Here is a 144,179-nt window from a genome sequence, read left to right as displayed (position 1 = left end):
GAAGCTGCTCCTTAGCTTGTCCAGTGTTTTGTGGAGGGGGTGAGACGGATTGTCCATGATTGCCAGCAGTTTTGCCAGCATCCTGTCCTCCACCACCTCCTCCAGGGTGACAAGCCTAGAGCCAACCACAGACTCTGCCTTCCTAATCAGTTTTTTCAGTTTGTTGGCGTCCTTAGCCTTGATGCCTGCACCCCAGGACACCACAGCAAAGAAGATGGTGCTCGCCACAACAGACTTATAAAACATCTGCAGCATCTTGTTGCAGACGTTGAAGGACCTGAGCCTCCTCAGGAAATAAAGCCGCCTCAGGCCCTTCTTGTAGACGGCCTCTGTGTTGGTGGACCAGTCCAGTTTATTGTCCAGTGTGACACCCAGGTACTTGTATGCAGGGACCACCTCCACAGCCGTCCCACCGATGCAGACAGGAGAGGGCAGGGGCTTGTTCCTCCTGAAGTCCACCACCATCTCCCTCGTCTTCGCCACGTTGAGCTGCATGCGGTTCTCCCCACACCACTTCACAAAGCTGTCAACCAGGTCCCTGTACTCAGCCTCCCCTCCGCCCTCAACACACCCCACAATGGCCGTGTCATCAGAGAACTTCTGCAGATGACACGTCTCAGTGCAGTGCTTAAAGTCAGCAGTGTATGTGGTGAAGAGGAAGGGGGACAGCACAGTTCCCTGGGGGGCCCCGATGTTACTGATCAGACGATCAGACACACAGTTCTGTAATCTCACAAACTGCGGTCTGCCCGTCAGATAGTCATCGACCCAAGCGATGAGGGGAGCACTCACCCGCGTGCCCTCCAGTTTGGCCTTCAGCAGTCTGGGCTGGATGGTGTTGAAGGCGCTGGAGAAGTCGAAAAACATGATCCGGACTAAGGTGTTGGGTCTCTCCAGGGAGGAGTAAGCCTTCTGCAGCAGGTAGATGATTGCATCATCAACCCCAACATGGGGCTGATATGCAAACTGCAGGGGGTCTTGTGATGGGCACACCAGCGGTCTGAGGTGGGCCAGGACCAGTCTTTCCATGACCTTCATGATGTGAGAGGTCAGTGCCACCGGCCTGTAGTCCTCCAGTGCAGCAGGACGTCCTTTTTTGGGCACTGGGACCAGGCAGGATGTTTTCCAAAGCACTGGCACTCTCTGAAGGTGTAGGCTCAGGTTGAAGAGGTGCTGGAAAACTCCACAGAGCTGGCTGGAACAGGCCTTCAGCACACGAGGGCTGATGCGGTCCGGCCCCGCAGCTTTCCTCGGTTTGAGCCTCTCCAGCTCTCTCCTCACCTGACTGGCTGTTATGTGGAGTCCAGACTGGGGGGTGTGGGATGTCAGTGGTGGGTTTGAGGGTGGTGCAGAGATGTGTGTGTTGCAGGAGGTGGTGGGGGGCTGTGGGGGATGTGAGGAGATCCTGGTGGTGGGAGGTGTGAAAAAGTCTGTGGTAAAAGCCAGCGGGGGGGTGGGGGGAGATGGTGACGGAGGTGGTGGGGGGCAGGGGGTGATGGGGGGAGGTGGGGGGTTGTTGCTCAGAGAAGCAGTAGTGGCAGTCATAGAGTCAGTGGAGGGTCCGCTGGGGGTGGGGGGGTTGGGGTTGAACCTATTGAGAACGTGTTCAGCTCGTTCGCACGTCGTTCATCCCCAGCTGCTCCCCCATCTTTCCTCTTGAAACCAGTGATCTCCTTCATACCACTCCAGACGTCCCTGGTGTTGTTTTCCTCCAGTTTGTGCTCCAGTTTTCTTCTGAAGTTGTCCTTGCTCTCCCTGATGCTGCGCTTGAGCTCCCTTTGAACCCGTTTGAGTTCTGCTCTGTCCCGTGATCTAAAGGCCCTCTTCTTCTCGTTGAGAAGGGCCTTCAAGTCGCTTGTTACCAAAGGCTTGTTATTTGGGTAACAGCGGACCTCTTTAGTGGGGATGGTGTTATCTATGCAGAACCCAATGTACTCAGAGACACAGTCAGTCAGGCCATCAATGTCCTCACCGTGTGGCTCATACAGAGCATCCCAGTCTGTGGCCTCCAGCGCCCCACGCAGTGTTTCCATGGCCTCATGAGACCATTTCCTCACTGTCCTCACTGTGACTGGGTGCTGCTGAATCACAGGCTTGTATGATGGTGAGAGCAGGACTAGGTTGTGGTCTGACCTGCCCAGTGGTGGCAGGGCAGTGGAGCTGTGTGCATCCTTAACATTTGCATACAGCAGGTCCAAAGTCTTATTTTCCCGGGTGGCACATTTTACAAACTGGAAGAAGGTTGGGAGTGTGGATGAGAGGGAAGCATGGTTAAAGTCACCTGTGATGATGATGAAGGCCCCGGGGTGTTGCGTCTGTAATCCTGCAGTCACAGTGTGTATGGCGTCACACGCTACTTCTGCGTTCCCAGATGGAGGAATGTAAACATTGATGGCGAAAACACTTGTAAACTCCCTCTGCAAATAATATGGACGAAGTCCGACGGCGACGAGCTCGATGTCCGGGCTGCAGACACGCTGTTTAACGGTGACGTGCCCGGGGTGACACCACCTGTTGTTCACGAGCACGGCGAGTCCCCCTCCTTTCTTCTTGCCGGTCGCGATGGTGTCTCTGTCGGCTCGAACCGTCTGGAAGCCAGGAATGGTGACGTTGGAGTCCGGTATTTGCTTGTGCAGCCACGTTTCCGTGAGACACACAATACTGGACTCCCTGTACTCCCTCTGTGTCCTGATGAGCGCTTCCAGCTCGTCCACTTTATTTGCCAGCGACCTCACGTTTCCAGTGATGACTGCAGGGATGAATGGCTTAAACTTCCTCTTCTCCATCCTCCGTTTAAGCCCCGCTCTGCAGCCCCGCCGTCTCCTCTTTAGTTCCTCCGGGATGCTGGGTCTCTCTCCGGCCAAGAGGGTAATGTGCCTCAGGGCGATCAGCTGGTCGCGGGTGTAAACAATGCCGGCGTGTGTTGCAGGCATTCTCCCAATGGTCCGAAGAGACCAAAGTGCGGTTAAAAGTTATGAAAAGTGTCATAACTTTTGTGCGGGACGAAGATGCACAGAGCAGTGCAAAAATAAATATAAAAACCAAACAGCAAACGTTATAAAAACACAAAAAACGGACAGTAGTACCAGGAGCTGCTACGACAGGCACCCGTTAGTACGGTGCCATTTTATGATTTAGGATGCATGAGTGAGAAGGAGTCAGTAGAGGGGAGGGCTGATAATACAGAGGAGGCTAGAGAGGCAGGAGAGAGGGAACGAATGTTGCGACGGACAGGTACAGACTCTGTTGATGTGTTAAGGTTGTCGGTTTGAGATAATGGGAGAGAGTAAGAGAAAAGAAGTGGTCGGAGACATGAAGTAGGGTTACAGTGAGGTTAGATGTTGAGCAGTTTCTGGTGAAAATATAGTCCAGGTGGTTACCAGCTTTGTGAGTAGGAGAGGAAGGACTGAGTGAGAGCTCAAAAGAAGACAGTAAAAGTAAAAGATCAGATGACTTGTCTGTCTGGATGGTAAAGTCACCCAGAAGGATAAGTGCAGGGCCATTTTCTGGGAAGTTTGACAGGAGGACGTCTAATTCCTCCAAAAAATCTCCCAAAGAACCTGGTGGACGGTAGAGAACAACAATAGTTAATTGTACCAGTTGAGTAACAGTCACAGCGTGAAATTCAAAAGATGTTGGGGTAAAAATTGGAAGGGAGTAGAGAGAAAAACTCCATTTGTGTGAAATGAGTAAACCTGTACCGCCACCCCTACCAGTGGGTCTAGGTGTGTGGGTGAAAGAAAAGGCAGTGGAGAGGGCAGCTGGGGTGGATGTGTTGTCCGGTGTAATCCAGGTCTCAGTGAGAGCAAGGAAATCAAGCGATTGCTGTTTAGCAAAGCCAGAGATGAGGTCTGCCTTGCGGGTAGCTGACTGGCAGTTCCATAGGCCCCCTGTGACAAGGTGTTGGGTATGTGTGGAGCGGGTTGGATAGATAAGACAGGAAAGGTTACGGTGTAGGTGTGAACGAGTGTAAGGCCTATAGTAACTACGATGAGAAATTCGCACAGAAAGTTTACACATATTAAAAATAAAAATGCAGCTTTATACTCAGCCTCCAACGAAAGACTCCTTTGTCTTTATCCTCCGAGTCTTCATCCGATGAGTCTTCACAGACGTTGAAGCTGACGCTCCAAACAATTCCTGGTTTTAAACCAGATGTTGACGATGGTTGGCTACAGCTGTGCTGACCACTCCCCCTGCTCATGAGCCAATCAGGCACCACGTGGTGTTAATGGCCCAGCAGCAGATACTCAACAGAGTTAAATAACAAAACAGACTTGTCCCTTTAATCAGTGACTTTCCCTAAATTTCCTATTTGGCCAGAAACTGTTTCTGGACAAAGGCTATTTACCTCAGCAGGTAGAAAGTAAAATAGAATTATGTCTTTAACAGAATTGGAATAAAAAGAAAGCAATTTAACCTTTAGCTGGTTCCTATTTTAACTCTCTATCACCTGAGTGAAACTAGAAGCAGTAAACAGAATTAAAAAACAAAGAAGCAAACGTCTCATACAATTCCAGGTGAGACCAAACAGTTGAAACTATCAATCTAGTTAACCTAAAACAGCAGATAAAATAGTAATTTAGTAGAGAAGCTTATTAAAGAATGTACTTATCCTGAATCTAAGAAGTCCAGTACTATTAAGGCCCCAGAAGTCAAAATGCATACTAACTTTTCTAATTATGAACCAGGTTTAAATAACTATCTCAGCTGTGCTGCCCACAAAACAGACCAAAACACATGTATACATACAGGACATAAAGAACACTGTTACACTCCCCCCCTTAAAGAGTCAGCCCATGGCAGACTATACCTCAAACCATCCATATTTACACACGAGACAGAGTGTCTGCAAAGGCATTCTCTGTGCCTTTTTTGTGGTGGATCACCAGGTTGTAATTCTGGATAAGCACAGACAACGCATTAATCGGTGGTTGTGCATGCGATGTAGGAACACCAGCGGATTGTGGTCCGTATAAATCACCACAGGCTCCGCACTAGACCCAACAAACACCTCAAAAAATTGGAGCGCGAGCAGCAAAGCCAACGTCTCCTGCTCTATAGTAGAGTAGTTCATTTGGCTACTATTAAACTTCTTCGAAAAGAATCCTACAGGGTGGACCAAACCCTCAGAATCCATCTGAGTGAGAACTGCACCAGCACCTATACCGCTTGCGACTTCAATACTAAAATAAGGAGCAATAAGTACTGGTGCATTACACACAAGTACTTTACAGCAGTCAAAGGCAGTTTGATATACATACAGGACATAAAGAACACTGTTCGTAACAGACCTGTTTTGAGGCCCCCCCCCCCCCTCTCACCCAGCCCCCATCTTACCTCTCCCCCTTCTCACCCCTCTCATGTAAACAAAGGAACACTTTATACTTGTGTGTCACCTTTTATTCTCTAAGTACAATTTAAACTTTGCTCAGCCGTTACAGGTATTTGGTCTTCAGAGTGGTCCTGCCCTCCTGCGTGGTTCTCCAGATACGCAGAGTGTTCCCTGATGCTCAGAGAAGTTATACAGGGTTCAGACCCGCCCTTGATTGAACCTCGACACATAGCTATAACTTCCTGCTAGAGATCCTCGGGTATTGAGATCTTTAGCACCTCATTCACATATGGGGCCGGGTCCTGAAAAACCTCGTGAAAGATGAGGTCCAACAGGTTATCCACGTAATCTGTAATACAAATCTGTTCTTAGATTCTTATATATTACATCTGTCCCCCGCCGGGACACAGGACACACCTCAAAGAGCTACAGGAGGCAGTTTTCACTATAAAATGACAATATATGTGGGTGTCTTATGAACAGGGTTGGAAGATTCCATTCTATTAGAAAGACAAAGATTTCACCAAAAGGCTGCAACAGCTAAAAAAGGATGATAAACCATCTGATTATTAAAATGTTTAGATTAAATATTGAGTCACTCACGTCACATCTGCTGACTCAGTCAAGACTGTGATCGACTCATCAGGATAAAAGGGAGCATCCTGTCGATCTCCGAAGTCCATACTTGAACAACTTGGGTTGTCCTCTCCTTCCTCCAAGCGAGGTCTCTTACAGCTGAGGTCCCAACACCGACATCAGTGCAGCACAGTTTTCTGTGTGCCAATGATAAAACAGACATTCAGTATCCATGGAGTCACAACAAATGAGATGCTGTTACAACTTTAACACGGAGACACAATCAATGACATGACGAAGTAACTGAGGATAAACAAACCTGTACTTTTGTAGTGAGGTCGCAGTGTTTTCATAGAAAGCTGCGTGCCATATGTGCGCATCTTTGGTGGGTCCGTCTGGCACGCTACGTGATGTAGCCTAGCAACATGAACAGATGTGCCAAAAGCAGCAATGTTATTCATTCATACAAAGATACAAGGACACATTTTCCCCAACTAGGGCTGGTAATGAATAATCGTTCTAGTCCCGCACATTATGACAACAACACCCTCCGGTATCTTGCGCGAGCGCGACTTCCTAAAGCAGATGAGTGTAACTGGTGCTAAATCCCCGTAGCAGCAGCTATAGCTGAAAGGTAGCTACGGTCGCTTTAGTAGCAGCTGTAACTAACTTCCAGCCTAGTGCTGCCGTGGAAAAAAATCTGCGGCACAGTACTCACGGCAGTGTAAATTTCGTTGACAAAAATAATGATGAAAAATATTCGTTAAGGATCTTTTTTCCATGACAAAGACGTAACGAAAACGGATCTGTGTGTGTGTGTGTGTGTGTGTGCTCCAGATAGCGCTCCCGAGGCTCCGCCCCCGGCCAGCTCACTCGCTCAGAGACACAAGATCAGAGCTCGTCCATGTGAAGTAGCTGCTCAGTGACTCACCGGCTGCTTCTTAACAGTGGAAAGAGTGAAAACCCAGAGTTTCTCTGGTCTCAGCTTCTCAGAGATCAGCGCAGCAGCTTCTTGATTAGAGCAGAAGCTGCAGGTTGTTTGTACCGAGCTTCAGTTTCTGTGTCCGCCTCCAGTCTGACCTGCTCTCGCTTTTTGTTTTCACATTTAAAACTAAATATATATTTTTAAGCTATTAGGCTGCAGCTTTATGTTTTTATTAATTTCAAAATAGCGTACTTCTTACTTCATACACTTCCCACAAATACGGTGAGGACTCAAATAACTCTACATAGGTCTGTGTTTAATTTATTTCAAAGTAGGCCGACACTTGCCTGTGTATTTTCTTCTCTTCATAAGCATTCAGTGTTATCTTTTGTTGTAACAGGTACAAATAGCAATAAAATGTCAAGAGTTTTCTTTATTGTCGTTCTATAATTTCGGAAATGCAACAAACTATAGTTTAGTATAGTATAACTTTACATTAACATTATTAGCTTTGTTATCAAATATGTTTTGCGGCTCCAGACACATTTTATTTGTGGTAAGAGGGGGCAAAATTACTCTTTTGAAAGCAAAGGTTGCCGACCCCTGCTGTAGCCCTATGCTAGGAGGGATATCTAATGGGCAACTTAAGTACTGCAAGCCAGACTATTTTGCAGTTTTAGACACAACACAGGGTCCCTTGGCCTGAGAAGGGAAGAAAAGGAGTTTAATGTGGCTATTAAATTAGACTAAAACTAAAATGTAATTTGTTTTTGTCGACTAAAACTAGACTAAAACTAAGAAGGATAAAGATGACTAAATGTGACCAAAACTTATATGCATTTTCGTCAAAAGACTAAGACTAGATCAAAAATAGCTGCCAAAATTAACACTGACTCACGGGAGGACACGCAAGCGAAGGGGGGGAAATAGCGTGGAGAGCACAACACTCACAAACCTGCCGTGCGAACACCGTTCACCGTGGACTCCGACGCCGTCTTCTCGCTAAGACTTGCCAGCCGTCCTTGATTAATCGTTCAATAACGTTATTAATTGTCGAACATGAAAACTCCTGTAAAGTCTCTCCCTATCCCCAACTACTACATACTAGCCCCCCATCCCCTCAAACAGACACCACAAGATGCTAACGTCACTAGCCTCCACACAAAATGTCTAAAAGAAGCAAATACCAGAAAAAATACTTAGATTTCTCTCGTCTTCAGTATTGCGATTGAAAGATGGCACCGACCCCTCTTTCAATAACAACCTTTTAGAGAATCTGGCTTTATATTGTCCCCCGTTGACAAAACAGTCTGATTCAAAGTGGTTAGCGCACACTAACAGATATTTGTCTACTCTTGCAGGAACGTTGCCATCATATATGAACTCAATCCATCTCAATCTTGTGTCTTCTGAAGCTTGAGTCACATGAAGACATTTGTGCTGATTTGTGCAGCCGACCACTGAGCATCTCGGTTGTCGATCTCAATTCATGCTGCTAGTTAGCTTATCCAAGTGTTGCCAAGGCTTGCAAGAATGAAATGGCGGCCGGACACGATAGACTGTCTAAAAGTTGGTAGATCCATCTATAACTGGGTCGAGTGGTGGTGGGGGAGTGTATAGATCTATGACACCACAAATCGCGGAAGTTGTTTTTTTCCAGAGTTTTTGGGACGGTAGACATGCCAGATACCCAAATTAATGTGTAGAAGCACTACAGAAGTGGAATTGTCATAATATGTCCCCTTTAATATTTTCTTTTTTTCAAATTGGCTTTGAACATAGCAGTCAGGCCTCTCGAACAGACAAGCAACAAAATAACAAACAAACAAAACACACAGGCAAGTGTCGGCCTACTTTGAAATAAATTTAACACAGAACTTTGTAGGGCTATTGAGTCCTCCCCATATTTGTGGAAAATGTATGAAATAAGAAGTACTCTTCTTTTTTGAAATAAATATAAACATATAGCTGCTGCCTAATAGCTTAAAAATATATATTTTAGTTGGCGAAATATTAAAACAAAAAGCGAGAGCAGGTCAGACTGGAGGCGATCACAGATACTGAAGCTCTGCTTCACGTGAATGAGCTCGGATCTGTGTCACACTGAGCGAGTGCGCGGGGCGAGGGCGGAGCCCACGGACCGGTGCGCTATCTGGGAGCACACACACACACACACACACACACACACACACACACACACACACAAACACACAGACCCACACACTCGCCCGTTCCTGGTACTTCATGACGGCCTGATACGATGATGTTTAAAAAATTGATTGTGACTTAGTCAACCACCAACATGCAAAAGCATGTGTCACATGGCGAAAGCATGAAAGTTGGCAGCTCCACATTAATCTCGCGAGACAATCTTGTCACTACCGTGGTAGATACTTGATCTTGGCCCATCAGTCTATCTCTCCTGTTGCGTATATCTCGTAACCCCCGTGTTTGTTTCTCCTGTCCTCCAGGACCCCGTCATCTTGCTCACCTGCTCTTACTCCCTGCTGACAATCTACCGGAGTTATCAGCAACCCCGTCAACCTGCTCTCCACCTCCCCGCTGACGATCTCCCGGAGCTATCAGCATCCCCGTCCTCCTGCCCTCCTGCTTCTCCTCTCCGATGAAGAACTCCCAGAGCTATCAGCACTCAGTCATTCTGCAGTTTCCTACGATCAAAAAACACCCTTGAACGCACCACCTCCGTGCTCAGTGTTTTGCCTCCGCTCTGGGGTCCACCCGACCCGTATCGTAATAGAACGAACTGGCCTTTAAAACAATGGACCCTGCGGAGACAAACCAACTCCGTCACGCCATTGCGAGGCAAGGGAACCTGCTCGGACAACACGCCCAGACCTTCCGGGAATGGCTTTGTTTGTACTGTGGTCAGCCTGCTCACACTCTTCCTGTCACCACCGGCCAAAAGTAGAGGCTCATTAGGCAAGGGAGGCGTCCTGGTGAGCCATACTCAGTCCTCCCCATCCCTTACCCCCTCCAGAACATTACTAGAGGCAAGACTGATCACCAACACACTTTCTCTTCCCCTCAAGGCTCTGGTGCCTTCATCGATGCTGATCTGGTCACTCAGAGTAACATTCCTCTCACTTCCTTCCCAAGACCTAGAGAGGTGAGTGCCCTGGATGGTCGACACCTGGCCAGAATCACCCACCAGACCAAACCCCTCACCCTAGTAGCGTCAGGAAATCACCAGGAGACCATCCAGTTCCTGGTCATCTCCTCACCTCACTCTCCCCTGGTTCTGGGTCAGCCCTGGCTTCAGCTCCACAATCCCCACGTCGACTGGAGGAGAGGCGTGGTGGTTGGATGGAGTACTCATTGTCATGCCAACTGCCTCTGTTCAGCCAGCCCGTCATCTTCTCTCCCTCCATCACCTCCTCCTCACCCCCCAGACCTATCTCAGGTCTTCCAAAGTCTTGTTAATGATGTGTTGCGAGATATGCTCAACCGCATGGTATTTGTTTATTTAGATGACATACGGGATACCAGTAAGGTCGCTACACCACTCACTAGACTTACCTCTCCTAAGATCCCTTTCACCTGGTCGCCTACTGCGGAGAGAGCGTTTGTAGGGCTCATAACACTGTTTTCCAGCGCTCCGGTACTGGTTCACCACGAGCCGGCCCTGCAGTTCGCCGTGGAGGTGGATGCCTCAGATACTGGGGCCGGGGCTGTCTTCACCCAACGTTCCCAAGGGGACAGTAAAAATATAGTGCCATCCCTGAATACAAGGCTGTTTTGGGGGAAGCTGAAGAACTCCCTCCTCCTAACTAGTTCTTGGCTAATGACAACTATTACTGGCAATGCATACATTGCTATAAATGTTATATAATTTATAACAGTGATAACACTTTTGATATGATAAGGCTTGTGATGTTTCTGTACAACTTTTTGAAATGACAGATTTATATTTTTGGTTTAAAAAATTGCACAAATTGTGTGCCACAGGGCTATTATTGACCATGCGAGACCAGGGGAAAATCCTGTAACATGGTTATCTCATGTCCTGCACCCCAAATCGCAACTGTCACATCCGGCGAAAAATTGACTTGATGAATGTGCTATGATAAGATGTGCTAATCCGTGGTTGGTCTAACTTGCCTAACATAATTTGAAATCTCATAAACACCAGCTTTAAATGCATAGATAAAATAAAGGTCTGTGGAATTATTTTATTTATATATTACAAATAATGAATTTGCTACAGTATGCACCACAAAACATTACTCTGATAGTAATGTATTTTTGTTTTATTGACGGTGGATAAGCAGCATCCCTCCACTCACCAACCCTCTATCATCCCTGCCAACCAGCCACAAATATATATATATATATATATATGATCCCTGTGTAGTATATTCAGCTAATAGATATTTTTAACATAGGTATAAACCAGAATCACATGTTTAAGCATGCGGCCCTCGAGTGTAGAACATGGGACGGCATCTTTAGGCACAAGGCTTGTCCTTATGAATTCATCATTTCATTTACAGGTTATACGCTCAGACACAACTGTAAAACTGTGAAGTCATCTGAACATAGGTTTGCTTGTAATGGCAAACATGTTTTAATATTTTTCAGGGGAACGTAATGGAATTGGTGCAGCAGGAGCCCTGTACAATGTGGTTTGTAAAGTTTGTCTTAATTTGATTTTAATGTCTCTATAATTAATGTTCACTGCAATATCACAAAAAATATCTTAGTTTTGTATGCCGTTCTCAATTTTCTGGCGAGATCTGAAAAAATATTTGTGATAACAAATAAAATATAGATCATAAGCATGAACTGGCTGAAGATTATGAAAGCAAATAGCAAATTTCTTGCTAGAAATGGGGTCAGAATTTATTTAAATCCCCAAACTATGCTTTAAAATGACATTTTTATCAGAATATTAAAGGAACGTTGGCCATGTTTTCGTTAGCGCAGACCGGAATTTGCGAGTCATGTGACAGGTGCACAGACCAATACAAAACAATGGGCAGAAAAAATGTAGTAATCTCCCAATTTGAGAGGCCAAATTGTGAGATTATTATATTTTGCCTAGTAGAGCAACGTAGCTCTTTGCACGTTTTGAGATGAGACTTGTTTGCAAATGATCTGACAAGGCAAAGGAGAGAGCTGCAGACAGCTGTGGTCTCCGCTACATGGATTTCTCATCCTCAGCAGCATCTATATGACTTATCTTATTCTCCTAGAAGTTCAAGCATCCATTATATTCTACACAGAGGAGTCACAATGCCATGAAGGTTTCCCTTATAGACACTCAGACAGGCTGGAAATCTATTGAGGAAGACTATCATCAGCAATGGCATATGAAAATGCGATATGAACTACAGCTAGCTCAGACCATCAGGTTGGCCCTGTACAGGGCAGCCACTAGCCCTGCACCTCAACTGGTCCAGCCTGCACCACAACCACTCCAGCCTGCGCATCAATCGGTCCAGCCTGCGCCTCAACTGGTACAGCCTGCACCTCAACTGGTCCAGCCTGCGCCTCAAATGGTCCAGCCTGCACATCAACTGCTCCAGCATGCACAAGCCGTAACACCACCAGCTATGCAGTCAGAATGACGATTCGATGCATGAATGCGTCTCAAAGCATTTCAATGTATCAAATCAAAAATATTACTGTACTGCTTTTTCATAAATGTATACAATCAATCAGACAAACATGAACTCTGTTTCAATTTAGAAGATGCTTTAAAGAGTATTATTATTGTTAATGTTATTTCAATTTTGCTATAATTTCCTAAATAAGGTTTTCAATTCATAAATCAGATGTATTCAGCTAATGGATCTTTCTAACATGGTTATAAACCATGATCACATGTTACCATCTTAGGTTACTTGAGTCTGAAATTCTCAGTCTTTTTAAGTACTATTCCATATGTTTTGTTAGGTTCTCCCCCTTCTTGGAATGATCTTTAACCTAGGGAATAGTATCTGACCTGCTAAGGGAGGGGTAAAGATTTAGCGGGCAACTTCAACTTAAGTTATCAAAAATATGTCCATATTTAGGCCGAGACCCTATGTGCAATGTCATTTTATCTATAGTTTTGTTGTCAACACCTCCCCTATAAGAGTCTTCGTCGCGCAGAGGCAAAGCAGAATTTCACTATTTGGCTGTTTGATGTCTCAGAGTTTTCTAGAAACTCGTCCTGACCTGTAATACTCTTGTGTAATAAATATTATACTTGTAAGTACTGGCTCCTCTGAGAATTCATTCAACACCGACTTTGACAAGACTCAGCTGCCTGAAAGACACGACACAGACTACAATGGTAAGCCTATGACAGCGCTCAGTGCTCTCCACACTGATTTGACATCCATTCAGTTTAGACGTGTGACCTGCACCTAAAGCTTAAAAGGACAAACAAGGATTTTAGACTTTACTGTACCAAGATGACTCCGCCTGGCCCCATCTGGCCCCCCTTAGCAGCACCACTCCACTGAGGCGCATTTCTCTGCTGGTCAGCAAGGGACTCTGCTCCTCTGATGTTTTCACACATAGAGCAGATTTTTATAACAATCTGCTGAATTCATATTTAGGTTCCTGGATAAATAGAGTGGCGCTTCTTCTGCAACAATGAAGTTTAAACACCGCTTAACGTTGTGATCTGCAGGAAGAACTTCTGTCTGCTTGAGTGTGTGTGTGTTCGTTTGTCTGCTCTGTCTCGGTCCCTCTTCACACAAACTGATAATTACATTTATTTAGTTATTAATCAATGGTTTCGGATCGTGTCTCTGGATTGTCCTCTCCCTTTAACCCTGATGTCCTGGCTGTGTGTGTCACGTTACTTTTCATGTTGTGTGAAGCAGGGTAATGCGTGCCCAGTATGTTTAAACACAACCCTGTACGTGTCCTTATAACTTGAGATCAGTGCTGGTGTTTATTGTTAAAGTGTAAAGTGACCAACAATCACCAGAGAGAGGCAGAAGAGAGGACATACACAATCCAGCAGTTTTTCTGTCTTTAAACCACTAATGCATTATGTTAGGTCTACCAATACACCTGGATGTCACACGTTGTTAAATCCCTATGAGACAAATTGTAATTTGTGAATATGGGCTATGCAAGTAAAATTTGATTTACTTGCTCTGCTCCATGCATATGGCCCACCCATCTTATTAGTAAGAAATTAAACTAATAAAATAAATTAAATAACCCTCAAGATTTTGCACGTTATGCATACAGACGCGCACAGACGCGCAAAGACATCACCTGCGCAATTGTTTATACTTGAATGTTCTCTCAGTCCTGCTGTTTATACAGGGAGATTCCCTGTATTCTGGGTATATTCAATTTCCTAAACTACTATAAAATAATATCATGGCTGTAAGGCTGTTGTTCTTTTGTGTTGTACTAATGCCTGTGTTTGTAATTATTTAGAGATTGCATTCTCAGACAACCTGTCAGTTTATACCGCTGAATTACTGGGTATTCCGGAAAGTGGCCAGGCCAATGAGATTGTCCTTGCATCTGACAGCATGTCAGAAATTGTCAGTATTTAGTCAATCAAATCCTCATGCAGACAAGATATTCTCCACAAAATGTGTCATGTTCTCCTCAGATCACATCAGAGAGGGTTTGTAATGACTGACTATGTGAACTGAAGACCAAAAACCATAAAAATGAAACAATGTCTGATATTCAAAAAGCAGTGGTTGTTTATTTCCAGTCAGGATTCAGGACACAGAAGGCAAAAAGGCAAGGCAGAGGTATCTGCAAAGAAAATTACCCATTACATTACATATCATTTAGGTCACGCTTTTATTCAAAAGGACTTATAATAGGTGCAATCGACCATGAGGTTAAAAAACCCAGAAGAGCAAGAATCATGTAAATACATTAGCTTAAAAAAGGCCAAATGCCAAAGTACTACAAGTTTTTTTTTTTAACCCCAGAGTTGACAACGGTTATTAGCCTTTCATCTTCTTAACCAAGGTGTAGTCAGAAGAGATGTGTTTTTAGCCTGCGGCGGTAGATATGTAGACTTTCTGCTGTCATGATCATTGTCATTAAATGATCACGGCTTACTCTCTGTCCTATCCATTAAAGGTAATAAAAAGTCCCCAAAAATATAAATAGAAATTGTTAGGGAAAGACATCAAGGAATAATCATCTTCTTTTAATGAAGTACTTAAGAGAAAGAGGACCTAAGATATTAATTCATTTTAGTTCTGTTTGCGGCCAACCTACTGCTCCTGTCCAGAAGGGGGCATTGATGCACCTATTAGCTCGTTTACCAGCCTCCAATAAACACCAGAAGAGTTAGAAGAAGAAGAAGAGGAGTAAGAAGAAGAAGAAGAATATAAAGGGGGACAAAGATGGTTGCTTTTAATGGATTGGTGCTGCTAATGTACCAATTTAACGCTACTAAATGTAGTTGATGTGTTTTCTAAACGATCGGTAAAAGTCTCGGGAAGAAACAGCAGCAAATTAAAAACCCATCAACTAGAAATCGTCGGGCTGGCCTGAAGGTAATTCATTATCACAAGGGTCCTCCTGTTCCCTGTTGCTGCTTAGCCACATTAAGCTAAATCAGCTAACCAGCTAGCTCAATAGCTGCTGTCGACACATCTTCACACACACAGTGCAAACGTCGTTTCATTTATTTTTTACAAAATCGATTTAGGAATTACGTTAAGTACACAGCATGCGAGCTACGAGGGTGTTCATCTATGAAGCGAGTGGCGTGAACACGCCACTGTCAAATCAAACATCGGTTAAGCGTGAGCTTAGATAATTAGAGGAAAGAGTCAGTTTCACCTTTTGGGAATAAGCGTTCAATGGCACTCAGACTCCGTGATTTGAAAATCTAGAAAAATTAGGGTCAGAGGAACAGCATACTGATGGGCTGTGTTGTGTGTTAATGCAGTATTCAGTCATGGACAAGCCATGTGAGACCTGTAATTGAGCAAAGCAAAGTATTAAGAAATTGCCTGTTAGAATTTTACTGTAAGTGAGGTACACTAAAACCTATATCTTTATCCCCATAGAAGCAATGTTCCTCTGAAGTGCACAACTTGAAACCCACTACATTCTTAGCTGCATTAATCATTCTTGGCTTTCTCCGGTAGTCTTTCTGAAGTTGTCACTTAATTTAAAAGTCGGACAGATGTTGGTTTTGTGTGTTGTTTTTTTTACCCCCTCTTGCATATAATGTGTTTAGGATAAAGGATCAGTATTTCAGTCCATCTGATTGTCCATTATTCTGTTTCTGGAGCAGAACCTGAAAACATTTAGATTTCTTTCGTGAAATATCACAAATCTGTAAATTCAACTCTTCACATTTAGCTGACGCTTTTGTTCAAAGCGAATTACATTTTAAGAACACTCAGCATTTATGAGGGGAAATTTTAGGGGTTCAGTATCTTGCCATGGACACTTAGGCATGCAGATGGGAAAGAGTGGGATTTGAACCGGCAACCTTCTTGTTGCAGAACACCCACTCTATCCCCTAGGCCACGCTCTCCCCAAAAACCATAAAACTCAGAATTTCTTATCACTAAAACATCAGAAAGATTCCACACAGCAGTTTCTGTTGACAGGCTTTATTTTTAGTATTTATTTATCACTGGAACTGAATTATGGAATAACTCTATACTAGACACCTTCATGCTAAATTAACGGTAAGTAATTAAATCCTTTGTTTGCAGCTCTCAAGTAGTAGGGTGGAATTATCAATTGTTCTAAGCATCACTTACTGTCATGAATTGTAATCTAAAATGATACATATACATTACCTACCACTGATGTATATCTGGCGATGTGTTTGTGTTATTATTATGCCTGGGTTTAACAAATCTTATGATCTGATATATATATAATATATGCCTTTTCCCATGAGTGAACCAATTTTCTGATTGTTTTTGCAAAAAACTAAATTGTCCATAAATGTTACCTCAAACTAGTTGTGTGTTCTCAACATTTCCAGTTACAATTTCATTGTAAGATAAATGTGCCTTGTCCTTTCTGCTAGGTTTGCTCCTGGATTATCTTTTTCACATGTGGGACCTGCTCATCACCTCTGCCTCAGGTCCAACTGTCTGACCTCTGCACCATCACTTTACCTGGCCCATGGACTTGACTCCAGCACCAGGTTTCAAAAAGAGGGCTGCTGCCTCATCTTCCCGACATAAAGTTGGAGAGATTACCTGGAGCCCTCCTCCATGCTCTCCCTCCTTATCGCTTTCTTCTCCTTCATCTGATCCATTGTCACCCCTGTCTACATCCTCCTCTGTCTGCGCCAGCTCATCAGTTTATCAGGACCATGTAAAAGGTCAGACCCAGCAGACAGATGTGTCCTCAACTTCTGCCTCTCAAGCAGCGCAATCTCTCTCCACTGCTAAACCCAACACCATCTGCATGGATTTTTGCCTTCACACTTTGATACAGCCAAGTCAAGATTGTGAAGGAAAGGACGAGAAAGGGGAGATGTATGATCCCTTCCACCCAACTGAGGGAGACAAGGAGGTAAGGATGCAGGAGGGTGGAGAAGGGGAGAAATATGACCCATTTGATCCCACTGGTTCCCCTGCATCAGACACATATAATGGGAGTGACAAAGCTGGGGGAGGGGAGAACATGGATGAGAGAGGAGATGAGGAAGAATACCCAGATTCCACTTTGACTGATCTGCTAAGCCCCTACCTGGTCGCCAAGCTCCCTTTGGGGAGTAAAGTGCACTGTAGCACTATCAAACCTGGAGAGCAGAGGCAGAGTGCTGACTCTGATCACTCAGAGATAGAAGAGGGGGAGATAGTTGGGGCTGCAGAAAGAAATCAAAGCAGCAAGAGAGCAGAAAGAGCAATTCTCTCTTTGAATTCTCCCATCGTCTCCTTTTTTGGTACAAAGCCCGAGCGAATCCTCCGGGTGCTGGATGAGGATGGCTTTGTGTCTTTGTGTGCAAAGGGCAGCTGGGAGGTGGACAGGGAACCTGAGGAAGAGCCTGTGGTTGGAGTGGAGGACCTTAGAAGGAAGTTGGTCAGTAGACGGAAGGAAAGATATTTGTCCTTTCCCACTTCGTCCACCCTATCTCCTCAGCCACCCCCTCCTTCCTCCCATCCGCCAGCTTCTACATCCTCTTCACCTCTCACAACTCCTACAGAGCAAGAAAGCAAGAAGCACAAGTCCTCAAAAAGTTCCAAGGACAGAGAAGGACAAAAAATCAAGGATAGGAAAGCTGGGGAGAAGGAGGAGAGACGAAAGAAAAAAAGGAAGGAAAAAGTTGGAGGGGGGGAGACCAGCAAGGAAAAGGAGCAAGGGCACAAGACTGGAAAGGAGGTTAAGGGAATGAAGAGCAGCAGCCATAAGAGGAAGAAAAGACAGCACAACAGCCCAGAGACTTTACAAAGCTGCAACTTGGGCAGGGGGAGCGACATAAGACACTCTTTATCAAGCCTATCTCAAGAAAGACATCAAGAGAGGTTTAAAGATAAAGATGTATATGTAGATAGAGATATGGACAGAATTACAAAGCAAGGAAGAGGGAGGGAGAAGCACAAAGAGAGGGAAAAAAATTACAAAAGTAGCCATAGAAGAGATGATAGAGATTTAAGCTCAAGAAAGGAAAGGGAAAGGAAGGAAAGACACAATTCAAGTAGCAGAGAGAGATGCATTTCAAAGAGGTCCAAAAGAAGTAGGGAAAAGAAGGAAGGTGAAAGAGAGAGGCAGCGCGAGAGGGACTGGCTGCTTGATGGTCGTCCTGTTGTCCCACCATCTATTCAAGACCTTAATGGATCTGACCTCTTTGCTATCAAGAGAACCATCACAGTCACCACTACCACAACCACAACCACCGTACCCGGATCTCCGAGACTTTCCCCAACCTCCCCCTGTTGGCCCAAACAAGACCCCGACAAACCTCACAAGAGGAAAAAGAAGAGAAAATGGCACTCGACTGGAGAGGTGGAGGACAGGGGATGTTGTCGCAGCCGATCACGGTCATTCTCACCTACAAAGTATCGCAGCTTTGAGTCAGACCGGTATTCAGAAAAATTTGAGATTGACGTGTTATCTTTGGATGGTGAGGCTTTGGACTCAGACTATCCATCTTTGGAGGATACACCTCCTGCTGGCCTTGTGCCAGAACCACCTGTCCTCAGCCCCAAAACTAAGATTACCTTAAAGACTGAACGACATCATCAGGGAAAGAAATCTCGCACATTAAAGAAAACTGGTAAACCTAAATCCACCTTTTCCAGTAGAATCAAAAACAAATGCCTCTCCTCACTGATGGTCACTTCAGGCTCTCCCTCTGTCTCATCTGGGCTTCCCTCAACAAAGCAAGCCAAGAAATTGGGAAAGGACAAAGATCGAGACAAATGCAGTAGAAAGGATTCCGGTCGCTCTGGCAAGTCCAACAAAGACAGTGGTGGAAGTCGGAAAGGGAAGCTTCAGTCCAAAGTTTCTGTGTTGGTGCGTGAGGGCGTGAGCAGCACCACCGGTACTTCAGTTGGCTCTGGAAAACTAGGCATGGACATGCTAGGGCCAGGAGTTACAGGTGGGAGTTCTGGGGGCTCTGTGGTGGGTGGCTCCATTGCCGTTGTCTTCTGCAGGGACAATGAGAGCAGATCTCCATTTCTCAAACCCTGCTCAGAGCTGCCATCTCTTGGTGGTCGAAGTAAAGATCTGTCCAGCATGGGTAAGAGAAACAGCCTGGCTGCATCACCAGCATCTTTAACTAGTTCTGCAGGACTCAAATCCAAGAAAACTAAACCCAGCTCCATCACATCCACTTCCTCCTCCTCTGCCTCCTCCCCCTCCTCATCTGTAACCAAGCACTGCCGTCGCCTGGCCAAGAAGACTCGAGATAAAGGTGGAGCTGCAATAGTAACTGCAGCTTGCAGCCAAGCAAATACCACAGCTGAGGGCTGGGGTAGGACATCTTTAGATATTCAGTCTGCTGTTGGAAATGGGAACAAGTCAGTCAGCCCACATACTGACCAAGTTGGCCCTCCACCCTGTTCTTCCTCCTCTTCTACCACCAGTGTGCTCCCACCCTCCTCCTCTCCACAACAAACACCTCCACTCTCTATAGCTCCTTTGCAGGACACCAGGGGTTCTTCTCCAGACTCTCAGACTGTTGACAGTAGCTGTAAAACTCCAGACCCTTCTTTCATATTTGAGAACTGTCCAACTCAGACCAGCCCCACACTCCCAACGTCCAGCCCAGCCAGTCTGTCTGCACCGCAGGGACCTGGCCTCAGTGTCACCTTGTCTACACCCATGGCCAAACCACCTCCTCTAGATGATTCATCCAATACTCTGGTCTCCCCTTCATGCTCATCCTCTTCGGCAGGCTGTGGTTTCACTTCCCTTTCTCTGCCTCCGTCTTCGTCAGACCCCTCCTCTGTATCCTCTTCATCTGCAAATAAGCCTCCTCTTCCTCCCCCTCCAGCAGCACATGCCCTCCCCTGGAGTCTGCAGACTGGAGTGGACTGCACTACTGGAGGAGTTTTGGCATGTAAGTTTGCTAAATAGGTCAGCAGAAGTCGACCATGTTATTATTAGGGCTGCAACAAACAACTAATTTAATAAGCTGTAAAATTATTTTTATTTTATCTATATAAAACCACAAAAGCTAGAGGCGTGGTTGTCGCTTAGATCGGAGTGTCTCTGGCAGGCCACAGCAGAAAAAGCGTTACTTGGCTTAATTTATGGCTGTATTCACGCAAAACTTAGCAATGTAGGACCTTCTTGAATGTTGTTTTTGTGCTTTAGAATGTAAACGCTCAGTCAGAATGTTCTATATCGGTGCTATCTATATAATCAAGCCTATAAGTCTCTCAACCACTACTGCTTTCTATCTTGCTGAGCCAGGGAAGCAACAGTTGAAATAAGTGTGGAAACATTTTACATGACAACTGTTGGTTGTAATCTGTTAAACTGAATGTACATGGCATTGTAGCACAACATGCACCTAAAAGTTGATTATGATCTACCAGTAAACCGAGATGTCACCTTCACCCAAGGCTCCAACATGCTTTGTCTTCAGGTGTATAGCACAGCAATGTTGTGCTGTCACGCCATGTGAAACGTGAATTGTTATGTATGTTATACAAACTTTATTCTTAAATAACTCCCTCTCATTTTTATTCCCAGTGACTGCTCTGCTCTTTAAAATGGAGGAGGCCAATATCGCCAGTAGAGCCAAAGCACAAGAGTTCATTCAAGCAACTAACCAGGTGAGAGACACACAGTGACTTCGATTGGTGAATAAACAGCTTTGTTTTACTACTAGTGTTGGTTATGTAAGTAGCAATAGCAAAAAAATTGTGCACTGCCGTTTTAATACGGTTTGATTTTCAAACATGTTCAACCTGGAAACGTAGCAAACCGTGGAGAAACTTTTTGAGATTTAACATGCCATTACTCTGTGTCATGTCTTTGATATAGATCCTCTCACAGGCAAATCAGAGCCAGTCCCAGCAGCATGGTCCTCCTTCCTCTGCCACTGCCTCCTCACAGATTCCTCCCCCTCCCTCTGTTCCTCCACCTCATGAGCTGAGCCCAACCCAGTTCATACTCCACAGCTCCCTTCCATTGGTTGGCTGTTCCAAAACTCCAACCTCTCACCTACACTCCTCTATAGGTGGTGGATATATTCAGACTCCCCCCTCAATTATGCCTTCGGGGTTGTCAGGAGTTACTGGAACCTCTGGTGACACTGGATGGGACAATGAGAGTAAAGACCCTGATAAGGTAAGGATGAACACATCAGGCAGAGTTGCCTTTAGAAATCAGTATACCTGGAAACATGCACATTTGGATCTCACGGTAAGGATGTGTTTAAAGATGTATTGTTTGGTCATATCAGCAGTAGTATCACTATTACAATTTAATTCCCTGGACCATAACACAGTCGGTGAGGGGAAAAAACAGAGAGTGGGACAGAGTGTACAGTCAAAAACAATATCTGTAATTCTGTTTTAACTGCTCAAACACCAAATTCTACATTTTGAATTACATTTTGATGTAAGAGTCAAACTATTTCCCATTCATGTGTGTGTTTCTCATTGGAATCTACAATTCAGCTGAATTATAACTGTCAGATAACAAGAAGATAAGGTTGCTTATCAAATAAACGGTTGGAAACGACAAAATGTAGCTTTTGTTTTCTCAACTGATTAATAATCGATTACTCTAAAGAGTAATCAATGGATTAATCAATTATCAAAAAAACTGTTAGGTGCAGCCTTGGAATGGGTTTATGCGTCTTTCCGACACCGCTTTCCAACCAAAGAAATATTTGAGGACCAAATTGTTCACTTCATCTGACCTCTAACACAATTGAACTTTTAAGAACTCTATCATGCTTTTTAATTGTTTTTCCTTTAGCTATCAAATTCGTAATATATACTTTTAATTATTATTTCTACCTTATATGCTGCTTCCTTATATTACAATATACAAATAACAATTTAAAGGCTCACATGGTAAAAAACTGTATTCCTGCAGAGGTATGGAATTAGTGTTGTGGAAATGTACATGATAAATATATTATGGAATATAAGTTTGAATTAACCGGGGTAATGGGTATAATTCTAAGCAATTATCTGTCTTGTGGAAGCCTAACTAAATAAAGGCCTGGCTTTCTCTGTAGTTTAAGGAATAGTTCTCCCAAAAATGATACTTCACTCATTATCTACTCACCCCTTTGCCGATGGCGGGGTAGGTGAAGTGTTTGAGTCCACAAAATACTGCTGGAGTTTAAGGGGTAAACATTGTAGAAGCCGATCCAATACAACTGAAGATATAAGGGACTTATCTTCAGACATAAAAAAAAAAAACATAAAAAAACCATAACATGCCTCCATACTGCTCGTGTGGTGTGATCCAAGTGTCCACAAGCCCCGACATTCATATTTGACTCTAATCGGCATAATTTACAACTTGTTCTTAGTTTAAATGTCCGCTTATATATAGATAGTGAGTGAATTATCATTTTTGGGTGAACTATCCCTTTAAGGTAAGTGAACTTAGAGTACTTAATGAAGTTTTATCTTTTTTTTATTCATGTGTAGCCATTTACATATCTATATTTTCCATAATATTCGCAGAATTGTATTATTTTATTATTAATTTAACATGTCTGATATCTGAATTGCTAGTACCTAAAGAAACTGCATACCCAGGAGAGGGCAGTGGAGGAGGTGAAGCTCGCCATTAAACCTTACTATCAGCGCAAAGACATCAACAAGGACGAATACAAAGACATCCTAAGGAAAGCTGTGCATAAGGTCAGCATCAGAACACAGACCCAATGATACAATAAGTATAGGAAAACACTGAGTCAGTAAATGTATGTGTTTACATGCCTAGCAGGGGCTTGTCCTTCCATTATGATCACTCATCTTCCTCCTCCTCCTGATCTGCTGTCTAAGGTATTATCTTAGCATAGCATTACTAGGGCCATCTTACTGACGTGATACTGGATCTTTGTTTCTTCATCGAGGATGATGGCTCTGATGCTGACATTTCCTCAGCCTATCGCCTGCTTAGTGTACAAAAACATCCATGTATTGTGAGGAGCTTAATTATCTTCCTTATATTGATATCAGTGTCCTCTAACTCCTTCTTCTGGCCAGGTTATTGTAAAAATGTTGATAGCCTGGACCTTGTTCTTTCCATCCAGCTGACTTTTCAGAACCTGCCTTACTCTTTGTAGGTAGTTTTTTTTTATTTTTTTTAGATTAGAATCAACTTTATTGTCATTGCACAGTACAAGTACTTATACAACGAAATGCAGTTTAGCGTCTAACCAGAAGTGCAAAAAAAAGGAGTTTAAGTGCAGAGTATTGTGCGCATATAAAATGTAAATAAATAAGATATGTACAGTAGCAAATATATATGGAATAAACAGTATTGACAGATATTGTATGATATAAGAACTATGAGCAGTAATAAAGGAAATACTACAGTATTAACAGCTTTTGTATGATATAGGAACTATGAGCAGTAAGTAATATATCTGAAGTAGTACAGTATTAACAGGTATTGTATGATATAATAACTTTAAGCAAGATAAATATATGAAAAATATTAAAAAAATATATAGATATGAATATACTATAGGCAGGATATACAGTAGTAAAAAAAAAGTGACAGTGTAGTGCAAGTGTTCAAATGTTCAGTGGTTGGAGGAGGGTGTGGGGCCGGGGGGGCTGCTGCTATCACTGCGGTGCAGAGTTCAGCAGGGTGACAGCTGCAGGGATGAAGCTGTTCCTGAACCTGCTAGTCCGGGAACGGAGGACCCTGTAGCGCCACCCAGAAGGGAGGAGGGCAAACAGTCTGTGGCTGGGGTGAGAGCTGTCCTTGACGATGCTGTGCGCTCTCCACAGACATCTCTTGCCCTGGACAGCTGCAATGGTGGGGAGTGAGGAACTGGTGATGCGTTGGGCAGTTTTAACCACCCTCTGCAGTGACTTCCGGTCCGCAACAGAGCAGCTGCCATACCACACTGAGATGCAGTTAGTGAGGATGCTCTCAATGGTGCAGCGGTAGAAATTCACCAGAATCTGAGGAGACAGATGAGCCGTCCTCAGTCTCCTCACGAAGAAGAGACGCTGGTGAGCTTTCTTGACCAGGGTTGAGGTGTTGAGGGTCCAAAAGAGGTCCTCAGAGATGTTGACACCCCGGAACTTGAAGATGGTGACACGTTCGACCTCCGTCCCGTTGATATGGATGGGGGGGGGGTGTGCCGCCTTTCTTCCTGAAGTCCACGATGAGCTCTTTGGTCTTCTTGGTGTTGAGAGCCAGGTTGTTGTCGGTGCACCACGCCGCCAGGTGCTGGACCTCTTCTCTGTAGGCCGACTCACCGTTGTTGCTGATGAGGCCAATCACCGTAGTATCGTCTGCAAACTTGACAAAAGTATTAGTTACATGTACAGGAATGCAGTCATACGTGAATAGTGAGTAGAGGAGAGGACTTAGCACACAGCCTTGAGGCACGCCGGTGTTCAGGATTAGGGTTGAGGAGGTGTGGTTCTCTAACCTAACAGACTGGGGTCTGTTGGATAGGAAGTCCAGTCTCCAGTTGCAGAGGGAAGGGTTGATGCCTAAATCGCCGAGTTTCGTGATCAGTTTGGAGGGGATGATAGAACTGAAGTCTATGAACAGCATTCTTACATAGGAGTTGTTATTGTCCAGGTGAGAAAATGCGGAGTGAAGTGCCGTGGAGATGGCACCCTCCGTGCTCCTGTTCTGGCGGTAGGCGAATTGGAAGGGGTCCAGTGTGGGTGGTAAACAGGTTTTGAGGTGAGCCAGGACCATCCTCTCGAAGCACTTCATAATGGTGGGGGTGAGTGCAACAGGGCGGAAGTCGTTGAGGCTCGCTGCAGTCGAGTGTTTGGGCACCGGCACGATGGAGGTGGTTTTAAAGCACGTGGGGACAGCTGCTTGGGCCAGTGACAGATTGAATATGTCAGTCAAGACCTCAGCTAGCTGCCCAGCACAGGCCCTGAGCACGTGTCCAGGGATGCCATCAGGGCCAGCAGCCTTACGTGCATTGATCCTGCCCAGTGCAGCACACATGTCGATGGAGGAGAGTGTGAGGGGCTGGTGGTCTGAAGTGAGCACAGCCTTGATAGCCGCCTCCTGGTTTTCCCTGTCAAAGCGAGCATAAAAGCTGTTGAGCTCGTCAGGGAAGGAGGCATCACTGTTTTGGGGGGTGGTGTTGGTGGGTTTATAGTCAGTTAAAGCCTGTATGCCTTGCCACATACGTCTGGGGTCGGAGTTGTTTTTGAAGTGCTCCTCAATCATTAGCGTCTGGCAGTGCTGGGCCTTCTTGATGCCCCTCTTCAGCTCAGCCCTGGATGAACTTTAGGCCTGAGCATCACCTGATCTGAAGGCGATGTCTTGTGCCTTCAGCAGTAGACGGACGTCTTTGTTCATCCATGGCTTCTGGTTAGGGAATGTGGTGATGCGTTTGAGGGTGGTGACACTGTTGATGTTGGTGTTGATGAAGTCAAGAACGGAAGAGGCATAAGAGTCGATGTCAGTGTGGGAGTCCAGTGTGGCCTGAACGGCAAACGCCCTCCAGTCTGTGTGTTCGAATCGGAGCTGGAGTTCAGTGTCTGCTCCCTCTGGCCACACTTTAACTGTCCTCACTCTGGGTTTCACACGTTTGATGAGTGGTGTGTATTTAGGGAGTAGAAACAAGGAGAGATGGTCAGACTGTCCTAGATGGGGGAGGGGGGCAGTGACTCTCAATGATGACAGTGTCCATGCACCTTTGTTCACATTGATGCACAGTCCCCCACCTCTGGTCTTACCGGAGTCATCAGCTGTTCTGTCCGCCCTGAGGAGGTAGCGCCCCGTTAGCTCGACGGCGCTATCGGGAACGCTGCTGTTGAGCCATGTTTCTGTGAAAATCATGATGTTGCAGTCCATAATCCATTTGTGTGTGGTGATCCGCAGCCGCAGCTCATCCTTAAGGCTGGGGTGGTTGTCACCCGCAACAATAAAGGCTGCCACCAATTGTGCAAGTTCTCCCACTTAAAAAGATAAGAGAGGCCTGTAATTTGCATCATCGGTATATCTCAACAATTAGAGACAAAATGAGAAGAAAAAAAGTCCAGAAAATCACTGTTTGATTTTTAAAGAATTTATTTGCAAATTATTGTGGAAAATAAGTATTTGGTCAATAACAGAAGTTCATCTCAAGACTTTCTGTAAGTCTTCACAAGCTTTTCACACACTGTTGCTGGTATTTTGGCCCATTCCTCCATGCAGATCTCCTCTAGAGCAGTGATGTTTTGGGGCTGTCGCTGGGCAAGACAGACTTTCAACTCCCTCCACAGATTTTCTATGGGGTTGAGATCTGGAGACTGGCTAGGCCACTCCAGGAACTTGAAATGCTTCTTATGAAGCCACTCCTTTGTTGCCAGGGCGGTGTGTTTGGGATCATTGTCATGCTGAAAGACCCATCCACGTTTCATCTTCAATGCCCTTGCTGATGGAAGGAGGTTTTCACTCAAAATCTCACGATACATGGCCCCATTCATTCTTTCCTTTACACGGATCAATCGTCCTGGTCCCCTTGCAAAAAAACAGGCCCAAAGCATGATGTTTCCACCCCAATGCTTCACAGTAGGTATGGTGTTCTGTGGATGCAACTCTGCATTCTTTCTCCTCCAAACACGATGATTTTAGTTTTTACCAAAAAGTTCTATCTTGGTTTCATCTGACCATATGACATTCTCCCAATCCTCTTCTGGATCATCCAAATGCTCTTAGCAAACTTCAGACGGGCCTGGACTTGCACTGGCTTAAGCAGGTGGACACGTCTGGCACTGCAGGATTTGAGTCCCTGGCGGCGTAGTGTGTTACTGATGGTAACCTTTGTTACTTTGGTCCCAGCTCTCTGCAGGTCATTCACTAGATCCCCGGTGTGGTTCTGGGATTTTTGTTCACCATTCTTGTGATCATTTTGACCCCACGGGGTGAGATCTTGCGTGGAGCCCCAGATCGAGGGAGATTATTAGAGGGATAATCTCTCACAATAGTGTTGTGGAAATGTACATGATACATATATTATGGAATATGAGTTTGCATTAACCGGGGTAATGGGTATAATGGTCTTGTATGTCTTCTATTTTCTAATAATTGCTCCCAGTTTATTTCTTCACACCAAGCTGCTTACCTATTGCAGATTCAGTCTTCCCAGCCTGTGATGAAAATTAAAGGCATCTTTCATCTTTTTAAGTCGGAGAACTTGCACAATTGGTGGCTGACTTAATACTCTTTTCCCCACTGTATTTCCCCATGGGATCCCAAGGTATTTTCTAGCTGTCCTGAACATCTGCTATATTGCCTTCTTGTAGTTGAACCAAATCAGTGGTGTTCATCCTGCCTTTTTTGATATCATTAAACCACACGTAGGTAGTCTGAATGACATTCCGATGTTGTTGTGATGAGGATCAGAGGGTAGATGTCTCACACCTTCCTGGCACACAGCTTGATATCATCCATGTAGAAGAGATGGCTAATGATTTCTCCACTTCGGAATCATTATCAATAGCCACTCCTTGTGACGATATTCTTGAGGGTGTTGAGGCATATGCAGACCAGCAGAGGGGACAGAGCATCTCCTTGATATGTCGCACTTGATGGTTTCTTGTGTAATCGGCTTGGCGTTGACCCTTAAGTTGTTTTCCACAATCCCATTTCCATGTACTCTAAGAGTATACTAGATGGTTGGGTCCTTCCGGCTTCTACTTCTTTACTGTACCTCTTGAGATGGTTAGCCCGAGGTGTGAGTCTGACACCTTGTTGTACTTCTTAGGGAACCCTTTCATCACCTCACCTTTGTGTTGCTCAGATAGTTGGCTAACCTCTTCCGTGTAGCCTTTATCTTGGCCTGGAGCCTCTATGGGGGATATTGCTCCTTATTGCTTATGTAGTTCATCTTGTAGTTGGGTTCAGTATCTTGCCTAAATCACAGGTAAAATGGGGGACAACTTTACAGACTAGCAACCAGGTAGCAGCCGAATCCAATACAACTGAAGATATATAGAGAAAAAACTAAAAACATTAAAATACACAGACATTTTCGTCTGTGTATTTTATGTATAAAGGTATTTTTCCTCCCAAGATATATATACTCTTTTGGTTTTTTTCTTTCATTTTCCATCTCATGTTAACATCATCAACGCGTCCACTGCTTTATTCTCACATGGGCTCATTAGGGCATTATGGGGACTTTCAGGAAAAACTCTGAAGCTTTTCATACAGCCCCTCTAGATAATTTCGGGAGATTATGAACAAAAGCACTATTAATCACACTGTTTTTCTCTCAGATCTGCCACAGCCGCACAGGAGAAATCAATCCAGTCAAAGTCAGCAACCTTGTAAAGCTATATGTACAGCGCTACAAATATTTTCGGAAACATGGACGCAAAATGGATGACGAAGAGAGAATTGACAGGGAGCCTGGAGCACTACAGTCCTCTGACTATTAGAAGACTTTTAAAAAAAAAATGGTTCTCCATACCGCCTTCTGCTCAAGGCCTGAGCCATCCACTGATGATCCACAGTTTTTGTTGATATCTTTGTATTGCTTTTGTAGCCCACCTTGTTAATGCTTTCATGTGGTCTTAAGCTGGGCATACACTGAGAGTTGAGCCAGATTTTGAAGCAATTTCTAAGACGCGTCTTATTTTAGAGTCGGACATTTTTTCAGCTTCGTTGTGCATCCTTTTTGCCTTGCAGATCACTATGTCAGAAACTTTGGTTGGCCATTTGTCATGCTCTGTTTGGTTGGCCTATCATATATGAAGAACAGAGTGAGAGATTCTCCCGTCAGACCTGTTCATGGTCAACAGAAAAATATCTCTTAAGCATTCAGGTATGAGCCCAATTTTTATCTCATTTTTAGAATCAGATCAGTTTTTCAGCTTTGTCGTGCGTCGTTTGCCTTGCAGTGTACGGGAGATGCAAGGGGGGGGATACATTTTTGAAATGTCCGAAACTTCGGTTGGCCATTGTCAGGTTCTGTAGAATCATAGTCACGAGTCGATTCCACCAAAATCAGCACATTTTCTCTCATTGTATCTGCACAAAATGGCAAAACATGGTTGTAAGAAATGTAGTTTATGGCTAGAAGCAATTGCAAAACAAGAAAGAAAGTTGCACTGTGTATGCCCAGCTTTGTGGAAATATCTTCCTTTTATGTCTGTAAATGTATCTCACCCGCAGGATGTAATATGTTGAAGAAGAGGATGCAGCCATGTGCACCTGTTAACCTGTTTTAAAGTATTCCAGTACACCAACCCTGCAATAAAAAACGACCATTGTGAAGTGCATAGATTTTTTGACTGTGTCCATTTTAAGCTTTATAGTGGTGGTACTAATCCCAGGGCTCTTTATTATAATTATTATTTTCTAAAGCAGCATTTGATTAGGTGTTAATGCTCGTTTGTCCTCCTCATACCAATGTGTAAGGTAAGAGAAGATGTAATACCCAGATGCTCATATTAAAATATATTATATATTGTAGGGCTGCTCGATTATGGAAAAAATCATATTCAAGATTATTTTGGACAATATCGAAATCACGATTATTCAAACGGTTATTATGTGCCCTTATTCTGAAGTCTATGCTTTATGGGGGGGGGGGGGGGGGGGGCTGGCTGGCTGGCTGGCTATGAGGATCATCATCATTTACCCCCGAACCTCAACATTGAACGGGTGACATACAACAACAGGCGGAGAATCGCGGGCTGACCAGCTGCTCGCAGGAGAATGGACACTGTGCGGCCATTACATTGTCTAGTGTCGCTCCCTGTCGGATCCTCGAATCCGAAGTGTTCCCATACCAGAGAACTTTTTCTACCTTTTTGTCAATCAAGCGGGCTGCCCTCTCGCTGCCATTTTCCATCGCGCTGTTTTTTTAAATAAGCCGGTCCCCACACACACAACTTGCCTCCTTTGCTTGAGAGTGAGTGCCAGTCAGCTGGGCCACGTTGAATTGTATGGGGAAAGGACTGAATTACGCATGCGCATCTCTTTTGAAAAAAATGCCAAATAATCGTTTCAACTTGATCATAGTAGTTTAGAGATCATTTGACCCCATAATCGAAATTACGATTAAAATTTGATAAATCAAGCAGCCCTAATATATTGTACCTTTATTATATAACGGTACACCCGGGACACATGCACATACCGCATCCTCCTTCTGAGTCTTTGTGGACCGTATGCAAGTTAGAGTTGGCCAATTTAATGAACACACAGACACTTGACCTCTTCGTTTTTTGATTATGCCATCTGTGTTGTGTGCATGTGTTACTAAGGTTGCTAAATCTCTTTTATAAAATTACTTTACAAACCAAACATACATGTTGCTTGAAAACCTGTTCAAAGTAGAGTGGTCTTAATGATTTGTTTGTTCTTATGTGTACATTATGTGTCCCCCATCCATTTTGAAATAAAATCCCTAGACCTGATAAGTAGCCAACATTGGTCTGTAAAGTTTGTTACTGACACAAGGTGGCACATACAATTAAAGCCACTTTTATTTACTCAGTGAATTTCCAAAAACACAAGATACATCAAAATAAAACCATATTAAATCCAAAATATGACCAAACACAAGTTGATCTTTTTTCACAGAACATAAAACGTGCTTGAGTCACCACATCTTCTCAAAATCTTGTACATTATTTGTCAAAATAAAGAAAAATCAGTTTTCAGCCTGGCCTTTAACATTCGTTTAAAGATGCAAATAACATCTACATTCAGTGAGTCTGTAGGTTTTTTCCTCCTGGAGAAATAGATCACCATCTTTGCTGGACCCAAAATAAAGTTGAAGAGTTGACATTTATTCAGTTTTTACTGTTGTACTTATAGCCCAGGACGAAACATTTGATCTGAGAAAACTTCATCAAATAAAGCAAACAAGTGAAACAGAAACAGTGAGGAGAGTCGACCACATTTCAGAAAACAATGAAGAATTGTCTCCCTCTGTGGACAGAAGGGACACGTAGCAGCAACTTCAGAATTAATATCCGAAACAAAAGCGTTTACAGGAACAGCTCCCTTCTGGAGCTGCATTTCCGGTTTCATGGCCCATAAAACCGGCAGAAATCACGGAAGATTTAGAAGAACGAATATGGACCATATAGAAGAGCACTTGGCAGAAGATATCCGATAGTATGATCACTTGTATAACCTGTCACTGACAAGGCTACGAGGAGCCGTAGTGGCTATGTAAATAAACAATCGACGAAGAAGAAAGAAGGCGTCTCTAAGGTCGTCTCGACAAAAAGCATTACTCCGCCTAGTGTTCTGGCGCGGAATTGCTTTGTAAGACGCGCATCGGTTGGGGAAGCATGAATGAAAACGAGTCTTGCGCCACAGCGGCGTGAAAAGACGCAGACGCAGTCGCAGAAGCATGTTTCAGGCTTTACGCGTCCGGTGTGAACCCGGCGTCAGTCAGCTGCTAGGCGCCAGCCGAGGCATACCGCCGGAGGGGGCCCCCCGCGCGAACGGAGGGTTCCCCCAGTGGGCGCCGTAGCTGAGGTGATCCGCGAGAAGGGACCGATACGCGTCCGGAGTCGCAGGGACCCGGAAGGGCTCTTGCGCTTACGGGCCCGTGAAAACGCAGAAGCATGTTTCAGGCTTAAGCGACGCCGAAGCGAGGCGTAAGCGCAGCGCCAATCCTCTGGCTCCCATCCACTCCGATGTTAAATCGTTGTGCTGAACACACCTGACGCTGAAGCGTAGCGTTGCGCCGCGGCTGCCTCGCGCCGTGCAGCGATCGTTTCGGCGTCGAGACTATTTTTTCCGCTTGACGCGAGCGTATCGCACACTGAAAAATGATTTTAAACGATATTGACGACATATTTTATATGATATAAATTATCAAATATGCATCCCATACTTTGTATTCACCCTCTGTTGTCCTGGAGTTTTAATTTTACCATTTTTACCGACCACATTATTAAATGTCCTCCTCTGCCCATGCACTACAGTCACACAAGCAGTGATATAGATAAAAAGAGAGAGATAGGGGGCTACGTATTCTCCACATAGGCTTGAGTGGAGAATACGTAATTTACCCTCGACACCCGACATTTAACGGAGCAAACAGCGAAGTTCTACAACATGGATGACATTAAATTAATAATCGAAGTGGAGAAGTACAGTGAGTTGTATGATCCTCTGAACATGTTGTATAAAGACAAGACTAAAAAGGACACATGTTGGGACGCTGTTGCAGTTAATTTTGGAGCAACAGGTAAGTATATGCTTGAAAAAACATATGAAATGCCGTTTTTACTGCAGGCTGATAACAGCGGCGCTTCGGCGTCGCTTCCGCGTCCGGTGTGAACCCGGCATTAAGCCTGAAACTTGCTTCTGCGACTGCGTCTGCGTCTTTTCACGCCGCTGTGGCGCAAGACTCGTTTTCATTCATGCTTCCCCAACCGTTGCGCGTCTTACAAAGCAATTCCGCGCCAGAACACTAGGCGGAGTAATGCTTTTTGTCGAAGACGACCTGAGAGACGCCTTCTTTCTTCTTCGTCGATTGTTTATTTACATAGCCACTGCGGCTCCTCGTAGCCTTTTTCTGGCGGACAAATCCGCCAGTCAGTGACAGGTTATACAAGTGATCATACTATCGGATATCTTCTGCCAAGTGCTCTTCTATTTGGTCCATATTCGTTCTTCTAAATCTTCCGTGATTTCTGCCGGTATTATGGGGCATGAAACCGGAAACGCAGCTCCAGAAGGGATGTAGAGCAGACCAATCACAGCCTTGCGGGCCGAATGAGCTTGCGGAGCTTTGCCGTAAATTTTAGAAAAGGGGGTCGACACCCGTCAGCACGTAAGGAGGGATACATAAGCACGTAAGGGACCCGGAAGGGCTCTTGCGCTTACGGGCCCGTGAAAACGCAGAAGCATGTTTCAGGCTTTAGAACTGGTGCGGACCAGGGGAATCCGACTGTTTAATTAAAACAAAGCATCGCGAAGGCCCACGGTGGGTGTTGACGCGATGTGATTTCTACCCAGTGCTCTGAATGTCAAAGTGAAGAAATTCAATGAAGCACGGGTAAACGGCTGGAGTAACTATAGGCACTCAAAACAGGTAAATCGGAGGAGGTCTGTTTTAAATGATCCTTGTGGTATTTTGACCAAAATATGTTAGACATTTAATTAAGACCCCAAGGAGCCATATCAACTGTGGTGAAATGGGCATAATATGTCTCTGTTAAATAAAGTTTCATTAAATCAAAGATTATTTCATAAATCTGATTTGTGCTCATTAAAAGATCAGTGATAAAGGGCTGAAATAATTTAAAATAGTGCTTTTTAATACATTTATAAACTATGTTACTAACTATATGTATTATATTTACTGTGTTAGGCCATAGAGTGTCATTTTGTGTCATTTTGGTTGGTGGTGTGCCCCAGGATTTTGCAAATGTAAAAAATGTGCCGCGGCTCAAAAAAGGTTGAAAATCACTGCTCCATGGAGAGGGCTTCTAGTCTGTTCTGGTTCAGAAACTTCACTAGTAAAAAATACATTGTTTTCCCCATCATGGTGCTGAGTGATTTAACAGAGGCAGCTCTCAGCTTCAACCAAAAACCTCCACATGTTAACACAGGAACAATTGTTAACTCAGGAAGAGGATCACTGGTGTCCGGCTGAATGAGTCTATCCGTCCATTTATTTATTACACCTCTTCTCCCCAGCCTGGACAAAGACAATAGTTTGTTGAAGCTGTCTCTGAGGACCAACAGCAGATCTCCTCCAATCACAGGCAAGAAAACCTTGTAAAAGTCTGCAGGCAGTCCATTGATACCCGTAGCCTTGCCGTTCTTTAACCTCTGCAGCGCAGCATGTAGTTCTTCAGCAGATAGCTGTTTGTGTAGCTCTGCACTGACCTCTGCAGGAACATTGGGTAGACCCTCAAAGAACATCTGTGCCACCTCTGGTCTCTCTTGGAACTCCATCTTGAAGAGTTCCTCATAGAAACCAACAGCATATCTCAATCAATCAATCAAATTTTATTTGTATAGCCCATATTCACAAATTACAATTCATCTCATAGGGCTTTAACAGGGTGTGACATCCTCTGTCCTTAACCCTCAGCAAGAGTAAGGAAAAACTACTAAAAACCCTTTTAACAGGGTAAAAATACGTAGAAACCTCAGAGAGAGCCACATGTGAGGGATCCCTCTCCCAGAACGGACAGAAGTGCAATAGATGCCACGTGCTGGAAAACATCATCAAGATTAAAGTCTTCAAGATTAAAGATTAAAGTCTCTGGCAGCATTTGATGGGGGTAAGCATCCCGAAGGACAACCCCAACATGACATGCCAAGCAGTCCCGCTGCAATCACAGTCCATGGTCAGCAACCAGCAGGACCACGATCCACCATCCAGACCAGAATGCCACTCCAGTCCTCAGTCACCGTCCACCGCCACCCACCACGAGCCGCCGCCGCGGTCCTGGTCCAATGCCTGTACCCGATGCCAACGCGACACAGGGTCCGCCACCACCACCACGATCAGCCCACACGACACAGAATCCGCCACACAGGGTCCGCCACCACCACCACGATCAGCCCACACGACACAGAATCCGCCACACTGGATCCACCACCGCGACCCCCTGTGCGCGATCAACAAACCGCAATCCATGGTGTGGCCACAGAGGCCCTGGATCTGCGGGTGTTAAAGCAAAGGGATTCCAGGGAAGGGGGATAGGGATGGAGAAGAGGAAGGAGAAGCTCCATGTGTCATGTGTCATAAAATAGAACAAGTAACGTTCTGCCACACTAATTAGCTCTAACTATAAGCTTTATCAAAAAGGAAGGTTTTGAGCCTACTCTAAAACGAACAGATGGTGTCTGCCTCCTGAACTGAAAGTGGTAGTTTATTCCACAGCAGAGGAACTTGATGGCTAAAAGCTCTGGCTCCTACTCTACTTTTAAAGACTTTAGGGACGACAAGTAGGCCTAAATTCTGGGAGCAGAGTGCTCTAGTGGGTTTATAAGGTACTATCAGCTCTTTAAGGTAAAATGAAGGTGAGGAGGAGAATTTTAAATTCTATTCTGGATTTAACTGGAAGCCAGTGTAGCGATGCTAACACAGGAGAAATGTGCTCTCTTTTCTTTGTTCTCGTCAGGACACGTGCTGCAGCATTTTGGACAAGCTGTAGAGTCTTTAATGACTTACTGCTGAAGCCCGATAATAATGAATTACAATAGTCCAGTCTCGATGTAACAAAGGCGTGGACTAGTTTTTCTGCATCTTTTTGCAAAAGGACATGTCTGAACTTGCAAGTTCCTGATTGTGTTGTTGGAAGCAAGGGCAATGTCGTCTAGCGCAGCTATATCATTAGATAATGTGTCTCTAAGGTGTTTGGGGCCAAGTATTATAACCTCTGTTTTGTCTGAGTTTAATAAGAGAAAATTGCGGGTCATCCAGGTTTTTATGTCCTTGAGACATGCTCGAAGTTCAGTTAATTGATTACTTTGTTCAGGTTTTATTGATAAGTATAACTGGGTGTCATCCGCATAGCAGTGGAAATTTACAGAGTGTGTCCTGATAATGTTTCCTAGTGGAAGGATATATAATGAGAATAAAATTGGGCCGAGCACAGAGCCCTGGGGAACACCATGGTTTACTTTTGTTGGGCCACAGTCCAGAGGCTGAACACCAGACACTGGAGCCGACGGTGAGGACAAAGGATTGTAAAACTTTTGGAGGGAAACATTCTCCAGCAGGCCTGAGAATCTCCCCCTGGTGGTTGGAAAATGTCCTGAAGCGCCTTCAGGACCCCCGCTGAGTTCCAAGCCCCGCCCACTGAGGTCCAACTCTGACACTCAATTGGCTTAAAGCCAGCATCATCCTATGACCAGCACCTCAAGGAGGCAGAACCTCTCAGGTAGAATAAAATCACTGAGACATCAATAATCGCTGCCATTTTCCGTGCTCTGAAGACGTCAACAGACCCCTCCGGGTCTTTCCAGATGATTTAGTTGCTAAAGGGGGCAACCAGAGTTATTTTCTTTCATTTCTTTCATTTTCTTTTATCTTAAGTTTGATCTTACTTTGATAGCGACTATTTTTGTTTTTAACTTGAAAAGGCCGTGCACAGGAACTCACTCGCTCGCTGGCCGAGCTCAGAGACTTTCTTTCCAAATCCACAGCTGCGTCAACCGCTGCTCATCCCTGCAGAAGAGACAAAGCCGAATTCCGTTCCAAGAGCAGGAGAATTCGCTCTATTCGGTCCAGCGCTGACCTCCGTTGCAACCACGAGACCCACCGGAGCACCGCTTAAGAGGCCAGGACACTGATTTGTTTTCCAGGAATCCGCCCGTTCGCACGCATCCTGAGGTTTAACGACAGATTCACTGGACTTCCGGGAAATCCGCGCCCCACGCGCAAGCAACACCGCAGAGGTCACAGTAAGAGGCTTTATTGTCTGGGCAGAGACTAGTTTAAATACTTAGCGTGTCCTTTGTTTGATTGTATGTTTGTTTGTAGATCGCTGATCTGTTTTTAGCCGTGCTACACGGCTGGCCGAGACGACCTACATTTATACATTTCATGTTACATGGAGAAATCTAGATTTAACCAGCATTTATACATCTCGGCGCCATTCGGCGCCAAAACCACGAGATAAGAAATCTCTTTGTCTTAAAGATCCCCTTTGTTAAGGTCAGTGACCGGCAGCCATTTTGCTTTCGCAACGTGGCTTCACTAAGGTAACCTCCATCTTGAAAGTACGTGAATGTAACATCACCTTGAATTCGGCCAGAGGACGTCACCACGTCATTACGCCATAGCCACTCCCCTTTCTCTTTCTTACACACACACACACACACACACACACACACACACACACACACACACACACACACACACACACACACACACACACACACACACACACACACACACACACACCTGCTTCTGCGACTGCGTCTGCGTCTTTTCACGCCGCTGTGGCGCAAGACTCGTTTTCATTCATGCTTCCCCAACCGTTGCGCGTCTTACAAAGCAATTCCGCGCCAGAACACTAGGCGGAGTAATGCTTTTTGTCGAGACGACCTTAGAGACGCCTTCTTTCTTCTTCGTCGATTGTTTATTTACATAGCCACTGCGGCTCCTCGTAGCCTTTTTCTGGCGGACAAATCCGCCAGTCAATGACAGGTTATACAAGCTATCATACTATCGGATATATTCTGCCAAGTGCTCTTCTATTTGGTCCATATTCGTTCTTCTAAATCTTCCGTGATTTCTGCCGGTATTATGGGGCATGAAACCGGAAATGCAGCTCCAGAAGGGATGTAGAGCAGACCAATCACAGCCTTGCGGGCTGAGTGAGCTTGCGGAGCTTTGCCGTAAATTTTAGAAAAGGGGGTCGACACCCGTCAGCACGTAAGGAGGGATACATAAGCACATAAGGGCCCCGGAAGGGCTCTTGCGCTTACGGGCCCGTGAAAACGCAGAAGCATGTTTCAGGCTTTAAGGGTGTGTCCCTTCAGTTTGAGAACACCTTGACTCCAGTAAAAAGTTGGTCACCATGCCTGCGGCGGTCAGCTCCTTATGCTGCTCCACACTCATCGCTTAAATAAGTATCTGAAACCCAAACAATGGAGAACACATAAGGCTTTATTATTAGCACCATATTATGTTGACTATAGGATAATTCAGATAGACCCCTAGTAGTGCTCAAGCAACTGCCCTTTTGCCATGGATGAGAAAAGTGCCCCTTGTGCTGGAGCCCAATTTTTCTTCATTCATCAATATTTAAGAAAAAAAATTACTGTCTCTGTCAGCAATTCGCCCCAAATGTGTTTTGATATCTGAAGGGCATTTATTTGAGTTCTTGTGAGAATTTCTTCCGACATGCTCCGCGGCGCTCACAAGTCCCTGCCGCGCCCCTCCCTCCACCTCCTCCACTTGGTGCTCATGCAGCGCTGAGCGCCAAACGGCTGCAGCCTACTTCTTCTCTGACCCTCAGCATCAAACAGGTAATGACGGTTTTTGTGCAATCCTCTAAAGTATTCAGATAATTGTTCAATGGTGTCGCTGAGGTTTTATCAGCTTTTTTGTCAGCTACTGATATGCACTGCAAAGCTAATGTTACAGTTACATTACTCAGTAAGATATAAACAGAGTTGTATTAAAAATTGTATAAAAACACTATGTTTGTATTGTTTTTGTTTCCATCATGCAGGCTACACAAATAAAATAAATACACAAACCTGCGTAGATTTAGTCTCCTCCTGTGCCTTGTGGCTGCATTTCTGGGAACTCTCCCGAGTCTCTCCCTAACAACTCTTCTTCCCCTGTCTCTTCATCCCCTCTCTTCACCTCAGTACAGCTCTCAGCCGTTTCATTCTGTAAACATGCATCTCCTGCTAATGCCGAATCCCTTTTTTTAGACTAAATAAGTCATGTTAGCTTGCATTAGCATTCAGCTACCTAAAGTGCTTTCAGTTTGTTGTGGAAAAACTATTCAAAAACTAAATCTGACTACACCTCATTACAGCAGTGGTGGGATATAGGAAAGGGTCAAATTAAGCATCTGTGCCTACAGTACACTCTCAATGTCAAGAGGGACATGACCAGGTCTATGAAAGCTCTGGAGAGAGAAATAGTGGATCTGCAAAATTTACCAGAATCCACAGGAGACAGAGAACATATTAAAGTTCTCAAAAACAAAAGGTCAGCTCTGTCAGACCTGTTGTTTTTTTCTGCTCAAGGTGCTCTGCTTCACTCCTGGTTCCAGTATGTTGCCAAGATGGATGCTCCCTCTCACTTCTTCTTTGGCCTCGAACGTAAGAACCGGCAAAAAAGACTCATGACCTCCTTGCGGTCCAACACAGGGCAGCTGCTGCAGGAGTCTGCAGAGATTCGCAGATTCGTGGTATTATTCCCAGACAAATGAGTTAAAACAATTATCAAGAAAACTAGAAAGGAAGTGGCGCTCCAGCAACCATGTTGAAAACCTCATAGACTGGAAGAATAGTGTTAAAGAATATAAAAAGGCTCTCCACAAAGCAAGACTAACCCGCCTACTATTCAAAACTAATAGAAGAGAATAAAAACAACCCCAGGTTTCTCTTCAGCACTGTAGCCAGGCTGACAGAGTCACACCTCCGGCGAACCCAGTATTCCTTGATCCCTAAATAGCAATATCTTTATGACCTATTTTAATGATAAAATTCTAACTATTAGAAATAAAATCACCCATCTCCTGCCCTCAATTGGCATTAATACCCTCCCAACAACAGATATCTCAGGAACGGCTGAGAATCCTACCAATTCGAGGCCGCTTCTCTCTGATCACCTGTGATCAGCTTACCAAATTAATCTCAGGTTCTAAACCAACAACCTGTATCTTAGATCCCATTCCTATAAAATTACTTAAAGAAATTCTGCCCCTAATTGATAGTTCGTTACTTAATACAATCAATCTGTCATTATCATCACCGCAGTCTTTTAAAATAGCAGTAATCAAACCCCTTCTCAAAATACCCACTCTAGACCCACAGGTTTGAGCCAATTACAGACCAATATCTAATCTCCCCTTCATGTCTAAAATCTTAGAAAAAGTGGTTAAAAATTAAACTCAGACAAAACAGAGGTTATAATACTTGGCCCCAAACACCTCAGAGATACATTATCTAATGATATAGCTGCGCTAGACGACATTGCCCTTGCTTCCAACAAAACAGTCAGGAACTTGGGAGTGATCTTCGATCCTGATTTATCCTTTGTCACTTAAAACAAATTTCTAGAACCGCCTTTTTCCACTTGCGTAATATCTCAAAAATCAGACATGTCCTTTTGCAAAAAGATGCAGAAAAACTAGTCCACGCCTTTGTTACATCGAGACTGGACTATTGTAATTCATTATTATCAGGCTCCAGCAGTAAGTCGTTAAAGACTCTACAGCTTGTCCAAAATGCCGCAGCACATGTCCTGACGAGAACAAATAAAAGAGAGAACATTTCTCCTGTGTTAGCATCGCTACACTGGCTTCCAGTTAAATCCAGAATAGAATTAAAAATTCTCCTCCTCACCTTCAAGGCCCTTAATAATATGACACCATTTTACCTTAAAGAGCTGATATTACCTTATAAACCAACTAGAGCACTCCGCTCCCAGAATTTAGGCCTACTTGTCATCCCTAAAGTCTTTAAAAGTAGAGTAGGAGCCAGAGCTTTTAGCCGTCAAGCTCCTCTGCTGTGGAATAAACTACCACTTTCAGTTCAGGAGGCAGACACCATCTGTTTGTTTAAGAGTAGGCTCAAAACCTTCCTTTTTGATAATGCTTATAGTTAGAGCTAATTAGTGTGGCAGAACGTTACTTGTTCCATTTTATGACACATGACACACGGAGCTTCTCCTTCCTCTTCTCCATCCCTATCCCCCTTCCCTGGAATCCCTTTGCTTTATCACCCGCAGATCCAGGGCCTCTGTGGCCACACCATGGATTGCGGTTTGTTGATCGTGCACAGGGGGTCGCGGTGGTGGATCCTGTGTGGCGGATTCTGTGTCGTGTGGGCTGATCGTGGTGGTGGTGGCGGACCCTGTGTCGCGTTGGCATCGGGTACGGGCATTGGACCAGGACCGCGGCGGCGGCTCGTGGTGGGTGGCGGTGGACGGTGACTGAGGACTGGAGTGGCGTTCTGGTCTGGATGGTGGATCGTGGTCCTGCTGGTTGCTGACCATGGACTGTGATTGCAGCGGGACTGCTTGGCATGTCATGTTGGGGTTGTCCTTTGGGATGCTTACCCCCATCAAATGCTGCTAGAGACTTTAATCTTGAAGACTTTAATCTTGATGTTTTCCTGCACGTGGCATCTATTGCACTTCTGTCCGTCCTGGGAGAGGGATCCCTCACATGTGGCCCTTTCTGAGGTTTCTACGTATTTTTACCCTGTTAAAAGGGTTTTTAGTAGTTTTTCCTTACTCTTGCTGAGGGTTAAGGACAGAGGATGTCACACCCTGTTAAAGCCCTATGAGATGAATTGTAATTTGTGAATATGGGCTACACAAATAAAATTTGATTGATTGATTCCAGCTCTCCTTGTGAAACGACTGGTCTCCTGGTATCTCCTCCTGCTGGGAGGCACAGTTAACCTTCTTGTGACCGCACAATGGATGTGCCCTCCTGGAGGAGCTGGACAACCTGTGCAACCTGATTGGGCTGCAAGTATTGCCTCATTTTGGTGAAAAGGACAGTAGAAGAAGAATTAGTCAGGTAATATAAGGAGACATTTGTCTGTCGCCACCACATGCAAAGCCATTCCCTTGTTGGGAGTTGTCATACTTTTGCCTCTCTATTGCACCCGTTGTCACTTTCATTTGCACCAGCACCCAAGAATGTGAAACGGATTCAGTCACTTGTGCTTCATAAATTGATCGATTGAAATCCGGAGCAGTGCAATTATTTGTTACCACACAATTCAGATCAATGTCATTAAAGCTATATCAAAAACAATTTGTGGTCTTTTATTCATAATGAATGGTAACGAAAGGAAAGCAATGGTTGCCTTAAATGTAATAGCGGAAAGTGTTGTAGTGGTGTAGTGAAAAAGCAATACAAATGTATGTGTAATGTAGCAACTTAGGCTGGCAATCACAAATTTATTAAAATAACCCTGCAAAACTAACATACATACGACAGGATATTCCAGTAAGAACAAACAAAAAAGAAGTCACATTTCCTTCCACTTCACATACATTGAGCAGAAACTGTTAACTGTGTCCAATTTATCATACAATGTAACAAGTTTATGAATAAGGAAACCAAAAACAATCTACCCATCTCAAAATGAACAGATAATTTCAAAGTTTACTATGGGAGAAAAAAATTATTTGGAATTATTTGTCGTAATCACTGATTACATTTAGTGGCCGATTAGTTTGGAGCTGCGACTTTTGGTAAAATCAAATCAGGTATATGCATGAACTGTGTACAACAATATCGAATGTAATTTTTCAACAGATTCTTGACAGCTAGCTAAATGTGTGATACTGAGGAAGCCCTGACCCCTTTTAGGCTTTTTGATCCTTGGCAGAAATCGAGGGGCCAGTTTAAAGGATAGTAGTAAACTGATGTATGAGTGGTTGTCTACTGGGGGAGGGGCCAGTTCAGTATTCATCACCTGGTACCTCCATCTTGTAGCCATTCTCACTGGAGCCATAGCCATCAGCAGATGGCACTGACTGCTGGTCAATCATCCCATCCTGACTGTAGTCCTCCATGTGAGATGTTGGTCCTCCCTCATTCTCAATGCCCACGTCATCCTGCGGGCCCATGCCATCGCGCAGAGATCCATGCCGTTCTTCCCTGCGATCCCCTTTATCTCTCTCACCCCGCTCCCTTTTGTGCTCCCTGTCTTTGTCCCGATCTCCCCTGCGCCTCTCTTTGTCCCTGTGGCTACGCCTTCGGTCTCTGTCCCTTTCTCGGTCTCTACGCTCTTCCGTGCCCTCACCCACTTCTCCTTCATGTTCCTCCAGCACCCGCTCCTCACCATCAGGGGCAACGTCTCCCTGGCTGACCTCCTCCCCATCCAGTCCCTTGCCTCTTTCCCTGTCCCTCTTACGATCCCGGCTCCTGCTCCTTCTCTTCCGTTCTCGACTCCTCTCCCTGCTTCGGCTGTCTCCTACCATTGTCCCCCCACGCTCCCTCTCTCGCTCTCGACGCCGATTACCACTGCTAGCATCCTCTACCCCCACAGTCGGTCTTTCTCTCTCTCTTTCACGCTCTCGAGAGCGTGTGCGACGACGGCGTTCCCGTGATCTAGATCTCCGACGGTCTCTATCCTTTTCCCTGTCATGATCCCGGCTTCGTTCCCGCCGATCTCCACGTTCCCGATCACTGTGAAAAGTTCAGACAAAGTAAACTGTTATACACAGCAGAAAACAATTGTATACAATACAGGTTATCTTAAAGCACTTACCCCCCAAGGGTGCGATCGTCATAACGTGATGCATCATCTCGACCAGAGTGCTTTATGTTGACATCAGCTCCACCTCTCCTAGTGCCACCCAAACCACCACCTGATTAAGAAAATAAGCAAAACATGATTATATACTCTCGAGATTTCTCAACATTAAGCTTAAGTGTAGCATTTGCATAATGCTAGCTCAGTGGGTGACGGACGAACAAGGAGAGGAGGATGATTTTGGCAAGCAACAGCCAGTATTACTGCGACAAAGACTGACATGCCCAAAGATGCAACACTGTTACAAGGTCACCTAGACCTTTATTTCTAAGTATCGGAGGCAGATAGAAACACACAAAAAAACTAAATTAAAGAGCCTGCATCTATGTTTATCAATTAAAAAAATACAAACAAGAAATTGAACAAATACAAAAATCAAAACCAGTTTGCAGGGTAAAGGTAGTAATTTACAGTAAAGCCAAAGAATTGGGCTCTCAAATTGACAAGATGACAAAATGCACAAAACATAAAGGGGTGCTAATGCTTTCTGAAGTAACTATATTTAACAAAAACCTATCATTAGATAGGACAAAGATGCAATATCAAAACGGGGGCTGACCTAGTCTGCGAGGTTGCCATCCTTTGACAGTGCGTCCTCGTTCCACGTCCACTAGCACCCTTCTACCATCAATCTTCTTCCCATCTGCATGTTTGTAGGAGGCTGGAGGAGAGGAATAGGAGAAGGAATAGAGATGTGAGATCAGAGTATGACTTCATCAATATGGCCAAGGAAACCAACAGTGCATTATTATACTGACCAGGAGCAGGCGAGGCCGAGATGGCTGCTCTCTGGGTGAAAGCTGAAGGATAATGGGACTATACTTCCTTACACCCAAATAACTTACTTCCAATATAAATCTTGACTGTTCATTCTTTAAATAACAGTGGCAATGTGTTATAAATCCAGATTATTTTAAAGATTAACAAGGGACAATTTATATTTTGATGGATGCTCAATCTAAAGTTCAACGGTGATTAGGACAGCCAACCAGCCCTTCTGGAACAGTTGACAATCTACTTTCCATTTCTTTACCAGGAAAATGTATTTTCTATGAAAATGTTTGCGTTTGTTGAATAAATGTCTGTGCCAACAAACGTTTGTCAGTGGTCAGACATAAAATAAATTTTTCACTATAGGCAGTATATATTTTTCACCCAAAATCTATGGTCTGACAGTAATCTCTTCTGATGTGGAAACATCAATCTTTTGAAACCTTTGAGAAGAAAATAAGTGGTTTTTTTTTTTTGGGGGGGGGGGGGGGGGGGGGGGGGGGGGGAGAAGCAACCTCACCCCAGAGCATGTTGACCAGCTCTTGTTTTTGCACAAGAATCTAAACATACCAAAGCACTAGCTTTGCATAGCCTACATGAAAACAACAGTGAAGTATAGCCTACTTTTGTTTATTACAAAGTTTATATTTTATCATTGTATTTAATTTACCTTTTATTTATTGTTTAAAAGTAGCCTAAGTGGCATACGTTTCTTAATCTGTCAGATTTGTGTGCAGTTGACAGGGGCTATACAATAGGGCACATTTTTATGTATTTAAATCTTGTAAAACGCTCCAAATTAATTTGACTGTTGTATTTGAAGGTATGATTCAATAATTTTCCATGGTCCAGTATTTTTAAAAAAATAACCAAAATAAATCGCAAGAAATCTTGATATCGAATCGCAATACTTAAAGAATCGCAATACCCACAGAATCGAAATACATATCGTATCGCCACCTGAGTATAGGGATTGTATCGTATCGGGAGGTCCCTGATGATTCCCGTCCCTACCAATAACCGATTAAAATATACAATTTCAAATGGATGACTGAAGATAGCATATTAGCTCTTTCAGCAAAAATCTGCAGCATCCACATTGCAGGATGGAACGCTTCCACAGGTCCTTCATTCCTATTGTTGTCAGTCTTCAATACCACTCAAAATGTTAACTAAATGCGGTCCCCTTTTGTTTATTTATATCACAACTACTCACAACACTAATTAGACAAATTGGTGTAACAGGCCAAATGAACCCCGCCCAGATTAATCCTGGGTATACTTTGGCCCAAGCCAGAGGCCAAACTATACCTTGGGTTGTAAAATAGCCTAGGCCATACTGTACCCCTCCAGGCCAGAGTATACCCTAGGGGATGAATTGTCATCCACACAAAAGTGACTCCATGGCTCAGTTGACCTATCCCGCAAGCTTCAATCTACGGTCATCAACAGAACATGCACTTTATCTTGAAAACAATCATGATCATTTTATGTTGTTATCAGTGTTTAACTTTATACATTTATATTTTGGTGAGGACTTGCTAGTCTTAGAAGTTGAAGTTCCAGGACGTAATAATAATAATTGATCTTTATGGAAGTCTAATATTTTTTCTGGTTGAGGTAATAAAAGTCTATGTTTTAGAGTTTTAAGATTTAATTCAGATAGCTTTCTCACTTAACGTACCTGACAAAGCTGAACCCCCAATAAAATGTTGACAAATTAAGTAATTCTTGCATATTATATGGACTGAGGGGTATGAATTGACCTAGGCCATACTATACCCGGGGTATAATCTAGCCTGCAATCCAAACAATGTCTAGGCCTGATCCTGACTCAGACCTGGATCAGAGCATCAGCAAGCTACTGTAATGTAATGTGTTGCCTGGCCCTCATGTTCAATTGAGCACTAATGGGCCACACACTGTCAAGGAGTTCTAAGGTGTGGTTCTGAATCCAGCCTTCAATTGGTTAATAATTTTGGCTTCCATTGGCCATAAAGTAATTATGTTCTCATGAAATCATACAATGTGTATCAGTAAAGTTTTTAAGCATAGCACGTTCATCAAGATCTGATGTGATTTAAGTATTCCCTTAATTTATTTGAGCAGTACAGTAGGTCCATATTCTGTATTTTTATTAAATATTTATTATATTGCCTTTTTTTATTACCTTGTGTACCTAATTTAGATGATCTACTATAACAAGAATTTCCCTGACTGGAATCAATACAGTTGTATGTCCTCTAATCTCAACTAGGGCTGCAACAACTATTTGATTATATCATTATAAATGGATTATTAAATAGTTGGCAACCAATTTCATCATTGATTATTCGGATTTGCAGTTGGTTATGACGCACAGCAGGCACTGTTGCAACGACTCAAGTGGTGGGGGAGTAAGCCAGCCAACGCCATGTCTTGCGTAGTTCAAATGACAGTCTCTTCTCTGGAGAAACTGTTTGAAAAATGGCAGATGCAAACACTGCAATGTATATAGAGGAGAAAGGGCCAGAGTCATTGTTATTATAAGGATCATTACTTTTGTTAAATAAAAGCACAGCAAGTGTTAGGTATTTTTGGACGGAGCAGACGACTTCATTTGACTTCCCGACCCAGGCCTGATGGGACCAGACAGATTAATAGTTTGCATGTGCGATTAAGTCCAATTACTGAGTAAACAAGAAATCTGTTGATTGAAAGACCAACATTTCTTTGGCATAACTATAGCATTATTTTAACTTGGGAAAGCAATATCTGTAAATGTTTTGAGTAGTAAAAGCTAAAATCTTTAACATCTTAACTTACATTCTGACTAGTAAGATTCAAACACATTCTACTCAATGTTTTAGGTTGTCATGAGAGAGCTACATTTCTGTTGAAATATTTTTTTTTGTTCAAGTGTACATATCAATAATAAAAATTTTACCAATATCTGTTATGCAGATTAAAAAGGGCATTGTCTAAACTTTAAGGTAAAGTTCCTTATTTTCTATTATCAGATGAATACTCAATTAAAGCAATCAAGACATAAATCGATGATCGAAATTGTCGATTGTTGCAGCCCCAGCGTAAACGACATAACATGGAGTCACACACACAAACACCAATGCAATGAAAAAAATAGAAACAGACCTATAGCTCCAAAGTTTTTCCAATTACCTTGACTGTGGCGAGCCACCATAGTTTCCTAAAGATCGAATTTCTCTTTACACATCTCATAAAAACTTAATGTCTGTAAACATTGAGTTTGGTACAATTGCTTCTTAGAGCGTTGTGCATAATTTGCTTTGACACGTTGACCCATTCGTTACAGTTGCACTGGCTGTTGACACACACACACACACACACGTATGTATATATATATATATATATAAATATACACATACATATATACCTATATATACACACACACATATGCATAAATGTATAGACACACTCAAATTCATACTTTGTTAATGGCTTAACTGTTAATTAGAAACATCAATGGAGGATAAAAGGATGGAATCTAACAGTGAAGAACATTTATCAACAATGAATTTGGCATACTTGCTTATTTCTGTACATTTTGCCCCACACCCATTATACCACACAACCGCCTTTCAATCCATCTTGCATGATCGAAGGATGGAGAAATCCAGCCTGGTCATGGGGGCTGCTAGACTGGTCTGATGTGGTGATGATCACTGAGGGGATAACTTGTCTGTCCAAGAAGAGGTCCTTACCATAACCCATCAATAACTACCTATACTGTTAATGGTCTTACCATAATCCCTCAATGACGGGCAGCATGACAGTTCCTGCCCCTGTTGTGGGGCTTGAGCAAAATCCTTCAGCACCAAAATACACATACTGTCACAACACCTCTTTTAGGGGCCTTACCAGAACCCCAAGTCTTCCTGTGTTCACTAAGGATTTCAACTCCCTATCCAATGTTAGGGCCTTACCAAACCCCCAACAGTCCTACCAAGATGACCAACTTAAACAAACATAAAAGTAGGGGGAGGAGTTACTCAACCAGCTAATGAGAAAGTAGGAAAATAATTTGTTTTTATCTGAACTCAAATTAGACATGTTCCTACAATGTTGTGTTTTGAATATGAATTAGGCTGTCTAACTAATTTAGTATGGCCAATGTCCAAATATATTTGAAGAACATGTCTTCAGTTGATAGGAAAGCTAAATCTACTATCTGCCTTTAGGTATGTAATGAATACATGTATTAATGGCCCACGAGGTAGGATATCCAAGAGAATCCCCCCTACTCTGCCTTTTCTATTAAAGCCAGCCAAACTTCATTAGTTTAGAAAGCATTTTCTCAATGCATTCATCATTTTTTTAACAGTTGGGTGTCTCGCCAATATTTTAAGGTATAATATATCACCTAGATTAAAAATACTTAAATACAGTTTGAACTCATCGTAAATGGCATTGCAGACATCATGCACTTGATTTATTAGTATTCAGAACTAGATTGTAGACATCTTAATAGTCACAATGAAAGTATGACTTGTCTAAATTACGTTGTTGCTCCAGACAGCTGCCATCTCTTTGAGCTGGGGAAGAAACATTCTTCAATAGTGTGGACACACTAAACATTAAAGCCTTCAACAAAACCGTTGGCTGCAGAACTTGCAAAGCTGATTTCACATGGTGTAAACTTTAAATGGATAGTTCACTGAGAAATGAAAATTCAATCTATCTACTCACCACTATGCCGATGGAGGGGTGGGTGAAATGTTTGAGTCCACATGGAGCTTTTGTAGTCTCAGTGGTAAACAGTGTTGCTGCCAAATCCAATACAGACTTAAAACAGAAAAAAACATAACATGCCTCCATACTCCTTGTGTGGTGTCATCTAAATGTCCGGAAGCCGTAACAGTCAAATTATACTCTGATATCCTCCTCGGAGCTGTGTTTGCACACACGCACACATCGGAAAACCGCACTCACTGCACACAAGCTCTTGCCAAAGATCACACATTGGGTGTGCATTAGCAATACTACGTCCACTAGCATCGTCGCTTCCAGTAGTGGACCTGTAGGCTTTAAACGCAGTGTAAATGATGCTGTTTCGAGTCAATTTTGAATGTCATGGCTTGCCAACACCACACTTGTCTGTTTATATTACGTCTGAAGGAGTCACCAGTAATTTCAATTGTATTGGATTTTTGCTGCACCACTGTTTAACCCTGAGACTGCAAGTGTTTTGTAGACACACCCCTCCATTGGCATAGTGGTGAATAGATAGTGAATTTAAATTTTTCAGGTGAACTATACCTATATAAAATGTTTAGATTTGCCAGTACATTGAGAGAAGGAAGGCGCCTACATTGTTTCTCTCTAGGTGATCGAAAGTGATGATGTGCTACTGTGCCATGCACAATCAGCTTAACATCCTCAGGTCTCTATTGTCAAGTGTTCCAACACCAGCTGACAATAAGTGACAAATGCATGTTAAACATTTGAAGAAAAAACTAAATTTGCTGGTATGTCTGCAAAAATATGACTGTTGCGGAATTCTATATATAAATGCCTTTTCTTTAGACTTATATTTACGTGAGAATCCATGATTAGCTACATACCAAATAAGACTGAACACTGGATGAGAAGCTCCTAGAAATTCAGTCACTGCATTAATAAAACTCCACAAGAAGATGGTGGGACTAACAGCTGTGTTTCAACATTTCTCCTTCTTGCTCAATGAACATTATTGCGTCCATACAGCTAGTAAACAACTATTCTAAAAGCATTCGATAACCCGATGGTGGCTTTAACACAAAAGGCAGAATCATTTTGCAACAAAAAATTCACTAGTGGTCATGGTCAAAGCCTAACATCCAATTAGCATTCATAGCACTGAAAGCTCAATAGGGTTTGCAAAGATGCTTTACCCATTGAACATCGCTCATTCTTCCCTATAAAGGAGATGGAGGGTGGAAAGAAATCTTACCCATCATACAAACCCATTATACCAACCATATACTGAGCTGTGGTAGTAGGGTGTAGATGTATCATAACCATCATCATCTGCCAGCCAGCTCTGGCCAATAGCCATCACAGACGGCGGCTGCAGTGGCAATGAGAACAACACACAGTTAATATACTGTTTAGCCCCACATCCCCCCGCAGTACACCCCTGCTGTGACAGCATAGCTGTGATTCAGCAACTCTGGTCTTGAAGAGCAAATCGCACCAATAACCCAAAATGGTGTCACTGTGTTTGATGCACCATATACTTGTCTAATGAGAGTATTTTGGTATTATTCACTGTGGTATCGCCACCAGCTAAAAATATCTCACTAGTGCGGTGAAGATGAACCATTCTCACCATGACCAGGGTTGAGGACCACCAATTAAGACAAACAAGCTCAAAACCAAGTTATAAAAATAATGGGTTTCCATAAATCTTTGTCACATACGTCTGAAACCCCATTCAATACTCAGTGACCAGTCTGACCATTTGCTTACCGTTAAAGTCCAACCAGGAGAACTGCTCCTCCACAGAGCTACAACATCTAACTGTTAAGACAATGTGCCCCTTGACAGACAATGATGGTTCAGGGTCACCGAGGAAACACACTTCTACCTCTTAGTTCTCTCACTTTTCCAATGATGCCCCGCTGAATCAAGAAATTATCTTCCTCTGCCAGACTATTAGTTGGCTGATGACAAGCATCAAATACAAACACACATCACACGACAAGGCGTTTTCAACATGCAGCCATAGCCTATACATCTGTAACAAGTGCTCTGACTCCTTTGATGACAACTTATCAATTCTCTTATTAGCTATAATAGTCACCTTCCCCAGGTATTGAAACCTGCCACCCCCATATCATTACAATAACATGGATGTACAACAAAGGTTTGGGATAGAAGGTTCACCTGAAGAACCACCCTGCAGGTCACAGAGATCAGTCATCGTCAACATGTGATTAATGGTTTTGGCTCAGTGTTCCACGTTGGTACTCACAGTGCATGTCTCGTTCATGCTCATACTCAATGAATGCATAGCCGCGAGGTTTCCCTGTCCTCTTGTTGTAGACTATGTAAATCTGGAAGAAGCAGATGGAGACATCATTATACACAGACCTACCACACCCCAATAAATAAATATACTACAGACTTGCCACAATAAAAATCTTAAGATAAAAAATTCATATAAAAAGTCATGGTGTATGAATCATACGTTTCGTCACAGAGATCTGCTTAACATACACTGCTCCAAAATATTAAGTGGACACTTATTGTCACAGTATAAACCAAGCCAATCAACTTCTGGGTAGGGCTGCTCTATTATGGAAAAACATCATAATCACAATTATTTTTGGACAATTTCGAAATCACGATTATTCAAACGATTACGTGCCCTTAAGAATATGCTTAGAATATAAGTCTATGCTTTATTCTCTAAATGACTTGAGCGTACGCAATAAAGCGAATCACTTCCGGTTCAGCTAACACCGATGACGATTCCTCTGTGAAACCAGGATATCGGTGCCCGGTTATTCAAACCCTTAAATGATGGCAACCATAAAACTCTGACAGGCGCGGAGAAATGTGGGTCCGTTCTGACCGGTCTGAACAGCCAGGCGGGAGCGCGCTTGAGAATATTGGGGAGCGGAGCAGCCGCTACAGGGTGTGCTGCTGCTCTTTTTCACAACACAAACACACCTCGCCTCCTTCACTTTACAGCTGCTTGAGTGAGTGCCAGTCAGCTGGGCCGCTGAATGCTTTGGGGAAGGACTGAATGGCGCATCAGAGTCTCAAAAATGCAGAATAAGCGTTTCGACTCGATTATAGTAGTTTGGAGATCGTTTGACCCAATAATCGAATTCACCATTAAATTTCAAAAAAATCTAGCAGCCCTACATCTGGGGTAGCAAATTGTAAATCTAGGAAATTCAGCTGCTCTGGTGCAAAGTCACAAGAGATGGACTGGAGAGTAACAGCAGGGCAAACCCCAAAAGGGTATTGGTTTTGCAGGCAGATGCCACGGATAATTTTTTCATTCCTTATCCTACCTGATTGATTTGAATCTAGATTATGATATTGGTAGTGCCTTTCTTACGTCTGGTAGCAAGACATACTCAGCTAGCACAGATCATCCAGCTCCTGTAGACTGACACATCAATGCGTGCCACTGCATTTGCTTTGTTTCCCAGCACAGTCTCAAGAACATGGAGGAGACACAGACCATTACACAAAAAGAGCTGGACAGGGCAGAAGAAAGGCAACAACCCAGCAGTGAAATTGTGCAAGTAGGAGGAACCGGAGAAGGGCTTCAACTTCCACTGGACGTCATCCAGGATAACCAGTTTGGCAGTATGTCAATTATGCTTACGGGACGCATTTCCTTAGAGTGTAGCACCGACCTCACTGTGCCAGTCAATGGCACCCTGACTGCTGTTCGGTATTGGGATGAAATCCTCACGCCTACCAGAGCTGGTACAGTGGGCCATGGGTCCCCTTCTGGTGCAGGACAACACCCTGCCTAATGTGGCAAGAGTATGTAGGCAGTTCCTGGCCGCTACTTGCCCCCCAGGATTTATCTGATTGAGATGAACTTTTCACCGACACGTCAGGAGCATGCACAGGTGTCGTTTAGATTGCATGTGAAAGCTTATTTGTTGGCGTGATGAAAATTCAAAAGTTGGATAAGTCTGCAATTTTAATTTTTCACTTTGATTTAGGGGATTTTGATCCAACCATGAAGGGTTTCATTCACATCATGTTTGTGTGTGATTAAAGTGCTCCCTTAATTTTTTGGATCAGTGCCTTTTTCTGTACAGGATTCCATCAGGTTTCAGATTTAAGCAAGTGTAATTTGTACACTTGCTTAAAAAAGGTGAGAAACAGCGGCTAAACTTACCCGTTTGACGGGGCCATATACCTCAAACTCACGTCGAAGCTTGGACTCTGTGGTATCATAGTTCTACAAAAAAGACGAAATGACAGAGTAACATAATAAATTATCACATTTGCTTAATCCCAAAAATGTATGTGTGATTTGACCATACTCACCACTCGTGCAACAAACAAAGTCTTGAAGGCATCCCCTTGTGCATTAGGGTCATTATGTGGGTCCCCTGATATAATGCAAATAACACAGCAGGATTAGTCTAAATCACTCAGAGTTTAAGCATAACACCAGTCACCAATGGAAAAAGTAAATTTTAGTTAAATTAAATTATCAAACAATAGCTATTGTAAGAGCCACCATGTGTAAATAAATATGAATGTTGGTTTGATATGTTCTTAAATTATCCAGCTTTGTAGTTTTATTTTATACAGATAAATTATATTTTATATGTTGTCTGCTGTATTTAATTATATTCTGTTTGGGGTGCTGTTTGCGGCTTGTTGGTTGCGACAGTTGAGGATGCCGTTATGCAGTTCATTGCACATGCAAGTTGTTGTTATTGATCAGATGAACATCATGGTGAGTGTGAAGTCTGGAGTGGATCGCAATGAGTTTTTGACATTGTGAAAAGACAGCATCGCCCAATTCGGTAAAAAAAAAATCGATATAAGGTGCGTCTGTAAATTGTGCTGGAGCTGGAAAATAAACCCTTATCTAGATTTACCTGCCTCCTGGAAGTGTGTGACATTGGTTTTCACAACAGAGAAAGGTCTATTTGTTGGACAAGAGTCAGACTTAATAAAAACTCTGTAGCCTCAATATAAGAGGCCTTTGGTAACGTGGATCGAAGTAAAAGGGCCGCTACAGTTATCGTGGTGACAGTCAAGTCCTGCCAGCCATCTCACATGCCACCTGAATTATTTACAGCATTTCCCCGGGACACTGCAACATTTAAAGGATACATAAATAAATTAAGTATTATATTTGATTCAAAGTAATGAAATATATAATCATTAGAAAAAACATGCTCTGGATACAAGCATGCAAATTTCTTGTGACTGCTACGACAGGTCTGGACCACTAGTAAATTCTGTTAATACCTGTAAGAAAACTCAATGTGAGAAAATTGATGAAGGGGAAAAAAAATCGGTTTATACAAACATCTCTTGCATGAGGCTCAGATGTTTAATTACCAATTTGGCCAATCCCCTAAACATTGGTAAATTGTTTTCAAATTTCAGTTAGAAGTAGGGATGGGCATAATTAATCGACGATCGATTAATTGATCATTAAGAATTTCGCAGAGGAAATAATTTTTTCATCGAGAAATTCGCTAATTACACATTTGACCACGGGGGGCAGTGTTTGAAAAAAATGCCACAGGCCTACTCAGTTACCTGCGACTGGCTGCGAGTTACTGTGTATTTCCATTTCCAAGGTAAACATGAAGAGGTCATGGCGAAGTGTAGAGTGGGACCATTTTGAGCTAAAAAATGACTTGGTTCACTGCCAATACTGCGAAGCCATCCCAGACACTGGGGAGACGAGGAGCCTGGTTGTCTGACACGGACGAGGGGAGCGCGAACACCGGAGCCTCGGCCAGGCTAGCGAAGTTAGCCGGGGGTTCCTGTGTATCACGGGGATGTCAGTCCCCTCCAAGCGAGTTTTTTCGGCGGCTGAACTGACGGTCACCAGGCTGCGCTCGCGTCTGACCTCGGGGAATGTTAACATGCTCATCTTTCTCAACACAAACCCGTAGGCTGGTGCTGAGGTTGTATGTGAGTTACTGGTTATTTTTATGAAGCTTTCTCGACTCGTTGCCTTGTTTGATAATTTTGAGTTACATCTGGCAAAACCTGTCAGACCTAAGTATTATATAGATGTGGTTAAGTTGTTGTTTAACATGATGTTTTTATATTATTATTCGATTATTTTGGAGAAAAAAAAAACGAGGGTCAGTTGTGTTTTTTAGCACCGGCTTCTAGCTGTCGGCTCCGCTGCTTAAGATTACGGCAGCGCATATTTTGTTCATCTTGTAATAAAGATCTCAATGAGGAAACACGCTTTTTTTTTTCACTTCATGTTAATATAGCCTATAAATAGTGAATTTTTTAACTTGAAAATATGAATGATTAATCGAAAATTCGTCATTAATTCTCCCGACGGTCGATGAAGACTATTTAATCCAACGCCCATCCCTAGTTATAAGGCTTAAAAAGTTAATCTTCATGGGAAAGTAGAACCAGGGTTTTACTCAAGCATCTGTAGAGTACGTCTCAACACTGAGGTCATAGAGAAAGCAGGAACTTGCTCTGGGTGCATAGAGAAAATAGAGAAATAAGACCTAACACAAAGAAAAAGGGATGTACTGTAAATTACAGTGACAACTTACAAAGCTTGAGTTCTGTCTCCACCACTGCTTGCCTTCGCTCAATTTTCTCTCGCCTCTGCAAAAACAAAAGATTTGCATGAATTAAAGGTAAAACAATTTCATTATCAGATACACCTTTCTAAGGCCCCAATTTCACTGTATTTTCTACTGTAACAGATGACTCAATTTGTTGTCCCTGGTTAATTTTATGTAAAAATGTAAGTTGGCCACTTATTACTAGCTTTCACACGTAAGGTGGTGAACTGAAGCCAGGTTATTGATCCAATTCATAATTTACATTAAAACCAACATCTTAGTTTTGCTCGCGCGACATATCTGCCCCAAACAAGCCTTTTAATTAAAAAAATATATAAAACAAGTCATAGCTTTTAATAGTATCTTCTAACACTGTGCGTGTATCATCAAATCACTGCAGTGAATGTGACTGTGCATCATCAGGCAAAAAAGAGAATCCAGTGCCGAGATCACCTACAAGAAATGAAGAAACTTTCCAAATAATATCAACTGATGAAGATCAACTGATGTGAGGGAATCGGTCCGATGCCCTAAATAAAAAATACTGCTGTGACAGTGGTGCGGGGATCTGCTCGATGTTTGCATGCAAATGGAAAGACGAGGAGGGAGCAAGGGTTCAGCGATTTCTGATCTCATACATTGTGTTAGCCACAGCAGCGGCAGAGTGTCAGTGTATTATCTTTATCAGTGACATCACTGCTGTCCCATAAAATCGTTCTCTCCACCCCACTAACAAACCCCTCAATGTCAGTGTCAGAAAGTTTCACTTCCTCTTCACATCGCTTGATGCCGTGACTCCGTCAGGATTCAAGGTGGAAGCCCATTGGTCTGCCGCATAATTTAATATTCAATCCGTGCTCTGCATTGACCATTTATGATTGAAAGTGGGTGTGTGGAGGCAGATCCACGTACGAACGTTTCCAGGTGGACTGTGATTTATAAAGCGAACATTGCGTTCAGGTGTGTGTGCGCAAGGTTTTATAAATCGTAACTTTCTGTTGCGTACGCCATTTCCGGCTTTTGTACGTACATACACTTTTAGTATGAATCCTGTGCACTCTTTTATAAATTAGAGACCAGTCCAGTTGGCTGCAAGGTCATGAACCAAAATGTTAAATTAATTTGGGAATATTGGCATTTTGTTCAGAAAAAGGAGTTGGTCAACATGCTCAGTAGGGACAGGAATCGTCAGGGACTTCCCGATACAATACGATGTGTATTGCAATTTCTTTGAATGATGCCTTCAAATACAAAGCCAAATTCACTTAGAGCTTTACAAGTTTTATTTCAAATATTAACATTAACTCATTGACTGCCGGGCAGCAAATAGAGAAAATAAATAAAAATGTGCCCTATTATTGTATAGTCCCTGTCAACTGCACACAAATTGACAGATTAAGAAATGTATGCCACTGGCTACTTTTAACAATAAATAAAAGGTAGATTAAATCGAAAGAATAAAAATTACTTAAAATATAAACTTTGAAATAATCAAAAAGTAGGCTATGCTTCACTGTTGATGGCATATGCAAAGCTAGTGCTTGGATATGTTTAGATTCTTGTGCAGAAACAAGAGCTGGTCAACATGCCTTTGGGTGAGGTTGGTCCTTCCCCAAATATATCCCCCCCCGTATAAAACCAATAAATTATTTTTTTATTTACAATTTAAAAAAACGATTTGGGACAGTTTGGCTATTTAAAATCTTCATTCATAAGAATTGCAAATCATAACTAAATCGCTATTTCCCCCCCATCCCTACTAAGTACCTGGACTTGGGTGTCACACCAATTTCATTATGAACAAATTTATCTTAACATCCTTTCTGACCTGGTGTTCTACGCCATTGTTTCATATCAATCAATAGCACATCTGAATTTGTTTATAATCGGTACTTCATGAATAATTTCCGGGGAACACCGACTAGAGGGCTGAACGATTTGGGAAAATTATCTAATTGCAATCTTTCCCGCCCCAAATATTGCGATTTAAATGTCATAAATGTCTATGTGTCTAATTTGGCTCCAGAAATGAGAGCGATCGTCCTCTAACCTGAATGCCAAAGAGTCCTTGGGCAAGATACTGATCCACAAATTGCTCCTTCTCATAGAGAAAAGTACTACATACACATGCATTGTACAAATATTTGTGTGAATGAAAAACTTTACCCTAAAGCTCTTTTGAGCAGTTTTCAAGACTAGAAATGCGCCATATAAATAGAGACCATTTATCACAAATCTCACCTTTCTCTCCAGCCGCTCGTCACGGGTCTCTGCCCTCGTTGGTGGAGGAGCATCTCTTGGGTCCTAATCACAAAGGGAAGATAAACAGTTGTTGCACAGAGGAAGGCTGGTACACAATCAGAATATTGCAGAGGATTAAATGTTCACCTCGAAGTGCCTGATGAATGGAGCAATGCCACTGTAAGGCTGGTTGTGATGTTTCTCGTGAGGCAACTTCTCCAGTTGAGGCAGAAATGGAATGGGATCCCGCGGCGCAAAGAGAGCCAGCAGGTTTGGCGGAAGAAACTGAGTCATCTTTCACCTGATTTAGCAGTAAGGTGTGTCAATAGCATCAAAAACGCTGCAGACTGCTACAAGTACAATTGAGGTCAAGCAAGCCGTTTGTCTCCTATTCACACCTTGAATAAAAATCATTTCTACATCTTCATGTGTAGTTTATGAACCTTACATATATAAAATAGGTACATCTTAAACTACTTGTACAAGTGTAGAGTTTGAGTAATACACTGCCAAAGTACCTACAATGTATGTACAAGATACATTAAAGGGATAGATCAATGATTTGTTATCGAATTGTGAGGCTAGGGAAGATGCACACCATTATGGCCAATAATTTCCCAATTGGTTTTTGAAAGATATGGTTTTTATCCCACATCAAGGTTTGGATAATGCTTATAACAGCAGATTACTCCAACTTTGAAGTACTTCATGGCACATGGTATTTGTACTGTCAGTGTTAAATCAGAGATTCAGTGTCAAAATTCAGAATAACGATTATTAGTCATCAGTATTAATGTGGTATAGTTAAATGGGCTGCAAATGTAAAAACATTGTTAATTTACAAAATATAGTAATTTTAAAACGCTGTATATTAACAATATTTATTTTATCAACAAAACTTGCACAGACGACAAACCCCAAATGTCCGATTTGGGGCAAAAAAACACCCAAGACATCAAGTTAGTAATCTCTTTTCAACTATGGACAGAGATTACTAGCAGTTATCATGCCGTTACAGCCCCAACCTGCTTGCCACTCTTTTTGCTATGTATTTACAACACAAAGAAAATGCTCTGCTTGCATCTAGGAGACGTTTGAACTTTGGTAGATATTGGACAGTATCAAACAATTCATACCAGTATTTCTGGTAATTAAAGATTTACACTACAAGAAACCGTTGAGAAGATTACAAGTGTACTATTCAAGTGGTAATCATTTCATCCATACTAAGATGTTCCTGTTGCAGAAACATTTGTTGGCAGTGGATTACTCCAGCCCTACACATCACATGGACTAACTGAAGGTGCATTGTGTTAAAGGTCTAATGCTCATTAACTAAGAATTTGTTGTTATCCCACATCAAAGTTAGAACAGGCTGAATTTAGATAAATAGACGGATCTTTGGCAGTAAATACTCCAAGACACATTCAAAGTACTTAGTTATATATATATTATACACACACACAATTAGTTTAAGATGTATATGTGTGAACAAAATATTACTTATGGAAGAAAGGTACTATGAGGGTAGATACTATCAGACAAAAAATTGTTTAGTTACAGGTGTGGGACGTCTAAGCTGAAATTTCTCTTAATGAAATGACTGCTTGAGTTTAGTGCGTTTGAGATAATGTTAACATGTTACCGTTCATAATATAATCTGACTTTCATAGAATGCACTCCACTCAACGTTATATTGTTATAAAAAAAAAAAGTAAATCGCTGCTACCTAATTATCGTGCTCATTACGACTCAATGATGATTCTTTTAAATTGTGTGTAAGTTTGGGGATGGTACATTTATCAGATGCTCTTTTCAGGAGGTTGTATAGTGATACTGTAACTTCGAGCCGTAAAGAAAATTAGCGTTCTCGTCAGCTGCTCTAAGACGCTTAATCGTGTACCATAATGGACTGAATACGGCGTCGGACGCCCTCCAAATGTACATCATTACGGCTGGTTTGACAACGTAGAGAAAAACAACGGCTGGCTTGATCGCATTCGAGTACACGATGGGCCAAAACTAGCAACGGAAGAATATATTCATGTGCCAATGTCGGTCCACCCCAGCAGTGCTGCCACGTGGCCGCCGCGGAACACTTTAAACAACCAAACAGCGCATGTATACACTTACATCACCACCCTTGCGATAAATAGTCTGTGTTATATAGACAATCAGACTCACTCTGGTGTATTAAATGTGCACTCGTGAAGTGCTCTTCAACAGCCATTTGGCTAACTATGCTAACAATGAGCCTCGATGGTGACTCTTACCTTCTCTCTCCTCCGATGCTGGACAAATGTCAGACCATGGACCGTACTAACACGCGCACTCTATATGCCGGTCTCCTCGACCAACACGCGGTTAAGATATGGTTAATAACGAGTAGAAACGGTCCACTAGTGCAAGCACACTCAGGAAGGCCGCACATTAGTTTTGAGGAGTACGAACGACGGCTGTTGTCCTGGAGTAAAATGGCGGGTTACCGTATAGGGATGACTGTTGTCGTAAAGTAAACCACAGCCGATACACTTTTTTTTAAAATATATATATATATATATATCAACGTTTCAATGTGTACACTGGTGTTGATACAGTTTTAAAGTAAACAAAACAAAAAACATCAACTAAAATAGAGCAAAACTAAAATACATAAATAAAATAAATTAACTGAGGGGCGTTACTCAATCAGCATAAACCAGTGATTGTCATGTATTGAACAGATTTTGCAAGTATAATTTGTTCATTCTATCATCCAATGATATCAAGATCGATTTTGAGATATTTTCAACTGTGAATTAAGGGTTTACCTAATCCAAGTTTTTATCCTTAAATCTTAGGTTAGAGGAGAGGAGAGGCGGTGATCTAAAGGAGAGGCGGTGGTCTAGTGGCAGAAACTTGGACTATGGGCAGAGAAGGTCTCTGGTTCGTCTCTGGTCCGACTCCACGGAGAGACAACGAAAGACGAACCTGGATTGATCTGTCCAAAAATCCAAGAGTCTCCCTACCCTGTCTAGTGCTCCTGGGCAAGGCACCCTACTCCCCCATCATTTCCTCCCCGAGCTCTGTACATGGTCTCTCACTGCTCTGTGTGTCCTGCACCAGATGGGTCAAAAGCAGAGATTACATTTCCCTTCTTGAATGAGTGTGCCTTTGCATGTTTGTGCATGTGTTTGGGACTAATAAATGCATCTTAATCATAAGAGCCATCCCTGAAATGAAGTCCAAAATTGTTTTATGGAATCACACTGGAAGAAAACAGTGCTCCACAGTCTCCACAGTCTCAGGTGTCTCCTGTACTGATGGGTCAAAAGCAGAGATTACATTTCCCTTTTTGAATGAGTGTGCCTTTGCATGTTTGTGCATGTGTTTGGGACTAACAAATGCATCTTAATCATAAGAGCCATCCCTGAAATGAAGTCCAAAATTATTTTATGGAATCACACTGGAAGAAAACAGTGCTCCACAGTCTCAGGTGTCTCCTTTACTGATAAGAGTTGTTATTCCAAATATTTATTTCAAGTAGGAAATTACTGGTTTGATAAATGTCATTCAAAATGTTGAATATTACTTATTTTTACTATATTTAGGATCGGAGGAGTTATGTATAATTTCTTTAAGTTATATAACAGATATGAACAGAATTTACAAGTGGTTCTGACCTTTTGCAGGAGTCTTATGAAATAAGGTTCTGGTGCGCACGTGGTATCTGCCAGACCACAGTGCATTTTGACTTTTTGTTTTTCTGTGGAAGAGACAGTACAAGAGGTAGTTGTACATTACATGACATTAATGTTGACTGTCAAATTGAAAAGAGAGTCACAGATTCTGACTCTACAGATCAATAACTAATAACTATTCTGCCGCCATAACAAGTGTGTGCCATGTGTGTGAACGGCACCAAACTGTACAGTAGAGTGTTTTGAGTGGTCACCAAGACTAGAAAAGCGCTATATAAATGCAGACCATTTACTATTTACCACTGTTGTTTACTCTACTTTGAAGTGAGGAGGGTCAAGTTGCAATCACAGCACAAACGTGAAACAGGAACTGTTAACACGCTAGTTACTGTCCAGCTGCAATTTTTAACTCCAGTCTATCAATTAATCATAAACCTAAACTCATCTACAACTCACTTGAATGTCTTGTTGTTAGTCTTCCACACCAATCCAAGAAACACCAACAGCCAATCATACTTGCTGTAGACTACCATGCTACTGGAGCTTATACTGAATTTTTAACTGAATTCCCTGAGTTTTTATCAAACTTAGTCCTAAAGGCCGATACAATTATTATTGTTGGTGACTTTAATATTCATGTTGACAATAATAAACATAGCCTTAGCGCAGCATTTATTTAGATACTAGACTAAATTGGTTTCAGTCAGTGTGTATACCAACTTACTTATTGTTGTAACCACACTTGACCTCGTATTATCATACGGTGTCAAAATTGAACATTAAATAGTACTTTTGCGCAATCCAATTCTATCAGACCATAATTTAATAACCTTCAATTTAACATTATCTGAACATATGCCACTAATAAAAAACTGATTTTCTAGATGTCTACCTGATAGTGCTGTAGCTAAATTTAAGAAAATAATTCTGATTACATTTAAACCCGTATTCTCCTTCGATATAAACACCAAATTCAATAAAAACCCAATCACTGTAGCCATGCTGACAGAGAGTCACACCTCCAGCAAACCCACTATTTCTCAAGATTCAAGATTCAAGATTTTTATTATCAAATGCACAACAATAACATTAAGCAGTTGCTGGCAGTGAAATGCTTGAGTCACAAGCTGTCTTCTAGTAATGCTCAAGTAATTACAACCTATAAAATAAAATAGAAATAGTAAATATTGAATAAAATAGAATATCAAAATTTAAAATAGAAAATAAAGTATATATATCTAATATATATATAAACAACTGAAGAGAAAATAAAATAACAATAGTGCATTTATGTGAAAATATGCAAATATGTCACGTTGCTGGTTTGGTAGAATTATTGCAGTTCAGAGGAGTTTAAAAGTCTTATGGCCTGGGGGATGAAACTGTCTCTGAGCCTGGTGATGCGGGCCCGGATGCTGCGGTACCGTCGGCCAGACGGCAGCAGGCAAAAATGTTTATGACTGGGGTGAAAGGGGTCTTTAATAATCCGGCTGCTCTTCTTCCTGCACCACTGGGTGTAGAGGTCCTCTATGGATGGTAGCGCCGTCCTGGTGATGTGCTGGGTGGACTACACCACCCTCTGTATAGCCTTACGGCTCAGGGCGGTGCAACTGCCATACCAGGCGGTGATGCAGCCAGTCAGGATGCTCTCTATTGGGCACATGTAGAAATTGCAGAGAATCTTGGAGTCCATGTGGAGCTTACGCAGCCTGAAGAGGAAGAAGAGCCGCTGTCTGGCCGTCTTCCTGATGGAGTCTGTGTGATGGGTCCAGGTCAGGTCATCAGTGATGTGGACCCCGAGGAACTTGAAGCTGCTGACTCACTCCTGCGTGGTCCCGTTGATGGAGAGGGGGGCGTGTTCCACTCCTTGTCTCTTCCTGTAGTCCACGATCAGCTCCTTCGTTTTGCTGACGTTGAGATGGAGGTTGTTGTCCTTGCACCAAGATGTCAGGGCTCTGACCTCATCACCGGTGATACCGCAACCAGCGAGCAGCAGAGAGATGTGAGGTCTACTGTTCTGTAAGAATGAGAGACACAGCATGAGGAACGCTGAGTGTCAAGTCAGAGTAACCTATGTTTCGTGAGGCAAGGACGGCTTTTCACAGGTGGCCACTGCACGCAAACAACGTGAAGGCCAGCTGCCACCGGATCAAGTTTGGCGGAGAAGTAGGCGACAGGGCGAAATTTGTCACCATGAGGCTGAAGGAAGACTGAAGTCATGCAGCGGTCTCTCACATACACAGCCTGAATAAAAGGTTTGTCAGGGTTAGGGAGAGCAAGAGTGGGAGATTGCTGCAGCGTCTTCTTCAGTGTGACAAATGCCTCGTCTGCTTCTGGAGTCCAAACGACACGTTCATGAGGAGTGAGTGATTTGCCGTGGTACAGAGCGCCTAAGGGGGCTTCAAGAAGAGCAAAGTCAGGAATGAATGTTCTACAGAAAGACAATGTGCCGATGAATGACATGAGTCGTTTCTTCATCAAGGGTTTCGGCATTTTAACAATAGCTTCTACTCTCTTATCAGACAGGGATTTGCCATCTTTGGTGACGACATGACCCGGAAACGTGACGGTTTGTTGTACAAACTGTAGTTTGCTGAGGCTGACTTTATGGCCCTCACAAGTCTCTGCAAAGCGATCGTGTTTGTTTAACATTGCTCCTGTGTGGGACTGGCAATTAGTAGACCATCAACATACTGCAAGAGAGCAGAACCTGGAGTGAGGAGGAGTGGCTGTCCTTGTGGACAGGAACACTAAAGAATGCGTTGGATAAATCTACATTCGAAAACCACACTGCATTAGGCGGAATTTGGGAAAGCAGTGTGTATGGGTTGGGAATAATAGGCGATCGAAAAATTACGGCCTTATTCACAGCCTTCAAATCCTGCACAAACCGCCACTCAGTAGGTTGACCTTTGTCTCTGATCTTCTTAACTGGGAACAGTGGAATGCGGCCCGTTGAATCAGGACAGGGGACAATTACACCGAACTGCAAAAAGGATTCAAAAACAGGACGTATCCCCTCCATTGCTTCCTGTCTGAATGGATATTGTTGTTTACATGGTCTATAATCAGATTTTGGAGTGATTTAGACTGGATCCCAATTTCTGATGAGGCCCACATTATATTTGTCTTTTGCCCACAGTGTTTCAGGCAGATCTGAAAGTAAAGGAGAAACATCAAAGGTGCTGAACAACATTGCATAAGAATAAAGGTGATTTTCAGTCACAACAAATGAGCAGTTGCACTTCTGGAACCAGACCAAAAATTATTGGACTTTTCAGAAAAAGGCAAAAACAGAGATTCATAAACATGATCTGCTGTGTCTGTCACATGTGAGGTGCATGCCATGAATCATCAAATCTCTTCCTAATAGATTAATTGGGCAACAGGGAGACAACAGAAAACCATGTTCAAACTTTATGGGATGTTGTTGAAGTTCGAGTTGAGGCATTTTCTTAAAAGCATCACTATTGTACTTAACATAAGTACCACAAAGTTGTGTGTGATCTGGTGTTTGTATGTGTGTGCAGTTAGTAACGCAAGCTGATACTTCTTTGCAGTGGCTTCTGTGTGTGTGTATGCTTCTGTGTGTGTGTGTGTTTCACTTATCTTTCTCTGTTTCTCGACGGGAAGGCTGGACTTCTCCTCTCCGTCTGTCATCTCGTCCCTTTCTCTATTTTGTTTGGGAAGACGGTCTTCGGGGCGTTGAGGAGTGTGTTGAGAGCATTGACATATGTGGCATTACCCGCATCATCCCAGTCTGGTGAAGTCAGACGGAGGTCACCTCCACAGTGCTGATGTATTTTTGCAAAGTCAGTGGGGCCTAATTTCTTCATTAGAAGTCGTCTGATTTCAGACACTGTTGGCATGAATTCTTGGCAAAATGTTTCAAACTGGAGGGCAAATGCTGTGCCAGAGTTCCGTTGGTCTGGGAGGTGATTTAGTGCTTTGGTCATGTCTGCGTCAGTCCAGGGGCGGTAGACGAGGGCTGGGCCAGTTGGTCCCATGGCGTTTATCATAGGAGCAGTTATCACTTCTCCCTGCTCCTGACGAGTTCTATTTGCAATGGGAGAGGAGGAATCGGAGCCCAGAGATGAGGAAGAGGTGACGTCATCATTCAGTCCTACAGCTGTACCGTCTCCATAGACTGGCAGAGCGGCTGTAGAGCCTGGGATGGGCTTGAGCGTTGATCGGTGGAGTCTGGTATCTGCACATCATATGGAGGGGGGTTTTGGCGTTGGGGAGGAGGGAGGCAGGCGTCGAGGAGAGGATAAAGAGATGTATATGATTTATTTTCAACTTTCTTTGCAACTTACTTTTCAATATTCTCAGTTTCCTTCTTGCCAACCTTAGCCATCTGTTTAAGCGTTTTTTACTTGTCCCTACACACTGCCTCTTTTTCCCACATTTCAAGACACTTTTTATCGTCTTCAATGTCTTTCCACATTGTGACCTTGACCCTTCTCTTGCTTTTTAACTCTTTCTCTCTCTCTCTGAAACAACTTTTAAAAGAGTTTCTCTTTTAAAAGTTGTTTCACTAAACATGGACCTTTGATCAGTAGCAGGAGTTATACACAATGTACCTTATGATAACCCAGCAAAGGGAAACAAGTTCTAGGCACACAATCTAAGACAGTTTTCCAATTTTGTTAACAGCCTGCACAGTGCTAGTACAGACTCCTGCAAGAGCACCTGAAGAGAATAAATGGACGGGGAATGTGGTCGCGTTTATTAAGTCCCTGCCCTTTGTACACACATCGCTACTACCGATTGGATGGTTTAGTGAGGTCCTCGGATCGGTCCTGCAAGAGATTGTAACAGCCCTGGCGGATCGCCGATAAGACGATCAAACTTTATTATCCACCAAATTTAGGTAGACTTTGATGGAAATCTGAAAATACAAGAGATTGGAGCACCAAATTTGTCTTTGTGTACTTTAATAGAGGCTCTCTGCAGAAAGGATCAACACAGAGAAACACATGGATCTCAGAGTAGAGATGCAGGACAGTCAGAGATGGGCAGTATTTCTATTACTTGTATTTGAAATACGTATTTCAATTACTTTGAATATTTTGTAATTTGTATTTGGTAGGGCCGATAAAAAATCTAACGTAATTTGTAACAAAATACTTTAGAGTGGAGTAATTTTGTATTTAAAATACTCAAAATACTTTCTGTACGAATCAAAAAACAGTTCACGAGTATGCATTAATTAACAAAATGCAGTGAATGAACAGTAGAGAAATCTAAATCAAATCAATATTTGGTGTGACCACCCTTTGCCTTCAAAACAGCATCAATTCATCTAGGTAGACTTGCACACAGTTTTTGAAGGAACTCGGTTGGTATAGGTTGTTCCAAACATCTTGGAGAACTAACCACATATGTTCTGTGGATGTAGGCTTCCTCAAATCCTCCTGTCACTTCATGTAATCCCATACAGACTTGATGATGTTGAGATCAGGGCTCTGTGGGGGCCATACCATCGCTTCCAGGACTTCTTGTTCTTCTTTGCGCTGAAGATAGTTCTTAATGAAATTGGCTTTATGTTTGGGGTCGTTGTCCTGCTGCAGAACAAATTTGGTGCCAATCACATGCCTCCCTGATGGTATTGCATGATGGATAAGTATCTGCCTGTATTTCTCAGCATTGAGGACACCGTTAATCCTGACCAAATCTCCAACTCTATTTGCAGAAATGCAGCCCCAAACTTGTAAGGAACCTCCACCATGCTCCACCTGCCTTCTCCCAAATATTTCAAGTTTTGACTCATCAGTCCAGAGAACCTGCTGCCATTTGTCTGCACCCCAGTTCCTATGTGTTCGTGCATAGTTGAGTCGCTCGGCCCTGGTTTCCATAACGGTGGTTTGGCTTTTTGGCTTTAACTCTTCCATGATAACCACTTCTGATCAGACATCTCTGGACAGTAGATGGGTGTACATGGGTCCCACTGGCTTCTGCCAGTTCTGAGCTGATGGCACTGCTGGACATCTTCCGATTTCGAAGGGAAATAAGCTTGATGTATTTTTCATCTGCTGCACTAAGTTTTCTTGGCCGACCAAAATGATCCTCAATGTTGCCCGTTTCTTTGTGCTTCTTCAAAAGAGCTTGGACAGCACATCTGGAAACCCCAGTCTGCTTTGAACTCTTTGTCTGGGAGAGACCTTGCTGATGCAGTATAACGACTTTGTGTCTTGTTATTGTGCTCAGTCTTGCCATGGTGTATGACCTGTGGCATCAAACTGTCTTTCACAACCTCACATTGGTAGCAGAGTTTGGCTGTTCCTCACCCAGTGTTAAGCCTCCTAGACAGCTGTTTCTGTTTCAGTTAATGACAATGTTTCAACCTACATCTGAAATTGATGATCATTAGCACCTGTTTGTATAATTGGTTGGTCATACACCTGACTATAATCCTACAAAATCCCTGACTTTGTGCAAGTCTACCTATAAGAATTTATGCTGGTTTGAAGGCAAAGGATAGTAACACCAAATATTGATTTGATTTCGATTTTTCTTTTGTTCACTCACTTTGCATTTTGTAAATTGATAAAAATAAACAATTATTATTTATATTTTTCATTTACACGCATTCTTAGTTTACAGCATTTTTTCACACCTGGGGGGGGGGGGGGGGCGGAGCCTCGGGACCGGTGCGCTATCTGGGAGAGCACAGACATACACACACACACACAGAGACACACAGACTCACTCGCCCGCTCCGGATACTTTATGACAGCCTGATACGATGATGTTAAAAAAATTATTGTGACTAAGTCAACCACCAACATTTTCGTTACGTCTTCGTCTCGTCTTCGTCATTGAAAAAGGGTCGTTAACGAATATATTTCGTCATCGTTTTCGTCAACGAAATTAACACTGGACACAGTCGTAGGATTAGACCACAATAACATGAGCCCCACTGTTCCAATGTCAGCGTTACCACAATGGAAATCTGTGATACCATCCATGGAAACCAGTTTGCATCTAAAACTAAGGTACCAAAGTTTGCCATGGTGCAAAATCATATAAAGTCTGCCCAACACATCACCAGGACGGAGCTACCATCTGGCGGTGTAGGAGGAAGGCAAATCGGATAATCAAAGACCCAGAGCAGCTGAGACCAGAGAAACTCTGTGTTTTCACTGTTTCCATTGTTAAGAACAGTGTTGGTCAAGTTACTTCTAAAAAGTAATTAGTTACAGTTACAAATTACTTCTCCCAAAAAGTAATTGAGTTAGTAACTCAGTTACCACGTTGTTAGAGTAATTAGTTACTCAGCAAAGTAACTGTGGCGTTATTTTTCATGTTTTATAACGCTGTTACGTTCTGTAACATCTTTAACGTCAAAGATGTTTATATTAACTGATTGAAGAATAAAAACACTATATACAGTATTTTAGAACATTTGGTATTTATTTGAACTCAATAGATTGCAGCCTGCCATATGATGCATAGAATTAAAACATATAAAAATAAATATTGATGTGTTGAATGTGTGTAAATAGCGTGTTTATGTTTACGGGGCCGCCATGGTTTGCGGGCTCGAGCACGGGGATATGTGGGATTGATGTGGGTTTTGTTTAAATACACTTATAATACGCAACCTTTTTGTGTCGAATTCGATTATATTTATTTAATTAGGGGTTAGACCGATAACAAGGTCATCGGTCCAACCAGGGATCTTTCGTTTATAATAACTTGGTCGGGCAGCGCGCAAGGTACACAGCGGGTCGAGTCCGCCCGTGTCCTTAAAATTAAAAGCGTAGAGCATTTCCCCTGGGGTTTGAACAGGGTGATTTGTTACAACCGCACGCTTCATTCAACCAAATTGTAGTAACGCGCCACTTTACATTATCAATAACGATAACGGCGTTGTAACGATGACAAAAGTAATTAATTAGATTACTCCGTTACTGAAAAAGAACTCCGTTAGTAACGCCGTTATACTTAAACGCCGTTACTCCCAACACTGGTTAAGAAGCAGCCTGTGAGTCAGTGAGTGGCTGGCTGGCTGCTCCTCGTGAACTGTGAGCACACAGACACACACAAACATACACGCACACACTCGCCCGCTCCTGGTACTTCATGACGGCTTGATGCGATGATGTTTTAAACAAATATTGTGACAACCAAAAACATTTTCATCTCGTCAACGAAAGTAAAAATAGATTTAGTCATAATTTTTATTTTCAAAGATCTGTTTTTGTTACGTCTTCGTCTCGTCTTAAGTCATGGGAAAAAGTTAGTTAACGTATATTTGTCGTCGTAGTTTTCGTCAATGAAATTAACAGTGAATTGCTGCCAATCTACTGCTCTACACTCCAGTCCAGAGGGTGGCGGTAATGCGCCTATGAGAGGGTTTGCCAACCGCCAATACACACCCGACGAAGAAGAAGAAGAAGAAGAATAAAGATAAGACCGACTGTTGCCTGAGTCACGAAATCGAAATGGCGGCATTAGCAGAGAGGATGGAGGTAAGGTCTCATTGCAAAATATATATTCCGATTTCTGCTATTTCTATGCCTTTATTTCGTGTATAAAGGCTATATGCGTCAATCAGACAAACTGCGTATAAGGGTGTTTAAACGTCTGTTTTAGTTTTTATTTGCATCGGTGGTGGGAGTCGAGGATGCATCCATTTTAACTTTGAAAACGTGACTCTGCCGTTGCCGTTCAATTATTCGAATAGTTTTTCAAACTGCGGTCATAAATTGAACTCCAGTTAATGGGTTATCTGTTTAAGCTTGTGGCAAACCATGCGAGCCGAAGTGAGTGACGTGAGCAGAACACGTCGTAGGTCGGCAGCGTGTGACCATTGTGGCGAACCGCATGGTATCTGCTAGCTGCTGAGCTAGTTAGCAGGCGTGGGCGCTGCCTCTAGCTCTCGCTGGATTACTTAAACCAGCATTTAATGGGCGCATGGGCGAAGATGGTTTCCCTGTCGGATTTCGTTCATTTGTGGCAGTTACATTATTATTTTGTATGGGGATTTCTCGGTAGTCACACAGCGAGTTTAAGCCGGTTACCCAGGTCTTCCCCAGTCCTTCGTCTGCATTAAATGGATTAGAGGATAAGGCTGTTCACATCTGACAGCATCTGGGATTATTGGTGAATTGGTGAGTGATGGGTTTAGACATGGTCGACTTTGGTCTAGACGTGGTGTTTTGATGGCCGGGATCGCAACCATGTGGCGCGCTAATTATTTTAGGACTATTAGCTGAGAAAGTTGACAGCCCATCACAGTTAGGAAAAAGACCGAACAAAACCAAACTACTTGCTTAGACTGCAGTAAAAATTATATTATTTCTGTTTTGGAGGCGAACGTGTTCGGGGTGTTTCCATCGTGATGTTATGGTTAACTCGAGAGTCCCTGCATTCATGATTTTGGTGTTCATACCTTAGTTGAAAATGTTTCTGTTGAGCTCAAAAAGCCAGACAAGTTCAGCAGGGATTTCCTCCAGAATGATTCCACACGACCACCTTAGGCCTGTTGGTAACGTTTATCTAAATTGCTACGTTGCATAGTGTAGAAAAAAGTGAGGTGCTCAGAAACTCAAAAGCAGTGTCAAACACTTCACTCTCACAATTACATAAACTGCTGGACTTTTGATAACACATTGCGCAGTCAAGTTGACGCAGTAATCATTACGTCATGGTAAAGGCCGGCGCATGCTTCTGCGTTTTCATGGACATGCAAGCAGAGAAGCCCCTGCGTACTTGCGTACCCCTTCTTGCGTGCGTCGACTAATTTTTCTAGCTATACACAAAGCTACGCAGCCCGCAAGATTTCATGCCCCCAAAATACCGGCTGAAGATTTAGAAGAACGAATATGGACCAAATAGAAGAGTTTGGCCGAAGAGATCTGAAAGTATGACTACTTGTATAATGGAAGATATGGGACATATTTTTTCAGACAGAAAAGGGGAGCAGCAGTGGCGATGTAAAAAAAAAAAAATAGTCGAAGACTGCCACACACAAAGAAGACGTCTCTAAGGTCGTCAACGACAAAACGTTACTACACCCACTACACCTACAAAGAATTTGCTCTGGTTATTGGTGCTAACAATGAACATAGAAACATAAAACGCAATAAATACAACATACATAGGAAAAGCAATAAAAAATAGAAAACGTATACATTTACTCACTGTTTACTTCTTTACTCACTTTTTCCAATATTTATACAAAGTAGCATTTATTTTGACAAACATTTCTGAGTATATGAAAGATAAAAGTGAAGTAAAATGCAAAACAGTAAACAATGTCCGATTGCAATACAGTATAATAATAGAAGAGGTGAAACTGTGTGAAAAGCCGCAGAAGCATGCGCCGGCCTTTAGCTTAGCTGTTGGCTTTATGGCTGCAAAATTCAGGTTTTTAAGAGTGTGATGTAAAGAGGTGTATCCTGAACATCATTAAAGCAATAGAACACCGGAGCTAAGCCTCTCCTAGACTGTAACTGTGTATATCTTTTGAGGTTTCTCAGGGGGAGAGCTCAGCCAAGCCTGCTGCTGAGGATATGACTTCAAAAGACTACTACTTTGACTCATACGCCCACTTTGGTATCCATGAGGTAAGAAACTATTGCGCAAAATGTCTAAAGTTCAAGCCTATCTTACCAGATAATAACATTTGGGGCCTTTCATTGACCCTATAGGAGATGCTCAAAGATGAGGTTCGCACACTGACCTACCGCAATTCCATGTTCCACAACAAGCATCTGTTTAAGGACAAAGTGGTGCTGGATGTGGGCAGTGGGACAGGCATCCTCTGCATGTTTGCTGCCAAAGCTGGAGCCAAGAAGGTTATAGGGGTATGTGTTGGGTTAATCAAATTATTAATTTGTGTAGTTTCTAGATTAACTGAACATATCCCAGATTGACCAATGGCAATGATCTTTTTAGAGTGGCATGAGAAGATGTGAATTAAAATATTTTTTATTTTCATAGATAGAGTGCAGTAGCATCTCAGACTATGCAGTGAAAATCGTCAAGGCCAACAAGATGGATGATGGTGAGTAAATGATCTGGAGATACAAGTAGGGTTTCTGTATGTGCAGATCAGGGTCATACAATTTTTGCTGTGCCTCCTAACCTACTCTTGTTTGTGCAGTTGTGACTATCATCAAGGGGAAAGTGGAAGAGGTGGTCTTGCCCGTTGAAGGAGTAGACATCATCATATCGGAGTGGATGGGCTATTGTCTCTTCTATGAGTCCATGCTCAATACAGTAATTTATGCCAGAGACAAATGGCTGGTAAGTGTGTTTTTAAAAAGGAAAGGGCTTTGTTTTATGCTCTACTTGTCATATTTTTCCGTCCTTCAATCTTCAACACAAACAAGCATGCCTTTTCTAGTGAACACAATTTTGAAATCTAGAAATGAATACCCTTTACTTGATCCTTAAGTGTTTGCTGATACTGGTAACCCAATAAGTACACAGCAAATTATATTTAATTTTAAAAGTTATACCAAAGACGATATTTTTTCATTTCTGCTTGCCCTTACGGTGAATCCATGCTTTGCATGGCCTTTCATACGACTAGCGGACATATTTACGCATCGATTGGGTTGTTTCATCCAAGCCCTAATCTACACTCTGGATAACCTCAAGTTCTGCTCCTGAGTTTGTTTTCCACCTCTCACCCCTTCATAGAAGCCAGATGGAATGATTTTCCCAGACAGGGCAACACTTTATGTCACTGCCATTGAGGACAGGCAGTACAAGGACTACAAAATCCACTGTAAGTAGTCTTTCTCCAGACCCAACTTAAGCCTTTGAGTTGCAGTGTTTAGGTTGGGATTCCTGGGTTAGATGAGACTCAACAATAGTAAAGCATTGTTTGTTCCAAACATTTGACTATTTATTCAACCCTCAGATCATTTCTGTTAGGGATGGAAAGACAATTGTACAAGGCATAGGACTGGCCCCCACTGTCTGTAAATAACTGTTTTAATTCCACTGTGTGCTCTGTCAGGGTGGGAGAATGTGTATGGGTTTGACATGTCGTGCATCAAGGAGGTGGCCATTAAGGAACCATTGGTTGACGTGGTGGACCCTAAGCAGTTGGTCAGCAATGCCTGTCTCATCAAGGTGGGTCAATCAATGATAGATTGATACTTACCCGAGTCCTGTACGACTAAGCTGGTTTTGTGAATATCTAGTTAACTTCAAGTTTACCTTTAAGCATTTTCAGACCTACGAAGCTGTTTCTGATCTTACTTATGCTAACAGCTAACCTGCGTCTGACCTGGTTGATTTGTGATTACAGATCAAAACCTGTCAATCTACTGACCAATCTGATCACTCGAAAACCAGTCAAAGATATAGATGAGCGCACCAGATTTTTTTTTTTTAAAGAAGAGTGGAATTGTTTTGCTGTTCTGAACTGTGTCCATATTTAATAAATCAGAGCTGTCATAGCTTCATTTTACTTAGATTTCTTACAGTGTTTATGCTTTAACTCTCTTACTGTTGCTCTGTTTTAAAAACAAAGATAATAGAAAAAGCATGTCTTCATTCAAATATGACCCACACATCGTTCAGCATTTCCCATAATAGATAAGCATTTCAGTCCAAATCCTCATGTCATCACAGTAATTTTCTCCTCTTTGCTTCTCTCAAATACAAAACATCTAAGACGAGAAGTAAACTAAACTTTAAAAGCAAATGGCATGCAAAATCAAAGAAAGCTGATTAAATGTGTCATTTAAGAAATTGATCTCCTTAAATATGCCTTTTTACCCCAGATGATATGTTGAATCTGCTTTGTTGTACAGGCCTTGAAGTATCTTACTTTGTTGCAGAGGTATTAACTCTGATTGTGTTGTGGTTTTTTTATTCAGGAGGTGGACATTTACACAGTGAAGGCAGAGGACCTGTCCTTCACCTCACCATTCTGCCTACAGGTCAAGAGGAATGACTACATCCATGCTCTTGTGACCTACTTCAACATAGAGTTCACCCGCTGTCACAAGAGGACCGGCTTCTCTACAAGTAAGTCTGCTCTTACACACAGTCCACCTAGTTTTTACACAGTGGCATTTGGTCAGGCTTCATGTGATGTAATTCATACTGGAGACACTACTTGGACAGATGAACAAAGTAACATTGATAAGTTCTTAGTTCTCTTACAACCAGTAAGATACTCTTGCATTAAAGTTCGGGGATGCTTGCTAGCCATGAGATCAGCAAATTGTTAGCAAGAGCTCTTACTGTCTGTAATTACAAACAATAAGGCGTCAGATGCCTCTGCACAGATGTTCCTTTATACAATTCTAGCCACTTGGTTATTCCCACACCTCATGTCTTGTCTGTTGAGCCGCGTACTGCCACTGCACTACTGCTATGACAAATCAGCACCCAAGGCACCTGGTAATCCCTGTGTCAGTCTGATATTATCTGATGTGCCGAAATAAAATTATGAGAAATACTCTGTATTATTTCTGCCAGTTTTGGCCTCACAGCTATAGTTTCAGTTGCTGACCACTGTTTCAGACTTCAGTTTTTTTTCTTTTAATTGAAACTGTATAATGTAAATTATAGTACAATACCGGTATATAATATTTTTGATAGCTTTTTCTAAATATATTGATATTGGCTGACTGTTGAGGAAGAAGTACCTACGTATCACTACATTTATATGGTTATCAGAAAATCGTACTTGAATTGATGGGCTAGTGAAGACTCACAATTGGATATCCAGATTATGCAGTTATTGATTTTCAACTGTTAATCATTTGCTACATTTACAGGTTGTGGTTACAGCTAAAAACAAAGCAGTGTATTCTCTATTATGGGGATTTACGTTGATCGTTGACATGTTTCAAATGATCACATTTAGCATTCCGTATTTCTCAGGCCCAGAGTCTCCCTACACCCACTGGAAACAGACAGTCTTCTACCTGGATGACTACCTGACTGTCAAGACTGGTGAAGAGATATTTGGCACCATCAACATGAAGCCAAATGTCAAAAACAATGTAAGCAGAACCCTGGAAGGTCTTACATTCTTTAAATCACAGCACAGCTATAACGTATATTTGAGTAGCATCAACACTGTATCTAGTTACTGTTTGCATCTTTGCTGAATCACTGCTGTTTGGTTTTCAGAGAGACCTGGACTTCACCGTAGACATCGACTTCAAGGGTCAGCTGTGTGAGATATCGAAGACATCGGAGTACAGGATGCGTTAGAAGTTCCTCTCCCTCCCCTGGGTTTCTTTGGTCGAGGACAGATGATTCAGTTTGACTGAAAGTCTGTTCCATAGTTTGAAGCTCCCATGCAGCAACATTTTATAGATCCTTTTTTTTGTTGTAGTTTCTTTTCATTTACTTGTTCAAACATTACCAGTATTAAAGAAGTTTTCACATTCTTGCAGTCCAGAGTGCATTGATTCAATAATTCATTGAACAGTTGTCTTTTGTTTTTTTTCCCTTGGGCATTCATTGCACATTTGAAATTCATTTAGACAGGTTCAACAGCCTTGATGACATGCATATCTGCATAGTTTAAATGTCTTATCATTTAGCCTACTCTATCATCACCACCTGCTCTGCCCTTGGCATCTGTTGAATCTGTTCATGTTCTAATAATTTAAGGGTGTTCCGATAAGGTGATCTCTGATCGTTTGCAGTAGTAACTCCTGATACTGATCACGGGTGATTCAAGTCCCCACTTATGATTGGATTTGTCCTCCCTGCTCTATATGCAAAAGAATGCTAACCAGAATTGTCAGTAAATGTCCATTATTGGTTGTTTTTTAAATAAACATGTCACCACTGATGTGCAAAGGTGAAATCTGACTGCAACATTGTCATGTTCGTAACAGAAGGAAATCATGTACTCACATTTGCACAATTTACTGCTCAAATAATCGAGTCAGGCAGTTCATAAAAATTAAATTAAGTACAATACAGGCAAATTGTGATAAGACAATATAAGCAGCACTTTAGTTGTTCTGTGGGCCAATTCAGGGTTCAGCATCTTGCCTAAGGACACTTTTGCATGCAGATGGGGAAGACTGGGGATCGAACTGACGTTCAGGTTGGAGGATGACCGTACTACCCCTCAGCCACCGTATGTAATAACTACCCAATTTGGGAAACAAATTATTTACGGGATAAGGGGAACACTTCATGAGAGCTGTTAGTTGTGCCTCATCTGATTGGCTCATATAGTGTTTATATAGATTGCGAATCAAACTAATTAGAAGGAATATTGGCCAAAACTGTTAGGAGGATCCTTACTTTTTTTGGATCAAGAAAACCCTGCCTCCTAAACGCTTGTACTGTCATTTATGGCTACACAAAACTACCATTTAAAACTGTCCGTCAGATGCCATCGGGTTTAGTTTGGCCATAAATGAATGTCTGGAAAAAGTATTACACCGGGTTATGTTTGTGTAAATGTAGAGATCATTTTCCAATGAGCGTATCAGTACAAATGCAGAAGTTAAACTGCATATAACCCTGCAGCTTCCTGATATCCCAGGAATGTGTTCCTATTTGCATTTACTGACTGAATGCCAGTTATTTTGTACGAAACATCAAAATAGACTGAACTAGTTAATTAAAAAAAAAAAAAATCTGTAAAATAATATAGCAACCCTTCTTTTATATAACAGTAGGAAGCCTTCCATTCATGGATTCTGTCAGTTTCTTGATCTGTTGACAATCAACTGTTGTTGTAGCAGCAACCACAGCCTCCCAGACACAAGGGGGCCAATGTCATTATTCGTTCATCTTTAAGGCCTTTACTGGCTAGCCACACAGTGGAGTACTTGGATCAGGGCCGGCCCTAGCACATTTGGCGCTCTAGGCAAGCTTCACTCCTGGCGCCCCCACGAAAACTTATTATAAAATTATTTCTTTCTTCGTCGAAGTTGCTTGGACACACACACTCTAACCATAAGCCTCAATGTGCTAGCATGTTCTGACAACACCAAGGAGGTTCGTACCTCGATTTTTGCCTCATTTTACCCTAATGTTAGATAAAAAAATTTAATGTCAAAGTATTGGTTGGAGATGTATGTTATGGGTCCCAAAATTGATACCACAGCAACAAAGTATATCTGTAGAATACAGCAGGAATGCAGCAGCAGTAACGAAACGGAGCCTTCAGTTCCACATCCAGACTGCATCTTATTCAAATTAAACACAATTTCAAGTACAAACATTTCTTTGAGTGTAACTGCATTTTTAAGTGCATAAAACATACATTCAATTATTATGGTGTCTCTTTTCTCCAAACATCTTAATATACATCATCACTCGTAAAGAAATATAAACATTTATAATATAGACCTATTGAACATTAGCTTATAACTGGTATTTATAAGGCAAAATAATAGTACATGAATTACAGAGTCTGTGTGTGTCGGAGCTGAACGACACACTGTAAAGTAAACAATATACTATCGCGACCTAGTGCGGGAGTGTCTCCCCTCACTGCCCTGCGGAGTTTCTAAGTTTCACCAGTCTAACTCTAAGTAGACAATCAAAACAACATCAACACGTCTCAATGACACCCGTGGTGATCAAGCGAAGCTTTAGGAGCTAACGTAGGTGACTCTCACCCACTACTAACCTGTAGAGTACAGGATGAATGCAGCAGCAGTAACGACACGGAGCATTAACTTCCTCATCCAGACTGCATCTGACAGTACGGGGTGCAACTGCTCCAGTGCCAAACGTTCCACATGAGTGCTGCTGTCATTTACTGATTTCTCTAATGAAACTACTTAAATTACTGTTAAAGTAGTTAAATACAATATTTTACCATACCACATATAGAAGGGGGCACAAAAAACTCTACCTAGCAAAAAAAAAAAATATTTTATTTTATTTTTTGCTCGGCGCAGTTTTTGGCGCCCCCCTCTGAGTGGCGCCCTAGGCAACCGCCTATGTCGCCTGTAGGAAAGACCGGCCCTGACTTGGATGCATGCAAAAATCTGCTCAAAACTGTTAGGAGGTTTTTGGAATTGATTTTGAGTCCATCTTCAACCTGAAAAGGTCCAACTAGCTCATCTTTAATAATACCAGCCCATACAAGTACCCCAACTCGCGTCTGAGTCGAAGTGGAGCTTTGTACTGGTCCAGCCACAGGCCCATCCATCAGATCCGTCAAGAGTCACTCATCTCATCAGTCCATAAAACCTTTGAAAAATCTGTCTTCAGATATTTCTTGGCCCAGTCTTGACATTTCAGTGGTGGTCGGGTTTCACCATTCCTTACCTTGGCCATGTCTCTGAGCACCAAAACACCTGGGCACTCCATTTAGATAGCAGTTCTGGATTATGACAGCACTGGAGGATAATGGGTTCCTGGTAGCTTGACATTTGATTCTTCTCAAATCTCTGGCAGTTAATTTGCATATTTTTTTCTCAACAGGTTTCTTGTGACCCTGCTGATCATTGCAACAAAACGTTTGATGGTTCTGTGATCATACCTCAATATCTTAGCAATTTCAAGAGTTCTGCATCCCTCTGAAAAACTTTACAATTTCCTGACATTTCAAAGTCAGTTAAATCTCTTTTTTTGCCCATTTTGCCTGAGGAAATGAAGCTGCCTAATAATTATGCACACCTTGATATAGGGTGTTGATCTCCTTCGGCCACACTCTCCCTCATTTCACAAATACACGTCTTCTGATATGCTTAAATCAAAAGGGCATTCAAGTTTATACTGCTTGGAGTTGGAAAATATGCATACAAATTATGATGTGGTCAAAATACTCCCTTGCCTAATAATTGTGCACACAGTGTTCATGTCAATTTATTTGCTAGAATCAGGCCTTCCGCGGTGTTATGTTAGAATTATAGGTGATTTATAATAGGAGTAGGGTGTAAAGTGTGTGTGCTTATTTTCTGCATAAGGCAGCGGTAATGCACTTATAAGCTGGATGTCAACCGCCTTACAAAACGAGGAAGAAGAAGAAGGAGCGAGAGAGAGAGAGAGAGAGAGAGAGAGAGAGAGAGAGAGAGAGAGAGAGAGAGAGATGATCGAGCTAAAAGCAGGGACTTTCTGCAGACATTTAAACTTGTATTTATTTAAAAGTAAGTCAGAAGGCTTCCCCTGGGATATTTGCTCAAACATTTCCCGAAAAAGCGGAGGATATCTGGAGTTGTGGTCACTGGAAATAATGTTAAGAACATAATGAACTGCCAAGCAGGACGCTAGACAAGACAGGAAGTAAAGTTAGAGAGACACACACACAAGGGAAGAGGCTTGTCAATATAATTCAGTATGTTGCAATCGTTATGATCGTTATACCGTAATAAATAAAATCAACTTAACAACAATTGAGAAATTGCTATTCCTAAAACAGAATTGTCCTTTAGGTATCAGCTGTTATACTTAATAAATCCAGATAAAGACTTCGTACAACGGTCTAAATTCCAAATGTTTATAAACCATAGGTATAAACCTATAAAATGGCAGCAGAGGGCGCTTTCCGCTTGACCAATCCGCGTGGCGCTGCGCTCTGCCTTTGGAGATGATCGTGCGCGTTCACGGCTGGTTGAGCTGTTACGAGCCTTATTCGAGCCACGGACCGAGGCTAAAGAATTAGAGCGGACATTACCATACATCTTATCTGCTGCTTTAGAAAGAAAAAGTGAGAGGGCGAAAGGGTAGTACTTCACATCACAACCTTGCCGTTAAGTCTTTCGATCGAGTCATTCTGGTCAACCTGTGATGCATTCTAGCATTTATTTTCGCAAGCTAGCTAGCTAGTGGTTGAGCTAGCGCTACGGTGCCTCAGTCGGAGTAAGTTAACGTTACATTTTCGGACGTATTTTGTATAATACACCTGATCGCGTACACCCGAGAGACCTCCAGTTGGTAGTTTTGACCTCAGTTATGTAATGCTGTAGATGTCGTGCGTGTCGCTTCTGTCCTAGCAAGTACGGATTGAATGAAATAACGTTAGCTTGCCTCAAGCAGCGGAAACGAACCAGTTAACAAGGATAACGTTGAATTAAACTACTGCTGACTGATCCACCACCCTCTAGCTAATAAAGCACATGCTATCCGAGCTAGCCAACCACAGGCACACCGCTGGGTAGATCACTCAAAATAGTGGCGATAGACCGGAATCGTGAAGAAGCTAAATCCTACCAAACGTCAAGTTGGCCATCTTCCACTCCTTTTCAGTGTGACAGGCTGACCAACGCCAGGTCGTTTTTTTCGGATAAGGCCGGAGTGAGGACAGGAACTTGTGAACATGCCGGCTGTGTCGAAAGGAGATGGAATGCGCGGATTAGCGGTTTTCATTTCGGACATTAGAAACTGTAAGTGTGTATTTCTTGGATTTCTATTGCAAATGTGTGCCTGGTAAAACCAGTACTATTAGCTGATCTTCTACCTATCTGGGTCGTGTTAATCAAGAATGTGTGTATCCAATCCAATATAATTCAGTATGTCGCAATCGTTATGATCGTTTTACCGTAATAAATAAAAACAACTTAACAACAGTGGAGAAAATAATGGTTCACTCTACAACCGAGAAGCAATCTTGCCACTGACTTAGCATTCTTAATGGCATGAATATAAGGAATTTTGGATGCAATCAGGGGTTGAGTGTTTACTAACTCTACCAGAAATGCTGACTTAATATCAACCAAGACAGTTAAAAGAGCCCATTTATCTTCACCAGCAAAATACTCAACCTGTCTAACATATTATCTTAAGTTGTGAATTAAACCTAACCCAATGTTTTGCTCTCCGTGTCTGGTGCTTGGTCTCAGTCATGGTAAACTCCCAGCTTTAAAATGTATTTGGTTTTTGACAAGGTTTTTCCTCAGGTTAGACAAGTTGAGCTGCCCAGTCATGCATTTTGCATTCAATTTTGTGTTGTGTGTTGTCTGTGTTGACTTTTGGCAAGTGTTACCACACTTTCAACTGCTTTTAGCCCTGAAACAAAGTGGTCCGGATATGTGTATTTTTTAAATTGAGTTTCTACGAGCCATTTCTCTTGGATTTTATTCTGTCACTTTTCATTGCAGTTTGGGTAACAGGTGATAAAAATACTTTTACCATTTCCAGCAGTTTATTACAAAATAAACTTAATCTTCAGTACAATGTTGCTTCTAAATGTATTACAGACATCTGCAATTTAATTATGGTTGGGTATCGTTTCAATTTGGTCGATTCCGATTCTGTTTTTAGATTCCAGTTCTTATCGATACCCATCTCAATTCCTGAAAAAGGTTAAAAATGTTTAGATAACAAAAATATCTTTATGGGACTGGATCAATGCACAGTAGCTGTGCTTCATGTTACACCATGGCAGCAGTGGTAATGCATTGTAGTGGACTGGCCACATTACAATAGAAAACCAACACAACTCATCTCAGACTTATCAGACATGCTCAATGTATTTAACCCAACTGTGAAAATTTGTAGTTACTGAGATGGAGGCAATGAAACATTTTGCGCAGAAAATACTGGTGTTTAAATTAACCAAACAACACAGTCTTATATGTGGATCATTAGTAGTAGAAAATGTTCTAATTGCTCCTGTTTATTAATGTTGCATCAATAATTGTCAACTTTAAGATCCCTTGAATGCGTTCGAAAAGTTGAAGATGACACACTTGGGCTCGGAGACTGCAGAACATTAAATACTGTACAGTCTTACAGACAGCAGATCAACGCTCTGCTGCCCTGTCGTTGTCTTTTTGTGAAGCCACACTTCTGACCGTTTAACGCTGCTCTTCTTAGCCATGTTAGCAATGCTTGCTAGGTAATTGAACAGAATTGTAGATATCTACAGTATAATGACAACCCACCCACAAGAATACGCAAAGTAATTTGAATCTTACGATGTAATTGCAGATCCCTCTCCCGCTCCTCACTTAATAGGGGAAGATACAGTTGTTAAAGAACATTTGACATTAAAGCCTCAAAGAACTTGTTAAAGCTGATCTCACATGACACAGCAGCACATCACTACGGTATGAACATCAAGTTGTTTACAATCAGAATATAAAGTGAGAGAATAACGGTTCAAACATGTTTCTCTTCAGGTTCATACCGTGGTGATGTTGTGCTGCTGTGCCATTTAATATAAGTTTTGTACATTTAGCAGTTAAGGGTCTTATTTAAAGGCTGAATTTTAAAGTGTTCCCACGCTTGTCATGACTTGTCCCCACTGTATTGTTAGCTGTGTTTGTGTCTGTGCTATTTTTCAAATATTTACTCAAGATATTAGATTGTGTCATCACGTGAGCTACACAAGGTCCTGGATTTGCTGTGCTGTTTATTGTAAAAGACCTGAAAAATCAAAGACTAATTATTTGCCAACTGTTTATGTAATGGGTTATGATCGATTAAATCGATCAGTTGTTCCAGCCCTAAATGATCGTTCAAAAATGTATAGGTTCTTCCTTGGCCCATACATCACCCCTCAACCATGTTTGAGTATCATCTGTACATTAATTATTTTTAATCCACAAAGAGACAAATGCACAGCAATGGAAAGACAACCTCCTTGCCTGAGACTTTGGCTAGAGTGGCAAGTGACTGAGTTTTGATTTTGAGGTTCACTAAGCTCAGATGCTAATAATCCTCAGCAAGTTTGTGTATAAAACTTTCCAGATATAAGTTACAGCTTCTCATTTTTCTGAGCACAGCTGTTGTTAAACATTGAGCGTTGTAAGCAGTGTGTTATATCAGTGACAATATTCAATAAATGTTAAATAAAATATAATAGGTCATTTTCCTATTTCTGGTTGGGAGATATATTTTCTGAGGTGGGAATAAACAAAGTACAAATATTTTGTTACTATATTTAAGTTGATTTTTTTAATCTAATCTTTTCAGTTACCCCAACATTTTAATATCTGAACTTTCTACTCATTACATTTAACAGGCTTTTTACTTCCGTGTGTCAATGCATTTTAAGGGAATTGTCAGTTTTTTATATTTTGTATTGCCGAACGGCACCTTCCCAACATTATGACAGATTTAAACCTAAAAGACGATTAGGTTTTGTCAACCATCAGTGCAGAGTCTAATAACTTCTCCACCGTCTCAGACACTGTATATTCAGTTGAGAGCTTCTTTCCTTTCACACCTTCATTCAATGCCAAAACAAATCCCATATAATCAGCATATGCTTGTTATCGTTTCCATTTACTCATGTCAGGCACCACGCTGATAAGAATAGAATTTCCTTTGCAGCCGCTAGAAATGGCCTCCAGCACAGTGTCTGCTGAAGTAATAGCAAACAATGAAAATTTGACTAATGTTATTTTCAAGATTATGTACCTGGATGTTCTGACTTTCTGACAAGACTGCCATTGAGTACTGTCATGGGTGATGCTTAGGCATCTCTTCCTCGTGTTTTTTTTTGTGTGTTTAAAAAAGTTTGTGCTTTTTCTCTGCATTGAAGTATGACCATACTGTGCAACAGTATGTAGCAATGCTCTCAACAGTACAGTGGTAGAAATTGATCAGCAGTTTGAGAGTTCATTGCGCCTTATGGTCCTCAGGACCAACAGGTGTTGGTAAGCTTTCTTTCATGATCACAGTGCGGTGTTCACACTCTTTGTTATATCTGAAATCAATTATGATTTTTTGTTTTTTTGGTGTTGAGGATCAAGACCATGGAACACCATGCACTGTTGTGCTCGGAACCTAATAATTAACAGGAGAATGAACAAAAGGTACTATGATGTGTGTGGTCTTCAATAAAGCATGTGTTGAGAGTGGGTGTATTCAAGTGTGGTGTGTAGGAGGAGAGAGATGCTGGAAGAACTCAAAATGTGTGCTGGCGAGCCGTGAGAAGACCTCCTCCTTTATCGGCCAGCAAGACACCAAAGACAAAAGAAAGACAGTCTGGTCTTTCCATGATCAGAGTGACCAGCTGGTCGTGCACCCATTGCACAATACTCTGATGCATTGGACATCTGGTCGCGTATCATCGCCATTACTTCCTTGAAATTCGGTTTGTCACTGAAGCGCAATAAATGCTAGGATTATGTTGGGTTAAGAAGGTTGGAGCCTTCATTTCTCTTTCAACCATAAATGGTAAATGCAAAGCACATCATGAATATTAAATTGTGCTGCTGACCAATGGGTTTCCACCATGAGTCATGACATTGTCATGTCATCAAGCCATGGGAAGGGGAGGCGAACATTTCTGACACTGACATCAAGGTGTTTGTTAGAGAGGTGGAGGTGAAGAGCATATAAAAAAATGCACTGATAGTCAGCTGCATCTGTGGATAATACAATGTGTGAGAGTGAGTATGATAGAACGGAGCATGAAATAGAAAAAGATGCAATTCAAAGGCTGAGGCAAAAACAAAGCAAAACTCTCAGACTGTGATGCAACTTGTTGTATTATCTGTTCATATTTTAATCATCATTCCATACTGCAGGATCATTCAATTCAGATAAAGCTGTGATGTCCCCAATCTATAGAATTTAACTGAATTATTATATGCTCTTGTTTGTACTGGAATGGTTCGTTTACATCGGTCGATCTGTGTGATACTGGGCTCAGTTCAGCACCAAGATCACAGATCTATAGAATCTATATCAGCTGATCAGACATCGCTGAACCTTCGTTTCGTCATCATCCTTCCATTCGCATGCATCCATCATGCAGAATCACGCACCAGTTTCACGGCAGTATTTATTTATGTAGAGCATCCGGACCGATTTCCTCACATCAGTGAATCCTCACCTCCACTCTGGGATATTATTTGGAATGTGAATAGTTTACCTGGTCCCTCACTAGTTGGAGGGGTGGCCTTGGAGGCTCCTACACATCTTATGTATCCTAGGTTTTATGGCTTTCAGACAAATGTCATTCTCCACTTGCAGACATGCTTTGTGCTTTGTTTTCAATACCTTCAATTTAGAACAGCCAGACTCGAAGAGGTACGTGGTGGCAAATGGAAGAAGAGATTCATACCTCCGGTTTAGATGCCAAGGTGGTATTTCGTGGTTGTGGCAGTTTTGTAGACAAGCCCTCTTTAGTCTGGTTGCCTGATCTTTTTCTTGTTAAAAATGTGACAATTTTTGCCTTAAGCAGGATGTAGCTAGCAATTTTTCAGTCACACATCAACTTTCTGATGCAGCGGCCGCTCGATTTGGATTGGCTCTTTGTTTTCTTAATCAAAAGATTGGCATTAGAAGAAAAAAAAGATTGGCATCCAAAGACACACAGATTTCAGTATGCATTGATAAATAACATATACATTTTTTTTTTTATTTAACAATTATTTTATTTTATTGTCACATTGAATACCCTTTTCCCTTACATTTTCCATGACCCCCCTGGTGCCCTAGAGCGAACCCCTTACTCAGTAATTTATATCTCAATACTGTGATGGGCACAGCCAGGACCTCAGTGTTAAAGTGACTACAACAATCCGAAGTCATGATCCAACATCATGGAATAATAACATGTGATTATCGGTTTGTGTGTGAAGAGGGACAGAGATGCACACGCACACACACACATTCTAGCAGAGAGAAGTTTCCCCCAAAACACATATGTACATAAGAGCAATCTACCCCAATCGGGGTAGATTGGTCAATATATGTCTGTTTTACAAACTGCTGTTCCACAGCGAAAATTATAATATAAATGTGGACTATTTAAATAACCTTTGCACTGGGAATTATTATGTGTCTTAGCACACTCACATTAAATTTGCGGGTTTTGTGGCATTGCTGTGAAGATATTATAAAATTGACTAGATAAAAACACCAGATTTCCCCCCCCAAAATATATCAAATATAAGACAAGAGTTTTCTTTCCCGTGAAGAGATGGTGATTCTTGAACTCAAAAGTTTGACAGAGAAAGATCAAACATTTCCATATTTTAAACACTGACATTTTTCTACTCTTTTCCCTTGTTAGGTAAGAGCAAAGAAGCAGAGATCAAGCGGATCAATAAAGAGCTGGCCAACATACGCTCCAAGTTTAAAGGTGATAAGGCTCTGGACGGCTACAGTAAGAAGAAATATGTCTGCAAGCTGCTCTTCATCTTCCTGCTTGGCCATGACATTGACTTCGGACACATGGAGGCGGTCAACCTGCTGAGCTCAAACAAGTACACAGAGAAACAGATAGTAAGTTGGCCACTGTTTGTCTTGTTTGTTACAGTTTCTGTAGTTTGTTCAATGAAGATCAGTGAAAGCTTTCTGCTGTTCTAAGAAATACACATTAAAAATCTCTGATTCAGTGCAGGCAGATGTTTCAGTCTGAAGACATTTTCAGATTAACACCAACATGAATACCAGGCAAGAAAAAGCAATCATTTCTAAGCGAAATTCCCCTGAATATTCACATTACCTGCTCTCAACAAATCAGTTATAGGGGTCGAAAAAAAATTGTGCCTAAGGAAAAGAAAGGTTGAATCTTCATGAAGTGATGGTGATCCGTTCCTTTTACTTACCTAAAAAAATTCAAAATACCTTTCCAACTATACAAAAGCCACTTAAGGTTGTATTTTATGATGTCCAAAGGACAGTTTGAAGATCTACTGACACCAAGATAATAGTTATAAACATATTTGGTTCATTCATTTTCTTCAATAGGAGTGGGTTTACCAGTCGCTTGATCCTAGGTTTAAGTAGGCTATATAATATTCTTTTAAAGCAGGGCTCCAGACTAACTTTTAACATTGGTTGCACCGGTGCAATGTGTTGGGACCTGGTATTTGTGACCTAAAGTTTCGGCCTACATGAGTAGTCAAAAGCCATAATGCTGCATGTCCCTTTGTTCTGGAGAAAACCAGACCCTCCAAAACTCAGTCTCCCAGGGTGCCTCAACGTCACACAAAAACCGACCAGGGAGACACGTTTCAACTCCTATTGGTCACTTTGGGCCCCATGACCTGTGAGATCACCGGGCCAATATAAGGCCAGGTCTCCCCCTCTTCATTTCCTTTCCATGCTACTCCGAGGGGAGAAACCTGGCTTCTCCAGCTCACATCTTCTCTTTCCACGAATCCTCTCAGGGGAGAAGGGGGGCGGTCCAGCTCACTCTTTCAACTCAATTCAACTTTATGGAGGAGAGATGCAGCTCGTAGCTCACCTCAACAAGGAAACCTCCTCGCAATCTAATCTCTACCAACCTTCAAGCAGCGTCGTAATGTCCTGCCGGAGAACTTCAAACAGCAACTGAGCTGCACAGCCCAACAGAGCCACAAACCAGCAAGATGATTTCACAGAACTTTGAACAGTACAGCAACTCTTTTTTCCCTTTCCATGGACAGATAACACAACTGGGCTTAATAATTACACTTTGCTAAGAAAGAATGTTTATTGAAAGTTAATGTTAGACATGATCATCAGTCTTTCCTCCTCAGGGTCCCTACGGGGTCTTAAAAATTCTTAAAAGTCTTAGATTTAATAATCTAAATTTTAGTCCTAAAAAAAACTTAAAAAGGCTTAAATTAGATTTAGCTAGGTCTTAAAAATGAATTGGATATGGAGCTACTTCGCGATAACTTGCTCTCCAGTAAATGTGCTTTGAGGAAATGTCCGCGCTGCAATGTCAGCAGTACGGTAATCAGTTCCTCCCGCACAATTCGTATGGAAATAAATCAGCATGGAACCATCACTAACTTTGCAGCCCCCGGTGAGAACTTATCGGAGAACACCCAGTGTGTTGGTGAGGATTGATGTAAGGACTGTATATGAGGAACTTATTCTTTTTAGGGATATGGCAGGGAATACGTGAGATTCTATTAAAGGAAAGATATATGCGTGCAGACTACACGTCTCCATATTAACAATATATATCCTTATCTACCCGTATATACATATTAGCGAGGAACCCACCGATAACACTGCAATCACGCTGACCGTGCAGCCCCAGCAGTGCAAGTTAACTAATAAAGAACTCTGAAACTACCAACAACATTCAGTGCCCACTCACGTTCCTCGCGGATGCACATGCACAAACATACAGCACTCTCTGTCCGATGGACAGCTGTCTTCTCCTGTCTCACGCTGTACGCTTGATTACTACTGCGCCACACTCCGCTTGCGTTACTCTGAGCGCACCCCTGAACCCTAACCGCCGCAGGATTGCAGCGTGCTCTGCTTTCTGTGCTCTGCGCGCACCGCGGATAGGCAGCCTTTATACACAGTGCCTAGCAATTGAAAACCCGCGGAGCAACCAGCAATCAAGCTAACAGTGATGAAAATTTTACTAGTGGATGATGGCTTTTGTAACTTAATGGGGAAGTGCAAGTTCAACAAAACTTGGTTGAATAAAAGCATGTTTAGTGCATGGTTAAAACAAGTGGAGGGGAAGGTTTTTCAAGGCCTCTGCACCTTTAGCAAGAAAACGGTAAAACTAGGAACATCAGGGGTAAAGGCTTTAGAATCGCATGCCCAGTCAGAGAAACACAAGAGAAGTGAAAAAGCAACAACAAATTCCGGCCATCTCGTCGGTGTTCAAAAGGCTGAGGACAAGGCTGTCAGCAAGATGGCCGAGGTCATCGCCAAGTTAAAAAAAACACTGCGAACATGCTGCACATCCTCCGGTTCAGACTTAGAGAAAATGAGATATCGTCAGGGTAGACCAGGGGTGCCCACACTTTATAGGCTTGTGAGCTCATTTTAAAATGACCAGCTCAACATGATCTACCAACCAAATAAAACATATTGGCATTGCTGCCAACACAAAAATGTCATGAAATAAGAACAAATTAAGGTTACGCTACATTTTTCAAAATCAAATAAGAGATTTATTAATAAAGTAAAGCTAACATGGAGCTATAGTTGTAACTCTTACTTAAATTACGATGTACAGTAGTCTCTGTCTGAAGGTTCTTTGCTTTTAGCTCTAAAATAGTTTGTAGTTCCAGTCCATGTGTAGAAAATGCAGGTGTGATCTCACTGTCTCAGAGATTCAGACTGTCCATTCACCTCCCTGCATGTAAAAAGCACGAGAAGCAATCGAGCTAAGAAACGAAACTAACCAATAGAGCTGTACATAGTCCTGAGCACACAGCAACACAGTATAATAGCCAAACCCTGGTTCCAGTAGGGCTGGATGATAAACCGATTTTATCGATTAACTCGAGTGTGTAGCTCACGTCGACTTGTTTAAATGAAAATCGGTTTTCTCTTCAACATCCGCAAACGCCCTCTCAGCTCCCGTAGTTCGGAATGAGCTCACCCCTCCCCCCGCACAGAGCGCGCATTTACCAAAGTGATACGCGAACATGGCAGCGAGTAGGGAAGAATATGTTCCTAAGAAAGGCACGGAGTCATCCGTCATTTGGAATTGGTTCGCGTTCGAAAGGTCAGATTTAGAGCAGACAACACCCCGCTGCAAAGTCTGTTTGAAGTCTGTTGCTAGCAAAGGCAGCAGTACGACAAATTTACTGCAGCACCTCAGGCAAAAACATCCCGGCGAATGGGAGAAATGTTGCGCGCAGCGGAATGAGAGAGACCGCGGCACCACAAGCACCACACGCACAGCTAGTAAAATACAGACAACCCTCACACAAACCTTTGCCAACTGGATCCCATATGAGAAGAATTCGCCCCGCTGGAAAGCCATTACTGATGCGATTGCTATGTATATAGCAAAGGATATGGTGCCGATGTATACGGTGGAAAAGCCAGGCTTCATTAATATGCAAAAAGTTTTGGACCCCAAATATGTGCTACCAAGCCGAAAATATTTCTCCGACGTTGCCTTGCCCCAACTATACAATAGCACGAGAGAACGGATTGCAAAGGAGTTGGAAGAGGTGTCCTTTTATTCTGCCACCACAGATTTATGGTCAAGTCGGACGATGCAACCATACATGAGTCTTACTGTGCACTTTATCAGTACAACCTCTTATTGTTATTAATATTTCATGTTTACGGAAATATTTTATTTTATGTATTTTACATTTTATGTTACATGTTACACTGTTTACAAGGGCAGGGCCTGCCATAATGCCTGCTTGGCTAGTTGTTTGTGATTGCACTTAAACCCCAAGGGGGGAAATCAAAATAATAAAAGGAAATATATTATTTTGGAACAACTAATTATTTGTCCTCTGCATATGATTTTGGAGGGGTGTAAATCGATTTAAATCGGAAATCTGATTTTTTGGGAAAAAATCTGGGATTTTTTTTTTAGGCCATATTGCCCAGCCCTAGGTTCCAGCCTCACAGGCCACCACCTTGACTCTGATATATGACCTTTTTCTGCATCTTGGTAATAATCTAATGTAAATGGGTAAATGTTGCTGGTGAACAGTGAACAATAGCACGTGGTTACACTGCATTTCGTGGCCTACGACATAGCTAGGAGTGTGTGTTTTTTTTAACGGCTGGAGGGGGTGCTTGAGCCCCGGCTGGTCGTGGCCCCTCCGTGGAGGGTCTGCGCCCACGTCGGGCTGTTCTGACCCGCATGCAGGAACTGGTTGGGCATCGTGGCCGGAGCGTCCACGTGACTGCCTCTTGTCTAATCGTGCATACGTGATGTGATCTACCCACACTACCTTTGCGATCGACCGGTAGCTCGTGGTCGACGTATTGGGCACCCTTGAGGTAGACAAACACAAATATTAAGAAAATTCCAGAGAATATCATTCAACATAGCCTGGAAGCATTAGTAAGTCCAAAAGGCATAACCAGATACTCAGTGACCACTAGGGGTGTTGAATAGAGTCTTCCATTCATCCCCCTCCCTGAGACGAACAAGGTGATAGGCGTTTCGCAGGTCAGGCCTGGTAAACACTAGCCGCTTGCAACAGTTCGAATGCAGAAGAAATTAGTGAAAGGGGTTACCTGTTTTTAATAGTGGTGTTGTTCAGACCTCGGTAATCAATGCAGGGTCGGAGGGCCGGCAGCAAGCGAGTTATTTATGTACCTCTCCATGGCCTTGTTCTCAGGAGTAGACAGGGAGAAGAGTCGCTCCCTGGGTGGTGAGGTACCAGGGAGGAGATCGATGAAACAGTCATACGGGCGGTGTGGAGGAAGCAAAGTGGCCCGAGCCTTGTTAAACACCTCCTTTAAGTCCTGGTACTCAGATGTAACTCCTGAAATATCTGGAAACTCATTAGGAGGAGAGGGGCTTGAGGGAAGTAATGAAGCAGATCTTAGGCAGACAGCATGACAGTGGTTACTCCATTGTAACATATAATCCACGTATTGACTGGGTTAACTGAGAATAACCGTTGCATGTATCACGTGAAACGTAAGAAGCTCTGTGTGGTTAACTGACATGCCTAGACTGAGAGGGATGGTGGAAACGTGGAGTCCAGAAGTGAAGAAGGTAGAAGACTATGATGACTACTTGCCACCGCCCTCTATCGCCTCCGTTACTGGAGACCTCTGTCGATGCAGATATCTGTAGGTATAGATAGGGAAATTAAGTCGTCATAGCAGCCGGTACATTTGAATACAATAAAATACAATACAATAGAATAAAATAGACTTATCTATAAAAAGAATATATAAAGAGTATGATATAATATATGATATATAGTACGGGTATAAATATAAGTATTTGGCGATACAATAGATAATATGATGTACTATTAGAGTGTAAGAATATGTAGACTGAGTGTGCAAAAGACAATATTATTGTATAAAGTGATGAATTAAGACAGGTATATTTAGTGCAGTTCTGTGATGGTGGCTCTGACAGAGGTAGATGCGTTGTACAGTCTTATTGCGGTTGGGAGGAACGATTTCCTGTATCGTTCCTTAGAGCAGCGGGGTTGAATGAGTCTGTGGCTGAAGCTGCTCCTTAGCTTGTCCAGTGTTATGTGGAGGGGGTGAGAGGGATTGTCCATGATTGCCAGCAGTTTTGCCAGCATCCTGTCCTCCAACACCTCCTCCAGGTTGACAAGCTTAGAGCCAACCACAGACTCTGCCTTCCTAATCAGTTTTTTCAGTTTGTTGGCGTCCTTAGCCTTGATGCCCGCACCCCAGGACACCACAGCAAAGAAGATGGTGCTCGCCACAACAGACTTATAAAACATCTGCAGCATCTTGTTGCAGACATTGAAGGACCTGAGCCTCCTCAGGAAATAAAGCCGGCTCAGGCCCTTCTTGTAGACGGTCTCTGTGTTGGTGGACCAGTCCAGTTTATTGTCCAGTGTGACACCCAGGTACTTGTATGCAGGGACCACCTCCACAGCCGTCCCACCGATGAAGACAGGAGAGGGAAGGGGCTTGTTCCTCCTGAAATCCACCACCATCTCCCTCGTCTTCGCCATGTTGAGCTGCATGCGGTTCTCCCCACACCACTTCACAAAGCTTTCAACCAGGTCCCTGTACTCAGCCTCCCCTCCGCCCTCAACACACCCCACAATGGCCGTGTCATCAGAGAACTTCTGCAGATGACACGTCTCTGTGCAGTGCTTAAAGTCAGCAGTGTATGTTGTGAAGAGGAAGGGGGACAGCACAGTTCCCTGGGGGGCCCCGATGTTACTGATCAGACGATCAGACACACAGTTCTGTAATCTCACAAACTGCGGTCTGCCCGTCAGATAGTCATCGACCCAAGCGATGAGGGGAGCACTCACCTGCGTGCCCTCCAGTTTGGCCTTCAGCAGTCTGGGCTGGATGGTGTTGAAGGCGCTGGAGAAGTCGAAAAACATGATCCGGACTGAGGTGTTGGGTCTGTTCAGGGAGGAGTAAGCCTTCTGCAGCAGGTAGATGATTGCATCATCAACCCCAACATGGGGCTGATATGCATACTGCAGGGGGTCTTGTGATGGGCACACCAGCGGTCTGAGGTGGGCCAGGACCAGTCTTTCCATGACCTTCATGATGTGAGAGGTCAGTGCCACCGGCCTGTAGTCCTCCAGTGCAGCAGGACGTCCTTTTTTGGGCACTGGGACCAGGCAGGATGTTTACCAGAGCACTGGCACTCTCTGAAGGTGTAGGCTCAGGTTGAAAAGGTGCTGGAGAACTCCACAGAGCTGGCTGGAACAGGCCTTCAGCACATGAGGGCTGATGCGGTCCGGCCCCGCAGCTTTCCTCGGTTTGAGCCTCTCCAGCTCTCTCCTCACCTGGCTGGCTGTGATGTGGAGTCCAGACTGGGGGGTGGGGGATGTCAGTGGTGGGTTTGAGGGTGGTGCAGAGATGTGTGTGTTGCAGGAGGTGGTGGGGGGCTGTGGGGGATGTGAGGATGTCCTAGGGGTGGGAGGTGTGAAAAGGTCTGTGGTAAAGGCCAGCGGGGGGGTGGGGGTAGATGGTGACGGGGGTGGAGGGGGGCAGGGGGTGATGGGGGGAGGTGGGGGGTTGTTGCTCAGAGATGCAGTAGAGGCAGTCGTAGAGTCAGTGGAGTCAGTGGAGGGTCCGCTGGGGGTGGGGGGGGGGGGGTTGGAGTTGAACCTATTGAACGTGTTCAGCTCGTTCGCACGTCGTTCATCCCCAGCTGCTCCCCCATCTCTCCTCTTGAAACCAGTGATCTCCTTCATACCACTCCAGACATCCCTGGTGTTGTTGTCCTCCAGTTTGTGCTCCAGTTTTCTTCTGAAGTTGTCCTTGCTCTCCCTGATGCTGCGCTTGAGCTCCCTTTGAACCCGTTTGAGTTCTGCTCTGTCCCGTGATCTAAAGGCCCTCTTCTTCTCGTTGAGAAGGGCCTTCAGGTCGCTTGTAACCCACGGCTTGTTATTTGGGTAACAGCGGACCTCTTTAGTGGGGATGGTGTTATCGATGCAGAACCCAATGTACTCAGTGACACAGTCAGTCAGGCCATCAATGTCCTCACCATGTGGCTCATACAGAGCATCCCAGTCTGTGGCCTCCAGCTCCCCACGCAGTGTTTCCATGGCCTCATGAGACCATTTCCTCACTGTCCTCACTGTGACTGGGTGCTGCTGAATCACAGGCTTGTATGATGAGCATGCTCAAATCAGCCGGAGGATCAAGTACTGCCAGCTCATAATGTGACGTCAGACCGACCATTGTAGAAAGCGTCACTCAGCGAGGAGGAATTCCAATCGCTCTCAGCAGAGAGCGTCCGGAAATCAATGGAATAATCCACCACTTGCCGACTCCCCTGGGCTAGGTTGAAAAGTCCACGAGCAGCCTCTCGGCCAGGGGTAGCATGGTCAAAAACCTTCCGGAGACTATCAGAGAAGGCCGACACGGAAAAACATATTTCTGACTGCTTCTCCCACTCGACGGTTCCCCAATCCCGTGCCCGTCCCGAAAGCTGGGTGATGTGGGATATGTGAGAGGCTGCAGTCCAAAAGTCAAGGAACAGAGAGTAAGGAAGGACCGGCAGGTACTGTTAGCTCCGGAGAACCGTTGGGGAGCGTTAAGGCGAGGTTTCGCACCAGATAAAGCCCAAGCGGGAGGACTGATCGGCTGTGAAACAGCCGGCGGTTGAGAGACTTGTGCTAACGCTGGAACTGGTCGTTGAGAGCCTCCAAATGTAGGTTGTGGCATGCAGAAGCTTCTTGGAAAGCCTCTACAATAACAGTAAGGCCAGATCGCACTGTCAGGGTGCACAAAATGGCAAACGTGAACCAAGAAGCACGACACTTCAGCAGTTTTGGGAGAAGCAAGAGTTCTGGTTTAATGGGCGATCAGATGTCAAAAACCAGGCAGACAGTAAGAGATAGCAATTGAATATTAGGAGCTAGAGGGCCAAGCGTGCCCACATCCAGCAGGTTGGGGTATCCAAACACAATAACCTCAATCTTGTTTTTATTTAGTTTGACGAAGTTTAAGTTCATCCATTATTGTCATTTTGGTAGTCAAATAGGGGCTGCAGTGAACTCTTAGTTATCAGATTCAAAGGCAAGTATATTTGATTAAAATCTGCAAAGCAGTGGAAAGAGACATCATATTTCTCAAAAAGGAATAAGATGAGGCCTAAAATTGAATTTTTTAGGGACACATGTAAGTGGGGCCGCCCCAGAGGAGTAGTCACCCAGGTAGACAGAGAAACTGTCCTGCACGGCATTTACCACTGACAGATAGAGGCTATGGCTGATATCAAAGAATCCTACAAGTGGCTTGAAAAGGCATGTCTGACAGACCACATAGTTGCACTTATCATGGCAGCAAAAAGCAGGCCTTAAGCACAAGACCCATACAGGCCTACCACAAATGGCAACAGACAAGACCCAAGGTGTAGGCTGTGCAAAGATACCCCTGAGACAGTCTAGTACAAAGTAGCAGGGTGTAAGATGCAGGCTGGGACAGCGTACACTGAGAGGCATAAACAGGTGTCTGGGATAGTGTACAGGAACAATTGGCCGGAGAATGGATTAGAGGTATTCAAGTCCAGATGGAAAATACCACCTAAGGTGCCTGACAACGGCGGAGCTAAGATCCTGTGGGACTTCAGATTCCAGACTGGTGAACAGCTGCTGGCTAACCAACTGGACTAAAGGCCAATGTATGCTTCTCCGTTTTGACGGACACGGACAGATAGGACCGCCTTCTCCAACGTGGAACGCCCTCTCCGGGTTTCTCCGCGGCTCCTCGGGAGAGCTTTTCGTGCAGCTCTCATTTTTCTAACTACTCGTCGAAATGGCGGAGACCCCACGGATAGCCCTTGGCTGCGATTGGTCCGCCATCGCCAGCATTTTGGAATGGAAACTTCCTGTTCCATTCCCTACATCACAATAAACCAAAATCACAACTACGACTCTATGATTAATGTGACAAGTGTGTTAAGCCAGCGGCGTTGTCCGGCTGACGGTGGCTGGTTAGAGCACTTACGGCATGTGTGTACGGTCACATGAGGTTATAACGAACTTTCATAACGGGGATAGCGGGCTAGCCACCATGCTAACTGCGGTGGGAACACCGCAAAAACCCACTGACTTTAATCCCACGGCTCTCATGACACTGTTTCTCAAACACCGTCAGATTAGACGCAAACACTTGGTAGTAGTTATTATCGGGTGTCCCTGCTGACTGTGTGTGGAAGCTGGGGGGAAGCTAGCTGCCTCCGTGTAGCTTCAAGCTGTTGCAGCTGTTGAATTAGCATCGCAGTTTGGAAACAAGACCGGGGAACCGCTGCGTTAAGACACGATAACATAAGCATTATGACCCGCTGGGTGTCACTTTATTCAGCAAAAACTGTCACGTCATCAACAGCCTTTTTCTGTTAGTTGCCATCGTTCACTGTCTGTGAGGAGCCGGGAGGATGTAAATAAACCAGCGTGGACTTCTTCTATATACCTCATTAGGTAGGCTTCTCTAAGCTCGACTTCCGTTGCGCCATCTACTGTTCTGGCGGTGAGTTGTTTTCACAACAAAAAGGCTCGTAGAACTATAAATCAAAAAGGGTCCGACCGCTCCGTCCATCCGTCAGTCCGCAACGGACTCGGAGAAGCATACTGAGGCCTTAAGTGATGGTGGCAATGACCAGAAGAGGGCAGTAGTGATAGATTTAGCAATCAAAGCGTGCAGGACGTTATGAAAAAGATCATGAGAAAATTGAGAAGTTCCAAGGTCTGAAAGAGCAACCAAAACAAATGTGTAGGGTAAAATGCAATGCATCATAGTAGAGGCATTAGGGGCCCAAAGTGGCTACTGACTGTAGAAATATGGGGATGCAACATGTCGATGTCTGTCGGAGCGCAAATATAAAATAGTATATATGGCTCATTCTACTGTTACAACACAAGATTTTACAGTTACACAATATGAGCATTATATCCCATTTTGGCAAACAGATCCTGAGAAATTCTAAACACTGCTCTTTAAATTGTACACAACTGTCTGCTCAGCTGTGATGCATTCTCTGCTGCATAGGTATTGTGAACTATGGAGTGAACATGGGGGTCAACTGGTGCATATTCGACAACATATGTGCTGTTACTTTGCTGTATTTGTCATAGGTCACTATTGGCTAATACTTTTGGGGGCCTTAAATAAACATTCATGAATGCAATATGTATCACACACCTTTTTGATCAAGCTGAATTAGTTTAGCTATAGGGTACCTAATCAAATGTACACGATCATCATCACGAACATTTGGTTTAACACACCAATATGCATTGTATTTTGCTTTTGTTTGTAATTCAGGACTTTGTTAGTCTTCTTTTATCATTTTTGTTATTTCAGGGCTACCTGTTCATATCAGTGCTGGTAAACAGCAACAGTGAGCTGATCCGTCTGATTAACAACGCCATCAAGAATGACCTGTCCAGTCGCAACCCCACCTTTATGTGCCTGGCGCTTCACTGTATCGCAAACGTTGGCAGCCGTGAGATGGCTGAAGCCTTTGCAAGTGAGATCCCTCGCATCCTGGTTGCTGGGTAAGTGTCACTTTTTTTTATGTGTTGAATGATGGATACAAATATAGATTTATATCAGATCACTTACTGTCACTGTGCCTTAACTGCTGATATGTGACTGTGATGCACTGCAGTGACACAATGGACAGTGTGAAACAGTCCGCTGCCCTGTGTCTTCTGCGGCTTTACAAGACTTCCCCTGACTTGGTGCTGATGGGTGAGTGGACGTCTCGTGTGGTGCACCTGCTCAACGATCAACACATGGTGAGAGCCCAGTTCACACCCCTAGATACAGGGAATTTTTGTTTGTCAGCAGGCAATAACTGCTGAACGAAAACTTGGTGGAATGATACATGAGATTTAAGAAGAACCGTTTTGATTTTGGGGCAGTGGTTCATCCCTGAATATCCATGTGCGTAAATCTAACCTTGTGGTGCAGGTAATTGTTTTAGATCATATACAAACCAAAGTCGATATTTTTTAAGAAAGGATTTACTGTCTTGTGTTGTAGAGGTCACAGGGAGTTTAACAGTACACATATTTTCTATTAAAACAGGAATAGTAATACAGTTATCAAATCAATATGGTTAGATTTCGCGAAGTGCACTATAAAGCATTGTGCTGTATATGTATGTGTTGTGAATCTTACATAGTTTTCCTTTTAGATTAAATAGTGAATCTATCAAAGTCTCTATTGGATAAGCTAACACATTTTAACTTGGTTGATAATCGAGAAGGTAACTGCAGGACTGGTCACTAATGGACAGTGATGAATCAGTGAATTTATTTATCTTCTGCAATGTGTCTGTGTCTCTGTGGTTTAGGGTGTGGTGACAGCCGCCATCTCTCTCATAACTTGTCTGAGCCAGAAGAATCCAGATGAGTTCAAGACTTGTGTTTCCCTGGCTGTTTCCCGACTCAGCAGGGTGAGTGTGTGCGCATGAGAATACTTGTCTTTCTGTGATTTTGTGAACACATTTAGCTATGAAACAATTTGCATGAGGACGTTGTTAGAATTGGTTGGGGTTAGGTATTTCTTGTGATGGTTGGCGTGGGGAGGGCTTGATACAATATAAAATATAACAGCCCTATGAGTGATTATAAAAGTCATATCTTAGATTAGGTTTGTTTATTATGTCAAGTGCCAATGCTGTGCCTTGTGTATCTCATGTGACTATGGTGTCTCCTCTCTGGAGTAAACACTTGAAAAATGGTGGAGGCAAAAACTGCTAACGTTACAGTGGACACAAGTGTACAACCCAAGTCATCAAAAGTGTGGGAAGACCATAAGCTGCTAAATAAGTAAAGCTGAAAACTGCAATGGTTGGGACACCTATAGACTAAATTAAGTGCTGATAGTGAAAACAAAACAGTGAAAAAAAGATACATTATTTTGTGATTGTTTCACAGCAGCTACTATCTAAAGGACAAAATCATCCTTCTGGAAGAATGTTTTTTTTTTCCTTGAACATTATTTCGTAAGATCAGCGTGAAGGAAATTTCTTAAATTTGGTAAAAACATTCACTTGTGTATGGCAAGATACTAGGGATGCACCGATTTATCGGCCGAACATCAGTAGAGGCCGATATTCGCCTCGTTTACTGATATCGGCTTATCGGTAATAAACTTGACTTTCACCGATATCATTGGCCGATGTTCATATTTGTAGTAAAACTGCTGGGCACGTGCCGCTGCTGGGGGAGCAGTCGCTCCTTCGCCCTCCTCTCCGCGCCGCCGGAGGCTCAGTGTGTGGCACCGGGGGTCCTCATCCGGTGGCACCTCACGGGTCAGCGAAGGCCACTCTGGACGCGTATCGGGCCCTTCTCGCGGATCACCTCAGCTACGGCGAACGCTAGGGGAACCCTCTGTTCGCGCGGGGGGGGGCACCCTGCGGTGCGCCTCGGCTGGCGCCTAGCAGCTGACTGAGAACTGGTGCAGACCAGGGGAATCCGACTGTTTAATTAAAACAAGCATCGCGAAGGGCCACGATGGGTGTTGACGCGATGTGATTTCTGCCCGACACTAAAAACAGGTAAAACTGAGGAGGGCTTGTTAAGTTATCTTGACTCACGCAGTGTAACTTGGCGTAAAAAGTATGAGCGTAGCGTCTGTTTAAGTACTTTATTCTCATGTGCATCGGCTCTATTCATCCGTCTCATGCACAGGTAACAAGGGAATTGACAACATACGTCATACACACAGAAGCCGTAACACATCTAATAAACGGGCAATACTGCTACCGTAAATCAATGAGAAGAGCGTTCTCTATAATGATACTTTAACAGGGCTGTTTTAGACAGGGTAAAAAGGTCCTGTTTTAAATTATCCTTGTGGTATTTTGACCAAAATATGTTACAGACATTTCATTAAGATCCCAAGGAACCATTTCAACTTGCGGTAAAAAGGGCATAATATGTCTCTGTTAAATAAAGTTTAGTTAAATCAAAGATTATTTCATAAATCTGATTCAATTTGTGCTCATTAAAAGATAAGAGTGATGAAGGGCTGACATTTTTTTAAATAGTGCTTTTTAAATAATGATTTAATTATTTTTCTGGCACAAAAGGGTGAATGAATAACAACAAAAATAAAATAAACAAATATCGGTATCGGCTATCGGCCAGATTGTTATTTTAAATATCGTATCGGCCAAGAATTTCCATATCGGTGCATCCCTACAAGATACTGAACTCAAAATTGCCCCTTCTCATAGAGAGTGATGCATATAGAGGCAATGTATGAATATGTCTGTGAATTGGTGAATCTAAAACTAGTGGTCATCAGGACTAGAAAAGCGCTATATAATAATTAATTAGAGTCATAGATGACATGATTTGAATTTGGTTCAAGGTCACATGACCTCAAAAAACATGTCTTTGACCTCTTGAAAGTGATATCTCAGGATTGGTTGAGGGAATTTCTTCTAGTTTTGATGATTTTTCTGTGGACTCAAAGATGAGTGCACATTGCGCACTCAAGAACACACGCACTCACTTTCTATGTCTCTCTCTCGTTACCTCTCTCCCCCTGCCTTGCGCTGACTGGCAGACACACACAAAGAGACACACACGCACACTCAGCGACTCAGCTGATGTCCCTGACCCGCTACAGATTAAATGGTGATTTAAAAAAACAAACATAATCATAGTCAATACTTTTCTTTAATGAGTTAAACCTTGTTTCATAGCTACGTGCATTAATTCATTCCTGACTCTGATTTCTCTCGTTCGCTGACAAGCACGCATGCAGTCACCCACCTCTCAAAGCACCTTTATGTTACAATTCAGAATCACTTATATTTACTTAATATACATATATTATCTTGGAGTGATTCTTTAACAAACATTCTTGGGATTAAACCACCAACCTGTAATAATTGGACAACCCGGCCTATCTCCTGAGCCTTAATCATTTTGGAACATTTAACTTTTAAGTTATATACAGGGTTCGTACAGTCATGGAAAACCTGGAAAAGTCATGGAATTTTAAAATGTGCCATGGAAAAAAATAATCTCCCAAAAGTTTTGGAAAAGTCATGGAAATTTGTTATATTAAAATGTTCATGTTGTTCATTTTAGGGATGGGCATAATTAATAGACGATGAGTTTCGTCGTTGACATTCTTTTTTCATGGATGAAAACTATTGCATGTTCGCTATGTGGCAGGAATATCCGAGTTAGCAGTTGGAGAAAGCATCCCGGAGCTAACCTGCGCTGCTCGGCTTCATGTTCGCACATGGACCGTCAGTCCACGTGGAAGGGAACCTGGAAAGACCCGGGTCTGTGTGAGGGGTTCCGGGAGTTAGAGCGTGACAATAACTTGACTGAGAGGGCAAGAACAGTGAAATTCAGCTAGCTCCCAACGGGGCTTAGTTTAGAGTACAGCACCGCATATTTTCAAGTGTTACCAGTGAACGGATCCCGTTTAACTGCCACAAGAGTTGTTCATCTTCGAATAAAGACCTCAATAAGGACACACACTTTGTTTTTTCTATTTTCACTGCATTTTAATATAGCCTATAAATAGTGAATTTTTATATGAAAATATTAATGATTAATCAAAAATCGATCGGTAATTCTCCCAACGATCGATTAAGACAATTTAATTGAATGCCCATCCCTAGTTCATTTACGCTGAGTTTTAAATAATTCATATGCTTTTACAGAAATACCCTAAAATATAAGCAGGCATACTTGGGTTTGTGTAATTTAAAGTGTACTGTATGCCTTGGAATTCTCATTGTTAGTTTGAATACTACATTGTCACTTTTTCGCGAATACACAGACATTTCACAAAATGTTCGGTCATGGAAATTTGGATTAAAGTCATGGAAAAGTCATGGAAATCCATTGGTAAAAATCTGTATGAACCCTGTATATACTAGACTAACATTTGGGAGCTGAAATTTGTATGGTAATAGATACTTGCTGTATATAATTAGTAGCCTGACGTTGTCATACTCATAATTATAATAATTATATTATATAACTATTACAGCACATATAACGAAAGTTTCTGTTGGTTTTCTAGATTGTGTCATCAGCCTCCACTGACCTGCAGGATTACACTTACTACTTTGTGCCAGCCCCATGGCTCTCCTGCAAGTTGCTGCGACTGCTGCAGTGCTACCCTCCACCAGAAGATGGTGCTGTCAAGGGTCGTCTAGTAGAGTGCCTGGAGACTATCCTTAACAAGGCCCAGGAGCCACCCAAATCCAAAAAGGTCCAGCACTCCAATGCCAAGAATGCAATCCTGTTTGAAGCTATCTCACTCATTATCCACTATGACAGGTGAGCATTCTGATCAACATGACTCTGCACTTCAACAAAATATACACAGTAAAGTTGCTTAAACAAAGTTATAGTATTTCAGCCATTAAATCAGCAGCGTAACATCTGGAGCTTGAAATTAATAAAGGTATGATTACTGCAAATTTTGTCGCTATTGTTACTATTATATTAAAAACCCTAAATGTTCTGATTGGCTTGATGGAGACTGATTTAAGAATTTTTTCCAATTTAAGAGGAAAATAGACACTGAGATGTTGTTTTTAAGGTCCAGTGTGTAAAATTTAGACGAAAGAGATCTACTGTCAGAAATTGAATATAAAACAATTCTTGTGAACTTTTCACTTGATAATCACGTGTGTAATCATCTAAATTGTACGAAATTGTGTTTTCTTTAGCCTAGAATGGACCCTTGTTTAATGAGTCTTACTAAGTAATAAGGGGCTTTCCCCAATCTGAGTTTGACCTGAACAGATGTTAATTAAGTTTTGGTCTCTGTTGGACAGTGAACCAAATCTGTTGGTGCGAGCCTGTAACCAACTGGGCCAGTTCCTGCAGCACAGAGAGACCAACCTGCGCTACCTTGCTCTGGAGAGCATGTGTACTCTGGCCAGCTCTGAGTTTTCCCATGAAGCTGTCAAGACACACATCGAAACCGTCATCAATGCCCTCAAGGTGGTGCCTTTCACTAAAAACTAAATACAATCACTAAGCATGTCTGAGCAATATTTTGATTACAGACTTGTACTAAGCCTTCCAAGATCTACAGTGCTGTAAAAAAGTATTTGCCCCCGTCCAGATTTTTTATTGTTTGTATATTTGTCAAACTTAAAGATTCAGATCATCAATAAAATTTTAATATTAGACAAAGATAACCCAATGAATACAAAATGCAGTTTTTAAATGATGATTTAATTTATTAAGGGAAAAAAGCTATCCAAACCTACGTGGCCCTATGTGAAAAAAAAAATTGCCCCCTAAACCTAATAACTGGTTGTGCCCCCCTTATTCCAGGGAAAGTAACTCATTTTGGAGCCAAAAATCAAATTATTTGTAAAATATTTTTTTTCATCTTAGATTTTTTCTATGAGGTGTCCAGAACAACATAGTAAAAGTACTGAGAAACCCTTGTTGAGGAATCTTTTTTAAATCTCATCAATGTGTGCCAATAAGGCCGTGCAACAACACACTCCAATTGGGCTATTTTTTTCCATTTACTCCTATCAAAATGAAACTTTACACAATGAAGTACCCATGAAAAGTAAAAAATGTCATATTACAATTTTCTTTGAAAATGAATTTGAATATGCAAATGAGCTATACACTAATCGAATATGCCCAAAATAAACCCAAATAGAATTAATTTTTTTCTTTACTCTTACCACAATAAAACTTTACATAAACTTTACAGTCATTTTTATGTTTCTTTTGAAATGAATTTGAATATGCACATGAGCTCTACACTTATTCAATATGTCCTAAATTGCATAGGAAGAAACACCATTCATATGTATTACAAAAACATCGGCCCAATCATCCTACTGCCAATGGGTGATGGCAATGCTGCTTTTAGACTGGCTTCTAACCTGAAAACTGCCTGGCTTGGATGAAGATTGGGCCGATGTATTTGTCATACATATGAATGGTGTTTCTGCCTATGCAAATTATGACATATTCAATAAGTGTGGAGCTCATGTGCATATTCAAATTTATTTCAAAAGAAACTTGTAATTCAAAAAAAGTTACTTTTCATGTATACTTTTACCATTTAAAGTTTAATTGTGGTAGGAGTAAAGGAAACAATTAAGCCTATTTGATTGTATTTTGGGCATATTCGATTCGTGTATAGTTAATTTGCATATTCAAATTCATTTTCAAAGAAACTTGTAACACAACATTTTTTTATTTTCATGGGTACTTTCATTGTGTAAAGTTTCATTTTGATAGGAGTATAGGACAAAAAATAGCTCCATTGGGGAGCATTGTTGGCTGGCCTTATTGGCCAACATCTCAGATTGATGAGATTAAACATATTTCCTCAACTAGTATTTCTTAGGACTTTTAGTATGTTGTTCTGGACACCTCATAGAAAAGATATATGCTATATAAGATATATAAAAAATATTTTACAATTAGTCGTTCGTAAAACGCTACTTTGCCTGGACTACCTTGGCGGCAACAACTGCATCAAGCATTGGCAACGAGTCTTTCACTTAGCTGTGGAGGATTTTTGGCCCACTCTTCTTTGCAGAATTGTTTTAATACAGTCACATTGGATGGTTTTCGAGCATGAACGGCTTGTTTGAGGTCATTCTACAGCATCTCAATTGGATTTAAGTCCGGACTTTGACTAGGCCACTCCAAATCTTAATTTTGGGTTTTTTTAGCCATTCAGAGGTGGATTTGCTGGTTTTTTTTCGGATCATTGTCCTGCTGCATAACCCAAGTGCGCTTGAGCTTGAGGTCAAGAACTGATGGCCGGACTTTCTCCTTCAGGATTTTCTGGTAGAGAGCAGAATTCATGGTTCCATTAATTTTGGCAAGTTGTCCAGGTCCGGAAGCTGCAAAGCAACCCCAGACCATCACACTACCACCACCATGTTTGACTGTTGGTATGATATGCTGTGTTAGTTTTACGCCAGATTTAACGGGACGCACACTTTCCCAAAAGTTCAAATTTTGTTTCGTCAGTCCACAGAATATTTGCCCAAAAGTCTTTGGGATCATCAAGATGTTTTTTGGCAAATATAAGACAAGCCTTTGTTTTATTTTGGTCAGCAGTGGCTTTCGCCTTTGAACTTTCCCATGGATGCCATTTTTGCCCAGTGTCTTTCTTATTGGCCTTAACTGAGGCAAGTGAGGCTTGCAGTTCCTTAGATGTTGTTCTGGGGTCTTTTATGACCTCCTGGATGAGTTGTCGATGCGCTCTTGGAGTTATTTTGGTAGGCTGCCCACTGGCCACTGGGAGGTTCACCACTGTTCTAAGTCTTCTCCATTTGTGGATAATGGCTCTCAGGGCCGGCCCTAGCACATTTGGCGCTCTAGGCAAGCTTCACTCCTGGCGCCCCCCCCCCCCCCCCCCCCCCCCCCCCCACACACACACACACACGAAAGCTTATTATAAAATTATTCTTTCTTCGTCGAAGTTGCTTGGACACACACACACTAACCATAAGCCTCAATGTGCTAGCATGTTCTGACAACACCAAGGAGGTTTGTACCTCAATTTTTGCGTCATTTTACCCAATGTTACATTCATTTTTTAAGTATTGGTTGGAGATATATGTTATGGGTCCCAAAATTGATACCACAGCAACAAAGTATATCTGTAGAATGAAGCATGAATGCAGCAGCAGTAACGACACGGAGCATTCAGTTCCACATCCAGACTGCATCTTATTCAAATTAAACACAATTTCAAGTACAAGCATTTCTTTGAGTGTAACTGCATTTTAAACTGCATAAAACATACATTCAATTATTATGGTGTCTCTTTCCTCCAAACATCTTAATATACATCATCACTCATAAAGAAATATAAACATTTACATTATAGACCTATTGGACATTAGCTTATAACTGATCTTTATAAGGCACAATAACAATACATGAATTACAGAGTCTGTGTGTGTCGGAGCTGAACTACACACTGTAAAGTAAACAATATACTAGCGCGACCCACCTGCAAGACGAAGTGCAGGTAAAATAAACACCTATACAGACGAATGTAGCCCCGCCCACCTAGTGCGCGAGTGTCTCTCCTCACTGCCCAGCGGAGTTTCTAAGTTTTACCAGTCAACACGTCTCAATGACACCCGTGGTGATCAAGCGAGGCTTTAGGAGCTAACGTAGGTGACCCTCACCCACTACTACCCTGTAGAATACAGGATGGAAGCAGCAGCAGGAACGACACGGAGCATTCAGTTCCTCATCCAGACTGCATCGGACAGTACGGGGTGCAACTGCTCCCGTGCCAAACGTTCCACCTGAGTGCTGCTGTCATTTACTGATTTCTCTAATGAAACTACTTAAATTACTGTCAGAGTAATTAATTACAATATTTTTGGCTATACCACATAGAGAAGGGGGCGCAAAAATCTCTGCCCAGCAAAAACATTTTTATTTTATTTTATCTTGCCTGTAGAAAAGACCGGCCCTGATGGCTCTCACTGTGGTTTGCTGAAGTCCCAAAGCCTTAGAAATGGCTTTGTAACCCTTTCCAGACTGAATCATGTAAATTTCTTTGTTTCTCATCTGTTTTTGAATTTCTTTAGATCGTGACATGATGTGTTGCTTTTTCAGGTCTTTGAGTCTACTTCACTTTGTCAGACAGGTTTTATTTAATTGATTTCTGGCAGTAATCAGGCCTGGGTGTGGCTAGTGAAATTAAACGCTTTCCAAAAAATGTGGTTAATCACAGTTCATTCATGATTAATCAGGGGGGGACAAATACGTTTTCACATAGGGCCAGGTAGGTTTGGATAGCTTTTTTCCATTAATAAATTAAATCATGATTTAAAAACTGCATTTTGTATTAACTTGGGTTATCTTTGTCTAATATTAAAATTTGTTTGATGATCTGAAACATTTAAGTGTGACAAATATGCCAAAAAATAAGAAACCAGGAAGGGGGAAAATACTTTTTCACAGCACAGCACACTGTTTGAACCAGTTATATTACATATGTCGACTTCACAATAATAACATACTCTATCTTTAAAATGTGGTATATTTGTCAGCTGTACAGGACAGTCCCCCTCCACACGATGTTATCCAATTGTCTGTAGGACATTCTCGTGTTGTTCATTTTGTGTTGTTTGTCTCTGTAGACTGAGAGGGATGTGAGCGTTCGACAGAGGGCAGCTGATCTGCTGTATGCCATGTGTGATCGCAGTAACGCCAAGCAGATTGTAGCCGAGATGCTCAGCTACCTTGAGACCGCAGACTACTCCATCAGAGAAGAGATGGTAGGTGTGAGAGATTTTTTACAAAATATATATTTTGAGAGATATCTCTAAATGTCATTTTCTTAATGTCCGGTGCATTCATCAACATCAAACCATTCTTTAGAAAATTTATTTTTATTTACATACTCAAACCTACACGTGCACTCGATATTTCAAAATTTGTTATTGATTTATTTTTTATTAAAACTACATTTTATCTGATTAAACTCTGCCTTACTCTTTCAGGTGCTGAAAGTGGCCATACTTGCAGAGAAGTATGCTGTGGATTACTCCTGGTACGTGGATACCATTCTCAATCTCATTCGCATTGCTGGTGACTACGTGAGTGAAGAGGTGTGGTATCGCGTCATTCAGATCGTCATCAACCGAGATGATGTGCAGGGCTACGCAGCCAAAACAGTGTTTGAGGTATTTCTTTATAAAATCTTAAAATGTAACAAAGATGATGTTAGAACTGGATATATCCACTAGATAGGTAGCCTGGTTCCTGGCTGATCCTGTCAAGAAGAAAGTAATTTACCTTAACACATTATTGAGTGGACATTTACCTTTTTTTTTTCAAAGTAATGTGTATTTATTCTGAATTTTTCTGATAGATTTGCATTTAATTAGATATTTGGTTAAATAACAATGCAAACTATTTTCACAAGGAGCACTAGATGAATGCGTGAATGAGTTGGTAATTTGCAGTGACTTCAGGCAAATGGTATCTTTGCACAGGAGCAAATATAACAAGACTGCTCAGAGATATACCTTAGTTTTATCAAATCACACATGTAATGCCTGAATTCAAGCCAGTCTTGTGGGCCATATAAAAGTTGAAAAGTGCCCTATATGGCCTGTGGACCGCTAGTTAAACAGGCCTGTTGTACACTTTCGACCAGTATCCAAGAGACATCTCTACACAGTGTTTGATTTCTTCTTTCTTTGTTTATTGTCTGTATTTTGTTTTTTCTATCTCTCTATTTATGTTTTGTCTCATTTTGTGCAATTTGTGGCCCTCTGTTTACATTTGTACCTTGCACACACACACATACACCAGCATTAATGCATACTTTTGTATTATAAAATGATATGTTATCACTGAATTATGTGACATGGAATATCGATGAGATTGGTACTCTGACAAGAAAATGTAACATTTTAAATCATAAATGTATATGGCAATCTGCAGAAACATCAAAACAGTTCATGAGTTATTTTGGTCTTAATATACAGAAACGCACTGCCAGATGGTGCTTTAACTCTTTTTAAAGACACACAATTTGATAGTTTCGGCATTCTTCTTGGAAATTAATGATTCCCTGGAGTCATCTACAAATATCTTGTTCATCCTCTGTCCATAAAAGAATTCCAACTGGAACAAAAAATTCTAACAATTAGAAAACATCAACGCAAGTAACCCAACAGAAAAACTCAGAATGACCTATGGAGCCATGTGACGATATTCAACAACATTATCGCATGTTTTCTTAATATTGTGCAGCCCTTATTTCAAAATTATTTTTATCCTTTTGGTTCTATTTTTGGGCATCTTTTTTATGCTTTGAGGTAAAATTTAACACCAATTTTAATCTGAGAGATCAAATAATTCAGCCAGATGCAGGTCCAAGGGCTGGATCAACGGGGACATTAAAGCCCTGCTGAACAGGAACAACAGGATTTTCATGGAGGGGTACAATCATGAATAAGAATAATATTTTTTTTAATCGTTATTCAAGGTAAAAAAGTTTGATAATCCAATGAAGTCATATCGCCCAGCAGTAATCCAGAGTGAACTGAAGAGGGAGCTAAAGAACAGAACTAAATGGAGATAATAATAGCAATATAACACTTAAAGGAACTTGTTTACATATACTTTAAGGCAGTAAAAAAGTGTCAAAAGATGAGTGGAGCTCACGCTTTCCCTTTTTTCAGTTTGTATCTTCGCCTATGTTAGTTCAGTTATTTTTTCAGTTTATATTAGACCAGTGTTTATAATAGACCGGGATGGTGTTTAATTTTAGGGCAATAGACTTTTTTTCCTGAGTCAACTCTTTTTCCTTTCTTCCTAAAGAGAAAATTATATCACAGTTTCAAATAAACCCAAGTGAAACACCACCATACCTTAGGTTATACACACAATGTTGACAATTATGAACATAAGGTACAGAATAAAATGTTCAGTTTAGTGCAAATCACAGTTTGTTTCCAATTTAGTTCTGTATGAATTTCTCATTCAGTCCAGTTCAAACAAAGGAAAAGATATCGATACTCCTACCACGCTAGCAGCGAGTCACCAAAATCCAAACAAAGTTCAATCCTGCATGATGAAGGTTGCCATTACATGCAGATTCCATGGGTCTGGCTCGCCATCTTGTCTTGTCCTGCATTTGTATCTCTCCCCACACATAGATCTGTCTCTTTCACCAGATAAGATGGATGGATTTTACACCAGTTTCACCTATTTATTAATTTTAATTGACTATCTATTTACAGATTTGAATACATATTTATATCTATTTAATTTCACATATATTTATTTTATACTCTTTTTTTTAATGTAGGCTACATCAATGTGGATTACATAATCATTGTCTCCTCCAGGCCTTGCAGGCCCCTGCTTGCCATGAGAACATGGTGAAAGTTGGGGGCTACATTTTGGGAGAGTTTGGTAATCTAATTGCTGGGGACCCACGTTCCAGGTATGTTGGGCTTTTGAATTGCAAGCCACTAAGTTAATGCTTGAAATGACAAAAAGTAACTTCTCTGTCCTGTTATCCAGCCCGTTGGTCCAGTTCAACCTTCTCCACTCAAAGTTCCATCTGTGCTCCGTGCCGACTCGAGCCCTGCTCCTCTCAGCCTACATCAAGTTTATCAACCTTTTCCCAGAGACCAAGGCCACGATTCAAGAAGTGCTCCGCTGCGACAGCCAGATCCGAAACTCAGATGTTGAGCTGCAGCAGCGTGCTGTTGAGTATCTGAAGCTTTCTTCCATTGCCAGCACTGATGTCCTGGTTAGTATCGATGACGGTGTTAGACTAAACTCAACTCAGCTCAGTTCAGGCCCAGTAATGACTGAATGAAAAGCTTTTGCAGGGAGCACTGGTGTGCATAGTTAATGCATTTTTATTACAATGTTTCCATTTCCGTCAGAATCTATTCTAGAGCCTTGTAGTCTTTCTACTGAATATGTTGTCCATTTATGGTGATATTATTGTTAAGTCAGATGCTGAAAACTCTTTTTGTCCAAACCTACTGTATGGTTCTCCTTTCTGTTCCTCAGGCCACTGTCCTGGAGGAGATGCCTCCCTTCCCAGAAAGGGAGTCATCAATCCTGGCTAAGCTGAAGAAGAAGAAGGGACCTGGTGCTGTGTCTGTAACAGAGCTGGAAGACAGCAAAAGGGAGGGTGGGGAGTTGAATGGAGGGGGTGACCGGGGTCCAGAAACAACTGCCATGGCTGCCTCCAATGCTGTGAGTGTCTCGCTGCACAAAACAACATAATTGTTAGTTTTCTCTGGCTTTAGTACTGGAAGCTTGAGCAAAACATTTTTTGACCCTAGTGCATATTTCCTTTATTTTTCAGTCAACCCCGTCACCATCTGCAGACCTCCTTGGGATTCGTTCTGCTGCTCCCATTAGTGCTGGTCCAGCCAGTGCTGGCAGCTTATTGGTCGATGTGTTCTCTGAGACAGGGCCTGCTGCACCTTCTGCTGCTGTGAATGACGAAGGCTTCTTAAGGTAAAAAGACATCCTTTGAAAGGCAGATATATAATTCACTATAAGGCACAGGCCAGTATTAGTGGTTACAGCCAAACTCATCGATAATTCTGTAGTTCTCAGAGGAGAAGGAAAGATAAGAAAGGCCCAGAACTTGATTGGCTTTATTCTAACCAGTATTGTACCTTTAAGTATGGACAGATCGTTCCCGAGACAGATCCTTGGGACTGACTCAAGACATCACTGATTCCTACTGTACTGTATCACAATAAATGTATTATTGTTCATGCAGTCTTCATGGAGTAGGTTAGTGAGTGACGTTACCAATTACACCTGAGATAAAGGCACTAACATGGTTACTGAAAATGTGTAGGGTTTCTAATTATAGATATCTACAATTCAGTTTCATTATTACTATATTTCATCTAAAATGTAATTCTGACTAGTCATAATTCAAGTTTACGATATCTGCAGTCAAACTTAATAAAAGGTATCTTGAACTGAGGTAAATTAAAGATATCTTTAATTTGAATAATGACTAGTCAGAATTGAATTGTAGATAACTGAAACTGGAATTGCTTTTGCAAATATGTATAGTACATATACAAAGAGCATCGTATAAGGAAACAAGTTTCTTTTTGAATAAATAATTGGAAAGGATAAAATGCAATTGTCTTATCAGATTAATAATCGATCAATTTAAATAATGATTGACAGATTATTGTCACATTGTCAAAATAGTTGTTAGTTGCAGCCCTAAACTGCTGTATTTTTAATACTGTCATACTAGTTACAATAAAAATAATAGCTACACTTAAGATAGTTTTCAGATGTGGGGAAGTAACTTGTTTTTTTGTAGAGGATACTTTATGGTTTGTGTCAATAGGACTTTATCTGAATTTTCATATGAGAACACATCCCACTGCATAATAATGTCCTTTTATTCATTGCTGAGTTGTTTATTTGTCTGCAGTTTTTGTCATTTACATATGTATTATTTATTACATTTATTATTATTACAGCAATTTAAAAAACTGTTTTCACAAGCTAGTGAAATCGTTGGTACCCTTGAGAACATAATGTTCCAAGAGTGGCTAGACTAGACTGTGTGCAACTGGTTTTGGACCTTAATGAGGAAGAACCCTGAATTGGTCATGTAGTTTTATTTCCACTTGTAAACTGTTAACGTAAATAGTTGTGATGTTTGTGCTGTCAATGTACTAGGACTTACTAGTTGCCCATGTTTGTTGTGGTTTTGTTGGCTCTGTCTTTCTTTGACCTGTCAACCTGGAGACATCCATAGGCAAATCCTTTTGCTGATGTTACTTCTACTTACTAAATCTAACACTATGCCAATGGATGGTTGGGTGAAGTGTTTGAGGTCACAAAACACTTCTGAAGTTTAAAGGCTAAGCTTTATTGCAGCAGAATCCAATACAATTAATGTCAATGGAGAGTCCTTCAGACCTGAGACTTCAGAAGTGTTTTGTCCTTTAGATAGAGTTATAGTCATATATATATATATATATATATATATTTACATTTTAATGATTTTGTTATTGTTTTACCGTATTATAAACCGAAAATCAGATTTGATAAGAACTGGAATCAATAAGAAGAATTGGAATTGATCAAATTAAAAGTATAAACAACCCTAGACATTGCAGGTTTCCGGTGGCTCCTTAAAAAGTCCCCCAAAAAAACTTCAATTAAAATCCACTAAATTAGAGTCCTAAATGGACCATAAATTTGGTGCATAGTATTCAAATTGCGGATGGTTCATTTAAGGCTAGAATAAAATCATCTTTAAAACTTAATTATTGAGACACTGCCTTTCTAATCACAAAAGACTGATGGGTGTTAATTTCTTCTAGTATTCATGTGGGCAGAGCACGACACAGCGCAACAGTTCAGAGTCTTGCAAATCAGTGGTCAGCTATATAGCTGCAATGAGCCCTGTAATGCTGACAGTGATGTCTATTTAGATTTAGGATCCATCAGAGCACAGAAACGGCACTGTTAAAAGTAACTAAAGACTTTTTCATGGCATCAGAAAATGGACTCTCAATACTTGTCCTGCCGCATCTTACTGCAACATTTTACACCATAGATAATAAGATTGTGTAACAGAGATTTGAACAACATGTAGGGATAAAGTTATGTCATTAGGCTGATTTAAGTCATATTAATCAAATAAATTTCATTTTGTTAATGTTAGCAATGACTCCATGCACAGAGAATCAACACGCGACAGAAATCACAAAAACAAAAAGAAAGTCACAGACAAAAGATGTCAAGAGAGTTTGTGGTTATAACAGCTGACGCTGGTGTCGATGTGCTGTAAACAAAATCACATGATCTCCTTTGCATAATTTAAACTTTTAAATCCTGCCTGTGACACAAACACATAAACACACAAACCCAGAAACACACACACACACACACACACACACAAATACATACACACACAGAGTTCGTCTATTCAGCCATCCTCTGGCACGATTGACGTCAGTTTACCAGCTTACAATAATTGAAATAAACCTGCTTTTTATCCCACTAAGATATGAACAAACATGTGTATTAACAAATCTTGGCTTGATATCTTGCTTGTATTAAAGTAAATTAATTATCACTTGTTCCACCTGGATGGAATAATGCAACCATAAGTCGGGAGTCACCCAGTACAACCTTCTGATTAGTGGATGACAAAATATCTTATCAAGACAGGCTTTCTTAGTATTTCTAAGAATGCAACAAATTAGAGGTATTCTTGATCAAATTTTCAGATTTATTCTGAGAATTTTTTTCCAAGCAAAACTGGAATTGTACAATAAATATCCTTAACTAAAAAAAAGTATTAATCAAGTAGAATGGGAAACCTTATCCATTTGAGACCTTGTGAATAAGAATCAAAGCGATTTGGGAAAGAAATACCCATCACTCATTGAGAAATTACAGATTTAATGTTACCAATGGTGCTGAATGAGCTGTGAAACATATTAGGTGCACCTACATTATGTACTAGTTGGACCTATATAAATAAGTTATGCATCCCAATGCAAAAGGTTACTCTGGAGCTCTGAATAATGTATTAATGTATTGATCTCAAATAAAAAACTCTGACATATTTAGGGTATTAATATCATCTGTACAATTTGGTGTCTGGAATGTGGCCTTGGCTGGGGTATATGCTCTTAAGTTTAATTATGTAGTAATCGGTTATCTGGTGTAAGGTGATGTAAGGCTGAAACATAGCATGGTACAAAGCAATGCAGGACAGTGTTGTGTTGGTGATGCACACATGTGCACCCACATGCACACAAAGCAGGTGCTTTGGACATTTCTCCAGGTTGGCAGGTCTGCTACTGTTCTTTTTATCTTGCTGTATATGTGACTGTCTTTCGTCTTTTTCTCCTACTGTGTGTGTGTGTGTGTGTGTGTGTGTGTGTGTGTGTGTGTGTGTGTGTGTGTGTGTGTGTGTGTGTGTGTGTGTGTGTGTGTGTGTGTGTGTGTGTGTGTGTGTGTGTGTGTGTGTGTGTGTGTGTGTGTGTGTGTGTGTGTGTGTGTGTCCGTCCTATTCTCTACAATGATTGGACATTGACAGAGATCTGGAACAGCCGACCGAGACCTCCGATTCCCTATTGGTGGAGGGTTCTGGTGACTTGGAGTAAGGGCCCAGTTGCAAAACTACATGATCTATAAAAAATTGAGTTAATGCACACACATTGTTTTCTAGGACATGCCTTTTAATCAGTAGCTAAGCTTGCCATTTCTGATAAAAGAAGTAGGAAGTTGAGACATTTTTGTTTACATAAAAGCACTGAACTGCTCTACTAATAATTTGATGCCTCTTAATATTTTATTGACAACCTTAACACAATCAGCTGTGTTGCCTTCCATTATAATCAGATTAACTGCATAAAGCATGGAAGGACTACCAACAATCTTAGCTGCTCCATAGAGCTTTTTGCTCTCTAGCTCTTCATTTGGTTGTATGGCTTGTAGCTTTTGCTGCCATCAACCAAATGTCCAGCTGCAGGGAGCAACTTTTCAAGTTGTATTGAAGCTCTGGTAGGTAGGAGATGTAGTAAGTGATATGGGGTGTTAAGTCAGAACACTGTAGTTATGTCTGCCTCCTGAGCCCAGAGTGTGAGCTGGTTCCACAGGAGAGGAGCCTGGTAGCTGTAGGCTCCACCTCCCATTCTACTCTTACAAACTCTTGGAACCACAAGAAAGTCTGTTTTTGGGAGCCGTTGATAGTTCTTTGATATATAAAGGGGCTTGATTGTTAAGGGCTTTGTATGTGAGGAGCAGGATCTTGAATTATATTCTGAATTTACAGGGAGCCAATGCAGAGAAGCTAAGACAGAAGTAATATCATCTCCTCTTTTAGTTCATGTAAGCACTCGTGCTGCAGGATTTTGGAATGCATGGACTAGTTTTTCAGCATCCTTCTGAAACAGGATGTTCCTAATTTTCACAATATTGCGCCGGTGGAAGAAAGCTTTCCTAGAGACTTGTTTTATATGTGGGTCAAACATACTCCAAGGTTCTTCAAAGCAGAGCTGGGGGCCAAGCTAATACCATCCAAGGGGACTGGGATAGAAAGTGTTTCTCTGAGAGGATAGGGCCAATTACAATTACCTCAGTTTTGTCTGGATTTTGAAGTAAGAAGTTCCGGTTCGTTCAGGCCTTGATGTTCTTGAGGCATTCCTGAATTTGAAGTAAGAGATTATTCATTAGGCTTCATAAATATGTAAAGCTGGCTGTCAACTGTGTAACGATGGAGGGTGCATGGTACTTTCTGATGATGTTGCCAAAAGGGAGCATATATAAGGTGTAGAGTATCAGTCCAAGGACAGAATCTTGTGAAACTCCATGATTAACTTGTGTGTGTGCATGGATGAGTCATTGTTAACATTAACAAATTGAAATCGATTTGATTTATAGGACTTAAATCAGCCTAATGGCATTACTTTTATCCCTACATGTTGTTCAAATCTCTGTAACACAATCTTATGATCTGTGGTGTAAAATGCTGCAGTAAGATCCAGCAGGACAAGTATTGAGAGTCCATTTTCTGGTGCCATGAAAAGGTCTTTAGTAAAGTCAAAGTCAAAGTTTATTGTCACATGCACCAATGACAGCATCATCGGAGCAGTGAAATTCTTATGACATGGCAGGCAAACATCTACGCAGTAGGCGACTTTACAAAATGACAAAAAAATAACATACTATGTAACATAACATATAACATAACATTGTAACATATAACATAGTCAAGTGAATATTAAATTAAGTAATATGACATATAACATAGTCAAATTAAAGTCAAAGTTAAATGAAGCAGCAGTTTACAGGGTGAAGGAGTGGGGAATATTAAATAAAATAATATGAATATATGTATAACATATAACATAGTCAAATAAATTCAAATGAAGCAACAGTTTTCAGGGTGAAGAAGTGGGGAATATTAAATAAGATATGTGAAGTAAGTGTATTTGTATGATTCGGGAGCAGAATGTAGATGGTGACTATTCAGAGGATAGAAAAAAAAGTGAAGGACTGGGTAATATTAAATTAAATAATATGAATATAGGTATTACATAGGCAGATAAAAGTCCAAATGAAGCAGCAGTTTACAGGGTGAAGAAGTGGGGAATATTAAATAAAATGAATATATGTGGAGTAAGTGTATTTGTATGAGTGTGGGAGCAGAATGTACATGGTGACTGTTAAGGGGGTCAATGTTGATTGTTCAGAAGCCTGATGGCCTGGGGGTAGAAGCTGTTTGTGAGTCTGGTAGTCCGTGCTCGGATGCTCCGGTAACGTCTGCCAGAAGTGATCATCAAGTGGTCCTTGATGATCTTCCAAGGGAGATGGCAGCCGATAATGCGCTCCGCTGTCTTCACCACTCTCTGCAGGGCCTTTCGATCAGCAGCGGAGCAGCTACCAAACCAGGCAGTAGTGCTACCAAACCAGGCAGTAGTGCAGCTTGAGAGGATGCTCTCAATGGTGCACCTGTAGAAGTTTGTTAATGTTTTTGCAGCCATGCCAAACTTCTTGAGTCTCCTCAGGAAGTATAAACGCTTTTGTGAAGTTTTCACCACAGAGTCCGCTTGTTTGGACCAGGTCAGGTCATCCGTGATGAACACACCGAGGAACTTGAATTCGGAGACTCTCTCCACTACAGCTCCATCAATGTGTAACGGGCCGTGACCCTCTGCAGCTTCCTGAAGTCCACGATCATCTCCTTGGTCTTGCAAACGTTGAGAGACAGGTTGTTCTCCTGGCACCATGTCTCCAAGCCTCTGACCTCTGACCTAGTAACGTTTAACAGTGTTGTTTCTGTGCTGTGATGGATCCTAAATCCTGTCTGAAAGTCTTCCAACAAATCATTACTATCTAGGAAATCACATAGCTGCTTAGTTATAGCTTTTTCAATGATTTTTTAAATGAAGGGCAGGTTTGATATGGGTCTATAATTAGTTAAAAGATCTGGATTTGGAGTAGGCTTTTAAAGCAGATGTTTAATTACTGCTACCTTAAAAGCCTGTGGTACGTAGCCAGTTAACAAAGACATGTTAATCTGATTTAATATAGAACTGTCAATTAGAGGGAAAGCTTCATTAAAAGTATTGTTGTAACAGGGTCTAATAGACAAGTTGACGGTTGAGAGGAAGAAACTAGTGAAGTCAGCTCAGAAAGATCTAATGAAGAAAATTGGTCCAAATGTAAATCTGGTGCTCTAGGTGGTTCTATGATTTCTGTACTAGACAAGGTATTTTTGCTATTAACAGGAGGAGCTGGTGAATTATATCCCAGATTGTTATTAAAACCTCACGAAATCATGCTTTGTCAGCCTGGCTACAGTTCTGAAGAGAATCCTGGGGTTGTTCTTATTTTCTTCTATAAATAATTAATAATAGTAGGCATTACTGAGTGCTTATTTGTTATTCATAAGGCTAGATGAAAAACATCTTAGCTTGTGGAACGCCCATTCCTCTCCAGTGTCCATGGTGTGTGTTCTAAAACATGTGTCTGAGAATTCTACCATGGAGCTAATATCTGAATTACTTTCTTCTTTTTCAGTGTCAATGGTTGTCTTAAATGAGACTTCTGTACTGTTGACAAAGTTATCAACTAGTGTAGGATTGAATTTTCAATAACTTTCCTGTATTGTACCGACACATTGCTGTGAATTTAATGTAAAATGAAGAAATTCTTTAAATTGTTTAACGTTTTATTAGCTAACCAACGACTATAATAGAATTTCTGTCCAGAGTCAGTGTAGTGTGTGAGTGACATCACCTTGTGGTGCACCTGCACACATTGCCAGTGAGGTTACCTGGGGCCATTGGGTGTTTCGGATCTTTCAACAATCAGACACTCTCACCCAGGCATCCCAACCGCGGTTGATCAAGCCCCGGTTTGTGTCAAGGTAGCGCAACCCCATCCACGGCTCTCCTGTCCTGATCCACAGCAACCTTGATGCTAAGCCCTTTGCAGATGGTGTCCGCTATGGCCTTCAGGACTTGGTGATTGCGCCAGTGGTAGTGCCCCTCGCCCAGGGCTTTCGAACTGCGGCTGAGGATTTGCTCCAGGCTCCTTCTCTTCAGGCACTGAGGGCAAGTTGGTGACTCCACCTTCCCCCAGCAAAACAAGTTGGATGGGCTTGGTAGAATGTCATAGACAGCCGTGATTAAGAATTTTATAGGGTTTTGGGAAGTATTTTCAATGTATGTGTATATATATATATGTCTCAATGTGTCCGAACAAGATAAAGAGTGTATTTTAAACAGTGAGTGGGTTTATTCACAGGTTGACTTTGTGAATCAGAATCAAATCCATTTGGGAAATCAGTGGCAATACCCAGCCCTTATCAGCATGTACTTAAAGTAACAAAAAAATATCCAATTTCAGAATAATATGACAGGATTCTCATCACAAGAGAAGATTAAATCTGATGTCAGAGGGTCCCTGAATGTATACACAGTGGAGGACCTGATTAAATTAAGTCTTAAGGAAACTAGCTTGAAGGAAAATAGTGCCAGGAGGGCTGTATATATGAGGTTCAGTCAGGCAAATAGAGCTGGAAGGCCTAACTCAGGGGTGTCAAACATAAGCCCGCGAGCCGGATACGGCCCGCCTGGGGGTCCAGCTTGGCTCGATGGAAAAATAAATAAAAATAATAACAATTTTTTAAAATGAAGAAAGAAAAGAAAAACTGCCATCTCACTCTGTGCCAGTCAGGCGAAGAGGCATAACGAAGCCTTTCTTGCTCTTAGGTTCACAGTGAATTATGGAGGACAAGAGGAGAGACTAGTGTATATTTTAAGTCTAAAAACTCTGGCAGCTGACAGTATGAGACCCAACAAATTAAGAAAACACTTAGAAACATAACACCCTAGTCACATGCATGTGTTCCTTTTGGTTGAGCTTTATCATCGTATCAAAGTGATTATAATTTAATTATTTTTTTCTCTATTTTTGAAAAAGTACAGATTGATGGAGGAATGTAGTGATAAATGTCACCAAAAGTACTTCAATTAAGTTGAATTTAAGCAAAGTTGAAATGGAATAACAGAAATAAATGGGCATTGTTTTAATATGTTTCCTACAATCATTGTTGTGGAAATCATTGTTAATAATTATTGTGAGAAATAATTTACATTGACGTGATCAGACAGTCTCTTCACATGTATTTTTATTATTGTTATTAAAAGGTGATCTATGCAACTTTGTTGTTCAGGAAGTTTAATCCTCTGTACCTATGAAGTAACTCTCAGTTTCAAAAAGGTTGGTGACCCCTTCCATTGACCATTGGTTCCCAAACTGGGGTATGGGGTACGCAAAATAGTTCAGCGGGTACATGGTGGTGTGCACGGAGCACCGGGGGGCTGGAATCCCACCTCAGCCGGCACTCGCCGGCCCTCACTTTCACTTAAATTTTCCATGCGTGCTTCAGACTCCTAGATCCGCGTTCCAAGACAGGTTGGAACCCCCGTTATGTTGGTTTCATGTTTGTATCCCTCACCGCCACGCGCCCCCCCCCCCCCCCCCAACCCTGAGCAACGCCGCTCATATGCTATCATTTTACTGGTCTGGCCAGCTTGAGATCAAAGTGGGCAGTATGTGACCCCATAACTAAAATGAGTTTGACTACAAGGGTTGGCCATCAGAGGTGCCAGCCCTAGTTGTCTTCATAGGGGTGTGCTCTAAAGTGAGGAGAAGGAGAGGCATTCTATAAGAAGACATTCCATGTTTATTTCCGGAGTTGTGTTTGGTAGTTAGTACATTTTCTATTTATTACAAACATATTTATCAGTAAAACAGTTGAGATGGGGGGAAAAAGTATGAATGTGTTGCTTTGCATATTGCTGTTATTTGTGGGTCTAAGTTTCATGCTTTTGCCTCGAAAACAGTGCTACTAGTTGAAAACAGTTAGTCTCGAGCCCTGACATTGTTATTTCTGTAAGTTGTGTATCTATCTGGAAAAATTTGATTTAGGGTTAGTAGATTTATCATGTACCCCTAAATATTCTGCTTACACTCCTAAAGATTTCAGGTTAGGGGCAGCAGTGCTCCTAGTAAAAGAGTTTGGAGGCCTGCTTTGAAAAGTAAAGCCTTCTTGCGTTTTGTTGACTGAATCCACAAATGTTTTTGTTTATTGACTATTGCATAGCCATTGGGAGTTAATCACATTGCCATGAAGGGAAACAGCAGCTCTATTTAACAAATTTGATTTGTAGCACGAGGCCTAAGACCAAAAAGGGCACCGAACCTCATGTGTAAGCTACGTATGCGCTTTAAAAATGTGAAAACTGTCTTAAGTAGAGGGCAGTTGAATCAGTGTTGCTATAGGAATTGTTTCCCTTTTGCATGCTGTTGCCAAATTTTTCAACATTCCAACTATTTTGTTTTCACACAGTTTTGAAACCAACACATTGAAATCAAACATGGACATCTGTACAACACTCATGACTATTGTTTAATTTCTTATTAAGTAGGCATGAGTACAGAGCCAAAATACCAGTAATTGTCCACATACAGTATATGCTGACTGACCTGGATGTTTAAATTGTGTAATAATTTCACTAAAATTTCACTAACAACCCATGCATTCTATTCTTTTATATTTCTTACCTCTTTCTTTTAACCAATTTACCACTGTTTAATGTTGAATGGTGTTTTTTCTCATCTCCTGTTTCTGCTCTATCCATTTATTCCTTATTTGTTCTGTTACTTATCTGTATCATCTTTCCTATCCTGTGGGCTTTTTCTTCATCCCTTTGCTCTCTTGTGGTCTCTCAGCTCTGCTACTCCCTCTGAGGATCCTGCTCCTCCTCTGTCTGAGGCAGACGAACTTCTTAACAAGTAAGGTTTTTCTCTGTGTAAATTTTGTGTTTCTGCCTAGCTTAGCATGGTTACTCTGAAAGGGGTTGACGAAAGGGCAAAAGATAAGCCCTGACAGTAAACTATGAAAAAGCCATTATTTTTCCACCAGAAGCCTTATCAATCAGGATATCTGATGTACTTTTCCAAACTTCACAATTCTTTCAGACACTTATTAGTACAACAATCAAGCATAGCAGTTACCATTGTTACTTACCCACCCTGCCTTACTGACGCAGCAGTGGACTTGTTTTTTCGAGTCTCACTGTGTTCTGTTTTTGCTCCATTCTGAGAAGGGCTATGTTTTATAATAAATAGCAATCAATCAAATTTTTACTGCATAGCCCATATTCCTAAAATCATAGTTTGTCTGATAGGGCTTAACATGGTTTGATATCCTCTAGATGGCAATAGTAAGGAAAAACTACCAAAATAACCGAATTAACAGGAAAAAACGTTAGAAACCTCCAGGAAATAGCCACATGTCACGGATCCCTCTCCCGGGGCATGCAGGGGTGCAATAGATAATGAGAGTAGCAGTGTCGATCAACAAAATAACAATATATACAACATTGATGATAAAAGAAATTGTCTAGCCTAAATGGAGAGATCTATAAATGATATCTTTTATTTTTTGATTCATCCTTTTTTTGTTATATTATATTCCAAAACCATACTATATTGCATTGACATTGAAATATCACAAAATGTAAAAAAAAAAAAGAAAAGTACAACTCTTAGCAGTCATTAAGCTGAGACTTTGCTTCTCCCTCTTGCCTCAAGCTATATATTAATTATTGACTATTTGGCTTTTTTACAGAGCAATAGACAAGTCTGTTTACTCTGAAATTGTTGCATTTTTATTACTGTTCTAGGGATTGGGATACTTGAAAATGTTATAACACTGTGGAGAAAGCAGTGTTCTTAATACTGTAAAGTCTCATCGATTAAAGATAGTAGAAAATCTTCTGCCTTTTACACCAGGAGCACCAATGACCTAAGGAGATGAGTAAAAACTGTTATAAGTCTATAATGCAAAGTTATTAATATCAAATTAGGTTTATGGTTTTCATTCAGGTCTTCTTGAGAGAAAAGTAACTGTCAAATTTACATTTATTTTTACTAACTTTTAAATGGCTTCATTCTACAGGTTTGTGTGCAAGAACAATGGAGTTCTGTTTGAGAATCAGCTGCTACAGATTGGCATCAAGTCAGAATATCGTCAGAATCTGGGTGAGTTGTCGTCCCAGAAAAGATGGTGCAGGCTGACAGTGTTAATCATCACATGCACATAGTTTGCCAGAATTTGTTACAGAATATTGAAGGGTGTATGGACATGTGGTTTTGTATATTTTATTTGGAAATTGCTGTTTTTTTTGTTCATTTATAAATGGTCATTGGCTGTATCCGTATGATTTTGATACTTAGTGGGATTAGTTTGATGGTTTTTAATTGACAAATGACAGATTTAATCGATTGATGTGCAAATTATCTTTACCATATTTTGGTTATCAGATGATAGAGATTGCACACAAGTTAAGTTGAACATTTCAGAACACCCCCATGTTAGATACCTGATTAATTAGGTAATAAAGGTAAGAAAACAAAAAAACGTTTGGTTACCAAAATCAACAAGATACTAAAAATAAACAGGCCTTTTTCTGGAATCAAGTTGGGGTTTAATTTCCAGTTTTCCTGCAACAAATGGAGGTAAATGAAGCCTTAAAAGTTCATGCAAAAAATTCCTGTGTCCCATCCTTTGACTTACAATTCATCTGTGTTAGAACTGTTATTACACCTTCTGAAGCATTATTCAGACAATGTTGGAATACAGATTGCTTAGTCAGTGGATGATCCTACAGCAAGTTCATGAGCCACATTAGAAGAAAAACCGAAGCTGCTTTCAGACATGCACTTAACTCAACAGAAAGCCGCCATATTTTCAAAGGAGGATGTGCATTTGTGAACACAAGTGTCCGAGTGAGAGGCTCATGATTATCTGCCTGGCCTCTAAGTATAAAGTCTGTAGAAGAGCAAGATACAAGATACATGTATTAATCCCAAACACACATGCACAGTCACACTACATGCAGATGAGGGAAAGTTGTCCTCTGCTTTGACCCATCTGGTGAACATAGCAGGACACACAGAGCAGTGGGCAGCAATGCACGGTGCCCGGGGAGCAGATGTTGGGCGAGTAAGGTGCCTTGCTCAGGGGCACTTAGACAGTGGGGGTAGGGAGAGTCTTCTTTGGACTTTAGAACAGATGCAGGTGTTGTCCATCCAGGTATGTTTTTATTGTCACTGCGAGGAGTCGAACCAGAGATCTTACAGTCTGGTGTCCATAAATTTCTGCCCATAGTCCAATTTTTTCGCCACTAGTCCACCGCAAGAATTCAATGTGTGAACACAGCAGGGGATCTCACTTTGGTTTCTTCACACGATGTGGGTTTCTAACACAAACACAGACATGAAAAAATAAGAAGAAAACAAATATCTCCCGGTGAAAAAGACAGAAGACACCGACAAATATGCCAAGAGAGTTTGGGGTGATAAGAGCTCTAGACAGTGGTTTCTCTTGATGGAAGGGCAGCACAGTCTCCAGACTTAAATTTTATGGAGCTGGTTTCGAATGAACCTTCAAGTGCAAGACATTTATTGGAACTTCTGCAAGTGTTGGGATGAAGGACTAGTTACAATAGAGATCCCAGTTAAAGGTGACACAGACTTAAGATAAAGAAAAATCGGAGTTAAGGAAGAGCTAGACATGTCACTGATCTCTCTTTATGGTACAGTTTCCTGGTCTGTCATGTTTTATAGCTGTAATCATAAAGGAAATGTGCTTTTAACTGTGTGTGTGCATGTGCTTGTGTTTGTGTGTGTCTCAGGGAGAATGTACTTATTCTATGGCAACAAGACTTCAGTGCAATTTGCCAGTTTTACCACCACAGTCAGCTGTCCTGGGGAGCTGCAGTCTCATATCCTTTCTGTTTCAGTGTATTCTGAAACCACCAAAGCTTCAAATGAGAAAACTGGGACACACTGAAGTATTCAATAATTTAAAGGTAATTTCTGCAGGTTCAAAATCACCACATTTTGCATAATAATACAATAAATCTTTCGGAAAAAAACAGAGATGATGGAGATTATATTTATAATTTTTTTAAGATGGGCCTTTTCTCTGATTCCATCCATTAGGGAATAATATATTTTTGGAAAGTCTGACTCACCAGATGTAGACTGTTGGTATGAGCCTGCAATTCAACGGCAATTTCAGTTTGCCTTCTCCTCCCCTTCAACTTAGGCTTATTCACATTTTCAAAATCCACGCTACTATAGGAAACCAGCCTTGCCAGATGGGCAATGTTGACATATCGTACCAGAAGGTGCATATTTTTCATAATTAAATCTTGAATCTAACCCGGGCCACATTGGTTCTAGCAGCTCTGTCTTCTAATGCACATGTGAGGCAGGAGGTATATCCACAAATAACATTTTCATAACTCAAGATTTTCATGTTGTTTGCTTTGTTATAATTGTCAGATGTGTATCTATGTTGCTTTTAGGTGTGCTCAGTCCCTATGAGAAAGTAAATCGATACAGTGCAGGGTTGGCACAAACAAATAAGGTGGTGACAACTCTCAGATATGATACAAGACATTTCACCGGCGAGGTAAACAGTAAAATGCCATGGCTAACAAATAACAGAAACAATAAACAATGTTTTTGTTGGAAGGCTCTTTTTTGGGTAACAGCTTTAACTGTTTGGGAACGTGTGTTCTTATCCCCTAAATCAAAAAAGTAATCTTGAGACCTCTGCTTCAGCTTGGTTTCTGGTATTGAGATATTTTTTGACAATTCATTTGTCTCTCTAGTCTGCCCTTTCACTCTATCAAGTCCACTGACATAATGTATATTCTGCCACAGTTACAATTTTAACTTCACAGCTGTCTACCTGGTTTCTCCGGCTCACGCTCTCTCTTCTCTCCATCTCCATCCTCCTCTTGCCCTCTTTGCACATTATGATAATAATACGTTATTATAATGTACATATCTACAAAACTACATATACTGTGATAATGAAGGAACCAAACAAAGAGAGCATTAATAACGTAAATATACAAGTATTTGGGGATAATACACATTTGCAGTATATCAATATACTGCTAAATCATTGTGATTTCCAACGCAAAGAATGTAGTGGAAACAGTAGCTAACGTGGCTTTATAACTGTTGTTATCGTCCAATTTCTTCATGCTCCCTTTCTCTCTGTCAATCCTGCTCTCGCTTATCTCCCTCTCAATCCTCCTCTAGTAACACAAAATCATTGAAAAGTCCACTGTAATAACTGTGGGTAAATTAATGGCTAACATGGATATATAACTGTGGTCTTGACTACCTGTCCATTTTCTCAACTGGTTCTTACTCTCTCCCTTTGTCCATCCTGCTCTTTCTCCTACTCTGTCTCTCTATCATCCTCTCTCCCTCGTGCTTTTAACCAGACGGCAAACATACCAACCAAATAATTTATAATATGTTATGAGGAGGGAAGATGAGGCAAATCCATGTAAATCTTCAGCGTTTTTCAATGCTCAATGCAGTCAGGTAACATCATTTTGACATCACTCTCTAACCTGAATCTGGCTATTTTCTGGAAAAAAAAATATTCACATATCCATCGGTGGAAAAAACTGATCCGAATTTTCTTTTAAAGGCTTTTCAACACAGCTAAAATCTGTACTGCTTTAGCAAGTTCATGTTGCATTTTAAACTAAACAGATCAACACTGTTAGCAGCTAACTTTAGTCCCTAATCTCAATGTCAGCAAACGTTCTTTTAAACAGGGAAAATAAATAGAGTTGTAATGCTGCTTTAAGTCTTACTGACCTAAAACTTGCTTTTGTTTTATTTTGTTACATAAACACATAAAAAGAAGAGAATATATATTATATAATATTTATTATATCATAATATATATATATAACTTAAAACATACATTGAGTAAAGTAGAGATGATGTTTACAAAAAAAAAAACGGTACACAAAACCTGGGTGTAAACTGACTCCAAGTGTTAAGAAGTTAGTCTGTGTGATATCTTGATGGTCCTTGACAAATAAGCACAGCTCAACGTTCAGACCAAACCAGTGGAACCGCTAGTGGAAGGGGGAGCCCAGATCCAGCAGGTCCTCAATATTGAGTGTCTGACTGACTTCTCCGACGCCCCCCTGCTCAACATCAAGTTCAGGTGAGCTCATACAACTGAACCATCCTCAACAGTAAGTGGTCACAAACCTGAAATTGGGACTCAGTTTTGTGAGAATATTTTGTAAACTGACTTAAAATCTGTAACTTTCCTTCACTGCATGGATTCACAAATAAGACATTTAGAGGTATGGGTATCATTGAAATGTTCAGTATTTTTTTTCTATTTGTTTTCACAAAACAATCTTGTTTAAATAAAACTGACAACACATGCAGTGTATCAAACAGCAGTGTGTATGCACATGTTTTCATTTTCAGGTATGGAGGAGCTTTGCAGAACCTTACACTCAAGCTGCCAGTCACCATCAACAAGTTCTTCCAGCCAACTGAAATGGCCTCACATGACTTCTTCCAACGCTGGAAACAGCTTAGCCAGTAAGGAGGGGGGGGGGGGGAGACGAACTATGAAGATGGCTCCAACTTACATGGTAGAGAAAAGGTTTTTCTAAAAATAAATTTGTTGTCATTAGGATATGGAATGAGCACTGTAAGTAGATGAGGTTTTGGTCATATCCCACACAGCCTTATTATTAAAGGGATAGTTAACAGAAAAATTGATATTTGCAGATTTTCTGCTCGCCACTTTGCCAATTGTGTCCACTTCTTCAAACGTAATAAAACAACAGAAAAAAACATAACATGATTCCATACTGCTAGTGCGGTGGCATCCGGATGTCCGCAAGCCCCGACATTCATATTTGACTAGAAACAAAGTAATTTGCACCGTGTTTTAAGCCTAAGCATAGTAGTGGGTAGATGAGTGTATTTTCATTTTTTTGTGAACTATCCCTTTAAGGTAATTTACTTAAATGTTATGCAAAATAAAAATAGTCTCTGGTAAAGCAGAAGTTTGCTGTTTGAACTCTTTTCAGGCCTCAGCAAGAAGCACAAAAGATATTCAAGGCCAACCACAGTATGGACACTGAAGTACTTAAGGCAAAGGTATGTCCACATTTCTTATACTGAAACCTCTTATGAAATCATGTCAGCAAAATACCTTCATAACACAGGCTCTTTGTTGAACTAGCAGTACTGTACTTTTCATTTCTAGGATTTGTTTGTAATTGTCAATAATATATATTGATCACTGAGCAGCTGAGACCAGAGAAACCATGTATTTCACTGTTATTCTACAAAGTCGACCGGCTGTTTTAAAGGGAACGAGCTATGATCTCACTGAGTGTGTCGCTCTGAGTGAGTGAGTGGGGGCGGGTATGGGAACAGTGTGTCATTCTGCACATGCAATTGAAAAATTTGTAAGTCACATCAAAGAGATCATCTCATCCTATCAAAGCTGGTTATATGGGAGTTCTTTCTCTTCACAGTAGCCTAAATGCTTGCTCGTTGTGGGAAGTCTATGGTTTATCTATAATGTTTAAGGTCTCGATCTTACTATGTAAAGCGCCTTGAGATTATGTATGTTATGATTGGTTGTTATACAAATGAAATCGAATCGTATTGAAAAACTGCTATTTTTGATGCTTAGTAGATATTGTAAATGAGAGTGAGAATTTTTGCTCTTTGTCTGATGTGAAGGAATAAGAGTAAAAAATTTACCAACAGTGTACCAACACTGAGACTAAAATAATCTTTGTTGAATTAAAATGATAATTAATTAATTAATTATAATAATGGTTATAATGACAATGATAATAGTTGTTATGCTAAATTAATTTGGAGTGATCAACTCTCCCTCCTCCCCTCAGAAAAACATGAATCATTACATTAAAAAAAGTCCTGTGCTTATTTATATATTATTATAATATATCCTTAGCCTGACTCCTGACACTTGTTAAGCTAATTGCTAAATCTTTCTTAGTTAACCCAAAAATCAGTCAATCTGGCAGAAAGTTTAACACTTAACATCTGTTGAGAAAAACCAGAACCTTCTTGCTCCAAATATACTGACCAAAGATAAAGCTAACTTGAAACCATCAGTACTTGGTATATGGTTTAGAGAATGTTCTTCTTCTGCCTTTATGTAGTGTTTAATTACTTTCTCTTCTTCCTTTGTGGTGTTGTTGTGATGCATCTGTGTAGCTACTTGGACTAGGAACAGCCCTGCTGGAAAACGTTGATCCCAACCCAGAGAACTATGTGTGTGCTGGAGTGATCCAGACGAAGAGTCAGCAGGTTGGCTGTCTGCTAAGATTGGAGCCGAATGGCCAGGCACAGGTAGAAAACAGAGCTCTCTGAAAAGTCCCTGCTAAATGTTTGGAATAAATAAATCAAGATATAGATTTGGCTCAAGGGTACCACCTTATACAATAGAGATACATCGCGTGGCGGTGGATACCAACATGAAAAAAAAAAGGCCGATCATGTTGAGCTGGTCATTTCAAAGGTAGCTCATAAGCCTATAAAGTGCGAGCACCCCTTCTCTAGAGCCACACACACTCCTAAACAAGTGTCTGCTTACCAGAAACCATGTTATTATGCCTCAAAATGAAAATGACCTCACTTTCTCCCAGAACTAGTGTTTAACATCATGTACTTCTGAGGATGGACAGTAGCAGGTTAAATGTGTTAATTTTCCATATGTGTATTTCCTTTGCATAAACCGTGTCTGGGAAATTTTATAATTATCTCTTTGGTCTGATTATATTGTTATCTTGAGAAATCCATAGAGGATTTGTGGAAATTAGTACTTTGTGGGTGCCTGAGCCTTCAGTTGCAATGCTCCATAAATATGAATCTTTTTAACCATGTTTTGGACTGCATGACTGTTAGCTTGTCTCTTGGGGTGCTGTACTTTAATGATTGAAATACTTATGAATTCAGATAAATGAATAGCTCATAAGGTCACTAAAAGAGCCCCCACCTACCCTGCACACCCCCAAGGTGGTACAGAATTTTGACCTTAAGTGATAACAGGAAGCAGTAGAGCTTCACAATGTTTCATTCAGTCCCTACTGACTCTCTTTCCGTGATTCGATCAGAAGTGGACAGTTGTAAGTACAGGTGGGAACTCACTTGTATCAGTTTGTGTTCCAATCCCGGCAGACCGCATTCGGTGCGGTGGCCCAAATATGAAGGACCGCCCACTCATCCTGCTATATTTTCACTATAAGGTTAACCTAATTTACTGTGACTATATGCTGATTTGTTTGTGGCCATCGCCAAGGTATCAACAGTTTCCTGTTATCATGACTGTTACTTTTCATTAATTTGTGAAATATTTCTTCACTGCAGCTGCATGAGATTCATTCAGCGCCCCCTGACTCTTCTCTCTCATGCCGACACACGCCATCGGATCTGATATTTTAATATAAAGCTTTTCTCCCATGTTTTCTTAAAATTATGAAAAACCCGGGGGGGTTCTTTAAAACCTAGAAAACACCAAGTCCACTGAGTGAAATGATGCCCAAAACAAGTTTCGAATTGCCCCTCCCCCCAATCTGAGCAGTCTTGCTATTGGCCTGCTCTGAACAGTCAGTACACTTTCTGCAGCATTTTGGAGAAGTGTCCTTAAAACATGCTTTAAACATGGAGTTTAGTTGGCTGATTTGTTTCGTCTGGTTTCATTGATAATTATGTAACTATATTGTCCACATGAAAATAAACATTTACAGTGTGATAGGGTTTCCTAATGGAAACATATATAGGGTTACTAGAATTGAGCCAAACACAGAACCCTGAGGAACACAACAGGTCCCCTTAAAAATATAAAAAAGAACAGAATAATAGAGAATGATAAGTACTATCAAAAAGAGCAGTTATATCATGCAATCTTAACAATACAACTCACTAGTAATATCCAAGTGTTTTCAGAAGAGGTTTAGAACAGTTGCAGTAAATCCATAGCTTTGAAGTTATTTAAAAAAAATAATTATCAAGGCTGCAAGCTTTGCCACTCAGACAAATGTATTGCCTCAGTATATAAGCAGTGGGTCAAAGAGATATTATGTTTCAATAGATGTCAATAAATATATTCAAATATATTCAATTTTTAGTGAGTTTTATAATTTTACCTGATGATATTCAGAAGGACTACAGAGTTTATACAGATATGTATGCACATTTTGGGAAATTACATGTGCTCTAGGGCTGTTGGAACAAACTTCAGGATTAAAATATCATTCAAATGCTGTAATCATTATTCGAATTAGCATTTTTATTTAGTAAATGTGTTGGCTTGTCGGTTCAGCCTCTGCCCCTTCTTCCATTGCTCATCCCCTCTGTATTTGTGTCCACACAGGGAGCTGCTGTTGAAAGCCTAGTCTTTCTACATTTATTAATGACACACACGGAACTAGAGTATATGCACCAGAAAAAAAACTACCCTTCGTCTCTATTTTATGTCACTGTGACATTGCACCTTTCATGAAACATGATCCACCACGCTCTTTGGGGTCCATGTATTTTCCACCCTGTTTATTGTGGTTTCTCTGTGGTTTCTCCTTACTCTAACTGAGAACTAAGTTAGGAAACCTTAGCCCTTAAGACAAACTGTGATTTGTGAATATGACCTAGGCAAATTATAATGTATGGATTTATTGATTAATTTAAGGATGTACTGTTATATGATGTTAAATGGATTGTCATCAGATTATGTTTGCTGTCAATTTTGGTGTGAGGTTTAAATTCTATCAAAAATCGGAATATTATTTGAATATTAAAAATATTAAGGAATGGGATTATAGAGGAAAATCTTCAGACCTACTGTGCTATATTATACATTTTTTACAATTCGACTTATATTATTTGCCGTTATTGAATAACTCTCACACAACGTGTGTGTGTGTGTGTCTGCAGATGTACCGTCTGACTCTGCGCTGCAGCAAGGACTCTGTGTCCATGCGTCTCTGCGAGCTGCTGGCCCATCAGTTCTAGTTTTCACACTTCTACCATGACCAGTGCTCCCATCATCCCCACCAGCGACCGCTCTTTTGAGCCCTGCTGCCACACTTCTCCTCCTCCCTTCAACAAAGAATCGTTAAGTACAAAATGTGTAACTGACATAAGGGAAAAAACAGCCGCTGCTAAGCAGCAAAGGCATCATTATCGTTATTGTTTGTCCCAGATTCTGATTCCAGTTAATCCTTAACTTGTTTATTAACATGATGCTACATTCTTGTTATTCTTGTTTTGTTGGTGTTTACCGATGTATGTATGTGTGTCTGGGTGTGGGTGGGTGTGTGCGCGCGCACATGCAAAAACGCATGTCTGTCTATAGTTAAGAGGGACATTTTGGTTCAATAGCAACGTTGTGAGGACATTTTTACTTTAAGACATTTTGGCTGGTCATCACAAATTAAAGGTCTGTTTGAGGGCTAACACTTGGTTATCTGATTTGGGTTACAATTAGGTTTAGGTTAAGGTAATGGGCAAGGGAATGGATTATGCCAATGAGTGTCCTCATACCTATAGAGACAATTATGTGTGATATGCATGTGTGGGGTCTGCTTCATTCTCCCTGCACTTTAACACTGATGCTGACATTCCGTAAGGTAAAAAGGGAGAGGCTTTTAATCGCACACATGCATTAACCCCTCTCTTCCCACAAACACACTAGTATATACTCTCCATACTCATGGTTCTGGTGGGACCAACTAATAAAATCAGTTATTTAATCTCTGCAGGACAGATCAGCTCATTTCTGTCTAGCATTCCCAGTCAAGATGTCTTTAAGGTGTTTTGATCCATTCCAGCATGAGTTTTACATTTCCTGACCAGAAGCCCTGTATTGATAATTTCATTAAACTAGTATTCTCACTGATAGATGTTGTTGATTTGTTTATAATATGTGCTAGCAAATTACTTAACTGCTTTCCGATACATTTCCATTATTCTTTTTTAGAAGGCCTGCGGTTTTCTTACCCAAGCCATCCAAGGAAAGCTGTGGCACAGATTCGAAACTAGATGACTGGTACAGGAATAAAACCTGTAGTGTTAAAGCAGACTTGAGAACCAGTTTGAGTCTGTCTCATCTATTGCCTGGGAAATGGTTTTGGGCGCTTCACTTTTGTCTTGTAAACCTGGAACACCCATTTTGAACACATGTATGAGTAAACCTAAATCTTGTGGCTTGTTGTAAGACTAACTAATTGTTCGACAAATGTAAGCCTGTCTAAGTTCCCCGCCTCTGATAAGGAGCATTGCACAGCTTCTTCCCCAAGTTTCTGAATCAGAAGCTGGGAATGTGGAGAAGATAGACCCAAACAGGAACAAAATCATTGCTACAGAGGACGCTATTACTATATAGCACGGCTTTATAATCTTTACAGAGGGTTTAAGAGCTGAATCTATAGTATATATAATTTATGACAGAGACATCACTGGTACACACACAGATTCATATCATATCCAGCCATGCATATAGAAATTAGATCAATGCCAACCATTCAGATGTGCACACAACCACTGCAGTCAATGTTTAGACAACAGAGATGTTCAGCAACCACAAAATCTTTAAATTGATGTATCAAGGATGAGGACTCGAAAAGGATGAATACTTAAAGATGCCCATGACAACTACCAGTGACTTGGTGTGTGTGTATGCTTGCATGTGTGAGCTAGTGTTAGCACATTTAAAAAAAAAAAAGCCTAAAGCTGTTTCTAATACATTGTCACATTCCATTCTGTGGCTGCTTGGAAATCACAGGACATTCAACTTGTAGTGGAAAATAGTCATTTTGTGAGCGTTTGTATGTGAGTTAGACGTGTGTGTGTGTGTGTGTCTGTCTGTCTATGCAGTATCAACTTGCTAATACAGCTTCATGTATCGGTGTTATGAACCTCTCTAATACCTGTGTTAGAATTAAAAAATTTACTGTGTAATGAAAAAAGTGAAAGTAAAACTATGCTATATATCCAAGTTAGTGCCTCCTGTCTTTTGTCACAGTGATTCAAGGTATAGGCACATGTAGAGGAGCTGCCAACGGGAGTAAATAAAACAAACAGTTCTATAACTTTGAGAGTTTTACAGTTTGGAAACAGGAGTCACACTGAGGTATGTAAAGATTAGATAAGATAATTCTTTATTTGTCCCAAAATGGGGAAATTTGCTTGTGTTACATTATCATAGAGCACACAGAATATACATTAGTAAAGCACATAATTAAACATGCTATATATACAAATGCAAGACAATCTAAAATAAATAAATGGTAAAGAAATAATATATACAGTTTAAAAAATATTTACCCTATGAGAATATACAGTGAAATGAATTGCAAAGGCAGAAATTAATATTGCACAGTTGATGACACCTGAGTCTTAAGTGCAGTCCACTTATTTGTTGCGTCGTCTACTGGTAGCAGTGCTGGTTGTACAGTCTTAACTGTTAAAGAAAGAAACAACCTGCGATTCTCTTTAAGACACTTTGGGTGGATCAGTCTGTCACTGAAGAAGCCGCCCAGTGCTTTGATAGTGTCTTGCAGGGGGTGAAACTGGTTCTCCGTCAGAGTTGGACAGCTTTGCCGTCATTCTCCTTTGTCCCACGTCCACTTGGTCAAGGGAGAATCCTAGGACTGAGCTGGCCATCCTAGGCTGTCTATCCAGCCGTCGGCAGTTGAGATGCTGCTGCCCCAACCACACAAAAGAAGATTGCTAATGCTACCACAGAGTAAGAAAGGGATTTCATGAGCACCCCTTTATATTAAAACACCTCAGTCTCCTGAGCAGACACAGTCTGCTCTTACCCTTTTTACAAAGTGCAGTGGCATGATCAAGCCATTAAACTTTACTGTTCAGGTGAACACTCATGTAAGGGGAGAGTGATTCCTAAGTTACTGAACAATATTAATAAGGATTATTTCTCAAAAAAACAACAATTGAAGTATGCATTGTCTGTCACAGCTGACCACTTGAGGCCCCGTAACTCAATTTTATTTATATAGCACCAAACACAGAAGTCCTTAATTTGTCATGGTAGTACACATTTTCAAGATTACTCTTATAATATATAGAATATATGTAGAAACTTATTTTAAAATGTGCAGCTCCAGTCTGTTGCAGACAGAGCTTAGCAGAGGATATATAATAACCAAACGCATGAGGATCACCACACCTGAAAAGAAGTTGCTGGCTTTTACAAACAAGAGGCCATGCAATGCTAAAACTATGCAATCCCATTTCCATGCTGTGACTCAAGCATTTCATTGCCAGCGACTGCTTAATGTTATTGTTGTGCATTTGTCAATAAAAATCTTGAATCTTGAATCATCAGTCGATATCAAATTTATCAAATACACATTAGTACGGTGGCCCTGAGAGCTCAACGAACAGCAACTTAAGAAAACACATGCAAGTTGACAAAACACAAGCAAAGTAAGAAAACATCTTCATCAATTTCACAACACAACACATTACAAAAACGCACTGCAAATAGACACACCCGCTGCAAATAGACAAACGCGATGCAAATAGAGGCAACAACACAACTGAAGTGTTTCCAGAGGACAGCTAAAAGGGATGGACACCACTGCCACAGGAGACACAAAAACGTCCAATACATCATACAAATTCGGTTCTGCATGGGTCGGCCACCCGCGGCTCTTGAGCCGAACGCGGCTCCTCAGCCCCTCTGCAGTGGCTCCCTGTACAGTGTTGTGCATATGTTTCACGATCGCTGAACTAACCGAATCAGTTTTCATATTATTAACGTGAATGTAACGATGAACGTGAGTGAACGTCACATTCATTTTTTAAATCATCATCGTATCAGGCCCTCATAAAATACCAGGTGTGTGCGTGCGTGCGTGCGTGCGTGCGTGTGTGTGTGTGTGTGACATTAGTGTCATTAGGTGTTGCCTTGTAATCAATGATACAGGCTGAACTTGAGGGGACACTGAGGCTCAAGGTAAATCTGGCTAATGGTTTGTATGGCAGTACTATGAAAGCCATCAATGCCTTTATGCCTTTTTAAACTAAACGCTTCCCGTTTTAGAACTTAGACATGTTACGTTCTGCCGCACTAATTAATGCATACCGCCAGTTGATGTTATTGACCTTCTAGACCTTTATCAGTACTTCACACAATGATCATACAATTAACACGCAGTAAGAAATACAGAAAAAAACAACTTCACTCTGAATCCAGTGGGTTTTGACATCAACGTCTCCCAGATTTCGACTGCCTTTATATTAGGAAGTCAGGTTGATAAAGTCCGTAAAAGCTGTATAGCGTCTCAGTCGTACATTTGTGTTCATAAATGCACCTCCTCCAGAAAAAATATCAGGGTCTGCGGAGTCCAGTCCATGAAAGTAGCTAGTTATTCAACTACCAAAGCTGGAAACCCAATGAGCTGACTTGTGTCAAGCTTGACCTCTGTTTTGGAAAGGCTGAGGTAAGTAAGCCAGTGTAAAAGTAACTGAGAGACAGTCAGTAAAATCTGCAAAGTCACTAGTCACTATCAATTAGATAAAAATACAATATTTGCCTGTGAAGTGTAGTCGCGTATAAGTAGAGTACAGCCTATTTTATGAGAGTGTGTGTGTGAGTAAAGTCTGTGTGTGTGTGTAATGATCACTTTTTAAAAGACTTTGAACAGGCCCAGATATTTGTTTGAATACCTATAAGACAAAACTTTAATTTGTAAATATATTTATTTATGTAGCTTGTCAATAATTAAGCTTTTGTTCCACAGTCCTACTTTGTATCAGATTATGACCCTACCATTGAATACTCCTAAAACTATCTGTACTTTTAATGGAAAAGAGACCCGACTTGACAGTAAGTCTCCATCACACTGGACTTTAATTAGTATTTCACACTGTTTGAGACAGTGGTTATAGGTTTTGTGGGAGGCTTTGTTTGATAGCAGTGAGTGTGTAGCCCCCACTGATGTGAAAAGACGCAGACTATGTATTTGTTCTCTGCATATTTAATTCCCTTGTTAAGACTTGTACTTGGCCAACACTGCTGCATCAGAGCTAAAAGGTATTCGGTCACATTGGTGTTACACAACACAGTAATACATGAATAATCAGATTATTTACCGTAATAACTTTTACATCAACATTACTCTAGACTGTGGTACTGGGTGGTATAGAACAGTGGTTCTCAACTGGTCTGGCTTCGGGACTCACCATCACCCCTCAAGGAACATTTTCAACTTCTCAAATTTATTTAATAAAAGATGGTTCAGTTTGAACCTGAGATAGTACAGAATATCGCAGTATGCAAAAAAAAGATGTTTGATGATAAACCAAAACGACCAACAGGTGGCGATTGACTCAATTAGCTGCATTTTAGTTAAAAACCAAAAAGTGCATCTTAAGGACACAAGGTAATACAACTTACATAACAATTCAGTATCTTAAGCCTTTTTTAACAGACTCAACAGTGCTTTCATGTACAAATTGGAAATAAAAAAATCCATCTACCCAGAAGTAGTTTTAAAAAGACCCAAATTATAGAGCTTTAGGTGAGAATACCCACTCACTGAATCTATGACAACAAACAAAACTAACCCTATTCACACTCCTTAACCAATACTGTTAAGGAGTGTGAAACAAATACTGTTGTGAATAGACGGCACTACGCTGCATAAAAAAATACCCTTCAAAATAAAAGCACAGGATTTTTTTCTTTGACATCTTTTTTGCCCGACAAAGACACTGAAAACGGGTGGGTTGCGACCCACCAGTTGATGCCACATTCCAAGTGGGATGAACGCTGTGTCTCCTAAAAAGACCAGGTTTCCTCCAAAAAGTTTGCCAATTATCTACATAGCCCACACCATTTTCAGGACACCACCTTGACAGCCAGCGGTTAAAAGACAACATGCGGCTAAACATGTCATCACCTGTTGTGTAAGGGATAGGGCCAGAGAAAATGATTATGCCTGCCATCGTTTTTGCTGTTCGACATGCATATAAATATAGATCTTAACTAGCATTTGTACATGACGTACATGACACAGTGATTACTTTTATATTTTTTCTATGTATTGTTGTATATTTCTATTTCTTTATATTCTTTCACCAAAGTACTGCATGCTACTTATGTGATGCATTTCCTTAATCTTAATCCTTAATCTTAATTAACAGCGAGCAAGACGCATGCAAGCACGCAAGAAGGGGTAAGCATGCATGCAAGGGTGTTAGAAGAATTGTATATAAGTTATCATGTGCTGAATGTATTGCTGATGCAGAGTTAGACAGTCTGACATTTGTGTGCAGTCTAGCACCTCTGAGTGCCACATTCTGTACAGTGGTATTGACTAAAGAGGCAAAAGCACTCTTGGGGTACGGCCAAACCGCTCACGTGTCACTTCAGAAGCCGCAAAAGAAAAAATGGAAAGACTTAAATTATGAAGCCAGAATGGTGCAGAGAAACGATGAGTCTGACTGGACGCAGGAAGGAGACGTGCAAATAAATCCACATAGTGCTTACAAGAGGGTGTCACTGCACTGGGTTGCAAGTGTCAAGTTATGGTTATAATGAGGTTCGTACAACGACGTATTCGAAGTCGGTCTTTATTTTCTTATTGACAGCAGAACACCTGTGTGCCTGTTACCGGTCTGTAAATCAGCCTCCCCCAGGTCTTCCTTCACATCCTGTTACTACAAAATAAAAGCATCCCTTACACTATTATTCCATCATGCCACATCTCCCTTTTTTTGAGAACAAAGTGTGGACTACCTTTGTCTCTGAAGGTCTTAAGGGGTTTATTGTGCCCTTTTGCTGGAAGACCTGTCCCTGATCTGTCCCTGTATCAAGCATGTAAAATAGAAATAAGTAACTTACACTTTACCATACTATGAACTGTTACTTTAGCAGGCTGTGTTCTTCAAAACGTAAACTCTCAGGTTTCAGGTAAATGTAAGCAGGTAAATGTAAAAGCAGAACAATTTCACAATCACATTTCATTCACTTTTTCTTCTTTTTTTTTTTTTTTAAAACAAATCAATACATCACCAATCAAGTCTCTGTGGCTCTCTAACCTCTCTCCCACACCTGGTCCGCACAGTCTCTGTGGCGGGGCCCTCTCTGCTGGGAGATGTTGTCACTGGTGGAGCTGGCTCTGGTGTAAGTGAATCTTCTCCCCCCGGTGACTCATCAGCGTCGACTACCCCACTGTTGGTCTGCAGTGGCACCAAGTGATGCCGGTTCCTCCTCAATGTGCCCTGAGGCACCTGGACGATATAAGAGCGAGGGGTGTTGTGTGTAGATAGCACTGTGCCCTGGACTCGTGCATTGGTGATCCACACATCTTCCCCAGGAACGAGTGGCTCCAGGTTTCTCGCTCTGTGTCTCTTGTCGAAGGATCTTGCGTCGTTCCTCCTCTTCTCCCTTTCTTTGGTCTCCAGTGCGTTGTAGTCAGGCAAAACTGGATTCAGCAGGGTCGGAAGGGCAGGAACTGTAGTGCGGAGGCGGCGCCCCATCAACAGCTCAGCTGGGCTATAGCCATTCTGTAGAGGGGTTGCTCTGTAGGCCAGCAAGGCAAGATATGGATCTGATGCCTTTGTTAGAAGGTTTTTCACAGTTTGCACCGCACGTTCTGTGAGGAAACTTGGGGCTGCTCGTGATGTGCACAAAGCCATAGTCTGCTGCAAAGGCTTTAAAGTGACTACCAGAAAACTGGGGCCCATTGTCACTTTCAGGTGCACTACCACAGTGGTTCTCAACCTTTTTTCAGTGACGTACCCCCTTTGAAGAAAAAATTCTGCAGAGTACCCCCTGACCAGCGCAAAGCATTTTTGGTTGAAAGAAAGATGTAATGTGATTTATTAATCCTTGTAACTAGACACATTCAAATTTAAAACTCCATCAATTTCCATAACATTGCTCATTTGTAGTGGTCTCTCTTGAACTATTTGGAAATAAAAAGATGTAAAAATAACTGAAGACTTTTATTATTATCTCAATATAAATAAAGATTTGTGCACATCAAAAATAATTATCAACTTAAAGTGACCTCTTTTGGGATCATAATAAAGATATGTTCTCAAACTGAACTCATGAACTTAATTATAGCTAAACACTTCTTCCCAAAAAATGTATCATTAACTTAGTTTTAAATAAAAGATTAGCTCAAAATTTTTTTTTTTTATATTTATGATCTTATAATATCTTCTTTAAGGATCGAAAAGATTACTGACAGGTAGCTTGTTTCTGCTTGCTTCTGGGAGGCTTTTTGCATCGTGTCTTGAGATGACCTGAATTCAGAAAGTTTCCTCTTAAAAAACTCAGGTGGCTTAGCAACATGACTTTCATGTTTTGTCTGGAGATACCGCTGAAGATGTGGTGGCTTAATGCCACTGTTGGCTAATCTCTCCCCACAGCAAAAAACAAAAAGTGTAAATAACCCAATCTATGTTAATGTTAATATTGGTGAAGTGTCTTTCTGTTATTTTATTGTGAAATATTTGTTCGCTTTAAGTTCATACAATTTCATTTCCGCTTTTGTATTACAGGCTTTTATTTTGAAAGGGTACCGGTAGAGGCGCGGACTTCTTGTTATGAATCATTAACTTCACAACGGAAAACTTTTACGTATTAGCGCCCCTTCGAAAAGGCACAAGCTCTCACGGTGTTGTTTAGGGAAGGCTCTCTGCTCTGGTTTCGCCTTCTTTGGCGCTTGTCCCTCCGTGTTTCAGCAGTATTGCTGCTGCACTTCAACTCAACTCCATTGTTGAAGTTTTCAAGGCAGGTGATGACAGGCGATGACAGGTGGCGTGTGCCAGGTTGGGTCAAACCATCGGCATGGGGGAGATTCTGTTTTTTTAGGATAATTAAATTGAAAAGCCTACTGAATATAAAATTTAGTTCATAAACTTACACTTATATTAAATTGAATATTTGTTAAGTAACAATTTTTCAAGGGTTTTCGAATGGATGCTAATTTTAAATATAAAAAAAAATAATCCCAAGTACCCCCTGGAGTACCTTCAAGTACCCCCAGGGGTACGCGTACCCCCATTTGAGAATCACTGCACTACCACATCGGTGGACCTTGTGGGTGCCAACAGCGCAATTTCCACATACCTTGAGAAATAATCTACTACTAGTAGATAGGACTTGCCTTTCAGCATGAACAGGTCAGCTCCCAAGGTTTGCCAGGGTCTGTCTGGCATCTCCGTTGGCAACAGTGGCTCTTTGACGTTCCGTCTCTCTTGAATGCAGGTTCTACATTTCAGCACCATGTCATTCAGCTGGCTGCTGAGTCCTGGCCACCATACTGTCTGTTTGGCACTTTGTAACCCACAGGTGTCCCTCATGTAGTCTCTGCAGCACATCACCTTGTAAGGCTGATGGAATAACGAGCCTCGTGCCCCGCAGCAGCAGTCCATCGTGCACAGTCAGCACTGCTCTATCAGCCCAGTAATGTCTCAGCTCTCCCTGTAGTTGGCTTTTGTCTGGCCATCCGTCCGTGCAGTACTGTATCAGAGCAGAGCATGTGCTGTCTACCTTCAGGTGCTCACGTAGGCTACTTAGATAATCTCCACTGACAGGAATGTTGCTGATGACAGAGTCTACATAGATGTTGGTGTCCTCTAGTAGGCTTGCATCTGTGTGTGCTCTTGCGGCTCTCATAGGAGCACGAGATAAGGTGTCGGCTGTCCACAGGCTTTTGCCAGGGACATGATTGACTGTATAGTTGTACCTCATGAGTCGCATCCTAAATCTTTGAATTCTTGGTGGGAGGTCATCCAAAGCTTTCCCTCCCAGCAGACTCAGCAACGGCTTATGATCAATTTCCAGCTCGAATGGTCTGCCCAGAATGAAACAGCTGAACCTTTCACAAGCCCATGTTGCAGCCAATGCCTCCTTCTCTACTTGAGCATAGTGCTGCTCTGTTGGTGACATTGACCTGGACGCATATGCCACAGGAGACCACATGGCATCGCTCTTCTGCAGCAGGACTGCCCCCAGGCCAAAGGAAGAGGCATCAGCAGAGATTTTTAGTGCACTGTTTGGGTTGTATAGTGCGAGCACCGGTGTGGATGACAGCTCTGTTTTTAACTGATCAAAGGCGGCCTGCTGCTCTGTCCCCCAGTACCAGTGGTTCTTCTTGGACAGCAGGTCTCGTAGCACTTTGTCTTTTTCAGCGCAGTTAGGCAAGAAGCGGCCCAGCTGATTGACCATACCCAGGAAACTCCTGAGTTCGCTGACGTTTTTGGGTGCATCCATCTCTTGGACTGCTCTCGTCTTCTCAGGATCTGGTTTCACTCCATCTGCTGGAATCACATGACCCAGGAATCTTGTGTGGCGTGAGAGCTCACATTTGTCCATGTTGAGCGTAATGCCGGCCTTTTGTGCCTTCTTTAGCACCGCATGCAGCCGCATATCGTGCTCGTCCTGTGTCTGTCCCCAGACCAGGATGTCATCCATGTGACACAGTACCCCCTGCAGGCCACCGGTCACTTCTGTTATCATCATCCTTTGAAAGTGCTCTGGGGCTGAAGCTATGCCGAAGGGTAGCCGGTTAAAATAGTAGCACCCAAAAGGCGTGATGAAGGTGGTGTATTTGGCAGACTCTGTTGTCAATGGTACTTGCCAAAAGCCCATGTTAGCATCTAATTTGCTAAAAACTGTTGCCCCAGCTAGCATGCCCAGAGTGTGCTCGACAGAAGGCAGGATAAACTTTTCTCTGCATACTGATTCATTCATCCTTGTGTAATCCACACAAATGCGGACATTGCCTGCTTTTTTTAGGCACCACCACCATCCCGGCGCACCAATCAGTCGGCTCCTCTATCTTGGTGATTACGCCCATCTACGCCCGCCGGTCTATCTCCTCCCTCACTTTTCCCATAAGCGGCAGAGGAACTCTGCGTGGTGTGTGGAGAGAGAGGGGCACAGCCTCTGGCTTTAATTTAATTGCATATGGCCTCCGAACAAGACCCAAGCCGCTACACAGTTTCGGATACAGATGTTTCACTGAGTCCATGGTGATGCCGTCAACCCTGCACACAAGCTGGAGCTGTTCTATGGCAGGCCTTCCCAACAGTGCAGTGTGCAGGTCTTTTACCACATAAATGTCCTCTGTGGCTGTCTTTTTGCCTCTGCGTAGTGTTTCTCTGGCAACACCTAGGACAGAGAGCACATTGCCAAATGGCCCAACCAATGGGCGGGTCGGCACTGCCAGACGCCTCACATCATGCCCCCCTGTAAGGTCATGGTACACCTTGGCTGGCAGGGCGGTGACATCAGCACCAGTATCTATTTTTCAAGCACACGTTTTTTTGTCGTACTTGTAGCTGCACTGTCCACGGTTCTTTTCCAGTATCCACGGCTCCCAGGAAAAAGCTCTCTTCTCCCTCTGTAGTGACAGCATTCAGAGATGTTGCACTGCTTCTGCACACTTTGCCATAATGTCCCTTTTTGCCACAGTTGTGACACACAGCATCTGTAGCAGGGCATTCTGATTGTCTATGTAAGGGCATTTTTCCGCATCTACAACATGCTTTTGGTCCTGGCTGTGGCCATGCATTAGCTTTATAGCTGCTTGGTGTTTGTGCTTGTGGCTGAGGCTTAAAGGGAAATTTGGGCTTTCTGTAGCTTTTAGCATGCACTGCGTCAACATTTGAACACTGGCTAGCACCGCCATTTTCTCCTCTTAAGTCAGACTGCTGCCTTCTAACTTCTTCATACTGTCTTGTCTTTGTTATAGCAGTTTCAAGTGTTAGGTCTCTGTCTAGCTGTAGCTTTTCTGAAAATGAGACGTTTCTCAGCCCGACCACTAACTTGTCGCGGATCAGCTCTTTCTGTAACAATCCATAGTTGCAGTGTTCAGCTAATCCGTATAGTGCAGTGATGAAGGAATCCACCGTTTCTCCCGGCAGTTGCACACGCAGATTGAACTTGGCTCTTTCGTATATGACATTCTTTTTAGGCACAAAAAATGTATCAAAGCCCGCCTTGACATCCGTGTATTTATTCCTCTCATCTGCAGTTAGCATTAGCCCCCTTAGCACCTCTTCAGCTTCATTGCCCATGCAATACACTAACGTGTTTACCTGGTTTTCCTCTGACGTCGCGTTTAAATTGCTTGCAAGCCGAAAGCGGTCGAATCTCCTAATCCAACGCTCCCATTCTTGAGGTTTGGTAAAGTCGAATGGCTCTGGAGGTTGTATTGTGAATGTAGCAGTTGGTGTAGGTTGCGCCATATCTGCCGGGTCGTCTCCTATTCCTTCGCCAAAACGATACTTTCTCCTCACCTTCTTTTCTTTCTTTTTTTTGCTTACAAGTCGCCCAGTTCTGACACCATGTCAAGTTATGGTTATAATGACCTAACACCTAACAGATAGCACAGACACATGAACCATGCTGTTAACAGAGGAGGAAGAGAAAGAGTTAAAAGAGATGCCAAAATGCCTGTGGACAACTGGATCCACAGATGTGGGTGCATTAACAGATTGTCCACCAGTTCAAATTAGACCAAAAGGAGAATATCGACCGCGCATAAAACAATATGCTCTAAAACAAGATGCAATTGACGGAATCCGCCCTGTAATAAGAGAATATTTAAAAGCAGGAGTTTTGATACCCTGTCCCGAGTCACAGTGTAATAGTCCGATTTTTCCAGTCAAAAAGGCAGCACCATCCACAAAATGGAGGATGGTACAAGATTTAAAAGCAGTAAATGCTGCAGTGATACAAAG

The 144,179-nt window shown here is 41.8% G+C and overlaps 4 protein-coding genes and 1 long non-coding RNA gene across 8 annotated transcripts; 3 read left to right on the top strand and 2 right to left on the bottom strand.

The window, feature by feature from the left end:
- The first annotated feature begins 15,148 nt into the window (after nucleotides 1-15,148).
- scaf1 (SR-related CTD-associated factor 1) lies at nucleotides 15,149-29,666 on the top strand. 2 transcript variants are annotated; one of them, XM_062407331.1, is made up of 6 exons: nucleotides 15,149-15,334; nucleotides 16,837-20,322; nucleotides 20,961-21,043; nucleotides 21,255-21,560; nucleotides 22,970-23,098; nucleotides 28,658-29,666. In XM_062407331.1, the coding sequence occupies exons 2-6, from the start codon at nucleotides 16,935-16,937 to the stop codon at nucleotides 28,817-28,819; spliced, it is 4,068 nt and encodes a 1,355-aa protein (XP_062263315.1). In that variant the 5' UTR covers nucleotides 15,149-15,334; nucleotides 16,837-16,934; the 3' UTR covers nucleotides 28,820-29,666. The 2 variants fall into 2 exon arrangements, with proteins under 2 accessions (XP_062263315.1, XP_062263316.1); XM_062407332.1 differs by lacking the exon at nucleotides 15,149-15,334 and adding an exon at nucleotides 15,423-16,486.
- A 12,279-nt stretch (nucleotides 29,667-41,945) lies between these two features.
- snrnp70 (small nuclear ribonucleoprotein 70 (U1)) lies at nucleotides 41,946-60,098 on the bottom strand. Its single transcript, XM_062407330.1, has 10 exons — nucleotides 59,899-60,098; nucleotides 57,773-57,926; nucleotides 57,626-57,688; nucleotides 55,370-55,424; nucleotides 53,139-53,203; nucleotides 52,987-53,049; nucleotides 51,088-51,169; nucleotides 43,903-44,004; nucleotides 43,299-43,398; nucleotides 41,946-43,216 (listed from the first exon to the last, which is right to left on the bottom strand). Exons 2-10 carry the CDS (start codon nucleotides 57,917-57,919, stop codon nucleotides 42,487-42,489), a joined length of 1,407 nt encoding a protein of 468 aa, XP_062263314.1. The 5' UTR covers nucleotides 57,920-57,926; nucleotides 59,899-60,098; the 3' UTR covers nucleotides 41,946-42,486.
- Nucleotides 60,099-62,351: 2,253 nt separating this feature from the next.
- Nucleotides 62,352-70,925, bottom strand: LOC133970631 (uncharacterized). Its single transcript, XR_009924330.1, has 2 exons — nucleotides 70,706-70,925; nucleotides 62,352-65,512 (listed from the first exon to the last, which is right to left on the bottom strand). It is a non-coding gene; the product is annotated as an uncharacterized LOC133970631 (long non-coding RNA).
- prmt1 (protein arginine methyltransferase 1) lies at nucleotides 69,640-75,682 on the top strand. Of its 2 annotated transcripts, none has more exons than XM_062407593.1 (10): nucleotides 69,640-69,782; nucleotides 71,796-71,882; nucleotides 71,967-72,122; nucleotides 72,259-72,322; nucleotides 72,422-72,564; nucleotides 72,964-73,051; nucleotides 73,286-73,401; nucleotides 74,154-74,304; nucleotides 75,169-75,290; nucleotides 75,421-75,682. In XM_062407593.1, exons 1-10 carry the CDS (start codon nucleotides 69,756-69,758, stop codon nucleotides 75,502-75,504), a joined length of 1,038 nt encoding a protein of 345 aa, XP_062263577.1. In that variant the 5' UTR covers nucleotides 69,640-69,755; the 3' UTR covers nucleotides 75,505-75,682. The 2 variants fall into 2 exon arrangements, with proteins under 2 accessions (XP_062263577.1, XP_062263576.1); XM_062407592.1 differs by having other exon boundaries at nucleotides 71,787-71,882.
- A 4,136-nt stretch (nucleotides 75,683-79,818) lies between these two features.
- Nucleotides 79,819-133,440, top strand: ap2a1 (adaptor related protein complex 2 subunit alpha 1). Of its 2 annotated transcripts, XM_062407137.1 has the most exons (22): nucleotides 79,819-80,600; nucleotides 86,189-86,400; nucleotides 97,339-97,532; nucleotides 97,646-97,775; nucleotides 98,336-98,437; nucleotides 102,043-102,302; nucleotides 102,806-102,974; nucleotides 107,129-107,266; nucleotides 107,492-107,674; nucleotides 109,853-109,950; nucleotides 110,031-110,262; nucleotides 110,532-110,720; nucleotides 110,833-110,987; nucleotides 114,571-114,633; nucleotides 121,281-121,343; nucleotides 122,512-122,594; nucleotides 124,250-124,339; nucleotides 126,483-126,606; nucleotides 126,882-126,998; nucleotides 127,496-127,565; nucleotides 128,664-128,798; nucleotides 131,379-133,440. In XM_062407137.1, the coding sequence occupies exons 1-22, from the start codon at nucleotides 80,534-80,536 to the stop codon at nucleotides 131,454-131,456; spliced, it is 2,952 nt and encodes a 983-aa protein (XP_062263121.1). In that variant the 5' UTR covers nucleotides 79,819-80,533; the 3' UTR covers nucleotides 131,457-133,440. The 2 variants fall into 2 exon arrangements, with proteins under 2 accessions (XP_062263121.1, XP_062263122.1); XM_062407138.1 differs by lacking the exons at nucleotides 114,571-114,633; nucleotides 121,281-121,343 and having other exon boundaries at nucleotides 124,250-124,350; nucleotides 126,485-126,606.
- Nucleotides 133,441-144,179: the final 10,739 nt, after the last annotated feature.

Source organism: Platichthys flesus, chromosome 16 (assembly GCF_949316205.1).
Source record: "Platichthys flesus chromosome 16, fPlaFle2.1, whole genome shotgun sequence".
Lineage (NCBI taxonomy): Eukaryota > Metazoa > Chordata > Actinopteri > Pleuronectiformes > Pleuronectidae > Platichthys > Platichthys flesus.
This window is presented reverse-complemented; position numbering and strand designations above follow the sequence as displayed.

Bases quoted from the DNA above. Each gene is read 5' to 3' on its own strand.
- scaf1 (XM_062407331.1), top strand. From the start codon at position 16,935: ATGGACTTGACTCCAGCACCAGGTTTCAAAAAGAGGGCTGCTGCCTCA. The intron at 21,561-22,969 runs GTAAGGATGAAC...CTGAATTGCTAG, and splicing joins AGAGTAAAGACCCTGATAAG to TACCTAAAGAAACTGCATAC. The intron at 23,099-28,657 runs GTCAGCATCAGA...TTTTTCTCTCAG, and splicing joins TAAGGAAAGCTGTGCATAAG to ATCTGCCACAGCCGCACAGG.
- prmt1 (XM_062407592.1), top strand. From the start codon at position 69,756: ATGGCGGCATTAGCAGAGAGGATGGAG. The intron at 74,305-75,168 runs GTAAGTCTGCTC...CGTATTTCTCAG, and splicing joins GAGGACCGGCTTCTCTACAA to GCCCAGAGTCTCCCTACACC. The intron at 75,291-75,420 runs GTAAGCAGAACC...TTTGGTTTTCAG, and splicing joins AGCCAAATGTCAAAAACAAT to AGAGACCTGGACTTCACCGT.
- snrnp70 (XM_062407330.1), bottom strand. From the start codon at position 57,919: ATGACTCAGTTTCTTCCGCCAAACCTGCTGGCTCTCTTTGCGCCGCGG. The intron at 53,204-55,369 runs GTAAGTTGTCAC...GCATTATATCAG, and splicing joins GGAGACAGAACTCAAGCTTT to GGGACCCACATAATGACCCT. The intron at 44,005-51,087 runs GTGAGTACCAAC...CCTCTCCTCCAG, and splicing joins GCATGAACGAGACATGCACT to CCTCCTACAAACATGCAGAT.
- ap2a1 (XM_062407137.1), top strand. From the start codon at position 80,534: ATGCCGGCTGTGTCGAAAGGAGATGGAATGCGCGGATTAGCGGTTTTC. The intron at 110,721-110,832 runs GTGAGTGTCTCG...TTTATTTTTCAG, and splicing joins CCATGGCTGCCTCCAATGCT to TCAACCCCGTCACCATCTGC. The intron at 122,595-124,249 runs GTGAGTTGTCGT...TGTGTGTCTCAG, and splicing joins AGAATATCGTCAGAATCTGG to GGAGAATGTACTTATTCTAT.